General features: G+C 44.1%; 2 protein-coding genes and 2 long non-coding RNA genes across 5 annotated transcripts; 2 read left to right on the top strand and 2 right to left on the bottom strand.

Annotated features, from left to right (window-relative positions):
• The first annotated feature begins 15,789 nt into the window (after positions 1-15,789).
• On the top strand, positions 15,790-32,187 carry LOC114603122 (uncharacterized). 2 transcript variants are annotated; one of them, XM_077934118.1, is made up of 3 exons: positions 15,790-16,596; positions 29,692-29,852; positions 30,642-32,187. In XM_077934118.1, exons 1-3 carry the CDS (start codon positions 15,825-15,827, stop codon positions 30,933-30,935), a joined length of 1,227 nt encoding a protein of 408 aa, XP_077790244.1. In that variant the 5' UTR covers positions 15,790-15,824; the 3' UTR covers positions 30,936-32,187. The 2 variants fall into 2 exon arrangements, with proteins under 2 accessions (XP_077790244.1, XP_077790241.1); XM_077934115.1 differs by having other exon boundaries at positions 15,796-16,596; positions 30,624-32,187.
• Positions 32,188-40,415: 8,228 nt separating this feature from the next.
• CFAP65 (cilia and flagella associated protein 65) lies at positions 40,416-86,667 on the top strand. Its single transcript, XM_028741871.2, has 31 exons — positions 40,416-40,593; positions 41,882-41,984; positions 43,318-43,484; positions 44,103-44,299; positions 45,048-45,193; positions 48,508-48,730; positions 55,402-55,667; positions 57,267-57,467; positions 57,708-58,070; positions 58,747-58,884; positions 60,288-60,533; positions 62,574-62,798; positions 63,100-63,258; positions 64,253-64,418; positions 64,517-64,645; positions 65,641-65,857; positions 66,088-66,216; positions 67,017-67,193; positions 67,661-67,727; positions 69,078-69,188; positions 71,346-71,537; positions 72,922-73,080; positions 74,791-74,934; positions 75,126-75,242; positions 76,170-76,307; positions 78,031-78,093; positions 79,726-79,940; positions 80,907-81,065; positions 82,284-82,574; positions 83,607-83,744; positions 85,096-86,667. Exons 2-31 carry the CDS (start codon positions 41,943-41,945, stop codon positions 85,220-85,222), a joined length of 5,112 nt encoding a protein of 1,703 aa, XP_028597704.2. The 5' UTR covers positions 40,416-40,593; positions 41,882-41,942; the 3' UTR covers positions 85,223-86,667.
• On the bottom strand, positions 80,448-86,728 carry LOC114603120 (uncharacterized). The gene is made up of 3 exons (XR_003708056.2): positions 86,661-86,728; positions 82,852-82,914; positions 80,448-81,590 (listed from the first exon to the last, which is right to left on the bottom strand). It is a non-coding gene; the product is annotated as an uncharacterized LOC114603120 (long non-coding RNA).
• A 1,144-nt stretch (positions 86,729-87,872) lies between these two features.
• LOC144328874 (uncharacterized) lies at positions 87,873-91,732 on the bottom strand. The gene is made up of 3 exons (XR_013394201.1): positions 91,128-91,732; positions 90,396-90,539; positions 87,873-87,928 (listed from the first exon to the last, which is right to left on the bottom strand). It is a non-coding gene; the product is annotated as an uncharacterized LOC144328874 (long non-coding RNA).
• Between the last annotated feature and the right edge of the window lie 23,036 nt (positions 91,733-114,768).

Below are 114,768 nucleotides of genomic sequence, written 5' to 3'. Positions count from 1 at the left end.
GCTGCTAATACAGTTCTATTTTGAATTAGGAATTGAGAACTACAGGTAGTTACCACTTTCAGCTTTATCTATTGCTTATCCAAGTCTGGTCACAGCAGAGACCTTTCTTTTTCTTAAATATTCAGTACCCTTGGACAGTCCCTTATAAACAGGATACTGTCCACATTAAACCTCTCTCAAATAAATAAGCCCCCTATTTCCTCCTTGGAACAACACAAAGTTTTTATCTTCTAAGGGCCTACAGTATGGGCCTTGCAGACCTTCAGAGACCAGCTCTTTTGAGTTTGGCTCAAGAGGCAGAAAGTCATGATTTCTTGGGGAAACTACTTCTAACCCCAAATCTCCTTTACTCTAGCCCAGGTGGGACACAGCTAGTATGATAGTCCCTTGTGGGAAAAGTTCTGTCTCTATAATCACATCTTACTGCTACTGCTTAGTTGTAAGCTTGTTACTACAGGGGTTGTCAACCTGGTCCCTACCACCCACTAGTGGGTGTCTCAGGATTCTATGTGGGCGGTAGAGGGTTCTATGGCACAAGTTGAATCCTCCTTCCATCGAGCAGTAAGGAAATTTTACCATCAAAAAGGAGCATTAGTGGGTGGTAGTTATAAAAAGATTGACTACCCCTGATCTAGAGCAAGGTGGGGACTGGGTAGGCAACCTCAATAACATGAGAAGATCCTTGCTGGATCAGGCCAATGGTCCACCTAGTCCAGTGGCCAGCTAGATCCCTATGAGAGGACTATAGGCAGGATCTCAGTGCAACAGTAATATATTTTTTGTTCTCAGGGCTGCGTACTAGCAGTGGGCAGGGCTGGATCCCAAAGTAGGTGGGGCTAGAGACAAAGCCCTCCTTTACTCTCTCTTTCTGCCACTAGCTTGCTGCTCCTATCTCTCTGCCACCTTCCCCCCTCTCTTTTTTGGTTAACCCCTTGCCAGTCCATGAAATTAGTCTAAAAGTTACATGCAGCCCTAGGGTTGCAAGTTGCTCACCTGTGAGCTGGAGATAAGCATAGCATTTTTCTCTGGTTGCAACAAAATCAAGGGAATCAGTAGCCTGGTGTTTGTTTGGCCCTGTGTGGGCCAAAATCACCATCCCTACTGAAGTAGAAAATCTGTGTTTAATAAATACATTCAGAGGCCCACAGTTCCTGATTTGAAGCCTACCTGGCTGAATCAACAAGTAGTTCTTTCTTCCCATATATGATATGCAATGAATGTACTTGCGGTGCCGACAACAGCCATCTCCTGGTGACCTTCGAGTGGATGACTCCTTGGGGAGTGTGTGTGTGTGTGTGTGTGTGTGTGTGTGTGACAGAGAGAGAGAGAGAGAGAAACACAATTGGAATTGGCTGACAGCCTACACAGTGGAGCGGGGGGGGGGGCAGTCAAATCTAATCAGTGCCCTTTCCCTTAATAAATCATTTGTCTTAATCAAATGCCCACCCTCCCCAGCTAATAACTCACGGCATCAGGGACCCAACTGCAGCAACAATGCGGCTAATGGAACAATTTATTTTCATAATGGTGCCGGGTTTGCTGTGAGCAAGGAGAAGGGGCAGGCGGCAGGCAGGGCTGTATGGGCTTGGGGAGGTGAGGGGGAGCAAGACTTTCTAATTAGTGAATGAAATTTGATGTAAGTCCACAGCAAGATGGATTTGCTTCCTGACAAGAGACTTTTCTGCTCAAAGCACCTGTCAAGAGACGGAAATTAAATTATTTCTAATTCCTCACTAACCTCGCGGGAGTCACTATTCCACTGGGAAAAGGTGGGACCATTCCTTTAAATAAACAGGCAATTGAAGGACTGAACAGGAATGCGTTGACATTTGCAGACGGGAGGTAATGGCAATGCATGAGTGTATTAAAATCTCCTGTGTTTTCCTTTGGCAAATGCTAAGAATGAGGACTTAGCATAGAGTGGGGGCATTGGCAGGGAAAGTGAATGAACTAAATACATCTGTTCTGTGCTGTGAAATAAAAGAAATATGTGGGTGCAGAAAGACAGACATTTGGGTGTATTGAATTAACACCCCCCCAAAGAATAAAACCCTAACAAACACACTGAACAGCTATGAATATGTTGTTAAAGACTGGGGAAGAAGAACACAATAAACAGGGGAAGGCATGGATTAGGAAATCATACTGGTGGTGAAAGGGTTAGGAAAAAGGACAGGAATAACAGAGGTGGCCAGAAAACTATGAAGACCACAAAAGATTCTTCCCTTGAGCCAGTTTTAAGCATTTTGCTGCTCCAGATGACCTATCTACCTACCTATCTATTTCTTATCCACTTTCTACCATAAGGTGTCGGTGCTGGTTACAACAATATAAAAATACAATATTCAAAACAATTTGCATTGAAACACCAACCTCTTCCACCCTGTATCTGGGATTCATAGTCCCTCATCTTTAACCTCACAACTTTCTGTTGGGTTTCCAAGGACTAGCCGGATCTTCCTTCGCATTCCACACACAGAATTGCTTTGTACAGAGGCCTCCTGCTCTCACTTCCTTGTTGCACCCATTGTTATGAATCAACAATACTTCTGATCTGTTCTCCTTCCAAGGAACACAGAGTGGCATTTGCAGGACCCTCCCACTTGACTCCTCACATCAACTTGACAGAGAGGTTGCAGCTTGGCCAAAGGCCACCCAGGAAACCCTCGTTGCAGAGTGGGATTGCAGCTCACATCTCTGTGCCTTAAAACCCTTCCCTTTCATTTTTGCAACAGCCTAGCAAATTAGATTAGTGTTATTCCAATGGCATTTATAGAGTTCTTTAAAAACAACAACTGAGGTTGGTAGTGACCAACCCCAAGTCTTTTCTTCAACTTGTGTGGAGTACATGCTGCGTTTATTGTCCGCTCTGGCTTCTCTATACTGTACAGATAGACAAACTATCCAGAGCGCAGACGGTGAACTCCACCTCTTTCCAGGCTTCTGGGCTAGATTAACCGGTTCCATTGCCTTTTAAGAAGCAAAGAACTGTCCGGCACGGAAAAGTACTGAAGGATCATTAGAGGAAATTCCGCGTCTCGATTTTAATCCAGAGTTATGTTTACCCAGACCACGTCCATCCTCAAGCACAGCTCTGTCTTCTGCCCATTGACGCTTCTTCGGGAAATGGAACTAGAGCCCGATGGTCCATGAACAGAACAAGGCAGAAGCAATCATGCAGCTTCCTAATAGCATACAGAGGCCTTCACTCCGAGTCCGAGGGCTTGGGATGCCCTTCCAGTCATATCGACTCCCAAGTTTTATGTCGGATATCTGAACTTCAGCTTCCCCTCCACATCTAAGCACCCATCAATATGTAACGCTATCCTGAGTTTCCCCGTTTTCAGATTAGCCTATTCCTGTCTCATTTAGGTGACCTGACATAACCAAGGCGCACACACGATCATTCCAGTGCTGAAGGCCAATAGTTAACACCCACCCCTCCGTGCCAAGATGGGGCTTCACCTGTTGAATTTCTGCTTGTCACGCAGCCGGGAGAAGTGCTAGAGAACGAAACGTGGCGAGAATGGTGCGCCCCAGCGGTGCGCCTCGCTCCTTTCCCCCGCAGGCAGGCAGCCCCCTCCGGCGGCGATCCGAAACGCCCCAGAAATTTAATTTGTTTAATCTATTCCCTAGGCAAGGAGTCAATAAGCGAGCAGCGCCCGGCGTGGCCCTCGCCTCCGAGGTGTCAGCGTGACGAGGTGAAGTCCTCAGCCTGATTGATCCGCCACCGCTCCGGCTAATAGAGCCACGCTAAGCGGAGTGATTGATATAATGGGGCTCATTAGCCTTAAAGGCTGCCGGGGGAGAAGCGAGCCGGCGCTTTATTTATGGCGTTCACACCCACACGATGGCACCTGGATTGGAAGGGAAGGTCGTTTGAGGGTCTCGCTTCATCAGGGTAAGGAACAGAAGGGTCTCCTTGCTCTTGCCGGGACCACAAGTGAGGGTTGCCAACTGGCCAGAAACACAAATAAGCTCCCTTCCAGACTTGGTATGCAGAAATCAAAAGCCGCAGCTTTTCATTTAATGGAGATTAGCATGATAAGAACATCGGAAGAGCCTTGCTGGATGGGGTCAAAGGCCCATCTAGTCCCACATTCTGTTCTCACAGCCGTCCACCAGATGCATGTGGGAAGCCTGGCACTTGCCAGCAACTGGTATTCAGAAGCACACTGTCTTCCAGCAGTGGATGAAGAACGCAGCCATCATGTCTAGCAGCCACATCCAGCTGTTGTTAAAGCTACAGAAAATAAATTCGTAAAAAAAGAGAGATGGTGTCAGTCTCAGGGCTTTTGGCTCCTGATTTGCCTCTGTCTGGGAAGGTAAAGGCGTTTCCGTGCGCTGCTCTGGTTTGCCAGAAGTGGTTTAGTCATGCTGGCCTCATGACCTGGAAGCTCCCTCGGCCAATAAAGCGAGATGAGCGCCGCAACCCCAGAGTCGTCCGCGACTGGACCTAACGGTCAGGGGTCCCTTTACCTTTACCTTTTATAGAGCTCAAGCCATTTTGCTACCTGAGGCAGAGCAGCAAATGGCAAAGTGCAGAGTACGCCAGGAGCATCAAATTATTTGGTGGCTGAAGTGAAAAATTCTCACAAACTGTACACACGCCACAAACATATTGCAACCACACAAGCATATATACACTGCACCAGGCACACACCACAAACAGGTAACTGTGACAGCGATTAGGCTTGAAAAAATGTTTTTGTTTTCCTCTCCAAGCATAATGAGGGCAAGAAGAGAATATATGTATGGGGAGGCAAGAGTTACATTTCCCTATCCAGCGGCAATCTCCAAGAAGATGCCCCCCTCCAACAATTAGACTTGAAAAATACAAAAAATAATAATAAATACTGTGGGCAAGGATGGGATTAAATCTTACCTTCACCAGTTGATTTCCAAAAACCGCCCCTCCTCCCTTGCAATTGGGCTGTGTAAAAAAAAGCCTTCTGTTGGCACCAGTATAAGGCTTCTCTCAGCCCTAATTGTAGTGAGGAGTGTTTTCTGTGGGGGCGCAGAGATGCAGAGGTAAGTTTAACACACACGCCACCACAATTAGCAGGCCTGTGTGGCAGGGGCGGCGGGAGCTGGGTATGCTTGCTCCTGGCCTCAGAGGGCTAAACTGGATGGTGGCACCCTCCAGAGACTGGCTACTTTTTTGTTTAAGTTTATAATTTTATTCTAATTGGACTCCTGCCCTGGGCTTCAGACAAGCTCTGCATGGGCCTCACAGTTAGGAATGAAATACTTTTTGTTGAGTGCAATAGGACTATCTAAAGACTAATTTCAGCAGAGGGTAGATTCTGGGTTGGCAGGGAAGGCCTCTGTAGGTGTGGATGTGCCCACAGACACCATGTTGTCAACGTATGGAATAAACAATCAAATATTCAGCAGGTGAAGTTTTGCTCACAATGGATTCCTTTGTCAAAAAGAGATAGTTATCTTTGGCGCAATTTATTCCTAGCATGCACAGGGTGGGGTGCAACTTCACTAGCCAGGCTCCCTCCACCCCCTGCTTTTTTGTTGCCAGACTCCCCACTGCTTCTAGATGGGTGCCAATCTCACCTGCTTCAGGGTTAACCTGGTTGAGAGGAAGCAGCTACCCACCTCCCTTTGGCAGTGTTGGAGGGAGAAGTGGGTTAATCAGAAGCCAGAGAAACAGTAATAAATGCCCATTATCTTTTTAATGAGCTGACATTAATTAGAGCTCAAGGTCGTGGGAAAGGGGGCTGATTTATCCAACTCCTCTTGCCCATGCTGGAGTGTCTGCTCAATGAAAAGAGCATTAAGATGGAATGAAGAAGGGGAGAGAGTGCTATCAGCTGGACTGGTGGTGGGAATAAGCTTTGTGTAGGAGAAGCCTTGACTATGTCTCTATGTACATCAATCCATCCTGCTGGGCTTCACCTCTGCTCTCTTTTCTTGGCTGTGCTGCAATGTGATGATGATAACCTCCATTTCCATAGGAGGCTGTAGTTAGTTACTATATTTAAAAGATTTCTAATCCTTTCAGGGCACACTACTCTCACAAGATAGTTTGCAATAATTTAAAACACACAACAACAGTAGCAATAACTTCAGGATTAACAGTTGCTTTAAAAAATGGAAAACTTCACACACAAATGTAATAGAAATTTGGTATCAGGATGTGGCCAGGTGAAAAGGAACAGAATCAGACACATTCCAGGGGTATGGTATTGCTTTATTGAATATGCTTCCATTTCAGAAAATAACCATAATCCACTGTGAACCCATGAAGATCTGATCTTGGTTAATACAACATTTGAAAGACCTTCCTCGATTGGACTTTTGTTAGTCAGAAGCCTTGATGCCCCATCATAATACCATCTCAATTCTCTCATTAATGTACTGTTACAGACGTTATTGTCATCTAATGTTTGTATCTTAAACTCAGTTTTCAAAAACTTTTTGAAGTTATTTTCTTGTTTTAAAAAAATTAACCAAATGCATCAAGGAATTGAAATGTCTTGATATCTATCTATTTTGATATGTATCTATGTGTCCTGGAGCAGATGACAAATGTTGGCGATAGAGTGAGGAGGATAAGAATGTACATTTATTAAGAAGTTTTGTTGGGGAATATTGGGGAAATGGCAGGTTATAATTTAACTCAGGACCTATTAGTCATTTTGTTTGGTAACATAAAAAAATGAAAGAAACGGGGAGAAAATAGAAATGCTTATTTATTTACTTACAGCTGCCAGAATGCCAATTTGCAAAAAGTGGAAGGAGAAAGATTCCTCATCATTAAGAGAATGGTTGAACAGGACATGAGATATGCTAAAGTTGACAGACATAATCAAAAACAGAGAAATCAAAAATGTCAGCAAGGAAGCAAAAACTCTATTGAAAAATGGTCATTGTTTGGAGTGGAATAATCAAGTGCAAAATAATGTGCAACCACAAAGAATCACAAATGCTTATTACTTGTCTTCTATTTCCTTTCATCTTCTGTAAATGGAATTTACTATATTTTTCTCCTCCATCTTTATTTCACATGGAATGTTATAGATTCATGCAAAGCTTGTACCGTGGTACCTTGGGTTACAGACGCTTCAGGTTACAGACTCCGCTAACCCAGAAATAGTACCTCAGGTTAAGAACTTTGCTTCAGGATGAGAACAGAAATCAGGCGGCAGCGGGAGGCCCCATTAGCTAAAGTGGTACCTCAGGTTAAAAACAGTTTCAGGTTAAGAATGGACCTCCAGAACGAATTAAGTTCTTAACCCAAGGTACCACTGTATTACAACTTACTGAAAGTTATCAGTTTTTGTTTTTAAAAGCAGGGAGAGAAGAAATGTTTTAAAGGGCTGCTTGAAGACCAACAGCAATGAAATCACATATATTTCAGAGGTTCAGAACCACCACTGAGAAAGCCTTGTCCCTGATGGGGATGAATTGAGGGTTAAATCTGAAAATTTAAATTTAAACCTCCTGTCCCATGTGTGGGAGAAATATGAGAGTAAACAGGCTGTGAAACCCTTTTAGCAGAATAAAAACACATGTGCTTTTGCAACTTACTGGAAGCTATGGATTAGACAATTACACTTCTTATTCCAGTTTACTTGTGGTCTGCTTGTGAGTTTCCCACAGACACCTGCTTGGGTGCCGTGAGAAAAGGCTGCTGGATATGATTGGTTTGATGGCCAAATCTTCCCTTTTCTTATTTTATTAAATTGTAGCTAAGAGATGCTGAACAGCACGTGATGCCAGAATAAGGTTACCAGATTTTTTTCAAACAATCCCGGGTCACTTTTCTTTTTTTGAAAAGAGAAAAAAAAGTTATTTAAAAAAATTATTTAAAAATATATATAAAGAAGTAATATCTTCTCTTCTGTGGTCTCCTCTGTCGCGCGGCCTTCCTCTGGGCCCCAGCCTGCTCTCCTGGAGCACTAGCCACCGTAGAGTAGCCGCCGTAGATTAGACAATTACACCTCTTATTCCAGTTTACTTGTGGTCTGCTAAGCTTTCCCCTCTCTGTCCCTGTTGCTAAGAATGTTCCAGACATTTTAGAATGTACCAGATATAAAAACAAAAAATGTTTACTTACATTTCAATGCAGGCAGCAAATATATTAAGTATACCTGCAGTATGCAGGTGAAAATGCTTCTTAGTTACAAAATACAAAATTAGTTTCCAAAATGGAGTGTTCACATTGCTGGCATGAAAGAAGAGAGAGACTGGGGCAAGGAGAAAAGATTAAGATCCTTTGTCCTATTTCCTGCCACAGGAAGTAGGAGATATGATGTCACACCGACCAGTCTAGGAATGCAGGAACTCTGTGAGCCTTGACCCTTTCATATGCTTATTTAGCAAACATGATTGTCACTTTGACTGCAGATTTTCCTACAGTCCCTGGTATGCGTCCATCGAATAGCTCTTAATAGCAAATCAATGAACAGGACCTCTGATGCAGATCCTAAAGCTCAGGCAGGCCCATATGGGTGCGGGCTGTTCTTCTTGTATCGCCTTTCTGATGTCCTTATTTGAAGCAGGGCTGCATGAACAGTTTAGGAAAAGGAAACTTTCTATGTAAGAGTAAGTCACACATGCTGAAATTCCCTATTTGCAGGGCTAACCTTACAATATAGCAGAGTGTGGCAGCTGTCTCAGGCAGCTGATTTTGGGTGCCATGAAAGGACAGCAAGTTGCTAGTTATTTAACGTATTATTGTATTTTTGCTACCAGGAAAGGGTAGAGGCATTTTGGGGATTTTCTGTCTTATATGCCAAAATAACTTGATGGATACTATGCACCTTATCTCAGGTAAGCAAAATGTTTTCAATGGACTCAGATTCCTGCCCACAGCTCATTGTGGAGGGCCATGAAGAAGAAGAAGAAGAAGAAGAAGAAGAAGAAGAAGAAGAAGAAGAAGAAGAAGAAGAGGAGGAGGAGGAGGAGGAGTTTGGATTTGATATCCCGCCTTTCACTCCCCTTCAGGAGTCTCAAAGCGGCTAACATTCTCCTTTCCCTTCCTCCCCCACAACAAACACTCTGTGAGGTGAGTGGGGCTGAGAGACTTCAAAGAAGTGTGACTGGCCCAAGGTCACCCAGCAGCTGCATGTGGAGGAGCGGAGACGCGAACCCGGTTCCCCAGATTACGAGACTACCGCTCTTAACCACTACACCACACACCATGAGAGATGCTGTGTTGAAAGAAAAGAAAAAGAGCTTACATACTTGGCTGTTCTGCCCCCCACCCAAAGTTCTGCTACTGTGATCTTCTATCTGGAACAAGCAGTGGAAGACTGGAAGGGAATCCATATGAAACACTTGGATGTGAAGATATGGGGGAGCTAAAGGACAGGATGGAGTAGGAGGAAGGAGGCCTGTGGTTGAGGAGCACAAACCATTTTGACAAAGCAGGGAGAAGAACTACCCTTCCCAGCACACAGACTTAATGGGGAAAGTAAACAAGGCAGGTTTCCTCCCAACCAGCCCACTCTTCAAAGATACTGTTTATTTAATGAAGCTACTCCTCAAACAAACCCCTCTGGCTTTAATGAACTGCTAGGCCAAGTGGAAAAGTGTGCTAATGAAAAGCTTCTCTGAAGAAGGGTGTGGGGTCATGTCCATAGCAAAGATAGAGAGTAGGGGTAAATGGCATCAGCCCCCCCCCATTTATTTATTTTAAATTTTGTAATATTTATACGCTGTTTGTTTTTTAAATAAAAAACCTCGAAGTGATTTACAAAAAGAATATTACAATAAAATCTTGAAATTTAAAACATTTCAAGAAAAATTAAAATCAGTGATAAACTAAAAACAGATGGAAACACACATCAACATTCTACATAGCTAGGTAGCCTTGTCTAAACAAAAATGTTTTCAGCAGACACCAAAAACAGTACAGTGAATGCGCCTGCCTGATGTCAATAACCAGGGAATTTCAAAGTATAGGTGCCACCACATTAAAAGATTGTTTTCTTGCGTATGCAGAATAGCTATTATGCGGTACCTGTATCAGTGCCACTTTTACAGATTAAAATGGTTGAGTGGGCATATATGGGTAAGGTGATCTCACAGGTAAACTGGTCCCAAGTTGTTAAGGGCTTTATATATTAATATACCTGGCCCAGTAGTAGCGAATTGGCAACCAGTGCAGACATCTGAGCACAGGTATTATATGCTGACAAGGTCTCACTTCTGTCAGCAGTTGTGCTGCAGGTATTCTGCACTAAATGCAGTTTTCCATTCAAGCACAAGGACCTGGCTCAAAACCACACTTTTCCTTTTGAGAAAACTTACTCAAGTACATAGCAAAAGGTAGTCCTTTTTAATGGCCCTGGGGGTCAAGGGCATTAAAAGGTACTTAGCTCCAAGAGAGAGATCATCACAAGATGCTAGGTGGCATATTAAAAGGTGCTAGGTGTGTAAGAGACAGGACAGTATTTCCTATCCAACATGCCTTTTCACCCATCATTTTTAATTTTTGTTGTTTCTTGCATTTCTTTCTCCCGTTCAGTGAGGTAGGTGAGGTTAGGAAAAAGTCTTTCTTTTTGTGTATAAAATTTGGTGCCCTTTGACCAAGCAGTAAACATTTTTATCTGATTACTCTCAAACTGTTTTCTCTTATAGTGGCTTTAAAGTTTTGTTTTCACAGATTTACTGGATATTTTGTTGTTAATGGCCTTGAGCAACGGGAGAACAAAAGAAGGAACCTCTTGTCTCCGTCTGATTTTGGTGTCCTATTTAACCTTTGATATCTAGCTGGAAACTCACTTTTACCTTGATCATTCCCCACCCACCCTTCTCTTTCTGAACCTTCCCAAATTGGCAATTATTCCATATTACCAGGGCCTTCACATTCAGGTGAAACCTCTTTCAATTCTCCTTGCCTTTCAGTTGGGTGTGCAGGTAGAAATGCTACCACACTTGCTCTTTTGCTGACTTTAATCACCCATGCATCCTTGCTGCTGGCCAAGTGAGCTGTCAGCCTAGTTGTGACGGATGGCAATGGACTCGCACCTTCCTTCAATGGGAAATGAAGCTAATCAGAGCCTGGACACCTTAATCTGATTTGGGTCTGATTGATGACCTGCAGACTCTGAACTCATCAGTGCTGCTGGCATCTATCACTGACTGGTGCCCGCCCCTTCCAGCCAGCGCTTCTATTCTGTCTTGAGCCTTGCCTAGACCCCTTGCCCTAGTCTTAGGCCCAGCTCTTCCACTGCAGGATCTAGACCTCAAGAGGAGATTGTGGGATTTCCAGGGCACCTGGTCCCAGCTGGGGTTTCCTGGCCGCAGATCTACTGATTACATTAAATAGGAAGACCCGTGCTATGGCTTATTCTAGCAGCTGGCCAATTAGACATTGGCGGTAGATTTAATCCTCAGGAAATGCAGATCAACCCATCTCCAGTGGATTTATAGTCATGTGTATGACTAAATAATGTCCAGAGATAGCTAATGTGGTGCCATCCAAATATTGCTGGACTACATCTCTCATCATTCCTGACCAGTGGCCATGATGGCTGTAGCTATTGGGAATCAGAGTCCAATAACAAGTGGAGGACGCCACGTTGGCTACCCTGTCAGAGTTCCCTGTTTGGCATTGCAGAGTAGGAATGATGGGAGGAGTAGACATACCCTTTTTGTCTTGGAGGTTTGCCTAATCGTTGCTTGGAGCCTTACAGCATAAACTTGTCCAGCTTTAGCTTCTGCCTTTTAGGACTGTGCCTGCCACTCACCCCTCCCCATTGCCCTGGACTCTTAAAGACAGCATGTTAAAGTTAATTGTCAAGCAGAGAAATGTTGGCTATGAAATTAGGTGGCCACTGGAATAAGTTGCTCTATGAATGATTCCCTTAGGGATCTTCCAGCTTCCAAACTGCCCTCCCAATTAATAGTGTTGTACGCAGTGCTATTTTTCTAGAAAAAGAGGTGCCGGAACTCACCATGTATGCCTCCCTTGTTCTCTTATAATGGTGACAGCACCCACCTGAGAGGGGCCAGAACTGAGTTCCAGCTGGAAAAAACTCTGGTTGTATGAAACTGCCATCTCCGAGTGCTCCAAGATTCCAGGGTTTCCAGGATCATTTACCCAGGGTTTGTGTTTCCTTTTGGAAATGAGACCCGGCAGAGACTGTCTTTATCGTTTATTTGTGCATATATACAACCTTAACCCAAGATGGAGGGGTTTCACAGCATAATCACCCCAAGAGGGTCTTGCTTCTCCCATAAATACAGCCCGGGATTTAAATAGACATCAACCATCACGCTCTGCCTGCTATTTTTCTTCTGGCTTCTTTTGCCTCCCACTTCTGGCTCACATAACTCCTAACTTCTTACTCAAAGCTCTGGCTTGATCTGTTGAGGAAGGGGCTGGCTGAATGCAGATGGAGGCTGGTGGGGTATTCCCCCATTCACTCTAATGGACCAGCCTCCGCTGCTGGTCGCTTTCCACATTATTTTCCATTCTCTCCAGTTTTCCCACTGAGACGTAATCAGCAAGGCCTTCCTTTGCTGTTTAAAGAGATCCTTCATGCAGAGCAAACTGTTGACTTTAGATTGACGCTGGGGATCATTAACCTTTGATCCAACCACTTCTCTCCCTTGAAGGAAAAAAATGTGTATATGAAATGCTAAATTACCCCCAGGAGAGATAAGCACAAAATTAATTGTTTGTCTGATTCCTGTTGTTATGAAGAGCTTGTTTCCCCAAATGTTTATGGCCTTGGCCAGTGGCAGGAGACAGGGAGGGAAATGTTGGTTTAAAGCCAGCTTGGATTTTTCCCACTGTGAGGGGCCATAGAAAATATTTTGCACCACCATGTAGGTTGAATTCTACCAAATGACTCCCTGCTTCCTTCCAACAAGCATCTTCCTGCTAGTTTCCATTCTGAGCTTCACAGAAAGTGACATACTGGGAAGTAACAGCATGGAACAAGTGAGACTTCCTTGCTCATTGGATGGACCACCACCATCTCTAAAGAAATTGTGAACTCATTCATAGGTGTATCCACCACCTTTATCTAAAGCCTAAATACAGTTGGTCTAAAGCAATTGACAATCCATTAAGTGTCACTTCACACATTATGGTTTTAGGGAGAATACACAAAGCATTTAGGTGCACCCATAAAACTTTAACATGCAGGTCGCAATTGGGTTTTTCAGCCATGTGTACAGTTTATGTTGGAAGTTTTTGGATGGAATTCAGCTTTGCACTGGAGGCTGATGTGTCTGCAAGGGGAAAGATTAGATAGTGAGAGGAACTTCCAAGTTTCCTAAATGTTTTTTTTAGGAACAAACCTGCATTGACTTTCCCTCAAGTTCTAGACATGCACTGAGGGTTGCTTATCTCATCTCAGTCCCTCCCTCATCTTGTCTCTAAAAGCTTCTAAAGATAAGTTGCACACAGATAGTGAAATTACTCTGCTGAAATAGGTATTTGCATTCTTACACAAGTAAGAAAAGGAAGGATAAATAAAATATCCTACGCATATAAAACCATCCAGTATATAGAACATTGATAATAAATTATGCTAAGTATTAAACTGTTCAGACATTACCGTCACCCGATATGAATATGCCAATAAGGTTAAAATAAGAAGCAATATGAGTGAAACATGAAACGCATTGATATAAAATTAAACTTCCACTTTTGAATAGCAGCACCATATTTAATCTTTAACTCCCAATAAATAGGAGCTTAAAAGGAACATTACATGAAATGGAGTGTGTTCAACTGTCCTTCATTGCTCTTCCAAAAGATTCCACGCATCCTTCACATAAGGACTAGAAACTTAGAAAGGGAAGGTAAAGGATATCAAAAGAAAGCTGAATTGGTCGGGGCTTCCTGCAAAGTCTGATATACAAAACAGGTGAGGACACCTATAGGTCATCCCGCAACTGGCTCCAGGATTTCAGACGGGGGATAGCTGGGGAAAAGGCAAGTATAGGCTTTGAAGAAGGCAAAAATGACTTTTCACGACCTAATATAACGATGATCTCAATGTATTTACTATATTATTACCCCAAACTGGGCGCAGAGTCCCGGGACTAATGATTGCTAACTGATTGCTAGTTGGTGTGTTTAGCTGGCAACCGCAATTAAAATCTTGATTTTATATACTCTTCGATGCTCTCTATAAATGTAAGACAAATGATAGAAGTCCTTTCGGCAAACAGGATAGAATGCGATTGTGCGAAACTGAAAAATTAGAAAGAAAGTAACCCTTGCCCTTGTTAAAACTGCAAACAGATTGAATCAATAGTAATAGTTATGAAATAAACAAAGCAATGCCCTGGGATTCACCACCGATTTATTGTATTAATATCTTGCTTATTCGGAAGTAAGTCCCATAGTGTCCAATGAGAACAGGACATTGCTGCTTCAGTGGCAACTATACGGGGGGCAATATGAATTTAGGGGTGATTATATAATTAATATTCCAGTGATAATGGAATCTCATTGGGCATCATGGGCAAATTTATTTCTTAATATTGATTCATTATTATGTGATTGGGGTTCTGTGGGCGTCATGTGTTGTAAATTTAACATTTCAATATAAAATGCATGTGCTGTGAAGAATGCTTCTTTCCGTTCTGAGCTCTAGGAAGGGTACAAGTCTAACGGAGTAATACAGCACATAAATAAATAGTTTTATTTAATATCAGGCACCCGAAGGACTCTGGGCGCGGAATAGCTATCTATCAATCATCTTGGCAAATAGAAGACACATTTTAGTTTTATAGCATTTGAGTTGACATCTCTTCTCCCAGAAGTGGGGAAAAGGATCCAATTTCTTTTTTTCTGCTGGGACTTCAGAACTGGGCTAGTGGGTTGTGCCCCCCCCCCCCCAAGCACCTGCCTCCTTCCTGCTTCCTCCGGTTTTCGCATCCGCAGAGAGTCAAGACCATTGGGGAGCCGGCTGCTTCATCTTGGGGGTGTCACTGAGCGTTTTCTAGAGGCAATAGAGAACACAAGTTTGTTATCTGCGTGTTCCTAATCTGCCACCAAATTAAGCAAAATACGTAAAAAGCTTTGCTCTGTGGTTGTGGAACCAGTTTAAATTGGTAGGGTTTTTTTTGGGGGGGGGCAAACAGAGCTCTTCATCAGAAGGAACAGGGCCGGTTTATGCGCAGAATTAGGGTGAGATTATTGTGTCTTTCTCTTATAAAGGAACATTTGCTTTAGTACAGACCTCCCCAGGGGTACAAGGGCGCCCCTCGGTTTAGTTCTAGCAACCAGGACAACAGTTCTTGAGTATAATACTGTGGCCACATGTCAAAGAATTAGGGGGGCTACTGTAGCTTTGCAATTATAAGCCCACAAGTTACTAGTCCTCAGCATGTATTGCCAACCAGTGGAGGAGGGTTGCCCCCTATTTCCCAGGTGAACAGCTGACAAAGCAGCGTGATCTCCATGTTACCCTATGAAAGGGGCCGCGATGGTTCTCAAGACCGTATCCTCTGGAAGCAGCCACCACGATTTCTGTAAGCCTTGCAGTGGGGTCCAAACTTTTTTCAAAGAGGGCCAGATTTGATGAAGTGAAGGGCCGTGAGGGCTGACCAAAGGGCCAACTAAAGTTGTTAACCTTTTTTTAAGGATTGAAGTTGTTGGGCTTTTTTTGAGGGTTGAAGTTGAGGGGATTTTTAAAGGATTTTACTCCAGGAAATAAACTGCCACAGAGGCCGGATTAAACAGACTGGCGGGCCGGATTAGGCCCCCGAAACGGACTTTGGACATGCCTGAAGGGTTCTGCAGTAAATGCACTGGGTGTGAGCGCTCCCTCTTCTGAAGAAGCCTACCCTTTTATTCAGGCTACTCCAGAACTGCCTTCCAAAGTGTGTTATTCATGACTTGGGCAGCAGCTCCTGATCCGCAGCGGTATGGACAAAAGGGCCGGGAGCCAATAGACAGGTGGGGAGGAGATTTCAAACAATTGCCTCGCGTGTCAGGCGAGATCGGAGGCGGGAGGGAAAGGAGGAGCGACCGAGGAGAAGAAGTGGCTCCAGAGGAGGGGGCGAGCAGGTGCGCGTGCAGGAGCGGAAGCCTTTCCAAGCCTCCGACCCCGCGCGAGAAGGAGCCTGGAGTCTGCCTGGCCGCTGAGAGGAGGAGATCTCGCCCTTGCGACGGCGTGCCGAAGGGGCTCGCCGCTTTCCCCAAAGGCTCCTGGGGAGCGGGGGCCATGATGCAGAAGGCCATGGAGAAATCTCAAAGCTTCCGCATAGACGCCCTCCTGGCTGAGGAGCCCCTGCGACCCGCGCAGAGCGCTTCCCCCGAAAGCTCGACGGGGAGCCCGGGCTCCTGCGCGAGGAACGAGACGCCCTCGCCGTGCGCGCCCTCCATGGTGGCCCCGTTGCCTACTGCCGCCTTCATCCCCAAGCCCGGCTTGTTGAACTTTCCCCCTCCGGGACTGGGCGGCCTGCCCGCCATGTACCCGCCCCCTCTCTACCCGATCTCGGCTCTGGCCGGCCAGCACCCTGCTTTCGCTTACAGCGCCGCCTTCCCCCACCTGCCTCAGCCGGGTCCGGAGCACTTCAAGGCGTCCGCCGTCGCCGGGGCCGTCCCGCTGGAGCACTGGATTCGCGCGGGGATCATGGCCCCCCGCTTTCCCGACTTCCACGGTGAGTAAGACCCCAGATCCGGAGCCTCCAGTAGCCGGGAGGACACCGTGCGCCCAGGGCGCATGGCGAAAGTCTCTCCAGGGCCACTGGTGGAGCCCAATAAGCTACGCCCGGGAAAAGAAACACATTCCGGTATATAGCGCGATCTTCCTTAACTGAGCGTTTCCTCTTGATCCATTTCTACTTCTGGAGGGGTCAGTTTCTGCTTCTCGGTTGGGCAGGTAGTAGGAGCGCGCGGAAAAGGTCATGGCATCTTGCGAAGACATTATTTAAAAGCGAAAGAGGCTAAAAACGACACACACATCCATCAAAACAAAAACTGTAGGTAAAGATTGCAGGGTGTGCAATGGCAATCTCTGTCATTGTGGCTGTGGACAATATTCACTGTCACAAGATGTGGTTCTCGCCGCTGGCTTACCAGGTGGTTAAAAGGATACGAGTCCGTCCTCGGCTCCTAGTCACGATGGCTGCGTGCTTCTGAATGACACTTTCTGGAAGGCGATTTCCTTCCCAGAAGCGTCTGGTGAAGTGCTGTGGACACTTAGGGTGCTGAACGGCGGGACTTTGATCTGATCCTACAGGACTCGACAAATGGATTAAGTCCATCACAGCATCCTCACCTGCCCTCACGCCCTCCTTATCAAAACCGAGCTTCAGCCTCTACCATTTGAGGCATGAATTGCCCACAGTCGTGGATTCTGTTTATAGTTTAGGCTAGCTTAGAAAAAAAATAATGTAAGCTGGTTTTTCATGTAGTTTAGCAAAATTATTCATCGCACCTCTGGCGTGCACGCCTAGAGTACTTGTACCCTGGATTTGTTATTTGAACCCATAGTGCTCTCCCAATAACGTCCTGATAAGAACGGAATATTTATATCAACTTTTGGGATGTATTTTCCCCCGACCAATTTTACCTAGTGAAAAGACTGGTATCTGTGTCCTCCCCCCAATAAAAAGTTCTAACAGATATTTTGAAACGTTTAACATCCTCCTTCATCGCAACCTAATCTAAATGACACATGTTAGCTCTTCCTAGCTTTAAAAAATGGTTATTGAAAAAAATACATTTGGAGACACCTTTTAAAGGTAAAAGCAATTCGACATTGGAGCCAATTGTCATGGAGAGGGGAAAACTGGGGCTTTTCCTTCGTGAAGTCTTCGAGCTGGGCGCTTCCGCCGTCTGTTGGAGGTGCTCTAACTCTAGGTTCCTGTTTTGAGCTGGCATTAGACTAGGTGACCCCCAAAGCCCCCATCAACATGACGTTCACCCTGATCTTATGTGTTCCTGTTGTTCAAAACCAAACCACACTGCATTCAGTGAGGCTGATTCCCAAGTAAGCCTTCGCAGATTTAATGCTTAGCTTTTTTCTACAATATCGTCCCACGACTTCTACATCCCAGTTAAGCAGAAGTGCCTAAAACATGAAAGTGATTTAAACTGTGGTTCCAGGAATCTTGCTTTGGAGAGAAGTGGGAAAAAAGGGAATCGCTGGCAAGAAAAAAGGGAATAACGGTGCACTCCTCCTGCACATCCCTACTCGAAAGTAAACCCCATTAAATTCAACGAGGCTTCTTCCCCGGGGAATGTGTATGGGATTGCAGCCTAAGGCCAGAATTCTGGTCTCTGAAAAAGGAGCATTGTGTCAGATTTTAGAATGGGCGGGTTAATGGCAGTCTTCAGGGGCTGTTAAAGATTAACCTGGAACCTCATGGTGAAGACAGAGTGAGTAATCTTACAAATAAAATTAAATAATAAATTGGGAGGGGAACTGAGGTGTACTGAGGTTGTTGACATTACTTTAAAATACTATTAAAAACCCTAAAAACAAAGCAAACCACCTCATTAGCAACAACGCCTTGAACTCTCTCTCGCGCGCTCACGGAGAGTCATTTGTTTCTGACACTTCTACAAATAGAAAAATAAGAATTTGAAGGAGAAGGCTAGGCTAAATTATTATTTTTCTGACATAAGTTTGATATGGGAAGGGAACGGCTTGTCCTGAGAAGCATTCAGTCGTACCTGGGTAGTTGGAAGTGGTACAGTCCAGAGGCAAGTTTGGGCATAACCATTCCATCTGATGCTTGAGAGAACTAGGCATATATTTCCGGCGACGCTACTGAGCCTGGCCCCCAAGTACGTGTGTGTGTGTGTGTGTGTGTGTGTGTGTGTGTGTGTGTGTGTGTGTGGTTCTGGGACAGTGTTTAATTATGTGAGCCCTCGCTCTGTCTAATGTGGTAGTGCCCAGAGGAAGATTTACCACCCGCCTCTATTGTTGTGATAACTAGGTCTGACTGCTCCTGAATGAAAATGGCCAGCTGTCTTAAAGTGGTTGGTTGGAGAGGGCGGAATGTTCTTTGCCTTCTGGTCCTCAGCGCATTTTGCGGTGGATTCCTAGACGTGTCTAGGCAGTGGCAAGCCCCACTGAACTCAATAGAGCTTACTCCCCCATTGTAATACTTTGATCCTAAAGACTACAGTTAGGCAACTGGAAGTCGAACACCCCGCTTTTGGTATTTATTCCTGGATGCAATGTGCTTTGCTTAAATCGCTTCAGACACCGCTTCGAATGCAGACAGTCTATGACTTTGGGAGTGCTTCATACTCGAGCGCCTTTTTGCCTAGGAGACAGAGAGGGAAGCTGTGAAGGAGCCTGGAATCGACTAGGGCAAGACTCCAGGCTTCCCCTCGGCAGGATTCACCTGTTCAGAGGCATTAGGCAACTGCGGTTGTGATATTTTATTGCACCCAAACTTGGCTCTAAGGCATAGTGACGGGGTGGGGTGGGGGCAGAGCTGAGCTGAGCCAAGCCTCCTCTGGAGCCCTGCTGTCCTGCCGGCAAGTTTTCCCACATCAATCACTCGACCCCGGGCAGGGGAAGTTGTAAAAGGTTTTGAACTTTAATCCGCCCAAGGTCTCCGGGTACTTAGGCTGGAGCTGGCGGAGGGCTGGCGCAGTTAATTTGTTACCAACGGCGGAGAAAAAAAGAATGTCTCTGTCTTGTCAGCTGGAAGCAGGCGATGCAGACAAGCGAACAAAAAAAGCGGCAGCTTTTGCACGTGTGTTATTTTGCGCTATTTCTTCATCTTCTAGGCTCTTTTTCTCGGAATGCAGCTTACAAGTGTGCGCGATGGGTGGTGATGGCTATCCCTGCCCCATCTAAATAGTTGGTGTGAAAGAGTGTGAAAGAGACATTCCGTATTCCTTATCGGAGATTTTTAAGATGCCGATTGCAAAGCTGTCCAGCTTCAATCTGACCACTGGCTTCTCTTTAAAAACCTAGGCGATTTTATAATGCTTCCTGACTGGCTGAGAGGCTAAGTGTTCCATCATTCACATTTCAGAAAGTCTGCTATACAAAAGAAATCGAATCCTCGCAGTTTCAAAAAAAAAAATAAGTTGCCCTTCAGTAAAGAACGGGGCGGGTGGAGGTGTTGCCAGCGTCTGGTCGCCAAGAGCCAAATGAGAAAGCAATGGGGATTTCCACTGAAGAAAAGCAGCAGCAGCGACTAAACACCTTGATAAACCTCGTTTAAACACTGAATCGGTTATCACCTGAAAAGGATTCCTTATTAATTGTACAGTGGATTAATAAAACATCTTGACAGGTCCATCAATTAATGCATTGGTCGATATTAACTTTACACTGTTTCACTTTCAACGGTAGTATTTTAACTGTATTTAATAGGGCGGTGCATTTAGTTATGATTGCGAATGGTTTAAAATTCTGTGCTCGATCTCAACATAGAAAAAAACCCCATGCCCCTAAAAATTGTCTTCAGATAGTAAGATAGATATGCCCCAAATATCAGTCTTCTCTTCCTTGAAATTGGAGATCAATTGATCCAGTAGCTCAATAAACTACTTTGAATTCCTGTTTCTCCCTCTTCCCCACCCCCCAATCTCATTCCTTTACATTTTCAATTATTATTTTCTGGAGTATTTTTATGGTGTCCTTTAAAACACACACATGAATACTCCAGATTCTTGTAGCAGGACAAGAAGGAAAGGTTGCAGTCAGTTGTCAGATGACAGGGTTTATGGCTGCAAGGGATAAGCGCATGCCACCTGAGCCCCCCAATGGAGCTGGGATGCCGAGAGGGGTAGCCTTATGCCGAGAAGGAGCCGGTGGTGCTGGTGGTTCTGCTCTCAGTTCTAACTCATTGTGTTTGTAGCTCGCTATGTCCCTTGCCACGGACAACAGACAGAAAGCAACGTTAACTGTGCAATCCTATGTGGGTTTACGTAAAATGTACTGTATGTCTCCTCGAGTTAAACGAGGATTACTTCCAGGCAGGGAGGTTGAGGGTTGTCCTGTCAGGCTGAAATCCTGTGCACGCTCCTATGAGATTAAGCTCCACTAACTCGGTATAAGAGAACCTGGCCACTAAACCTGCAGCTCAAATCTTTAATCTCTCAGAGGTCAATAGCCCTTGGTCGCCTGGACTGTGGGAGCTGATCGGGACGGGGATGTGTTGGTAGTGACTGTCCTGCCTTCATGGTCTCTGGATCCCCAGGTTAGCAGCGTGGCGCTTGCGATTGCCTTCCTTCGCTCTACCAGCTCTTATTCGCAACGATTTAAATCACAGAGATGGTCCTGAGTTTACAAAACCAGGTTCATCACTCGGTTGGCAACACGGGTGTCTACGTGGCAACCAGCAAAAGCATTGACTGACGTCGCCTCAAACTCAGTAGTTTCAGCTTGAGGCAGTTCAGCTGTGACAGCGAGCGAAGTACCTGCCGTGCACGTGTGAATAAATGGGCCCTTTGGCGGGATGAACGGGTGAACGGCTTCTTGCCCTTTTTCGGGGATTACTTTTATCTGCCTGGACATTTGGGTAGCGTCCCGGATCTCGCGCATGCCACTTTGGACTATCTGGTCATGCAAGATAACCAAAGCTAACCAAAGCTAATAGCCAGGGCTCTTCGGCCGATCTGCTCCCACTCTTTTCAAGCGAGAACGTGACGGGTGGTGGTTTTGGAGGGTCCCAGAGCTGGAGACCTGGAGGAAGAGGAAGAGGTGATAGCGCAGCTGCCCCTTCCGATCAGAGGAAATTGTTCCCGGAGCAATTGTCCTCCTTTCTGCTCCAGCGCGCAAGGACAAGCCTTGTTTCACGCCTTGTTCGCCGGTCAACGACGCGAGACGAGTGTCTGCGGCTTATTGCATTAAAGGAGGAAGACCCCGGCAGAAGACTGGTTAGGTAGCCAACCAGCCAACTACAAAGAGTCTTCAGGGGTAAACGAACCGCCGAGATCTGGCAATGACGCAGTTAGGCAATCTTCGACTCTTGCCAACCTGTAGCCTCCATCTCTGGTCATCCTTGCGCATATCTCCGCGCTTGCGAGTCTCGTTCGCAAGCGCAGAGATAACTCAACAAGGGAAAGCGAAGAAAGAGCTTTGACAGGGAGATCTAGCGATGCGATTGCCATGCACGTGTGACTGGACAACTCGGTCATGTAATGGGCAACCACAACTTTCCGAGATGGTTGCTCGATCAACTGAAAGTCGCGGGACTAAGCGGACCGCGGCATCCGCTCGGGTTATCTTCTGCCTCAGAGAGGATGGTCAAAGCCTCAGTCTTGGCCCGGTTCTTACTGCCCCCAATGATGTAGCTATGGAATTGGGAGATGCTCCTCATCACCTGAAAACAAACAGGAAGACATTCCGACTCTTTGCCCTTTTAATGCCTATGATAATATCCTACTAATTCATACTCGGAGTACACCTTGTGAAATCAACGGACGCTAGGTTAGTTACTTAGAACTACCGTTGGGTATTACCCACGGAAAGGAGACTCCATTTATTCTGCACTTTGGGGGGCATATTCATTCATACACGCAAGCCACTATTTTAAAGCTGCACTTAGGGAGCAAGGTGCGCGCGTGTGAAAACGCCATCAGTGTGAGCAGTAAAGGCATCGCTACACAGGCATCGCTAAGATTCTCGTGAACTCCATGATATTTGCCGCTCCTGGATAAAGGCGCTTAGGAAGGCCACCCTGTGCACGTTTGCTCAGAAGTAAGTTCCACACTTAATCTGTGATCTGTCTGTCTCAAGAGCTGTACGATATCGGGGAAAAGATTGGAGAAGAGGCATCACCCTGCCCCAATACTGTACACTGTACTTAAAATCTACCATCAATGAAGGAGAGTCCACAACCTTCTAAGGGAGACCGTTTCACTGTCAAACAACTCTTACTGTCAGAAAGTTCTTCCTGGTATTTAGTCAGACTCTGAACACTCCAAGGACATTTAAAGTCCCTCTGAACTCAATATGCCTCTTTCTTTCTTTCTAGACCTTTTGTTCATCCGTGTCGGGTCATCATACCGCAGCTCCAGCAGATGTGCGCCATTTTTTAAAAATTCGTCTCATTTTTATTTTACTTAAATTAACAACAAATACAAAAAAAGGAATATCCAGCAGCTTAACTGAGCTACGTGCCTTTCAGCCGCAGATCCACGTGTGCGCCGATTCCCCCTTTCTCCCCAGTTAGGATTAGCTCTGTCTCTGCCGCTGTGCTGGTTCTAACCCAAACGGTGTCTCTTCCTCAAACACGAAGGGAAAAAAGAGAAAAGAAAGAAAATGTGGGTGGTTTTGAAGAGGCTATGCACTAGGGGCTTCCGTACATTAAGGTTGAATGCACCCATCAATCGCTCCCTTGATTTAATATGTTCATTAATTGTGATTTTAAATAGGAAGTTTATTCCCATCCTAAACTGCGTCATCTGCGTAGCTACGGGCATCCTTGTCAACAATCAACCTTGGGAGGCTAGCAAATCAGTTAGCTGATGGATTCCTGCCGCCACCGCCCCGGCCAAAACCTGCGTATTAATTATTTCATTATAAACGCCGCAGCCGGTGCGGTTTTAAAGCTGCTCTGGGTCGCTTGTGTTGCTGAATGGTCTTCCGGGCGACCTTGTCATTCGGATTTGTTTGCCTGGACCTAGCCTCAAGGAATTGTTATCCAAGGCTTTCCAGTGCAATTCCCGACCCCCTCCATATCCCCTGAAATCCGATTTGGGGGGCGGACGAAAGGAGGCGAAGCAGGTTTGTCTCAAGAGCGCCAAATCAACGTCAGCTGTGCAACCTGGACTTGCCAGCCTGTGGCTGCGTGCACGCGAGACCTTTAAAGCACATTCGAAGCGCATTTCTTTCTCTTGGAAGTGGGCCCTGGTTCGGTTGAATCAATGGGACTTACTCTCCAGTAAATGTGCATTGGATGGATCGCGTTGTTCGTCGGAGAGGAGGCTTTCTTGGCTAAGAAAATGACCTCGTCAATGTCCCCCTTGGGCAGATTCTTGAAGCGTAGCTCCCTCCCTCCTCACCCGCACAAACAGGAAAGGACCAAGCGCAGGAGGTTTGTCCTCAAGGCGCCCCGCTGTGCTTTCGTGGTTTCCCAGCGCGAAAGGATCGGGAGCGAATCAAACGCAGTTTTCAGAAGTGTTCGACTGGCAAGGAGATGGGGGTGGGGACGACGACGACACGACGTCCGTAAACTGTGAGCATATCATCACACTGTTGTTGTCTCTGAAGTGCCCAAAGGAGAAGATATGCAAGGACTATGAACCGTGTGCAAATCCATAGCGCAATCCCATGTTGCGTTTCTAACACCTCTATTTCTCTCTCTATCTCTCTACACACACAGTTTTCGTGTTGGATTGATATACCGGTAGTTATACGTATTTACTTACTTACTTATTTCTGTATTGTTTTGCTCAGCCTCTTAGGCAGCTAGCAGCAGGGGAAACTGTGAGCATGCATGTATCCATAGGCCTCTCCTGAAAATATGCACCCCAAATTTCCAGTTTCAAAGCAAACAAGACCTAGATCCGCATCTAAGGCACGCGCCATCCCCAACTCGGATACGTTCCGTGGAGAGAGCAGCAGTGAAGCCCGCTCCTATGAATTACAACTTGGTAAAGCGAAGCTCGTGCCTGACTGTCTCATTCGGTTTTGCTGCACTGTGCTGAATGTTGTGGGTTGTTCTGTCATCAAGTCCTCGCCCCTGTTCTGATCTTCCAAGATAATCCAATTAAGAAATATGAGTGTTTCATTGCCCAATACCATTTCTCCGCAACATATCTGCTGCTGGGCTCTTCGACTCTGATATGTTAACGCCACATGCCTCCCCGGATTATCCTCTCTAGGTCACCCATTTGATAACTGGGGGATGCTCTCTTCCAGTCCTCTGAAGGTGAGCCTTTCATCGATAAAACATACCGGGAAAATAAAAACGAAACAGCAAATGCGGAAAACCATGAAACAGCGATGGCATCGCAGGCAGCCCGAGCTCCTCTTTTCCACAGGGACAGGGCAGCCTCCAGAAGAGGCACGTCCAGGTGGCATATTTGGCATCCTGTTGGCACACCCAGTCAGGCCATTCAGTCATTATTATGCCAAGGTGTGTCCTGCCCTGCGCGGCTACTGTAAAACTTGTAGACAGCCGACAAGCCGAGGTACTTCGGGAAAACGTACACTTTAAACATGTTGTTGTTTGTTTAAATTTGCATACCTACCTACATGCCTAGGTCTCAGGGAGGTTCACAACATAAAATTACAACTTTCCAGGAGAAATTTTAGCACGTTACTAATATCAGTTGTCCCCCTTTAAAGCCTTTGTTTATGCTCGTTCTTGCTGTGTTTAAAATACTTTTGGTTTGTACACCTGAAAAATAAAAGAGAAACAAAGATGCCTAAATGATCGAGATGATTATTAAAAGTGAAGATGTGTGGTGGGGTGGAGTTTAATATTTTAATAACGAAGAACTCCAATAAAAATAGCATATTGCAAGCAGGTGTGTTGTTGTTTTTAATATGGAGGGGTTTCTCTTTCCTTCCACAGACAAAGGGCCAATAGTAAGTCTATGTATTAACGGTTTGCGTTAAGCATAAGGTGCTGATTTGCTACATTTCCAGCCTCTGAGTTAATGGGCAGTGGCAAATAAAAAAGGGGAAAAGCAGGAGAATATTTTGATCTTAGTAGTAATTCACATTTGTTTGAACAGAACACTGGGGCATCTTTTACATCCTGGCTCCATGTGAAAAGATGTGAGTCTTGCTGTGGCGTTTTTGTTAACCTCTCCCCCCCCCCCCATCTGAGGCTGAAAATCTAAATAGCACCCCAACCCCATGGTATCAAAAAATAAAATTTAAAAATAATCTGAAAGTTCATTTTGAAGTGCCTCTTACTGAGTTCAGTAATACTTATTCTCTAGTAAGTGTATTCAGGATCACAGCCTAAGTCACAGATATGAGAAAACTGACGAGTGAAACGGGACATTCCAGTGAATTTTGAATATTAATTTCCACTTTATCATTATCTGAGGCACATTTGTTTTTGTTTTTTCCTTATGCTTGATAGTGCTGCTTTCGAACTGCCTTGCAAGGGTCTGGTCACATTGCCTTAATGTTTCTGTGCTGCTCTCCAACATGAAAAATGAATAAAGAGAAAGAAAGCTGGACAGTTCTCCAGTCTGCAAAACACCCAGGAAGTGTATTTAATTTCATACGAATGCTCAAAATATGAACAAGAGGAAATAAAACATGACATCCTGGTGAAACATGACTTCCCACTGATGCCACCCACTTACACACACACACACACACACACACACACACACACTCCTACTACTCTTCCTGGAAATCATCTGCATTTATCTGCATCCATGGAAGACGCCCCCTGACCTCATTTGCATCTGTACATCTAGATTGTTGGCATTTTTTTTTTTTCAGACAACAGTTGCCCTTGTAGGTTCTCACTCTGACTTGTGATCCCACCTTCCCTTTGCACGGTGACATTCAAATAGGCATCTTCAAATGTGAACATGTTTTTCCGCATTTTGTTTCAGCTTAAATTTGTACATAGGGACGCGGGTGGCGCTGTGGGTTAAAGCCTCAGCGCCTAGGACTTGCCGATCGAAAGGTCGGCGGTTCGAATCCCCGCGGCGGGGTGCGCTCCCGTTGCTCGGTCCCAGCGCCTGCCAACCTAGCAGTTCGAAAGCACCCCCGGGTGCAAGTAGATAAATAGGGACCGCTTACTAGCGGGAAGGTAAACAGTGTTTCCGTGTGCTGCGCTGGCTCGCCAGATGCAGCTTGTCACGCTGGCCACGTGACCCGGAAGTGTCTTCGGACAGCGCTGGCCCCCGGCCTCTTAAGTGAGATGGGCGCACAACCCCAGAGTCTGTCAAGACTGGCCCGTACGGGCAGGGGTACCTTTACCTTTACCTTTAAATTTGTACATAATGTACAAATGCTTCAGTCCAAGTTAGTTAAGATGCGAGTTATACTGCAAGCAATGGGTTTCAATGGACCTACAACTCGACTCCTAGGGTGAGGTGCGTCTAAGCCCACTGAAATAAATGGTTTATGCAAGATGATAAATAGGGCTGGCTGTCAATCATGACTAACTTTAGCCAGATTAGGGTTGTCATCCTTAAATTATCTACAATATCTAAAGTTTGTTGATTGTTCGATCTGAAAACTGAAATGTTGTACTCTGTTGAAATACTTTATTTTAATATTGAAATGCCTTGGAATTTCCAGACAGCTCCTGCTAACCACCTAGGAGTTTGCTGCAGGAATTCAATCAGGAGGCAATCTTACCCATGTTCCCATAACTTAATTTCAGCATCTTCTTGGCATATACAGGAGCAGCAAGGAGCCCCATGACACAGATCCTTAGGGACAAAGATTCAAAAGTACAAAGCAATCCAAAGGCGGATGTCAAATAAAACGCCTTGCTGGATACTGCCATGCATACATGCCTTCATGGTTATGATCAGGCAGGTTAGCTTATTTTACATGGAGACATTCATTTAACTCAGCTTCTGCAAATTAAGCACCACCTCATTTACAACTGGGGCTTGGAGATATGTTACAGGGTATGGGGAAGGGCTATAGCTCAGCAGTAGAGAAACTGCTTTGCATGCAGAAGATTCCAGGTTCAATTCCCAGTATCTCCAGGTAGGACTTGAGAATATACCCTGTTTGAAACTCTGGCAAGCCATTGCCTGTTAGTGTGGACTTATCTTGATGGACCACTGGTCCCATGCAGTATCAGGCAGCTTCCTATGTTGCTGTGACAGGGATAGCCAATGTGGTGGCCCTCCAAATGTTTTGGACTACAAATTCCATCATCCCCAGCCAGCATCACCAATGGTCAAGGATGATGGGATTTGTAGTCCATGGGAGGGCAGCGCATTGTCTTTTCTTGCACGATGGGGAGCCTTTTTAGGGGGTGTGAGAGTTTCCCTCTAGGAACCCACCTCTTTCGTTTCCAGTGTGTGCTGCGATCAAAGCAACTTGCATGTTTGTATAGAATTCCCACAATGTTTTCCTGGCATTCTGTACCTGTCTGTCCTCGCCCACTTCCACCACTGAAAGTCTGTTCTCTATTTAGTGAAGGGCAGTAAAAGCTAATCCTGGTGGAAGCCCATAAAGTTGATGATAATTAGGGGCATCAGCAGCACCCTTCCTGTTCTGCCTGTGTGGGGCAAACGTTCTCCCTCAAAGCTTCTTTTGTTCAGTCCCCCCCTCCTTTCTCTATTCAGCAGGCTGCTCTGATAAAGGTTCATTAGTGAGATAGGCGCTCTAAGGCCTCCGTGGAGTCAGGCTGCCTTTATCACCACCTTAGGACAGCTGGAGGTAATTAAATACACCTTAGGCTAATAAAGGAGGTTTAATTTCACCAACGGAATTGATTGTGATTGTTAAAATGAGCACTGATAACATATCAAGCAGGTTAATATCAGTGAGGCAATAAAATCATTACTTGAAGGGAAGGCAGTGGGCTCCATGCGTCTAGCTTATGTCTCCTCACAGCGTCTGCTGGGCCTCATATACAGCACCAAATGCCACTGCTGGTTAGGGAATACTACCACAGGTGTTATTTCCTTATTGGATCTATGTATGTTTCCAGTGGAATTAATTAGAGGTGTGGTATCTAGGAACGAGTCAAAATAAGATCTATTTATTTTATTTTCAGAGACTTCTATTCCCTGCAAAAAAATCACCAGTCTTTCGGTGATTTTTGGAGGACTGTCTTTGAGCAGGGATGAAAGTTTTTGCCTAGAGTGAGGGCAATGGTTTCTGTTCTCACTCTGAACTGGGTTTGCTATGACATAAAGTAGCCAAATTGGATTAGTAACATGAAGGTTATCAAGATGATTGACACTCTGACCAGAACACCACACACCGGATCTCACTTCTTTGGGCAGAAAGAAGTGTCTTGTTCTGCAGAAGAAAGCTGCTCCCATAAGCACCTTTAAGCAAAGCTCCCCACCCCCACCCCAGTGAGGAGAGCATTGTCTGCCACTGGGCAAGGGAAGGAGTGTGATGCTCTGATGCTTGGTGTGCAGTTGCACCCTGAGGCTGGTGTGAAGAATGGAGCTGAGGGACTTTTTAAAATTTATTTTTTATTCAAAGTTATAACAAGACATATCTAAAAACATATCCTTATCCCCCCCCCCATTTTTCCTCCCTCTCCCACAGAACCCACCCCCCACCCCACCCCCAACTTCCCTCAGGTCCAGTCTTTGGTTTCTCCAATAATGTTTTTTGCATGTTACAAAGTTGTATAGATCCTCAAACTGTTTAGCTGATTATTATCAGTAAAAAAATTGTGAATGTTTATTCAAAACCTGCCAAGGAGTCCAGTTCGCTTTGTTGGAGCTGAGGGACTATTTAAGACTTTCTGCCCTCACTCTTCATTTTTGGTCCCCACCCAGTCCACTGGCTGTTTTGGGGCTGAGTAGGAATTTCTTTCTTGTCCATACAATGGTCCATAAGTAGGGTTTTTTTTAACCTGCTCCATAAACATGCTGCTTAGTTTGTTTCTGTTGGCAATGAATTTTTTTTAAAAAGTGTATTGTGTTCCCTTCTTTCTCTAGCTAAGGATACAGCCCAGCCTCCACCTCCTTTTCTTCCTCTTCCCTCTTCCTCCTTCTTCCATAATAACAATCTGATTTATTACCCATCCAGCAATTTAAAAATATAATATTAAACCAGTTTAAAACAAATTGCACTTCCTATGCAGCTGCCTCCTGTAACATCCATCTGGGTCAAAGTTATTCTTCCTGACTCTTTCTTTCCCTTCCAGTTGCCCCACAGTCTGGCCTGATGGGCAAGTGCCGCCGACCCCGAACAGCATTTACCAGCCAGCAACTCCTTGAACTTGAGAACCAGTTCAAGATCAACAAGTACTTATCAAGGCCCAAGCGCTTTGAGGTGGCCACGTCTCTGATGCTGACTGAAACGCAGGTACATCACAGAGGGGGAGAGGGTGCATGGCCTTCGCAACAGTCAAGGGAACTCTCCTCTTCCCCCAGTACTTTCCCATACAGATCTTTGCACCAATTACCACACAGAAATGAAAGCTACAAAAGGACTTCTTTGGTATATCATGCAATAGATAGACCAAACCTCTGGGCTCTATAAACAATGTCAACTGTGAGCACACTAGGTTTATTGATATATTTAGGTGTATATCACACACATTTTGTACTACTTAGTGCATAAACACTGGAATGGCAAGGCCTGTAGCTTTACAAATTTCCGGATGAAAACTGCAGGAAATCTTGTGGCGAACGTTGATGGGCTGCACAAATCCACAGAAAGGAAGTAGCTCCTGTGCAGTGCAGCAAAAATAGGTGGCTTGTTATCAGAAAAAGAGGAGGTGATCAGTCATAGGTTATGGTATGGGAGTAAATCTGGTTCAGGAGAAACTAAGGTATGGTTCCACGTATGGAGAACAGTAGAAGGCACAGTGACACAGACAATGGGACTATCTAGAGCAGCCATCATCCCCTTGATGCTCTCCAGGTGTTTTTGGGCTGCAATCCCACCCTCCCTGACCATGCTGGCTGGAGCTGATGGAAGTTTCAGTCCAAAACATCTGGAGGGCAAGCAGGTTGAGAAAAAGGCTGTTCTGGGGTCTTAAGGTTAGGACAGAAGGATGGAAATGCCAGAGTGTTGGAAGAAATCTCCTCCCAACAGAGTACCTGTCACTGTCTGTCTGTCCATCTCACGCAGGTGAAAATCTGGTTTCAGAACCGCAGGATGAAGTGGAAACGGAGCCGGAAGGCCAAAGAGCAGGTGTCACAAGCTGAGGCTGAGAAACAGAGGGGCGTGAGCAAGGCCTCTGAGAAACTGCTGTCTGGAGAAGGGCGAGGGCAGGAGGAGGAAGAGGAGAGCGGTGGCGATGAATGCAGCAGCCACAGTGCTGGCACACAGTTCCTGCGCCACAGTGCCGACACCTTCAGCTACAGCCCAGATTCCTCATGCTCAGAGGAGGAAGAGGAGGTTCGAAGCCCTACTCACAGGGAGATGAACTTGTTGCTATGAGTGGACCATAAGCCCAACAAGCAGGGGGGGGGGCATCCAGCAACCAACTCTAGATCACTGAAAAAGGATTGGTGCCCTCCTTTTGCTCATAGACTAAAAAGACTCTGCCTGGGCTGGTGCCCTGGTGAAACTGTGCCACTTAACTTATGTGTGTTTGGAATATATTTATCTTGTAATTGTTCTATTAGTGTATTTGGAGCAGGGAGGGGAAGCACGCGCCTTGGGATTCTCCTCACGATGGTATAAAGGCATTTACTTCAGCATACTAGCAAGCTGCGATTTGCTTTGCTGTGGTTTCAAGGCATTTTTCTCCCCATCCATGTATTCTGACAAAACCCTTCATGACAGAACCTTTCCACCCTGCAATTTAATTGCTTCAGCCCTCGCTAATGAGGAAGAGAGAGGGCTCTAGATATTGTCTCCACAATGCTGGCTGGTGAGGAAAAGAGGAAATTTCAGCCTCCTGGGTAGAATCCCTCTCATTGGATAAATAAGGAAAAAAGAACACATGTAGTTGGAGGTAATGAAAAACTGGTCCAGAACCTGACACATTCACAAATAGTTGAAATGGATGGTTTGGGGGAGGTACTTAGGAGCCATTTGCAACATGCTGAGGTTAGAGATACTGCATGGAAGATGGATTGCAATAGTAACCCAGGTAGTAGGAATTAAAAGCCCCTTTTATGGCCTTTAGGGGGTTACAAACTGTACATTCTGGTGCTCATATGATGATGCCAGGAAGATAAGGCTGCAAGTAGGAAGCAGATTAGGTTACTTAATACGCTGACTTACCATGTGTGTGGTCTTCCAGGGAATTAGTTATCAATAGCAACTCTACAGGTATTGCTGTGCTTTCACTCAGCTATTGTATTGCTTATGCCAGGAGTAGCCAACACGATGCTCTCCAGATGCTCTTGGTCTACAGCTCCAAGCGGTCCTAAGCAGCAGGGCTAGTCATCAAGAATGATGGAAGTTCTGGGAATGTTCAGGGTGGCAGGAGAAGATATATTGATTATTAATATCCTTCCTAACTTGCGCTAGCAAGTTCCTTTACTTAGCAGAGTGCCTTCCCCTTTACACAGCAGAAAACTAGTTGCAAATTCGTACGAGTTTCTTAAGACAATATGCAATTCAATCTGGATTGCCCACATTGCAATGTGTTCTACTATTTTCCTGGTAAGACCCCTTGAATCCCTCCTAAAAGAATAAAGACACCACAGTCTTATTCATAATAAAAAGAAATTTTACTCACGATCAGGCAGAGCACAGTGTGATCCCTGAAGGCAGGCTTAAGGCTTAAAGTTACAAGCATATACAAAGAGGTTTACCCCACATGTGGGTTGACCCAATGACTGCAGTGAGCAGTCTGGGAAGTTTGCAGGACAAAAGGAAGATGGAAAAGAGCGGGGGGGGGGGGGCAGCGAAGCAGCATGCCTTGTCCTTTTACCAGGTCTGGAAAGCTCACGCTCACCCCCAGTCACATGCAAGGAATGTCCTCCAGGCCAGGAGGAACAGGAAGTTTCGACTGGCTGGACCAAATATTCCCTTGCGTGTCCACTCTAGGAAAACAAGGAATGTTGTACTGGGATATAATGCACAAAGTTGTGGTCCTATAATATCTCAAAGGCACTATGTTGGGTACTCCTGCTCTACAAAGTAAGAGGACACATGTAATACTATATGGACAGGGCAAAGTATGTTTGCACTCCAAGGCCCCATGCCCTTACACAAAAGGTGAGGAACTCAGTGGTTGCATGTAGAAATCTGACATAGAGGAAGGAACAGCTGTGGGCAAACAATGTTTCATTCTTTCCCCTCTATAACAATATTCATAATTCAGTCATATTTTCTCCACATTTAATGTTTATTAGTTCCTCACAATGATACTTAAAATATAAGTGCAAAAATAAAAGACACCGCCCCTCAAGAAAGAGCCAGTGGGGAGACTTGAAACTGTTTTACCTTGGGCAAATCAAAATTAAGTGTGTGTGTGTTTGTACACACATCCATCCTGATATCACATGCAAGTCAAATATTATTTTTGCTCTGTACCTCCTTTTCTGATGAGGGACTGTGTGTGGTCTAGAAGCCTTCAGAATAACAAAAGATGGTTCAGTAAGAGATGTAATTGTTACCTGTTTCATGCTGTTGAGCCACAAACCTCAGAAACCTCAATGTTCATTAGTCATCCAACCACAAACATTCATCAGCTGGTACTTCACCTGTTCCACAAATAAAGACTTCCTTCTTCACAAGCATCCTGCTACACACTTGGCAACATGTATCACCAGGAGTCAACTGTTCAATTACCCATCTAGCCTAGGCTTCATGCAATCTCTATTCCCAGATTTCCAGAGTTCTGTATTCACAGAGTTTCTGAGCTCCAAGTTGGAGTATTCAAGTGGACCTGATCCCAGCTGAAAGCAGGGTTTAAAGCCGGCATCAATCAGCTGATCAGTGGTGACTTCAGGCTCTGCTGGGTTTGACTGTGCTTCAGAACATCAGGCGCTCCAATGTGTAGCTAGTCCACGTGGGCCTTAAAGTCATCATCAATACTTGAAGCCTCACTTGCATTGGCTGGTATCCTGCTGGAAACTCAGTGCAGCTTGAGTTCAAACCTGAGGTTGGTGGGGCAGAGGTTGGTGTCTCCGCTGCTAATGGGGCTGGGATTCTTGAAAAGATTGGTGGACAGGGCAGGCCTCCAGCCACTGCAGCAAGGCACATCTTAAGGGCCAAAGTACACATAACCCGCAGGAATGCAATCAACATTTTTTGCACACCCCCCCCCAATATAGATATCAGGCAAAGGAGATCAGACCAGCATCAGAACTGCAAGAAACCGGAAGCAGTGGCGTAGCGTGGGGGGTGCAGGGGGGGCTGGCCACACTGGGCGCAACATCTGGGGTTAAGGCAAATCCATGGGTTAGGGGGCGCAAATCCACGGGTTAGGGAGCGCAAATTACTTGCCTTGCCCCGGGTGCTGACAACCCATGCTACACCGCTGACCGGAAGGGAGAATTAAACCATTTTCTCCTGTGCCAATGGGAGCCTTCCCTCCCAAAGGAAATAGCTGCTGAATGCCACACAATTAATATCACAGTTTGGCCCTGAGGTCTTGAGCATAGACCACTATGGCTGGAGGAATCTTGAGGTGTACATTTCATACGGAAGGAGGCTATTGCTGCCTCCTTTCAGAAACGCTGCAAAATTGCAGCTTATGGAGCTTGAGTGAGGAGATTTCCAAAGAGTTAAAGTGATCTCAATAAGCTGGAGACCTAGCACTGAAGCATTCAAAATAAGAACACAAGAGGAGCCCGCTGGATCAGGCCAATGGCTCATCTAGTCCAGCATCCTGTTCTCATAGTGGCCACCCAGGTGCCTGTGGGAAAACAACAAGCAGGATTAGAGCACAAGAGGACTCTACCTTCCTGTGGTATAGAGTACACCACAGTATGGGATACAAATTGCTACTGCTTCTAAGATGAGGGGTTTTATTTCAGTTAAAAGCCACGTCTCTCCTTCAGTAATATGCAGCACAACTTGCATTGTGTCCTCACACTATTTTGTTGAACATTACATTTGCCAACAGCAGCAGCTAATGACATTGGTTTGGTGAGTAGTGTAATGACATCAGAACCTGGGATATACTGTACTACATCTTAGGAGAGGGGAAGAACTTCCCTAACTATTGCCTTCAGCTTCCTAGGAAGGCCTGCCTCAAAGGTAGTGCCATAAAATGAACTAGTTAGTACAGCTCCTTACAAACAGATAAGAGGTACAGAGCAACAGTGACACACAGCGGCTGAAGAGAAGAAATGCAGCCCTGGTCGTTTTACACCAGGCTTCCACAACCTCGGCCCTCCAGATGTTTTGAGACTACAATTCCCATCATCCCTGACCACTGGTTCTGCTAGCTAGGGATCATGGGAGTTGCAGGCCAAAAATATCTGGAGGGCCGAGGTTGAGGAAGCCTGTTTTACACCAAAGGGCTATTCTGGATGATCCGTTTATTGAGCTTTCATCTGGATTTGCTTTCTTCCGAAAAAGCTTGCGTGGAAGGTAGACCATGTCTGGTCTTTATCAAGCCTTCATACTGATCTGTTTGCAGGATGGTTATATGCAGGTATGCCAACAGAATTTTCTTGCTGCATCCCCCTGCAATTTATTGAGAAGAACTGCTGCTAATGTAAATCTATTAATGAGGGGCAGTTTTATGTTAGGTTCAAATTACTGACTTCCCTGAAGCGATCTTCTTACTTTCAGGATGCCACCGCCACCACTTTTCATGCAGATGAGATTCTTCCAATTACGCCCAATGCCTTGCCCCTGTCATCCAGGCATGGATATTCAAGATAGAAATAATAAGGAACATGTTCCTTCAGCATCCTGCATTCAGGTAAGCTTTGTGTTCCCCCAACTGGCATAACTGAGATTCCACTTGTCCTCTTCTGCAAACCCTGTGTCTCTAGAACTGTGCTTAAAACAGCCAGGTAGCAAATAATGGCTCTCTCAGGCACATGAGCGCCCATGAATTCTGATAGAAGAGCCAAGCCCTATCACATCCTCAGAACTGACCTCATAATCTGACACCAGAGCTTCAAAGTAGCAAAGGTCACAGGTTAAGTGGAAGCACATGGAGAAGGTGGCAAGAGGCAGAGAAAAAGATGGAAGAAGTGTGTGTTATCAGGATGTCACATGCTGAAACATTCCCCCTGATGGGCCATGACAGGTTTAATTTCCAGAGTACACCCATTAAAGTGATGGATGGTGGCATTCAGCTCATGCAGAGTTTGTTTGTGGCTCCCTGCCGCTGCACAAAGCATGTTATTTAGTGGCTCTTATTTATGAGATTGTTTCTGCTGCATCTGGGCACCTGTCCAGTTTGGGGGGAGAGGTGGTATTGAAGAGAGAGGGGAAAGGGTTGATTTATGGTCATTTAGCTGCATGACTCAGAATGTAAACAGACATACCCCATTAAAGACACATTTTTACCCTTCTCCCCATATCTCAGAACCAATGCAGTTTTACAACACCAAGGGCACTGGCAAGGATGTTTCTAGATCCCATGGATCTCTCTCCAGGATGGGGAACTTGGGAATCTGGACACTGTTACCTGTGCATTTGCCATCAGAACAAAACCTCTTTTAAGGAACAGATCTGGGATATGTTCTACCATAATACTGTTCCCAAGAGTACCTTTGGGAGAGAAGATGCTGGATACTATAATAAAAATAAATTTTTATTTATACTCCGCCCTTCCCGGTTCAGAAAACCGGGCTCAGGGTAGCTAACAACAAATTTCAAACACTTAATTGTAAAAGCAGCATAAACTACAGTATAAAAACACGAATAACAATAAAATTCAAAAATCAATTTGGGGGAAATCCATCTAATAAGCATTAGATAGTCACCAGGGCTAGCTGGCTGAATTAGTCCCACTGGGCCAGCAAGGAGGCCAGGGGAGAATTAGCTGTGTGGTCTCAGAGCAGGTAATCTTCATAAAAGGGGAGGGGGAGGGAAGAGAAGGGAAATAAAAAATCAGGCTGAATTCAAATTAAAGGCCAGGTGGAATAGCTCTGTCTTACAGGCCTGATGGAAGGAGGTTAAATCCTGAAGGGCCCTAGTCTCATGCGACAGAGCATTCCACCAGGTCAGAGCCATCACTGAAAAGGCCCTGGTGGAGGATAGTCTGACTTCCTTAGGGCCCGTAACCTCTAAATTATGGTTATTCATGGACCTTAAGGTCCTCTGTGGGGCATGCTAGGAGAGGCGGTCCCATAAATACGAGGGCCCTAAGCCACAAAGGGCTTTAAAGGTCAATACCAGCACCTTGAACCTGACCCTATGCTCCACCAGGAGCCAGTGCAATTGGTAAAGCACTGGGTGAATATGCTCCCATGGCAGGGACCCCATGAGGAGCCTCGCTGCAGCATTCTGCACCCGCTGGAGTTTGTGGGACAGTTTCAAGGGCAGCCCCGCATAGAGCGAATTACAGTAGTCAAGCCTGGAGGTGACCATCGCATGGATCACTGTGGCCAGATCGGGGCAGGAAAGGTAAGGGACCAGCTGCTTAATGCGGCAAAGATGGAAAAATGTCGCCTTAGCTGTTGCTGTAACCTGCACCTCCATGGAAAGGGAGGCATCAAGGATTACACCAAGGATATTGAACAGTCCATCTATTGCCTTCAAATGGCATAAGGACATCTTGAATGGGGTGGGCAGCTATTTGCTTTTAAGCCTATTGAACTTTTGTCCCACTGAGAGATACTGAAAGACGAGAAAAAAATTGCATACATAAACAATTTTATGTACTGTGCAGGGATGGAAAGAAGATACTGTCCCAACTAAGGAAGAATGGCAGGCAAAGTTAGTGGACTATGCAGAAATGGCAAAAAAGAACTTTTAATATAGACTGAGGAACAATTAAACACATTAGCAGGATTAATTTAAAAACAAAGCAGATAAAAGGTTAATTTAAAAGAAATCCAGAGAGTAACAAAGTTAAAGGTGTTAAGGGGGAGATGCAGTTTTAAAAATTCTTTTATAAGAAACCAGGGAAGGGGGGAAGGGGAGTCAAAATAAATATGTATGTATCTATCTTTTTAATGTATGATTATTGTTTTATTAAAAAAGGACTTTTGTCCCAATGTGAACAAAAGCTGATAATATTTTTATCACCCAGCTTTGCAGCAAACATCTAGAATTGATCAATGAATGACTAAGATCACAGCTGCCACATTTTTTAGGAGGGGGAATCTAATTAGCCAGAAGGTTGTATCTAATGTTAGTCCTACTCAGAGTAGACTTATTAAAATTAATGGACATGACCAGCTCAGATTGATTAATTTCAGTGGGTTTATTCTGAGCAGGACCCGGCTGACTACAACCCAGAGATCAAACTGGTATATAAACCCTCTTCCCCATCCCATCTTTGCATTCCCTGTGTCCCACAAAACTGTCTCTTGCACACAGTGTGCACTTCCAGTATACAGTGGCACCTTGGGTTTCATACGCTTCAGGTTACATACGCTTCAGGTTACAGACTCCGCTAACCCAGAAATAGTGCTTCAGGTTAAGAACTTTGCTTCAGGATGAAAACAGAAATCGTGCTCCAGCGGCGCAGCAGCAGCTGGAGGCCCCATTAGCTAAAGTGGTGCTTCAGGTTAAGAACAGTTTCAGGTTAAGTACGAACCTCTGGAACGAATTACCGTAAGTACTTAATCCGAGGTACCACTGTATCTTCCAATATTTACATATAATAAATACAGTCAATAGTTTTGTAACAAAATATGGCCATGTATGAGACAAAACGGAATTTGTAAACCTCATGACTATGCATCAGACACACAAGGTATTGAGTAAGTTGTATGGTTTGTTTATGCACTTTATCACCTAAAATCTACCAAACACTGGGAGTGAGATCTAGGGGTTAGATATCATATGAAAAAAGGGCTGGTTATGGAAATATGTTCCACATCAAACTATTGCTCTCAGTTTGAAGGATTTTTTTTAAAAAATGTACTGTCACACTGCTATTTAAACCCATTATGATTTATTTGTATCTATTCCTTCATCCATGCAAAACCTCTATGCAAAATCTTACACCAAACGAAGAAGAAACCATTAATCTATCCCAGCTTTGCCCCCTCACGTGTTGCTGGACTACAACTCCCATGGTCTCTCTCTGTCCATTAGTCATACGAGCTGGGGCTGGTGGGCGTTGGGAGTGAAAACATCTGGAGGACCACAGCATTTTAGAAGATCATTAGATCTCCCCGCTCCGCCCGCGACACACCCACCCGCTTCTTCAAGCACCTGAGCGGGATCAGGCTAAGGAACAGCTGCATCTAGTTCAATGAGCCGCAGCTGGGGTTACACGGAACAGAACCCTCTTGAAGTTGGCGGCGGTTTGGACAAGAAGCCACTTTTGGGGGGAGGAGAAATGCCACTTCTTGCTCGAGGGCTCTCTCTACAGGCTAGCTTCGTTATGAGGTACGGGGAGCGGAGCGGGTGGAGTCTGATCTCCTTCCTTCCTTCTTATTTTTTAGCTAAACCTCCTGGACCTGCTGCTACCCAGCTTGCCTCATTCACGACGCGCACACCTTGGTCTCGTTTTCCCGGGACGGCCCTCAAACGCCCTTTTGTAATAGGAATGTCCCTCCACGGCGGCCGTACTTACTTACTCGGCGAGGCCATTTCCGCGTCTCGTTGCTGTAGCAACGCCGGTTTCGCGTTCTTCGCCTGCTTTGATCTTCCTCTCGCGCCTTCTTCGCCTGTTCTAGGATTTCCCTCTCCTGAGCTGTGGGAAGGTGAAGATTAGGTAGGACCCGGGACCCGCTCCAGGACGCTCGACCTCCACACTCCCGCCGCCCTCTTAGCAGGGCTCACCGAAAGCAGGATATTCTTTCCACTTAGTGGCACCGACGGTGCGCTCCAGATCTCCTGTCCTTCACTCCCTTTTTTTAAAAAAATGTGAAAAATCACATGCTCTTGGGCACCTATTTTTCTAGAAAGAGAGCCCTGCCGTTACTTACCATGAAGCTGTTACAGTAAGTGCCACACTTTTTAACAACAAAAAAGAGGTGCCGGTACTGCATACCACTGAGTACCCATGGAAAAAACAAAAAGCGTTATGCTGGGCATGTTTCAAAGCACAGTGCCAGGGAGACCCCAGCTCAACCAGCATCTTTATTTGCTCCGTGACATAATTTGCACACACACAAAAAATACTTAGGGCACCAATTTGCATATGAATGAGTTTTTAAAGTACCTGGCAACACCCATGCAAACAGAAACATGAGATTACTTATTTTAAATGTTTTGTTTTCAATTTATGTGGAACGGAGTAATCGGTCCCATAATTCCATTATTGCCAGATTCTCACCCTAGAGAACAGCCTTCTCCTGTCACCAGCAGCTTTGCTGTTCTACGATTTTCTGAACAACTGAGATGTTCTTTGGCTCTCTCAGGTGCAAAGATGCTGACTCATATGAACAGATACACAGCCAACTCAGACCCCCTTCAGAGACTCGGTGGTGGTGGTGGTACCAAGCAGGTGAGTAATCTTTGTGGTATATAGTTTTAAATTGTGAGTAATTTCCACTGACATTTTATTCATTTATTTAATAAAATTTATACTCTGATTGTGAAACACATCAAAGCAGTTTACAAAAAAGATAAAACAAACCAAGAAACATTCACAACCTTACTCTTGAGCATGCAAAAGTTAAAATACTAAAACAGATTAAAATTACCTCAACTTTCTATGCAGCTGGGTAGGATTTTCAAAACAATGTTTTCTTATCTGTTCCAGTGTAAGGTAAAGGGACCCCTGACCGTTGAGTCCAGTTGCGGACGACTCTGGGTTTGCGGCGCTCATCTGGCATAGTTTCTCCTGTTAAATTTTTGGGCTCAAGTGGATACTTTCTGATGAAGTAATGAGCAGCATGGCAACTTGTTTTTCTTTGTTTCTTTAGAAGCTGGTGGTGTCTGTGCGGAAGAAGCCTTCATTCTTCACTGCAAGAAAAACCAAGAATATTTTCTGGGGTATTGAAGTACCTGATAGCCTCACCTGGCAAGGATGGTGTCTAGGAAAAGAATTCACAAAACATCTCATTTTGAGAAATGTGTGTTTGAAACCCCAGAAGTTGAAGTTCAGGTGTGTAAGCCATGTAGAAGGCGAAAGGAGCTGCCATTTCTCTGCCTTGCATTTCCTTTCTACTGCAGTAGTAGTCATTTACTACTCGCCACTCAACCCTATTCTGTTGAGTAAAACTTTGCTGATATTTCACATTGCACAAATGTGTACATGTTGGATGGTCACTGCAAACCCTACTCAACTGCATCCTGATTCTAGACATGATTATTTAAAAGTAGGTCCCAGTGATTTCAGCGGGACTTCACCCAAGTAAATATGCATAGGGTTGCCACCATAATATATTTTATCTACTGGCAACTTCTAACAGATTGCATGGTTTGTTAGGTTTTTCACATTATTTGATGGGTGTATTGTGTACTTTTTCAACAATTCTGGTTTTTACCATACCATAATTTTAGTATTTATGTATGTATGTATTTAAAATGCTTATAACCCACCCTTCATTTCAGTGGCTCCCAGGGCAGGAAATAATAATAATAATAATAATAATAATAATAATAATAATAATAAACTTTTATTTGTATCCTGCCCTCCCCAGCTGAGACTGGGATATAAGATAGATTCCATTAAATTCCATAAACACAACCATAAATAATAAAACTACCTGAATAATAAAAACTGCTGAAACCACAGCACTGGCTGCCTACTACAGTTACAGTGGTACCTCGCAAGACGAATGCCTTGCAAGACAAAAAACTCATTAGACGAAAGGGTTTTTTGTTTTTTGAGCTGCTTCGCAAGACGATTTTCCCTATGGGCTTGCTTCACAAGACGGAAACGTCTTGCAAGTTTGTTTCCTTTTTCTTAACACCGTTAATACCATTGCGACTTGACTTTGAGGAGCAACTCATAGAACGCAGTGTGGTAGCCTTTTTTGAGGTTTTTAAAGACTTTGGTGATTTTTGAAGCTTTTCCAAAACTTTCCCGACACCGTGCTTCGCAAGACGAAAAAAATCGCAAGACGACAAAACTCGCGGAACAAATTAATTTCGTCTTGCGAGGCACCACTGTATTACAATGCAACACTAAAAATTCCAGGGCAAATAGGTAAGTCTTTATTCGGTGATGAATTTTAACATTTTTATTACTATTCTCTTTGAAGTATTTCCCCCTGCATATTAAGTATCTTTAAATCTGACAGTGCAAAATTTGTTTTGACTTTTTCACAATGTTTCATACAAAAGAGCATACAAAATGTTCTTAAATATTCATAGTCATGCTTTTTGTTCTGTTTTGTATCACCTCCATCTCCACTTTCCATGGTCACTTTGTTCTGATTTGTTTCCAGGCCTCCTACAACTCGTTTCTTCAATACTGTTTTCCCACAGCCAATTATTCTGAGTCCTGGGATGTCCATAACTTTGCCCATCATCTTCTGCCCTTTGGAAAAGGTAAAGCAATTCAGGGATATCCTACCTCTCTTCCAAAAGCACACATCTATCAGGGCAGCGTTCTCTCTGTGTCCTCTTCTAACATGGCCGGCAAGGAAAGTTGATGACAATTGGAACTTACGAGCCTATGTGAAGATTGAGACAATGTACCGCCCTGTGCAGCTCCTGTTGCAGCCCAAACTTGTTAATTGTTTGGTGTCACAAATGTATGAATTCTGATTTGATTTGCCGTTCCCGCTCCAGTAACAGAAAGGCATTCAAATCTGGGGGAAGCAGGGCAGAATTTGAACACAGTAAAAATACTGATCTGTTGGTAATAGTGCAATACCATATGCCCTTGACATTTACAAAACTGTTATGTTCACCTTTCATTTGCACCAACTTCACAATATTCTTTTCAGCAAAGTGGCAAAATATTGCAGTTAATGAGCTATGGGCACAAAGTGTGTGTGTGGGGGGGGAGCCATCCTGGGTGCCATATGGGGTGTGTGTGACAAGATGGCCCGCTGCCTCCCTCCAGCTGTAAAGTGGCCGAGGGCTCGTGTGCAGTCAGTATGGGCGCAGCTCGTGCACGGTGTCCATACGGGCTGCAGCTTGCGCGGGCCGTCCATACGGGTCTCTGCATGGGCTGCTGTGCATGCGCAGTCTGTACGGACGTTGCACATGTGCCACTGAGCATCCTGCCCCGCCCCTCGGGGTCCCACCCTGGGCGCCGGAGAGGGTTCCTCTGCCACTGCCTATGGGGGAATTTTTTTGTTTTCGGGCTCAATTTGGCCCAGGAGCAGATTATCGTAAGGATAGTCTGCATCTTATGTAATCCTGCCTGAGTCTTAATATTGGCTCTAGGGCCCATCATTAGCTAAGATCTGATTGGAGGGTACAAGGAACAGGACTTCTTTTTGTGGAGGTTACACCACAGCTGTAGATTCCCTTCTCTGGGAAGTCTGATAGGCCCTCTGTCTACCATTTGTAGATGGTATTTGAATATATTTTAAATCTGCATGGTATTTTATGACAGAGTCTGCTGTTTGTATTGGTTTTATTTTTTCTGCTGGTTTTTAATGCTGCTGTATGCATATGCTTTTTGCATCACATATTGTCACGTAAGCTGTTCAGAAAAAAATAAGTGAAATGTGGGACAGAAATAATTGAACTAAATGGACCTAATCACAGCATAGCACAGCTGCTCATGCTCAGTCAGTCCTTTTATGATCTCTTGGAATGCATGAATGTGTAATTCCTGCTCTGTGTATGTAGAAGTTGCCTGCCTGTTCTTTGCACTTGGCGTGGAGTTTAGCCAGATGAGCATCTTCTCTCTCCACTTCTTATGCAGAAAGAGTATGAAGACAGCGTTCTTTTTGAAAAGGCAGAAGGAGAGTTTTCTGTTGCTCTGGTAGCCAAGCTACCACACCTTGATTTGCTTTTCCAAGAGAGTATCCAGCTTCCTTCATGTGCTGTCTATGACTCTACAGAGGCCTCCTTTACTATGTACAATGATGGGTAAGTGCGGTTGTCCGTAGCCTTGAAAGCTGTTTACTCACTGGATTAGGATGGGATCCATACAGCTGACCCATTCCTGCTATGATTGCCATTGGAGATTGCTATCATGTCTTTCCATATAATACTGCTAAGACACAGAGTTACCCTAAGTTTTCCAAAGGGCATCTGTTTGGGATATTGTGGAAAGACACTGTCAAATGAGATGTCAAGAAAAGCTATTTTGCTCTAAAGCCTTTGGTTTACAGCAGGGGTGGGGAAGCTTGTTCAGCCTGAGGGCCACATTACCTCCTGAGGGCCACATGCTGGTGGTGGGCAGAGCCTATGGCGAAAGTAGGCAGAGCAATAAATAGAAATTTTATCTTTGTAGAGCAGGCTAGTTTCTTCACCCCCAAATGTCCTTCTCTATCCTCCACCTAGGCAGGCAAGAATCACTATTGTAGTTCATGAATGTACTCGAGTCAGGCAAAAACATTCAAGGAGGGTGCAATGTGGGGCCCGTGAGAGGTGCACCTCTGGAGGTCGTACTGCCTGGGGAGAGTCCTGAGGGCTAGGCAGAGAGGCCTTGAGGGCCACATTTGGGGTTCCCCATCCCCGGTTTACAGTGTGTGTTTCTTCTAGAGAACTACTGACATGCTTTAGTTGGGAGGTGCCACCTTCTTTCTGCATTCTTCCTTCTCGTGGCATGTTGGATCCAGGCGAAGAGTGCACAATGAAAGTGATATTTCAACCTGAGATGGCTCAAGTGCACAACATATCAGCAATATGCAGTTTTGGAGATACTCCGGAGCAAAAGGCCATCCAGCTGAAAGCTGTTGGTGAGGACTTTTCAGCTCTAAAGCAAAAGGGCACACAATGTAGGCCATAACATTAGGTTTTATGGGTATCTATGTTCTTGCCTATGGGTTCACCTGCAACACTGAAACCCCATGAGCTAAAGGAGTCCTGTAATAGAGGGTCCTATCTGCTGTTTTGCAAAGGGTCTTAGCGCTCAGATGTTCCTCTTTGCTGAGAACATCTCTAATCTGAACCTCATTTTTCACCTGTTCTCTCACTCACTTTCCCCACTTGCAATTTATCTGATTTTGCCACATATTCTTATTTTATGTGCAGCTGCCTAAAATTATACCTAATGCCTGCTAGAAATCATCATAGTATCTGCTACATTTTTAGATACCTAAGCTATCCATTCAAGGAAGAGTACAATTGTTATGAAATATAGTATAGATATTCCAGGCTCCAAAAGGCCCCATGGAGCAGCCATTTTAATCTCCATGCTCTTCCAAAGGCACAAGGATAAATGCTGCTTCATTTCATGTTTATAGGAAGTTTGATGTGTCTCATTTCCATGTGTTTTGTTCTTGAAGATCCATAATTTAGAGGGTTTCTGTCCTGCATATAAAGTTCATGGCCTGAGAACTGTTCAAAAGGCAGATTACTGGTCACTGAATGATTTTGCTTCAGTTTAGATATTTGACACAGTGATGCAAATGCCCAAACCAATATGTTTTCAGTGTAGGAAGGCCTCCACCTTTGGCTTTTAAAAGTAATCTTTATTTTCTGCAGCTAAATATCCCCACCTGCTGGTGAATGTGCCAGGAGACTCATGTGAAGATGCCAGGCTTAGAAACTTCCGGGATGTGCTCTGCTTTGGTGCTGTTGCTGCTGGCAGCACTGTAGAAAAATATGTGGATGTCTTCAATGTGTCTGTGGTACGATAAGTTGATCCTTGAGTTTTCAAACAGATATATTCTCATGACCTAGATGTGTGCCCAAGAGGAAATGTCCATATTCTGCTTTGTCAGTGCCTACAACATGACTATATTTTTATCCCCCCCCCCAATTTTTTTAAAATTGATTTTCCAGATTTTCCACACAGAAAAAATAAAAAACATGACAAAACTCACAACAAAGACAATAAACTAAACACAAAAGAAATTTATTACTTCAAATACCTAAATCTCTTAACATTGGTAACTGACTTCCTCGAATCCCCTCTATCTAAATTTCATTATATCACCTGTATAACAGTTCTCCAGTTTCATATTTCTAATATTAACTCCTTTCATTAACTAAGCTCTTCTCCTTTATTATTATTCAAATCATTAATATTTACTACCACATATTCTTATTCTACCCTAAACCTATTTGTTACTTCCAAGTATTTTCTAATTATCTTATATTGCAATATTTAGCTAAATATTCTTTAAATTTCTTCCAATCCTCTTGTGTCTCCTCTTCTTTCTGGTTGTGGAGTCTTCCAGTCAGGTCAGCCAGCTCTAAAAAATCCAACATCTTCATCTGCCAATCTTCTATTGTTGGTATTTCCTGCGATTTCCAGTTTTTGGCTAATAAAAGTCTTGCTGCTGTAGCGGCATATGAAAACAATCTAACATCTTTTGGGGGCATTTCCAGTCCTATTATTCCAAGAAGAAAGGCTTCTGGTTTCTTAATAAATGTATTTTTTTTAAAAAAAAATCAACTCATTATAAATCTTTTCCCAGAAGTCTTTCACCAGAAGCACGTCCACCACATATGATAAAAAGTACCTTCTTTTTCTTTGCATTTCCAACATAGATTATCATTTGTATGATAGATCTTTGCTAATTTCACCGGGGTTAAGTACCATCTATACATCATTTTCGTAATATTTTCTTTTAATACAGTACATGCAGTAAACTTAACCCCTTTCTTCCACAGCCTTTTCCAATCTTCCAACATTATATTGTGTCCAACATCTCTTGCCCAGTCAATCATCACACATCCTTTGTATGCCATTCCTGTTAGGATATTTCCGTTCCACCTTAAAAGGAAGCAGGCTTTGTGAGTCACAGAGTCTGCGCATTTCCTGTTCACAGGATGTTTAGGTTTTCTGTTGCTTTCGTTTCTCTCTCGGTGCCTCAACACTGAAGAAGGCAGTCATGTTTTTCTCAGTTCTGACTAACGCAGAATAAACTTATGAAAAATGCTCTCCTGCGTGCATCTTTCGCTGTGCATTATCTGCTGATAAGAGCGTGCACCAGTTCTGGAATGTGGCAAGCTATTTCTAGAGCTCGTGTCGGTAATTGCTGATACTGCGTGTCTACGGGAGATCGATGGACGTCCGGAGGCGACATGGGGCCATGATGGACTTTGTCTCCCTGGCAGTATCCCAACAATTCCAACAATAAATTATACATTTTAGAGAGATTTTTAACATTGGTGTTTAACAATTCCGTTTCCAATTTGGATTTTTCTATCGCAAAACCAATTTTCTTATCAAGCTTGTACAATTCATTAATCTGATAATATTGTAACCATCCATCCAGTCTATCTTTAATTTGATCAAATGGTCTCAATTTAAATCCTTCATTATCTTCCAACAATAAATCATCATATTTCAACCATTTACTCTCCATATTCAGCTTTTTCTGTGCCTTTGCTTCCATTGGTGAAAGCCACCTGGGTGTTTTCCTTTCTAAGAGATCTTTATATCTTATCCAAACATTATATAAAGATTTTCTAATTACATGATTTTTAAAACCTTTATGAGCCGATATTTTATCATACCATAAATATGCATGCCAACCAAATACATTGTCAAATCCTTCCAAATCTAACACATCAACATTGTCTAGTTGAATCCATTCCTTGATCCAGCAGAAAGCCGCAGCTTCAAAATATATCTTCAAATCTGGCAGGGAGAATCCCCTTCTCTCTTTTGTATCTGTTAATATTTTATATTTAATTCTGGGTTTTTCCCCCTGCCAGATGAATTTAGACAGTGTTTTCTGCCAGTCTTTAAAACATCTTAGATTATCAATGATTGGTAAAGCTTGGAATAAAAACAACATCTTTGGTAATACATTCATCTTAACCACCGATATTCGGCCCATTAATGACAATTTTAGATTTGACCAAACCTCAAGATCTCTCTTAATTTCATTCCATAATTTTTCATAATTATCTTTGTATAAATTCAAAATTTTTACCGATAAATTCACACCCAAATATTTCACTTTCTTCACAAAAACAAGGCCTGTCTTTTCCTGAAGGATTTTTTTCTCCTCATTATTTAAATTTTTCCCCAACACTTTGGTTTTGCTCTTATTTAACTTAAATCCTGCTACTTGCCCAAACATATAAAGCACCCCTAATTATATGATTTACAAATCCTCTATGTATTTTCACCTTATTATACCATAAATAGGAGTGGCATCCATATCTATTATTATACCCTTCTAGATCCAGCAGGTCCATGTTTTCCAATAATATCCAATCTTTTATCCAACACAAGCAAGATGCTTCATAATAAAGCTTTAAATTTGGCACCAAGAATCCTCCTCTCTCTTATCAGTCAATAGTTGAAATTTTATCCTGGGTCTTTTCCCCTGCCATATGAATCGTGACAAGACTTTTTGCCATTCTCGAAATTGTGTCGACTTAATTGTAAACAGCAACTGTAAACATTGACTGCATACTTTACATTTGCCATAATAAATTATTTTAAGTTATTCTTCTTTGAATACCACACTTCCAGCAACACTCTGAAAGCATCTGCACAATGTGGAAGTTTTCTCTAGATGTACACAGTAGGTGGCAACCTTTGCTTGGGAATTTTGAGGGGAATTTATAGTCTGTGCAGAGAGTTCAGCTGCCAAGAATGGCAGGAGCCTGGACATAGGATTTAATGGAGAATGGATCTCTCCTGAAAGAGAGGGCAGGCAGATGCTAGTGAGTTTCCATTCTGCTGAAGTCTTTGGTCTCTGTCTGCAGTTTCCCTGGCATCATAGGCACAGGGCCACAAAGGCGGCGGCTTCTTCTTCTTTTTAACTCCTATATTCATGCAATACAGTGTCTCAGAAGCTAAGACTGCTGGTCTCCAGATGCATCACCAATTACTCAAAGGGGATTAATAGTGTTTTGTGTGGGAATGTACCAAAGTTTCCATCAGAATAAAAAAACTGCCAGTTTAGAGGATTGGCCTAAGCTGTAGGCTTTTCTCTCCTCAGTGAGTGGAAGGATAACACTTTCTGTCTCTCGGCAGGTCAGTGCCCCATTCAGGATTGAGAGAGCAAAGGAAGTAGTGCTTCGTGATCGTGTTTTTTCTTGTGACACCACCCAAAACATTGCTCCAGCTCGTGGGAAGTCAGTCATCCCTGTGAGGTTCAGCCCACACACCGTGGGTGTAAAGAGTGTGGACTACTTCACTGTTCTGCCTGCTGGGAGCGTCACCCATTCTGTGCTGAAGGTGACAGGTTCATGCAAAGGTACAAGGCAGTGAGAGCCCTTTTGCATCTCCGTGCTTCATCAAAGCACATATACCAGTGTCTTGCTCCTGATTCCAGCAGATTTGGGTTATGGTACCTTGCTGGATATTGAGCATGTACAAAACATTTTGTCCAAAGATTTCAAAGCTGTGCTGGTGCTACTTTGCAATAGCATTTGCATTTGAAGAGTTGTGAGTTGTTGTATATTACAGTTAAGTTGCAACCAGAGGTTGTTTGGGTTGGACCCCTATTCCTGTTTGTTCTTGAGATTTTAGCAAAAGGAACCCTGCCCTCCTAGCAGAAAGAGGCTGACCCCATCTGGGTGGAGTGGGGCTCTGTGCATGTCTTCTTGCCGCTGTGTGAGTGAGACTGTCTCTATATTTGGGAGCACTGGACTTCCGGAGGCGGCGCGACCGGTAATGGCTGCCTTCTCCGAGTAAGGGGAAGGGAGCTCCGCTGCAAACGGGTCGTCCGCTACGGCGAAGCGGAGACCCAATCAGGAAAACCACAGGTGGCAGAAGCCTGTGGTCTTGGGACCCGGCGGGCGCCAGAAGCAGCCCCCAAAACGTTGAAGGGACCCCGTAAGGGGCTCCGGATCGCGGAGGGGGTAGCGGCGCTGTGGGTCGATGCGCAAACAGCGAAGTGAAGCCGCATTGCTGTTGCCGGTCAGCGCTGTCCTTTCTTCCTGCAATTTTCTGAACTTTGGAAACTACAACCCGTGAGTAATTTGGACTTTGAGAACTTTCTGAAACTTTTGACAACTTTCTGAAACTTTTTGAGAACTTTCTGAAACTTTCAAAACTTTTTTTAAAAAAGTTAAAATTCGGCTGAAAACGGAGTGAGGATAAGCAGGAAGCCCGCCTCCCGCTATACTGAACTTTAAGCAAAGAGCAGGAGGAGTGGAGACAAAAAGTTATGTGTTAACCAACTGCTGGCACCCTATTAAAGCAGACTTTGGAGGGAAAGACTTTGAGTTACTATCTTTTTTGGTCATATTGGGTGCAATGAGATTCTTCTTCTGATGTACTAGTGGATTACAAAATAAATAAGAACCTCTGGTGCTGGAGCTGCCTGGCTGAGCACCAGTCTGCAACTTTGGATACATTGAATTTAGACTTTGAAACATTCTGAGCAGGAACTGGATACTTTTGAAACTGTAGCAGTCTAGGCACTGCTAGAAACACTGTTCTGCTTTAAGTTTACTCTGCTAAAAATAATACATTGTGGAGGCTGATGGATATGGAATTAAATTTATAAGTTTGACATGGATTTGATCTTTTCCCTGAAGACGTATTAAGCTCCCTCTAGAGGATTTTGGACTTACAGCAGTGACTTTGCTTTACTTTCCCTTTCCCGGCTTCTCTTTGACTATTGTTTCTGGGTCTTCACTTTCTCATGGGAACAATCTGGACTGACCTTGGATTACAGATAACTTTGGAATGAGTGGCGCAAGGAGAAGAGGAAGAACTAAACAAACAACTTTGACTTTATCTACAGCCTCACAGCGTAGATCATCTGTGCCGGCTTTGCCTTCCACTTTGCCTCCAGACATAGAGGCGGCCTCCCTAATACAGGCAGGGGAGGGTGAGACGGAGGAGCTGCACCTGGAAGATATGGCTTCAGGGACAAGTAGCTCTGTCTTGGAGAAAATTTTGGAGAAACTAGAGGCTTTGGACAAGAAGGCTGATTTGCATACAGCTAAAATTGAACAGAACACAGAAAGTTTGAATAAGCTGACTGGACAAGTTGCACAGAATGCCCAGTCTATTGGAGAATTAAAGGAGGCTGTAGGTGAAAATCAGAAACTGGCTGAAGATACTAGTCAAAGAGTAGAGGAACTTGAGAAAGAAGTAAGACCACTCAGTAAACAAGTTGGAGAACATCAGATTTACTTTTGGATGACAGAATTGCGAAACAGGGAGACCAACTTGAGGATACGGTCAATACCAGAGGTGGAAGAAGATAATTTTATTGAATTTTTGACTAAGGAATTTGCCAAGTTTTGGAAATTAGAGGAAAAAGACTTTAAAATAGTATCTGCTTTTAGGCTTGGCAGAGTCAGAAGGATAGAGAAGCCCAGAGACTGTTTGATAACATTGAGATCAAAGGAGGAAAGGGATAAGATTTTGGGCCTGCACTACGAAAAGTCACTGGACATTTTGGGCAAGAGAATTGAAATCTACAAGGATATTCCTAAACAGTTGCTGGACCTCAGATCTAATTACACGGAATTGGCAAGATTGTTAAGAAGCAACGCAATTATCTTCAGGTGGGAGTTTCCACAAGGATTATCTTTTACCTACAGAGGGAGAAAGATCAAAATTAAAACAGTGGAAGATAGAGACAAGTTTCTGGGAGTACACGGAGAAGACCTCCACAAAGGACTTGGATTGCCAGCGCCAGAACCTCCAGGGGAGCCTGCCCCCTCGGACCCTCAAGGACCGGAGAACAAGGTACCACCCCAGAAAGAATAACCAGATTTATCCAGGATGTCTCTGCAGCTTTTGAGTTGGAACATAAATGGCTGTAACAGCCCGGAAAAAAGGTCTAAAATCTTTCATATCCTAAAAAAGGAACAATTGGACATTATATGTTTACAAGAAACACATGTGATTAGGCTCCACAGAAAGGTGTTAATAAACAAAAGGCTTGGTCAAGAATTTATATCATCGGATACAGTTAAAAAGAGAGGTGTTGTGATCTATGCAAAAGAGAGCCTTTCACCAAAATTTCTTTTTAAAGACGAAAGTGGAAGAATCCTTGCAATAGAAGTACAACATCAAGGAGAAAAAATTTTGATATTAGGAATTTATGCCCCAAATGAAGGAAAATCGGATTTTTACAAGAAGCTGCATGAGACCATGCTGGATTATCTGGACTACAACAACGTCATTATGATGGGAGATATGAATGGGGTCGTATCAACAAATATGGATAAGTCACAGAACCAAAACATCACTAAAGAAGGAAGACTACCTAAGACTTTTTTTGAAATGACTGACAATATGGACTGGATTGACATTTGGAGAGTTAGAAACCCTTTGGGAAGAGAGGGAACATTCTTTTCTGAAGCCCAGTTGACCTGGACACGAATCGACCAAATATGGATAACTAGAAGTCTGGCACCTAAGGTGAGGAAGGTGGAAATCTGCCCCAAAACATGCTCCGACCATAACGCCTTGAGAATGGACATGACACTGATCCCAACCGGCTCCTTTAGATGGAAGATGAATGATGGCCTGTTTAGAGACCAAAGAATTGTAAAGAAGGCCCAAAAAACTTTAAAGGACTACTTTGAGATTAATTTGAGCACCACGGTGGAAAAAAGAACTATCTGGGATGCAAGCAAAGCTGTGATGAGAGGGTTCTTGATTCAACAGAATTCTTTAAAGAAAAGATTGCAAAATGAAAAGAAAGACAAAATTCTGGAAAGAATCAAAGAGTTGGAGAAGAAATTAAGATCCGACCCGAAATCCCAACCGATTCTGAGAGAAATCAAACTTCATCAGGCACAATATTCTAAACTGATAAATCAGGAAATAGAATGGAAGATTAAAACAATGAAACAAAAAACTTTTGAGTCGGCTAATAAATGTGGAAAACTGCTAGCTTGGCAGTTGAAAAGGAGACAAAGATTGAATACAGTAACAAACTTAGAGGTTGAAGGAAGGAACATTCAGAACCCGGGAGAGATCAGAAAGTGCTTCCAGAGGTATTTTAAAAAGTTATACACTCAAGGGCCACAAGATGAAACAGAGATTACACAATTTTTGGAGAAAAATGGATTAGCAAAGCTGTCAGAAGAAAATAGAACAATTTTGAATAGCAAAATAACGCGACAAGAGATTGAGCAGGCCATCCAGAGTTTGAAACAGGGCAAATCACCAGGACCAGATGGACTGACCTCTAATTACTACAAGATATTGAAGGATTACTTGATACAACCATTATTGGAGGTCAGCAATGAAATAATGGAGGGGAAGAAGGCGCCTGAATCGTGGAAAGAAGCATTTATCACATTGATACCAAAGTCGGAAACTGAAAAGACACAACTTAAGAACTACCGTCCCATCTCCCTTTTAAATGTGGATTACAAAATATTTGCAGATGTTTTGGCACGAAGATTTAAGAAAGTTTTAAGTGAGATAATCCATAAAGACCAGGCAGGCTTTCTCCCGGGTAGACACATGTTTGCAAACACAAGGAACATTATAGACATATTGGAATTTTTGCAAACAAACATAAACACTAAAGCAGTTCTAATTTTCATAGACGCGGAGAAGGCCTTTGACAACATATCCTGGAAATTTATGAAGGGGAATTTAAAAGAAATGGGAGTGGGACGGGGGTTTGAGAATGGGATTGAGGCAATATACTCAGAACAAAAGGCTAAACTGATAGTTAACAATGTGGTTACAGAAGGGTTCAAAATTGAAAAAGGTACACGACAAGGCTGCCCGATTTCCCCATTACTGTTTATCTCGGTTCTGGAAGTGCTCCTGAATATGATTAGGGGGGACCGGTTGGTGGAAGGGATCCAGGTCGGAGCGAAACAATATAAACTTAAAGCTTTTGCAGATGACCTAGTCTTGACATTACAGGAGCCGGAATCTAGTACGAAAAGAGTATTACAACTGATTCAAAACTTTGGTCGAGTGGCAGGATTTAGGTTGAATAAGCAAAAAACTAAGGTTTTGGGGAAGAACTTGACAGATACTGAGTTGGAACAGCTTCAGAAAGAGACAGAACTGAACATGGTTAAGAAAGTCAAATACTTGGGGGTAAACATAACAGCAAAAAATCTGAGTCTTTTTAAAGATAACTATGAAAAATGTTGGTCAGAAATTAAGAGAGACTTGGATAGTTGGTCAAGACTAAAACTTTCTTTGTTAGGCCGAATAGCTGCCATCAAGATGAATGTACTGCCAAAAATGTTATTTTTGTTTCAGACACTACAGATTGTAGACAAGACAGAGTGTTTTCGGAAGTGGCAGAAAGATATTTCTAAATTTGTCTGGCAGGGCAAAAAGCCCAGAATTAAATTCAAAATACTAACAGATGCGAAAGAAAGAGGGGGCTTTGCCCTGCCAGACCTAAAGTTGTATTATGAAGCTGCAGCGTTCTGCTGGCTAAAAGATTGGCTACTTCTTGAAGATACGGATGTCTTGGACTTGGAAGGCTTTAATAATGCGTTTGGATGGCATGCTTATCTATGGTATGACAAAGCTAAGATAAATAAGGCCTTTAAGAACCATATTGTCAGAAAATCAGTTTTTAATGTCTGGACAAAATACAAAGACTTATTGGAGAATAAAACTCCGAGGTGGCTGTCACCCCTGGAGGCCAAGGCTCGAAAAAGAGCCAATATGGAGGCCAATTGGCCAAAATACTGGGAGATAATAGAAAAGGATGGGGACAACTGGAAATTGCAGAGTTTAGAAAAGATGAGAGATAAAGTGAGAGACTGGTTACACTATGCTCAGATTAAAGAAGTGTTTAAAAATGACAAAAAGTTAGGATTCCAAGTGGAAAAGTCAAAGTTAGAAACTGAACTGCTAGAACCTAAGACTAAAGTACTTTCAAAAATGTATAACTTGCTGCTGAAATGGAACACACAAGACGAAATGGTAAAATCAACAATGATAAAATGGGCTCAGGACATTGGGCACAATATTATGTTTGAAGATTGGGAAAGGTTGTGGACCTCTGGGCTGAACTTCACTGCATGTAATGCGTTGAAGGAAAATGTGATGAAAATGATGTATAGATGGTACATGACCCCTGTTAAATTAGCTAAAATATACCATTCGTCTGATAGTAAATGTTGGAAATGTAAGGAAAATGAAGGAACATTTTTTCACCTCTGGTGGACCTGCCCTAGAGTGAAGGCCTTTTGGGAGACAATATATAATGAATTAAAAAGGGTGTTTAAATACACCTTTACTAAGAAACCAGAGGCCTTTCTCTTGGGTATCGTCGACCAGAGTGTGTTAAAAAAGGACAGAACATTCTTTATGTATGCAACAACAGCAGCAAGAATATTGATTGCCAAGAACTGGAAAACTCAGAAGCTACCCACTGTGGAAGAATGGCAGATGCAGCTGATGGACTATATGCAGCTAGCTGAGATGACCGGCAGAATCCGAGACCAGGGAGAAGAAAGGATGGAAGAAGACTGGAAGAAATTCAAGATCTATTTACAAAATATTGTAATTTGGCTGAGTGTTGAACCGGATGCCAGAGTAGAAAACAATTGTCTATCACCAAATTAGACTTAAGGATGAATTATATGCTAATCAAAACTAAGATTATGAGTAAAATGATAATTTGTTTGAAATTAATTTAATAATGATGTAAGTGTATGCGGGAGGTGTGGGGGAGTCCTATGTAACAACTGAGAGATGTTAAATGGACAATGATGAATTGTGTTTTTTCTGATGTATGTTTTATGTGAAAATTTTAATAAATATATTATAAAATATATATATATATATTTGGGAGCACTGCTGAATGAAGATAGGTGATGAGGATCAACCGCTTTTATAGCAACAATAATAACAACCAACCCTGGAGGGCAGGGAATTAGGAACTATTGGTATACAAAAACTAAAAGCAGCCTCCTTTCTCAATAGCAGCAATGGTGTGAAAATTGGCCTTGTTTGTCATTCCAGGTCCTGAGGTTTCCTTTCAGCACCCCGTTGTCTACTTTAGCTGCATTAACCTTGGAGAGTACTTAGTTCAGCCCTTAGAGATGACCAATAACTCTGATGTTCCAGCCTACTATCAGTTTAACATTGACTGCAAGCAAAGTGTCTTTTCCTTTGACCGTCCTGTTGGGGTCTTGGATGGGATGTCCACTATCACACTGAAGGTCACCTTCCAACCCACCTACCCAATAATTTTCTACCGACGAGTGGTTTGCCTTGTTCATCATCAGGTAAGAGGGCTAGGATACATCTTCCATTGAAACAGGCCTGTTGGTTATGTGCCCCAGTCAAGCAGGGGTGGTTGAATGCCATTTCATGGAGAGAACAGGACCCTCTTTTTTGTCTGGTTATTGTGCTTTATCAGGCAAATATCCTTAAATGGAAATGCTCAGGCTTTCTCAGGCCAATGCCTTGTTTTCCACATCTTTGATAGCTTTTCTTAAACATACCTAGAATCACAGCATTTTATTCAAGCCCTAACCTCCATACCCATGTAATGTGGCTTTCAGGCTGATTTTGGAATGCAGGGAAGGATAGAGCATCTTCCCAAGGCAATTTCCTGCATTTCCAGTTCAAAGTGGTAGCATAAAAGCAAGAATGCATGAAGCAAGCTTAGAAGCATTCTGTAGCTTTCCCTTGGGATGCCCTGCTCTCAGAACAGAAGGCAACTGCCCAGAATGCACAACACTGCTGATTTTGCAGTGGTCTATCAGCTATGAAAGGGACGCGGGTGGCGCTGTGGGTTAAACCACAGAGCCTAGGACTTGCCGATCAGAAGGTCGGCGGTTCGAATCCCCGCGACGGGGTGAGCTCTTGTTGCTCGGTCCCTGCTCCTGCCAACCTAGCAGTTCGAAAGCACGTCAAAGTGCAAGTAGATAAATAGGTATCGCTCCGGCGGGAAGGTAAACGGTGTTTCTGTGCGCTGCTCTGGTTCACCAGAAGCGGCTTAGTCATGCTGGCCACATGACCCGGAAGCTGTACGCCGGCTCCCTCGGCCAATAAAGCGAGATGAGCGCTGCAACCCCAGAGTCGGTCACGACTGGACCTAATGGTCAGGGGTCCCTTTACCTTTTATCAGCTGTGATAGGGGAAGCAACTTGGTTGTGTTTGCTATGGAGGTTGGATGCACAGGAACAGAGCATCCTACCCCCTAAATGAAAGCTTTGTGGATACGTACAACCAGCACAGAATAGCTGCTGGAGTGCTGAGTGTGGACATGGGAAACACAGATTCACACCCCAGCTTAGCTTCTGAGCCAGTTGGATGGACACAGACAAGTCATTATCTCCCAGCCTCATTTACTGGTTTGTTCACTGCAATTCCTTGTAGAAAGGTTGGGAAACTAATACTAAAGCAAATGCATATAGTACACTGCCTCTGCCAATGTATAATCTTTCTCATTTTAACAAAGTCCAGCTCTCAAAAGCAGGAGACGATAACTGGAAAATTTGACTGAGGATCCCTTTAAATGTCACCCTAACCACACCGGAGCTATTTTTCTGTGAGCAGTTCCTGTACAGTTGGAGTAAATGTTTAAATGACCACCCACATGGTCTATCTTTCTCATGGAATCAATGCCCAGAAACCGAAGGAGAAGCTTATTCTGTGATCAGATCCCACATGATTGGCCCTTTCACATCTGGCATTTAAAGGCTCCCATAGTTGGTGGGGGAGCTGCTTATGGAAAAGTGCCCCTGGAGGGACAGGGAGGGATGGTGTTTAAAGGGTCCCTGGGACAACATATTAATAGGTGAAAGATGCAAAATTATATTCCTGAAAAGAATGCAGATGAAGTGGACTGTTCAGTCATTGTGTCTCTGCTGTTTCAGGATCCATTATTCATAGATTTGATTGGGACCTGCCACTCGGAAACAATGAGCCCAAACATTCTGAGATTGAGCGACATTACCAGGTACAAGACACACATGGCCAGAGGACTGACCTTTTTCCCACCGGACATCCTGGGCACTATGTTGAAGGAGGGCAAACTGTTGGTGGATGAAACCGGAGCTCTCACACTCCCACCGGAGGTACAGTACTCAGTTTTGCACCCCTGGAGGTAGATTCCGCAGAATCAGTGATGTCTTGCTGCCCATGCTGAGTATGCATGTGATCACAGTTGCTAGACTTTGAGTGCTTATTCAAGTACCAGAGTGCACTCTGTTGAGTATAGCAGAGATGGGAAGCTCAGGCCTGGGGGCTGAATGTTGTCTTCAGTAAGATGTTAGTCTTTGGTTTAGGCATACACCTCTCCTTTCCCCCCTTTTTAGATGCTGGAGGATAAACCTCCTGAAGAGTACCCTGCCCTTGAGCCCATGGTTGAATATTTCCATGACGGTGTAAGCAGTGACCTCACGGTGTTTCCTCCCCACGTTAGCCTTAGCATCAAGGAGTATGATTTTGGCTGTTGTGCAAAGCTTCAAGAGGTACAACCACTCCCTTTCTGCGTGACCAATCACACAAAGGGAAAAATCACGGTTATATGGACAAACAAGCCACATAGTCCTTTTCAAGTGCTCCCAGAAATTTGCGACATCCCACCTCTGAAGACTATGGCTTTCCATGTCACCTTCAAGCCTTCTTTGCTCAATTCCATGTATGCAGCTGAACTGGAGGGTTTTGCCTTCTATAAGGTGAGTAGAAATTTGTTGTCCAAAGCATTGACATTTATGGCACAGAAATTCGAGCCTCGGCAGATCCACACCATATATTTAAAGCACATTCAATGCACTTTTAAAGCCTATGACTTCCTCCTAAGAAACTGTCGTTCCGTCCTCACAGAGCTAGAATACCCAGCACCCCCAACAAATTACTGTTTCCAGGATTCTTGGGGCGAAGCCATGTGCTTAAAGTGCATTTGCTTAAATGTATGGTCCCATTGTCCTGGGTTCAGAATTTCCCCTGGTCATGAGGACAGCAAGGGAAAAAAAAGATGGTTCAATCATCACAATGTGGGCTGGTTGGCTGGCTAGTACAGAACCTTTTGGCAAAAGCGCTCTCTAGCAAAACGTTAAATTGCCACATCCGCTGAGAAGACAAGAGGGAACAGATTTAAAAACAGAAATGATGATTAGTGATGGGATTCCTGCTGAAGGGCAGTTTTGTTCTCTTTCTGATACAAAATTCTGGCTTGGAACCCCATGGCAGGGCATTAAGGTAGAGCACAGATGAAGCCCTGCTGTATCGTGCTGCTCATCAGAGAGATCCCAGCATACCCTAGTTTGGTTGTAAGTCACTTTGGCTTGTCTTTGGCAGGTTAAAGCGACTAACAAATCTTAAAATTAATAATATTTTGTTTGTTGCTGGCAGGTGCTGCGGAACTTCAACAACATTGAGGAGCCCATCACCATGTGCCCATCCTGGGACTTAGCCATCTCCTTGCGCGGACACACTTTTCAACCTGGGCGGCAGCACTTTATCCCAAAGTACGACTTGGACTGTCACAAGGTGAGAGGGATAGTCTTCGCCTTCTGGGGTGGGGTGTTTCTCATCTACTGCCTGCAAAGTAGAAAGGATTCATTGTTAGTTTTGTGTGTCTGCAATGTGTTTTACAATCTTTCTTTTGTTTCCCTGCAATAATGAGATGTTGGTTTCTATTCTTTCCGTTTTCCAGAAAGGAACAAATTTTGGAAAGTCATGACGAGAACACCCAGTGGCCACAGAGATGAGCACTTGCTGATCTAGGCATACCGGATTGAGGGCTCATTCAGTCACTCCAGCATTCTTTCTGCTTTGGTGTACTTACAGACCTAGCCAGAGCCTTGCATTGCGTACTTTCCTGATAAAGTAGAAATTGGAGTGGCTTTCTTGATCTCTTCCCTTTCTTCTTCTATTTTGGGGGAAATTATTATTTTCTCCTTAGCAGAGTTTCTGGGTTAGCATGTCTCAGCTGCTGCCTCAACCCAGTCAGTGACAGCAGAGGTCAACAAGGGGTCCACCTCCAAGGGGAAAGTATGGTAAAAGCATATTTGCAGGCCCTCTCTTTATTTCTGGAGTCAAAGTTTGCCCATCTGTAAAATGGGAACAATAACAAAGGAGGCCATTTTTCCTATTCTTTACAACAGGAGGCACTTGTTCAAGCCTGGGTTTTTGAACTAAACCATACCTCCTTTAATTCTATTTGGGTGTGTACAGACTTACAACATTTGAGTGGTGAGCTTGCTGTGGACGCACACTTGTTCTTTGGTCCATTTAAGCTCAGGGGAAACCCATACTTCCAATTTGCACTTGAAAAGGCTGGGCACAGTGCTGATCGGCCAGCCTTTATGTCAATCATTAAATCTTCTCCCCCGCCCACACACACCCAGAGCAGGCTTTAAAGCATAAAACTATTTTAACCCCCCCCCCCTTAAAAACAGTGCTGAACAAATGTTTGATCAGATAATTAGGCAAGGTGCTTGGAAAGCAAGACAGAAACCCCAAGTTTGTGTCCTGTGAGAGTATGGCAGGAAGCTGAGGTAACTCCACAATAGAATCATGTGTGCACACTTCCCTTTGCATGTACATCTGTACATCGCCTCTGAATCACCCCCTCCCTTCCAAAATGAGGTTAATTTTTACACAGGTGTAGCTTGCAAAAGACTCCAGGATTGTAATCATTGGGTAGCTGTGCATGCATAGGATTTTAATTTTGTTCTTCTACACCAGTCAATAAAAGGGGTAGGAACGTTAAACTCATGGACATGATCTTGGAAAGTGCATCGGATTTTATGCATTTTTTGTGGCCCTCGTTGTTTTCTTTGTCTTTTGAAGAAGTGCAGCCTTTCCCAACTGGCTATTCAAGGCAGAGATGCTAAGAAGAGAATGCAGATGAGTTATTCCTCCAACCAAAACCTCTTCCTGTCTTCTAGGTCTTCCCTCCGGTGAGCCCAAACATCACCACGTATCGCAGCATGCTGCTCTCCAACGTGGGTAGCACTGCCATAAGCTTCAGCCTCAGCCGGGAGAAGTGTCCTTCCATCCTAGTGAAGCCCAACTGTGGGTATATTGCACCTGGAGCTCACCAGATCATTCTCCTCTCAACTTGCCCAGTGGAAACATCTATACAGCAGCACATCTTGTCCATGCAGTTTAATTTCTGGCCCTCCTTCACCCAGGTAGGGGCAGGAAGAGGTAGACTCTTCCTTTCATTCTCTGCCCCATTTTATCACTATATGGTGAAGAGGGACATGCCCCTTCATCCTGTCTGTAACTCCCTGGAATAGCTCAGTTGGTAAAGCATGAGACTCTTAAACTCAGGGTTGTGGGTTCAAGCCTCACACTTGGCAAAAGATTCCTGCATTGGACTGCAATAGGATTCTGGTAGTCCCTTTCAATTCTACAATTCTGTGACCCCTAATTTCTTTATCTTAATATTCTAATGATTTGGAGGCTAAGCACACCCCTGGTGTAATAGTTCAATGTGAGAACATTTGTTTAGCTTTTTTTAAAAAAACGGCTACCCTCTCAGCCCACAGCAGTACCATTTTTTAATCTCTTTTCTTTAGTTTGACGCGTCAATACTTGAGGTAATTCTTTTGAGGAGCCACACTATTCGTGTGACTATAATTTGTTTTAAATGGTTTTTAGTGTTGTATTTTAAATTATTGTGATCCTCCTTGGGACCTTAGGGTGAAGGGCGGGTAATAAATACAAAGAATTCTTTGATGCACTGGAAACCACATCTACCCTATTTTTTAAAAGTAGTATGGTTTTTGGTCGTCTTCCACATGGGCTGACTGAGGTTGAAGTACGCATTATTTTTGTTTTTCATTCTGTTTATCAGCTGCAAAATAGGTCCCAAGACAACTTGTAATACTTAAAATCATAATTATCAGTTTAGGTCAGGCAAGATTTAAAACTCCCCAATAATGTATAGAATCCATCAAATAAAACTGTTTTCTGATGCAGTGCAGCATAAACTAGATAAACCATGAGGAAAGGAAAGCTGTTTCTTGTTATTTAGCTCCTTGCTATTGTAGGTCCATGTGCTCAGCTGATTTTGGTACAAAAGTCCTCGGGTGGGTAGGTGGGAGTTGTTTACTTCCTTCTCCTTCTGCCCAAACACCTTGCAAATGTCTTCAGTGTATTCTCTTAACTATCATGGACATAAATAGGTGATGCAGTGGTATTCTAGTGACTAGATTAAGTATTTTGTTTGACTACTTAGATCTCAGCTATTTGGGGAAGCTGAGCCTCTCCTAGCAAAGAACACTTCAAAAGGCAAAATAACCTACTGATGGGTTAGAGGTAGGTGGCCAGCCATCACTTCACTGGTAGCTCTGGTGACATTTAAGGGACTGCATACTATATGGTGATCACAGCCAATGTACAAGATAACTGGTTTAACTATTATGAAAACATAAAAGAAGTGCTCCGTTAGAGGAGGCTCCTAGATCCTCTGTAATATATGAATAACAACTGTGATGAATTGAGGAGGGACTGTTGCTCAGAGGTAGAGCACATGTTTTGCATGCAAGTTCAATCCCTGATATCTTCCTGGGAAGGATTCTTTGTCTAAAGTCCTGGAGAGCTGCTACCAGTCTGTGCGAATGGTCCTGAACTAGATGAACCGATGGTTGGACTCGGTATAAGGCAGCTTCCTATGTTCCTGTGCTTCTTACGTCGCCTTTAATGATTGGGAAAATTGGTTCACAAGGAAAGGCCTTCCAGCACATGCACACATTTTGGTTTATATCAGCCTTCTTTAAATAAGCTTCCAAAAGTTTCTAGCCTGCCAAAAAATTGTCCAGCTGGAGACCTACATGAAGATAGAGAATTAAACCACAGTGGCAGCTTGCTTTGTTTCTCTCCTGGGTGATTTGGAGGGCTGCATCTCACATCTGCCGGGCTATTCTTGCTCAATCTAGATGCTATAGACGATGTTTATACACCATCCCATGCACACACCTTCATGCAGTTCCTGGTTCAGTATAATGGTTTACCTTGCACGTGAAAACCGTTGTTTAATGGCACTTCTAGAACTTCACAAATGGAAAAAATTCTTTTGGCAGCGTTGCCCTTGTGCCTCCTTCTGTGTATTGTCTCAGTTTTCCTTGGCCTGTCCATGCCAGCCTAGAACCTAGCTCAACTTTCCTGTGAAAGTGCTGTGGCTTTCAACATTGGCTGAAGATTCTTGCTGATGTTTGCTTCCTCAGGAGCTCCACCTTCAGAGCAGCGCTGAGCCCCTGGTCTTGCTATTAGAAGGTGATGGCTGCCTGTACTTCAAACCCACATATGTGGGCAGCTCCTCCTCACGCACCTTCACTATCAAGAACTGCACCCGGTTACCCATGCTCTTCAGGTGGAAAATCCAGCAGTCAGACAAAAACATTTTATCTGTACAGCCTGCTGAAGGAACTATATTGCCCAATGAAGCTTTGGTGAGTAGACCTTGGTCACTAAGCAATCTGAAGCAATTACATTGAAATATAGCACAGTCCTCCTTGAGCCCAAGCCAAAGATACCAATGAATGCAAAACCAGTGCCAAAGACAAATGTTTTGTTAGATATATGGACTCACCCCTGCATGCTTCTGGGTGTAGAAGTGGGGAGGAGAGGAAGTTGAGTTCTCCCTGTGGGTTCTCCTGTATCCCTAGCAACTGGCTCACCCAGATGCTGCATCCCAGGAAGGCAGAGTGCTGTGAATCCCCGCTCAGCCTTCTCTCTTGTATGCAATTTCAGGCTCAGACATGGACCTTCACTCCCAGTGAGCAGATCAAATACCTTCTGCGGAGTTGGGTGGTAGTGTGGAGAGAGGAAGAAATTCTGGAAGACAATACCCCAAAGACTGCCCGCTATATCCTGCGGGTTATTGGCGAAGGATCACAGGGCACTTTAACAGTAAGTGACAGCATACGGGGCAGGAGAAGTAATCAAGACCATGTTGGAAGAGGGTGGAAGTCCAATCACAGAGCTGATAGTTTAAGCATACCCAGATGACACTTGGCATTTATGGAAGCCTGGACATATCCCTTCCAGTTGGTAGTGCTATGAAGCCTCTACAGCTGGCCAGTGCATTTTTTTCTAGAAAAAAAGTACTGCTCAGTTGCAAGGGGGGGGGGGTGTCAGAGGGTGAACACTCTGCACTTGCTCAGAGGCACACTGCTCTTTTCCAATGCTGGCATCGTCACTTGGCACCAACGAACAGGCCAACAGGTTTTGGGAATGGCTTTGCAAAGCAGGATGGAGGTTCTTATTCCTAAGAGTGCCCACTGTTTTTGCCGTCACCCAGCCCATGGTTGACCTTTGCTGGCAGAGCAGCATTTCCTGCCACACGCTCACCCCTTCCATGAGTGACATTGCCCCACTGCTCTTCATGGCTGCTCTTCTGCAGCTTGCTGCCGCGCTCTCTGGTGGGAAAATGGAAGACTGCTTGTGTTTCCTCCCCTCGCCAAGCAACACTGTGAGGTATATCCAGAACAGCAGAGCACCAAGCGGCTCCTCTAGAATGCACTCGCTCCACCCTTTGGCCATGTTCAGCAGCAGTGCCCTAGCCCTTGCTTTGTGCTTGCTCTGGCGTGTGGATTTGCCCCCAGGCCATGCAAGAGGCTGGGAGAAGATGGTTTTGCTTGGGGAGATAGCTGCACCCACCAGAGAAGGTGAGCAGGTTTGACAAAAAAAGTTCCCGGAACTGTGTTCTGGTGGGTTCCACCAGGGAAAACTCGCCCACTGCTGCTGGCAGTGATGGATTGAATAGCGATCCTAATGAGACCCTTGGCCTACCCCTCTGATGCTATTCTTCTCCCTCAGTGCATTAAATTTCAGAATTTATTTGCATGGAATACCCATTGTCAGTGTCTCTTAATAAACTTCCTGTGTTGTGCTTGCTCTGCAGGGACAAAAAGAGCAGGTAGCTGTCGGCAACATCCTGGTTGGCAGCACACAGTCATGTGAATTTGCCTTCTTTAACAACGGAGCCTGCTGCTTAAAATACGTCCTTAGTGTGGAGCAGTTGATCACTGGACCATGTGACCCTGAAGAAGTTGCCAGTGACTCCTTAGGTATTTAATGGAAAGACAGATTTCTTGTGCTTTGCAGCTGCCTAAAGTCTCTCTCCATCCATACTCACAATTTTGTTTTTTGTCTTTCCTCCTCACAGCAATAGAACTTGACCACTACAAAGGGACAATTCCTGCTCGGGGAAAGATCTTTGTACGCGGGATTATTAGGCCGACCCGCCAATTGCACTACATCTGGACAATCTATTATGCCATTTCCACTCCCAAAGGTGAGAAATGGAAAGTATGAAAGCAGCCTCACACCAAAGATATTATTAATGGGGTGGGCTCAGCAGGGAGAGGTTCCACACCAGATGAAAAGGCTCCATCTGTTTGACTACACACCAAACCTATAGAAAACCTGTGCGGCTGAGGAATGAGTGACGTGGTAATAGAAGGTTTAGCCTAAATTGTGGGATTGTGAGGCAGAAAAAGAGCTCCCCTTTTTATCTTATTTGCTTCTATCTTCCCCTATTCTGCCCTCAAATGAATATCTGGCATTGGAGTTCAGGGTCTCCTTTGTTAAACCTGAGGGCTTTCTCTCACAATCGAAGAAAGTGTGGACCCCAACCATCTTTAGTCATTTGTGGAAAGCTCATATGAATCCACTTCACTGACAGAAATGCCCAAGACTTCTTTGTGCAGTAATAGACTGAACAGAGAAGGGAATAGTCCTTCTGTTGTTCACCCAAAATGCAAACTGGTTTGTAGGCTCCCAAACTGTAACAGGGAGTGGAGAAATTACGGTGCAGGAGCCTCAGGGGTTTGTCACCCCTTCCCCAGAAAGTAGATCCCACAAGCTTGACATCTGCCCTCCCTTGACTTCATTGTCAGTAATGATAGCCAGGAGGTGCTGGTGACACTTGCAAAACAAAGTTCAATTCAGCATTATCTGGGGAAAGAAATCATACCACTAGTCCATCTGATGCTGTAGCTTCTAGGTTTCAGATAGGGGTCTTTCCTATTTGGAGATACTGGGGATTGACTCTAAGAGCATCTGCTCTCATAACATATCCTCTAGCACTGAGCTGTGGCCCCCTTTCTAGGAACAGCATTTTGTTATTATCCATGCGGTAGAAAAACGCAGAGAGTCTGCAAGAAGTAGCACAGCCTTGAGGGAGATTTGCCGTCCGCAAATGTGGGGAAAGGGAGAGACATTTAAAATAATAAAAGTTTTACTTTTATGATGCCTAGTCTGCAAGTCTGTTTTGTCTCCCCATGCAAGCCGCGAATCCTCTTGGGGAAAAGCAGCCGCTTTGCCAGGTGACAGCAACAGGTGTCTATCCATCCATCTGCATCACGGATGCCTGTGGAACAGGAAGTGCCAGTGGCATCAGTAAGCTGTTTCTCTGGCGGCTTTTCTCTTTGGAGGCTCTGAACCAGTACCTGGAGCTAGATCCAACACCACAGGAGCTCACCTTCAGAGTGCCTACCAGGCATAGGTAAGAATAGTTCCTCTTCTGCCAGATCCTGAACCCCTAGCTCTTCTCTTTTATACACAGGGATACAGTATTTCCTCACAGTCTGAAACAACAGCTTCCTTCCCTTTTCTATTCTGGCAAACAAGTGCTAGGAAATATGGTGTGAGTGTGAGCCAGATTTGGGATTTCCAGCCCCACCATGGAACACCTCCTCATGGATTTTTCTCACATCCGATTTCTTTCATTTGAAGCACACGGCTAATCCCTCCGGTTTACACTCCTGTCATGCTGGATTTCAACTTTGGTGCAGCTCCTGTCAGAAGTGTGCCCTCAGTAGTTGTGCTGATGCTACAAAACAACGGGGGGATACCCGTGAGCTGGTGAGTAATCCACACTTCCTGGCCCTAACGAAGGAGGGAATAGTTAGGACAGCCATGTAGAATTCTGATGGCAGGCATCTAGAACAGCCACCCACCCTAGCAGGAACTTACATAGGACTCACAGTGCAGACTTGGCTTCTTTAACATGCAGATACACAAAACCTCTGTTGGAAGGACTGCTAGTGGCCAGGTTGCAGGTCTTTATGTCCCAAAGGGCTCCTTGGCCCGCCCCCTGTATGGCACAACTAAATGTTTATGGCTTTAGAGATTCCTGCATTGCAGGGGGTTGGAGTAGATGACCCTTGGGGTCCCTTCAAACTCTGATTCCATGAACTAAATACATGCACAGTAAAGACAGGGACTGATTGTGTCTGTTAGGAGAAGCATCTTCACAATAAGAGCACTTCAGCAATGGAACCAATGGCCTAGGGTGCAGATGGGCTCCCTATTGCTAGAGATATTCATAGCATCATAGAACTGCAGAGTTGGAAGGGACCCCCAAGGGACATCTAGTCCAACCCCCTGTAATACCTAGGAGGCTTGACAGACAAGTGCTGAGGATACTCTAGCTCTCAATTACTTTCCCAAGCAAGAAGTTAGACTAGGGGGCCCATCACCAGCTTTTCCTGGTGCAGCAGTTTATTTATTTATTTAAATTTTATGCATATTGCCCGGCTCAGGGTTGGGGAGCTTTGTCAATGTGACCATAAGGCAGGCTGCTCTCTTGGTTTTCATATCTTGATTCTTTTTGGTTTCCATTATTAAGTGATGCCTTTTGCTTTGTTCTGCCTGCTTCCCAGGGCCTTTCTGTTTCCTTCTGACCAGAGGATTGAAATGGAATACTGGGCAGAAAGCACAGAGTTTGACCCCAGCGAGCTGCATCAGATGCGGATCCAGGATAACCAGCTTTTTGCCATTTCCCCCAAGGCAGGAAAGCTTCTTCCAGGGCAAGAGCAAGCTATACACTTATCCTACAGGTACCTACATGCTGTGGTTCCTTCCTTCCCCATGTGGAAATTGATCCCAAACCCAAACGCCAAGGTCAACTCCTAATTAGCATCCACCAGCACAAGGGCCCCTTGAGTATGCCATCTTCTGTCCTTGGGCATTATCAAGGTTGTCTGAAGTGTGACACCCAGGCAGAAAAAGTCACCCTCATTAACATAGCCTTGCACCATGAAAAAGCCAACAGCTGCATGGATTCTATTTCCTCCAAAGCCCAATTTTTCAGTGCCCTGAGTTTGTAGAAAACAAGGCATTTCTAGGTGAACGTATCTGTCCAGACATATCTGTCCTTCTGGCTCTTTATGCAACAGTTCAGCTCTTAGCAGGTAAATGTATTGTCGCTAATCAGCTGTTTGAGGCAGGATTCTCCTGCTTAAAAGTCTGGAACGATTTCATCTACGTGTGTTTCTGATACTGGTTTTTTGTTTCCGCCCGCCAGACACGATTTCATTGGCACTGATCGGCTTCCAGTCCTGCTGAAGATCTCCCATGGCCGAGAAATTCTGGTACGATACTGGGCTGAGAGGTTCAGAAACTGTCCTCACTGGTGAGGATTTCCAAAACCCTTTCCTAGAGCCAGTCAGGCTCCTTTAATGGTATAGCAGTAGGAGACATTGTTTTCCTGAAGCTGCCTTCTCTTGAATGGAGGGACAAAGTATGCCTTTTGGTATTACTATTATTATTAGTGCTTTTTTCTAGAAAAATACTCACCATGAAGTTGTTTTAACAACAAATAAAGAGTGATGCCAGTAGTGCATACTCTTGAGTACCCCCCCAAAAAAGCACTGTTTATTGTTATTAAATTTGTATCCTGTCCTGTCCCCGCAGGCCTCAGGTATTCACACCTTAATCTGTCCTAGAACTATAGCTCTTCATGCATAGCCATATTTTATTTCTACTATTATACTCCCTGCACAGTAAGGCCACACGGATGGCAGAGTTTTCCCTTCAGCAAGCACTTTTCTAGGAAGCATCCTCTCATTTCCAGCTCTCTGAATCCTCCTCCTTCACGCAGAGACCTCACTTTTGGCTCACATCCTGACTAGATAACTTTGTGGAGGGCTGTGGGACACATCATTCCTCCCAAGCAGAAACATGAGCCACAGTCCTTTTATTACTTCATGCCATCTTCCCTTATGCCACTCGTGTTTCCTGCATTTGGTTGTCCTCAAATTCTGAACTTTGCCTGCCTTCCCTGTTTTTTTCCTCTCTCCCCTTTGACTTGTCAGTTAGAGTCAAAGTCACCTTGTGCTCCAGTGGGCACCTTTCTCATGGCCCACTGAACCTCCACTAGGTGCCCAAGATTTCCTGTGAGAGTATTGTGTTCCCATCACCCTTTATTTTTCTTTTCCCCGCTGCCCCACTTCAGGGACCATTGTCAGCTGAAAATCCAGCCTGTTGAGCAGGCTGTGAAAACACAAGGCTTAACTGTGCCTTTGTGCAAAGCCCTTGGATGGGCTCTCTTGGCTCTGCCCATTTGGCACAGGTCTTGATGGCTGCCCAGAGGGGCAGCTGAGTGCAGGGGTCCCAGCTGGGGGGCACACATCCTAGTCAGCCAGGTGGCCAGAAACTCTTTAACCGCATGTTCCCTAAACCTCTTCAGTGGGAGAGTTAAAGAGGAGAATTCCTGACAATGCTGCCAAGCTATTCCCTGTAGTCATACTGCTTCAACTATCTTCGAAGGGTAAGAGTGAAAGACCCTTCATTTCATACTGTTACACTTTCCTCTGCATGGCCCCTCTGAGTGAAGCAAGCGCAAGGTGTCTTCTGCTTTTGTAATCCGTGTGTTTGTGATCTGCATGGTACAAACTAAGTCTATTCCTCCCCCCATCCCTACAATTATTTTGCATCTGCAGCTGAACTTTATTGGTGTGACCCTGCAAATGGAGCACCGATACATTCACTTCACTTCAACCAAGCATATGTTCACGCCTATTGCTATTGGTACCTATGACCCTCCTAAACAGGTGAGGCATCAAAAGTCTTCCCCCCCACCCCCCCACCCTCCCAAAAGAATGTTGTAAAGCAATGAGGAGAAAAGAAAATTCAAAGGTCCAGATCTGTATGGGCAGGTACCTCCCAAGAGAAGGAACAGTATAGAATTAAAGATAAACGGTGTTTCTGTGCGCTCTGGCTTCCGTCACTGTGTTCCGTTGTGCCAGAAGTGGTTCAGTCATGTTGGCCACATGACCTGGAAAGCTGTCTGCAGACAAATGCTGGCTCCCTCAGCCTGAAAGCAAGATGAGCGCTGCACCCCATAGTCGCCTTTGACTGGACTTAACCGTCCAGAGGTCCTTTACCTAGTATAGAATTATCAGCATGGAAAACATTATGGAAAAACACAATAAAATTCTCAGCCTGTTACACAATTAGGGAAAACACCCAAAAAATGATCTTCAGATGGCATTTAACGCCCAGCAAACTGGTTAAAATGTATAAAAGAGGCTCCAACTTATGTTGGAAATGTTTAGACAAGGAGGGATCGTTAATCCACACGTGGCGGTAATGCGAATTTGCAAAACAAAATTCTGGGGAATGATTTACTAAGAACTGAAGAAGATGCTTAAACGTTCCTTTCCCAAGAAGCCAGAAGCATTCCTGTTAGCTAAAATAGGACAGGAAATTCCAGATCAAGTAAAAAACCTCTTCCTTTACACAACAGCAGCAGCAAGGTAAATATGCTAAAATGTGGAAGAAGAGGAAAATCCCGAACAAAGACCAGTGGTTGCTTAAACTAATAGAATATGTAGAATTCGCCATGATGATGGCCAAAATAAGAAATACAAAGAGAAAAACAGTACTAAGCGAGTGGAACAACTAGGAGTATTTAAAAAGAAGCAGTATAAATATAAATTTACAAGTAGGGTTAAACATATGAACACCAGAAAACACAACAAAGAGTGAAAGGAGGGGAAGGATTGGAAAGCTTTAGCAGTTGCAGCAAACCAAAGTGAGGATGTCAAGGAAAGATAGGTTGGGAAGTCCAGATGAGAAGAGTTAGGAGATGATGTATGTAACTGGAATAATTATAACTGACTGTAAATGAAAAATGTGCAAACAAATTAAAAAAAAAAAAGAAGTAACAGGGTGATAGGTGGCAGAAGAAACGTCATGCTTTGGGCGAGAGTGATGTTACAAACTATAGAGTGAGCATGGGTTTTCTAGTGCTTTTTTAATTCCAATGCAGGCATAAGGACATTTGCAGGGGAGGACTGGTCAACAGTTGTCCTTTTCAGCAGCTACTCCATGCCATTTTAATTCATTTCCTGCAGAGGGTTCATCCAGAGTTCCGCTTGTCCCACTGCTTTCTCCTGTTAAACCTGCTATTTAGCACTGAATCAGAGCAAACGTCAATCAGGTTTTCTGTGTATTGATGTTTGCTCCGATTCAGCGCTAAGGAAGGGGGTTTCCCACAGACAGTGGCGGGGCAAACAGAAAACCGCTCAGACCCTCCGGGTCTGACAGGCACAAGACAAGCTGAAAACCACTATGGCCCATGCTTTCTGGAAGTGGAAGTGGAAGTGTGGATGAGCCCAGTGACTGGAATGTCTGACAGGGGGTGTAGAACTGCTGGAGGAGCATTTGCATGGGAGAATCACTTAACACAAGGGTTCAGGACCCCACTTTTCCCCTGTTGATACTTCTCTATAAATCCCCCTCTGTTCCTGCATTTAATTTTCCTTTGTGCCCAGCAGTTAGACTGCACTCAACAGTTCACATTAGGAAAAAGTGGCACTACATGTTCATTTATCACACATTGATTGATCCAGTCTCTTGCATACATATTGTGGGAGAACCTTCTTCATCCTGATTTCATCCAGTCCATTTCATTTGCCACATAGCAGAGAATGATGTAGATAAAATACCTCAAAGAGAATCCTTCTGTCGTATCGTTTCCTGAACTGTTCCAAGCGTTCTGAGAAAATACTGCTGGCTGGTTAGCTGTCACAGATTGATATAGAACTTTGGAATTCTGCTAAGGAATAACACTTAAGATTGTAGCTGCCAGGCTTAGGTTTCCTCTAATAGGGACTACAGAGTAGAAGACCCAGAAGAAGCCACACCAGACCATGTGAGCATCTTGCAAGCCAGCGCTGACCAGTCTTTCCCCTCTCTTCTTGCAGATCTATGAACTGTACAATGGAGGTGCCACAACTGCAATGTATGAAATCCAAGTGGATGCTCTGATGAAAGTACAGGAAGAGAATTACCAGCATGGGGTGTTTGTCTGCCTGAATCCAAGAGGAGAGATTGGTCCAGGCTTGACAGCACACACGGAATGGATCTTTTCACCATTGGAAGCCAAAATGTACTCGGTGAGGCTGGCACCTTTAAGAACAAGCACTTTCCTTTGGGAATTTGTGTCTCATAGCATTCCTACCTAGCTGATTAGAACTTTATTCTTTGACTGCCCTTATTCACAAGAGTTCTAATACATTCCCATATTGTTCATTGCTGCATAACTCCTGCTGGGGCAGCTGCCTCTTGGTCCTTCCAACTTTCAGCCCCCATTGCTGCCCCAAAGCTGCATTACAGTGTGAATTCCTAAGAATGCAAACTTGATATGTGACCAACACCTTTTTATCTGAGAGCTTTTTATGCACAGTCAGCCAAAACAAGCTCCAGGTGCATTTTAGCCTTTGCAGGATATGCTTCCCAGCACACTTTTAATCAGGGCTGCCAGAAGGGCCATGGCCCTGGGTGTGGGTAGAGGAGGCATGAAGCAGGTGCCCACACACCAGCGCCCCCTCCTGGTGTCGGAGGAACCAACACTCGCCGGGCCATTTGTATTCACCTCCTTGACTTTCATTCCTTACCTTGGGCGAACATGGGAATTGTGGCAATTTCTGCTCCTGTTTCTGTTTCTGATATCCTTAATTGCCACTGGAGAATTATGCAACAAACCCTTTTTAAAATGTACAAATTGGGGAGTACGGGAAGGAAGAGCTGGGCTATACACCACTGGTTATGCCTCAGGCAAAATCTAGTGAGTGGATGTAAAATCCACACAACCACGTTCTATACAATTACAGCAGTAACAAGCATACTATCTGTGACAATTATTGTCATAATTTCATTAGTTACAAAAGACTGCATCGTGACTGCTGGAAAAATATAGCTGCAAAGAAACACAGCCTTGCAGAAAGATACATGGAGATTAACAAATGAGAAACAACTGGGCAGTCATTGCCCAAGGCCACAATGGTGCAGGAAAGCCCTAAAAGTGGGGAAAAACTCTTGGTTCGTGTGCACAGTGGCTTATCAAAAACACTAAAATTGATTAAAATGGCTCTGAACCATGCACAACCAGGGCTTAATTTGCAGAATTCAATCCAGAATCTGTTTCAGCGGTCATCTTTGGCATGTGTAAAATAATAGAAAAGAGTACCATTGAGCATGTAAAAAGCACACTTGCCTTCCTAGGACAGAGATTGTGAGCCTTATGAGCTCTGTTTTTAGATTTGAACTACCAACTGAAATCTGATTGGAACATTTCCCGGCAAAAGGTAACAGACCTATTTTGCTTCTGTCTCTCCTTGCTTTGCTAACCCCCTTGGGCTCTGACATGAACATCCTTTCCCTGATTTAACTCGCAAGATAGCTGCTGTACTCCAACAAAGCTGTTTTTGACTCTTATTGAACACCAGAGTAAAACCAGAGCCCTTCCAGTCACAGCTTGTGTTTCGTTTTTCTGCCTAGGTAGAGGTACCTATCCATATCCTTGAAGGGGACTCTGCTCTGATTACCTTCCAAGGCATAGGCTTCGATCCACACGTTATGGGTGAATCAGCACAATTCGACAAAGTGGTTTGTGCTGCGACAACACCAGGTTCTGCCAAATTAACAGTGCCTGGCCTGGTAAGTATCAAAGGATGGTGTGCTTCTAGCATGGAAGAACGTTAGAGGGCGTAGAACAGATATTTCAAATTGTATGAGCCCTTGGCACCACAAGAGCTATACTTCTCTGTGTAGTCCTGTTTCCTCTTGAATAATGTGTTGTGTGATCCTCCTCTCACCCAAACAGCAATGGCTATCTTTGTGCAATTGGTTGATTTAAACCAGGCCTATGCAACTTGTGGTCCACGAACCACAAAATCAGTGTTGTTTTTTCTTCAAGAACCAGGCATGCAATAGTAGTCTCCTATCATACTGCAGATGTTTCTGGGTTTGCATGTTTTGAAGAACTTCTTTATGTTGTGATATGAACCAGCAGTTTTTTACTGGATAAACCATCTGTTCAATTTGCCCTGTGCTGTTGTCTTGCCAACATGCATTCAGATTACAAGAGCCTCAGTAATGCTATTTTATTTCCACTTATGTGGCCTATTTTATTTGCGATTTCTTATTAATTTTCTGGTTCTGTTTGATTTGCTTTGTTTTAAAATGTTAGCCTCCTTGATCAACTATGATATGCCCACAAGTAAGGATGCGTAGCGCTAGGCTTTGCAAAACCCTGATTGTTGACCACTGCTAGAAAGTAACTTGCAAATGAATCATTGCTTTTTGAGAATTGAATGCTGCTTGTTCAGTCATCTTTGGGATGACACATGATGCTCCTTTGGTAGAATTCTATGGCCAGCTTCAGATTTTGCAAGTGTGGTGTGATTACTGCAAAAACTAAACCAAACAATTCAGTATTATTGAAAGATTCATGCCACTGCTGCAACATTTGTAAATGGAAGCCACAGGGGTTGATTGGGATTGCATGATAGAGTTCAAATGCCAGAGCCAACAGCTGCAGCAGGGTGCAGCGCTGATGCAGCGATATAGCATGCTGCCCAACCAATCTCCACAATTGCTGCTTATAAATTTTATAACTCTGGTGCAGAGGCCTTACCATGTAGAGCCTTTTACCAAGGTTGAAACAGGCGAAGTCAGTCTAATGTGGCTATATAGTATGATCCATTATATATTCAACAGTTCTGCATGTGACAACTGAAACATTATTTGAAGGCTCACATGCTCTTTCTCCAGTGAGGCTTAAGCTTTCTCTGAAAATATATTCATCATGGATGCAGTGGTGGTGATGGATGAGTAGAGCCGTCTCTTTTTGGCCAAAGCAGGAAGTGGGGCAGAGGTGGCATGTGTTGCTACGACCATGCTTTTCTCCTTCCCCTTTGGGTAGAAAAGAACTGGGAGAGCGGGGAGAACTGGATGAGCACAGAAGGTTGTCCCCTTGAAGTACTGGGGTTTTGACCTATATTTGTGTGTTAACTAAGAATTCTAAATCTTACTGAGATGTTGGTGGGAGGTTTTTGAGATCCTGGTTAACCCTTTGCTTCAGCTACACTAGGAGTCTTTTCACAATCCTCCCATACGGAAGCCTCCTACTAGGAAAGCATTGTTGTAATTGGATCACATCTGTAGCTGAGAGTTTTGTGAAACAGGCTGCTACCATTAATCTGTATTTTTTTAGACATGTTTCATGCATATAGTGCTGCTTAAATGTCTGTCACTGGTAGCACTGCGCTAGCTTCCTTTCACGGGGAGGGGTGGGTGGGGAAGGGGGAGACAAGAGATCCCATCTTGTTAGAATAGGGGATCACCCTCTGTTTATTCTCTTTGCAGACGGTGTACTTATCTCATCCCCGGATTTGTTTTGGCAACATCCCAGTCTACAGTAAATGCAGCCGACTCTTTTTTCTCAACAATGCCTCCGAGAATGAGGCCATTGTTTTTTCTTGGCACACTGGGACTTCCAATTCCATGGTGGTGAGCTTCATCTGTCTGATTGCTCTTGGTCCCCTTTGGCAGTGTTGTGGCCTCTCCCACTGTGATGCTGGAGTACTGAAAGCCACATACCCTCTTTTCCTAATGGTTAGAAGCCATAGGCCTGAAAACATTCTGGTGGGGATCCATTATGCACTGCTAATGCTTCTGACAACCACTTTCTTTGTTTCAAGGTAATGGACATTATTCCAGAGACTGGAGTTGTGCAGGCTGGGGAGAGCGTCTCATTTGTTCTCACACTGTATGCTGGTGAAATTCCGTGCTTCTACAACATAGATTTGATATGTGAGGTGAGGATTAGTGTGTACTTTAGATCATCACTTCTTTGAACACCAAAACCCAAGGATGTTGCTAGATTACTGAAATATAAGGTAAAGGGACCCCTGACCATTAGGTCCAGTCGTGACTCACTCTGGGGTTGCGGCGCTCATCTCGCTTTATTGGCTGAGGGAGCTGGCGTACAGCTTCCGGGTCATGTGGCCAGCATGACTAAGCCGCTTCTGGCGAACCAGAGCAGCGCACAGAAACGCCGTTTACCTTCCCGCCGGAGCGGTACCTATTTATCTACTTGCACTTTGACGTACTTTCGAACTGCTGGGTTGGCAGGAGCAGGGAACGAGCAACGGGAGCTCATCCCGTCACCGAGATTCGAACCGCCGACCTTCTGATCAGCAAGTCCTAGGCTCTGTGGTTTAACCCACAGCGCCACCCGCGTATACTGAAATATACTCAACTCCAATTACATTACCTACTCCTATAGTACCACTGTTGCATATCACCAAGAAACTTATGGTATGAGGTGACAAATACATGCAACAAACGAGGATACCATTGAACAGGCATGGCTCAATTTCCCCCCTCATAATTTCTCAGAGTGCTGCAGTTGAGGTTCGTCTTTGGTCCAAACACTTGTAGTTGCTGCTCTGCAACCACCTTGTTCCCTCTTTGATTGTGTGTTAACTAAGAATTCTAAATCTTACTGAGATGTTGGTGGGAGGTTTTTGAGATCCCGGTTAACCCTTTGCTTTGATTGGTTGGACAAGTTATTGTTTCCACACATTTGGTGTATAAGGTCAGAAAGTCAGTTTTGTTGGAAATTCATACTTACAAGACATATGTCTATAGGCAGAGCAAGTTTTTCATCATCTCAGCGTACTGAAGTAGCAGGAGTGCAAACTTGCAGAATGCTGAGTTAATCATAGGTTTGTTCCCTGTAGATTTTTACCCAGCACCCACTCGATCAGTATGAGAAAGAGCTGGAAGAATGGGAAGCTGAGAAGGCACGCCAGGCTGTGGAGTTCACCATCACAGAGAAAGACCTGGATACACAGAAGAACCTAAAACAGTTTCCAGTGGTAAGCTGGCCTTCCAGAGAGGGAGATATTAGCACTGAAAAAAGAACAGTACAGCTGCTTTGGATGGGTTTTCTGTTCAAAGTGACACCTGCACCTCATGATTCTATTGGTGTTTTGCAAGCATATGTAGGGCAAAAAGTGACTTAAGTGAAGATATGCATCTTTGTAGTGGTCGACTGATCAGGCACAAATGAGACTTGAGTCCCACAATTGAGAAAGCTATTTGAGTATTCAGACTTTACAAATATGTACTTTCAGCCATTTTCTGGTTGATTTCCCACATATAGTTTCCAAATGTAAATCGGGGGGAGACAAAAGTGATATTAAGAACCTATTAGCAACTGAGCTGCTTTCTGTGGGGCAAGCCCAAGACATTGCAGCACTTGAGGTGGAAAATCCAAGTGGCATCCTCCTCAAATTAACTAACCCAGGACACAAGCCTCTAGGAAGTTCTCCTGCACAAACCTAATTAACGACTGTTCATTTCAGTGAAACTTGCACAGGAGAAATTCCAGGCGAATTGTCCCCCTGCATTAGATCTGCCTGCTTCACACTCATAAAAACTCATCTTCTTTGCATTCACGTCAGATACAATGCTCTGCAAATTTCCTCTTCTGATGATAACACTTGTCAGGATTCCTGCATTGGCACCTGTCCTCATCTATCTACATATGCTAATTTGCATGTTGAAAATAAAGCCAGGATGTTTAGGGCCCCTCCAGACCACCTGTTTGTTGAGCATTCATCCTTATTTGCTTGCAGGGTGTTTATATGTGCTCCTGTTAGGGGTTTGTTAAGTGGATGTGTTGCTTTCATCCTCTTTAATGGCACAAACCTAACATTCTGCTATGCTATCACTTAATTCCCTCCCACAAAATACTGACATTCTGGAGGTGCCTTTTAGATGGAGCACATTAAGGGAACAGAAAAAAAGGGGGGGGCAGTTTCATAACTGTTCTGCAGTTTTATGCAAACCGTGTCATGAGTTGGCAGATTTTCACAGAAGTTTACTAAATTCCTGCCATTCAGCACACAAATTCAAGGCCATTTCACAAGTTATGTGAAGGCAAACTTGGATTTTTGGTTAGGATACACTCAGCAGGCAGCTGCAGCCAATTACAGCTCCCTGACTAGTGTACTTGTACATGTTATATGAAAAGGCATGTTATGAAGCACATCTATATGCCTTTTCAAAAATGCAGAGGAATCTCAGGAGGCTGTTGTTGTGAGCAGAAGAGGAGCAAGGGAGAAAAGAGTTTTGAACCTTTTCTCTCTAGGCAATTTCCTCAAAATCTCTTACACACATTGTTGTGATTGCTATGTTTTTAACTCTGTATTTTCATTCTGTTTGCAAATTGCAGGCTATTATTGCATTAGGGAAGGAAGGAGGGAAGGAGGGAGGGAGGGAGGGAAGGAAGGAAGGAAGGAAGAATTTCCCCCTATGTTGTTCCAGATTATTAATCTAGAACTTCACATGGGGCAAAGCAGTTTGAGGGAAAAAATGGCTGGTACAGAAAGGGTTAAGCCCCTGCTCCATTGACTGTTGCTCCCCTCTGCTCAAAACTGCACCTTCCTTTGGCTCTTTTACAGTAACAAACAAAATTGCCAGGGCTTTGTTATAAACATTTGCATATACTTTACTTTGCACCATTGAGTACCTTACTTTATGTCATTGTGTAACAGCATCATGGTTGTTTACTATGATTTTCTTCCCTTTGTTTAGGGGACTTCAAACTTGGCGTCAGCAAAGCTTTCTGCCACACATCCAGTGATCCGGAAATACAAGGTAATAAGTTGACTGTTACCTTCTCTGAAGTGGAATATGTTGAGATTTCTGAGGGTGACTGATAGGGCAGTGAACCAACGGGGCTCTTATTTCAGAGCTAGGATGCTTGATTAAGAATTTGGCATTTTGGTGACAGAATGGAAGTGCCCACACACACAGAATAATTGTGTGTTGCTATCAAAGCATTTGTTGGGTCTGTTTTGACTGTACAGCTTTTCTGTATTATTTGAAAATGCTTTGCTGCAGGGTGGGTAGCAATCCAGTATGATGATCAGGAAAAATGCATTTTGGGGGCATATGGATTATCTAAAAACAAGAGCTAGTCCCCACCACTTTGATGTATGTGTCAGATTTCTGTCTGCCCTTCCACTACACTGCATAGTCCATTTTAAATTCTGATTTTGTAGTTGTGTCCCATTACTCCCTGCTTCCCAGTGGTTTAGGTGAGCTGCCTGCCTTTTAAAAATGTTTACTGAACTACTATTTAAATGTTGATGTGATCCAAAATCTCTTCACATTTTTTTTAAAAATGTATTGTTTGTGTGTGGGGCGGTGGTGGTTTAATTTGCAAAACTGCTCTGGGGAGGTAGGGGATCAAAAGTTACCACTACCAGCCAATCAGTGCTGTGCAAAAACAGCTTCAGCTTCCAGCCTACAGAATCAGTTTTCCTTAAGAAAGGAATAGTCATATAGTCTAACCACAATGTGGCAAGCAGGCTTCCTGGGCACAGCAACTACCGAGAAGGGTCACCTGGGGTTTTGGAGTGTGTTGTCATCAATATGCTGAGGACACATAGTTCTGTTTCTCTGCATGGTAAACCAGTGCCTGACTTTGGTAATGGGCTGGATAAGGGGGCTGGGGTGGTTCTTCTGTCCAGAGAAGTTGCCTGTCCCATGCTGTGGAACTGTGTTTCAGCAGTGATTTTGCAAGCATCCTTGCTTTTGACTTTCAGAGGCCTCTTGAAGACTACTTGGGCCAACAGACCTTTGGAGCCATTTAATTTTGATTAGCCTTACTGATTATCTGTATTCTTGAATTTTTATTTTCATCTTTAAATGATGTTTTATGTTTGAGCAGTATATACTACCTTGATATTTTGTGATATAGCAGCACAGAAAAAAAATTCAGAATATATATATGTGTGTGTGTGTGTGTGTGTGTGTGTGTGTGTGTGTGTGAAGTGGTGCTTGGACGGGAATCACAATTTTGCTGAAGGAGCAGGTTCTTAGCTTGAGGGTACTTCTAAGTCCAGTACTGAGCCCTTAAGAATGGTGTGGTGAAGGTTCTGAGTAATTACTGTATTTTTTATATATATAGTCCATTCTTTTCTCCACACATTTGGGTTTGAGAGAGAGGCCTATGCACAGCCTAATTCATGGGAGAACCAAGATGAAGGCTAAACATTGGAACTGTGTATATAAAACAGAGAGAAACCCCAACCTCTCTTTTAAGCAGATTTGTTCTGGTGGTGGTGGTTGTTATTTAATCTGTATACTGCCCTTCATCCAAAAAGACAGGGTGGTTTACAACATACAAATACAAAATGAGAACACAAAATACATAGAGGTGGTTGGCTTTGGAGGGCTCCAACCCACTCATTAAAGAGTGCCTTTTAAAATCTACCCCAACAGACTCTTCCACCCATTAGGAACATCCATGTGCCTAACCCTCCTGCCAGCCGCAGCCAGAGGAAGCTCACGAGGAACAAAGATGCCAGCAGGTTGTGGGTGAAGCCGGAGCCCCCCAAGCCCTTCCTCATGCACTTGGGGGTTACAGCTAGGTCACACACAACTGATGACTACCTGGTCAACTTCCCTAATGACCTGACCCAGCACTTCCTTTTCCGGTAAGGCCTTGCCCTGTCCTCAGGTCCCCAGGGGAGATGTTGGTTCTCTGTATATTCTCCTACAAGACAAATAAATGAGATGCTGTTTGTTACAGGCATCCAAAACGGTTTCTTCAAAAAGCAATGGGTGGTATTCAGTGCTGGTCTTACTCAGAGTAGACCTGGTGAAGTTAATGGACATTATTATTATTAATTTATATACAGTGGTACCTCGGGTTACATATGCTTCAGGTTACATACGCTTTAGGTTACAGACTCCGCTAACCCAGAAATAGTACCTTGGCTTAAGAACTTTGCTTCAGGATGAGAACAGAAATCGCGCGGCGGCAGCAGGAGGCCCCATTAGCTAAGGTGGTGCTTCAGGTTAAGAACAGTTTCAGGTTAAGAACGGACCTCCAGAACGAATTAAGTTCTTAACCCGAGGTACCACTGTACTGTAATACTGATATGTCATGATGGCTTCTAAGTGGTTTACAACTATAATATCAATCCATAGTTAAAAGAGAGAACACTAAAACTTCCTTTATTAAAATATACAATAACACAAATAATTAAACAACATAACAATTAAAAAGTTAAAATAATAAAATCACAAGTTCAGTTCAGGGGAAGCTTGCTTTACAACATGACCAGCATATTAATTTCAACTGGTCTACACCATCTACTCTAGGTAGGACTTAGTTGAATACAACCAAATGCATAAGGAAATTGTGAATCTTGCGTAAATCTCACTCTTACGAAAGCTGCTTTACATGTTGTTTTTCTTAACATTTGTATGTTGGAATTGAGAAAAGCAGTGTGTGAATCTGATTCCTTCCAATCCACTGCTGTGGATTGTGGGGAAATTTAACAAACTGAGCCACAGGACAAAAATCTTGTTGGCTTCTTTCTAGAGACCCTGTGGTTCATGGCATTCTCGTATCATTTGACAAGGCACTTTAATTCTCCTTGTTGTCCTCTTTCCAGCCAACTTAAGAAGACAACAATCAGAAGGAATACGCTGAGCAGGAGCAGAAGCAGGAGCAGGAGCAGGAGCAAGAGTGGAACTCCAAGTCTGACGGCGTTAGCAAGCTGCACGGAACAAGAGGCACAGCTAGTGACAGACATGCTGTCTACAGTGATCAAGTGGGTGGCCCCTCAAACTGAATCCTGCTGCTCAAAGGCAGAATATGCTTTCATAACAGTCTGCTCAGATGCATAGAATTGCAAGGCTAGGCATTTGCATTTGTCACATTTGCCTTCTCTTCCTCCAAGGTTGTCAGCAATAGTGTACAGGCATTATCACACTGTGTCCTCACAGTAATCCTATGAGGTGGGGAAAGGCCATGGGGAATGGGTGTGGCAGGGTACATGCTTGGCATGCAAAAGGTCCCAAGTTCAATTCATGGCTTCTCCCGGAAGGGCTGGGGAAAGACTCCTGTCTGCAACTCTGGAGAGCTGTTGCAAGTCAATGTAGTCAATAATGAGCCACATGGGTTCTGGATGAGGCAGATTCCTATGCTCTTGCATGAATTAGGCTGAGACCTGGCATTATCCAAGGCAATGGAGTGAACCTCATGACTGAATGGAGATTTGAAAGTCAGGTCGTCCTGGTCCATGTCCACTTCACTGTAGTGACTAAGTAACATGAAGGTAAATTAGTTCAAATTCCTGCAGGAAAGGGAAGATTTAATCAGTTGTGGACATAGGGTGATTATTATTATTATTTAATTTGTATACTGCCCTTCACCCGAAGATCTCAGGGTGGTTCACAACAGAAAAATACAAAATCCATAAAACAGACAAACCAATAACCTCCCTCCCACAAACACATTAAAAAAGCCATCAAGTGTTAATGAGCCAAGCGCCTGGTTGAAGAGGAATGTTTTTGCCTGGTGCCAAAAGGTGAAGGGACCAGGCAAGCCTCACTAAGGAGAGCATTCCACAAATGGGGAGCCACCACAAAAAAGGCCCATTCTTGTGTTGCCACCCTCCAGACCTCTTATGAAGGAGGCACATGAAAAAGGGCCTCAAATGATGATCACAGGGTCGGGGTCAGTTCATATGTGGAGTGGCAGTCTTTTGAGCTTTTGCATCTTTTGTTCTGCTTTCTTGCTGATAAATTCACCATGACATCTCACTGCAGCCAATTTTACTAATTTAGTGTGATGTGGGGGAACCTATATTCAGGGAAGACTTCCAATACCTTTTTCTTACACGTATCCCTTCGGATGTATACCTGGATAGTCTCAAGTGTATGCTGGCTTTTCATATTCCCAGGGTTTGGGGGCAGAGGGCAACAGTGTGACAAAGGCAGCCAGCTCTGTCTTTCACTCCAAAGTGAATTATCTCCTGACCTTCTAGGGGGCTGCTGGAGGAAAGCCAGTTCCAGGAAGCAGTGATCAGAAGCCTAGCAGAGCCCACACCCTACTTCTGCCAGTTCTGGAGTGAGGAGTCAGCCAAACAAAAGCACAGCCCAGGTGGTACCTCTACAACACCAACTTCCCCAGAGTTTAGCCCTAAGTGTAGAGCAGAAGATGAAGATGCTGGAGGAGTACAAGAGAGATCTCCTACAGAAACTTCAGAAGCTCAAGAGAGTCTAAGTGTCATTATTCGGAAGGAACAATTCCGGGAGCAGAAAGAAACCATTATCAGGTGAGCCAAATTGAGGGGCATATCTAAGTAGGGGTTCTCAGCAAAATAGCTATACTCACCAGACAATACTTAACGTAATGTGAAAGATGCACAGAACAATGGGCAGGATTCAATAACGTTTTTGAGCTAGTGTCCCAACTTAAAAAACATTTAAAAGAATGTCACTCATTCCATGTCCCTGCGGCTCACCTGTGTCCTTAAAATGCCAACTCTTGCCACAATATTCCAAATTTCAAAATATTGCAAAGCAACAAACTTTAGGTTATATTCCAAGTACCTGTTGCTATATCATGGGATGCATTTCTCTTCCTCCACAAAAGCCAAAAGCAGCCATTCATGTCTGTGGGAGAAAGTAAAGCAGCTATAATTGGAGACATTGAAGAGGTAGTGCAAAACTTGGCCTCATCCCTGATGTTGAGCCCATCAGTATCTGAGATGGAGGGATTTTTTTTTCCTCCACTCCAGTATATTCCCTTTAGAAAGAAATGAGACTGCAGTCTGGCACATACTTGAGCTAGGGACAAAATTTACTCCCTTCCCTGACAGGGCTGTTGCTTTTCTTTTGCCCATAGAAGTGAGCAACCCCTGACTTCTATGGACATCTAAGAGATAAAGTAAATACAATTCATCACAGTGATGATCCTACTACTCTGAAGTTGAGAAGGATTCCAGGGTATTAGAGAGAAGCAATGAATCTGTGCCTAAGCTTCAGCCTAGAACCTCTCTTACATTTACTAGCCTGGTGTGTGTGTGCTGGTACTTTGAGTCCCATCATAGACATTCAGTTCTATATATGGATTCATCTATTCATCTGTCCTGTCTGTAAACACACCCTTTCAGTAAAACTGGTTTAGCTTTTTTCCATTCAGGCCAGTGTGCCTTTGGTTTGTTAGAACTTTGCCAACTTGTCAGCTATGCTATTAAAAAGGTAGCGAGTAGGGTGGGCACTATTCTGTAGTACCATTCTGTAAGCATGCTTGGAAACACCAACTTCCCTGGACAGGGAGAACTGAAATGCTCTTTTCTCTAAAGGTTGCCAGCATTTTCAAATCTGACTGAGATGGTGCTGGAAAACACCATCAGAAACGTTCTGGTGGAGGCCAGTCGTGGGGAGGTAGTGCTGACAGCACGACCCAGAATCATTGCACTCCCTACTGTTTTCTCCCAAAAGTGAGTAACGGGGTATGGAATAATAATAATAATAATAATAATAATAAATTATTATTTCATTTTTGTATGAGCCTAGAACAAAAGGATAGAAGAACTTGGTTGATGCCTATTTAGTAACTATGAAAACTTAGTAGCAGAGGGTCATTTATGTCCTTGTGGTTGGAATGTTTGTCCCTCTTTTCTTTTGTATGCTATTGGTTTCCTTTTTTGATTGTCTCACCTTGTGGTGTGATTGGCCTGCTCAATGGCCACGGAATGGAAGCACAAAAGATGAGGAAAATGGGTACAGTGGTACCTCGCAAGACGAATGCCTCGCAAGACAAAAAACTTGCTAGACAAAAGGGTTTTTTGTTTTTTGAGCTGCTTCGCAAGACGGAAACATCTTGCAAGTTTGTTTCCTTTTTCTTAACACCGTTAATACAGTTGCGACTTGACTTCGAGGAGCAACTCATAGAACGCGGCGTGGTAGCCTTTTTTGAGGTTTTTAAAGACTTTGGTGATTTTTGAAGTTTTTCCAAAACTTTCCCGACACCGTGCTTCGCAAGACGAAAAAAATCGCAAGACGACAAAACTCGCGGAACGAATTAATTTCGTCTTGTGAGGCACCACTGTATATGGTTGAAGTTAAAGGAGATGGTGAATAAAGGGAAAGAAGGCTTGGGGGAGGAAGAGGTGTAGTGTGGTGAGTGCTGTGGCCTCAGGTGCAATTTTGAGAGAGGTCTACACAAACAGACGACTCCACAGTAGGCTCCTTCCTTGGCTGTGGTGCTTGTCCAGGGGAGGAGAGGAAGTGAGCGAGCAGTAGCACTGCCACCCACCCTCCTTGGCCGTGGCACTCCTTGTGCCCAGCGGCAGCAGCTCTGCTGGTGGGTTACTCCTGACCCGGCAGCAGAAAGCAGAAGTGTTGGTGGCAATGCTGCCACCCACCCTCCTTGGTTGTGAGGCGCTTTACGCCTGGCTGCAGTAGCAGACATGACCCGGTGGCAGAGGGCAGGAGGAGAATGGGCAGCAGCTTCCCTGGCACTGCCAGCATACACTCCGCCGCTGGCCGGAGGAGAATAGTAAGAGGTAAAAGCAGTAAGGAATCCACTAAGGTTAAGTTAAGCCTGGAGAGGGGTGCATCAGTCAGAATAGAAGGTTCTCATGGTAGCTGCTGCTACACAAAGAAATCAAGCAATAAAGTATGAGAGGTGTGCCATTGGGATCCTGTTAGGTGGTATCTTCCCAAGGTCTCTAGCAAAGAACATGCCCAGCCATGCTTTTTTAAAGTCAGAAACTAGACCTGGGGCTTTAGAATACTTTCTTTAGTATTATGAAGTTGTAAAAACTGAAATGGAGCTTTTAATTTCAGAACTATCAGTCCCATTGCTCCAATGCACAAACCGTCTCTGCTCCGCCCCACCACAGCACCACTGACCTGTGCCTCCAGAGAGAACAAGGACTCTGACGGGCAGCGGCACATCATCTTGCCCCCCTAGGGGCTTGAAGAACTCTGGTATCACACAAGTCCAGTATTTGCATCTGGCTAGTCCCTGTAGGAGCCATGGTGCCACTGGAAAGCTGCTTTCTTGGAGGTGGGTCAAAGGAGAAGCGACTTGCAAAGAAACCTATGTGACCTTACCCTATTCAATAACAGCACGGGATCTTTATCATGCAGCCTTCAAAATACAACTCTGGTTTGCACCAAAGCAGAAGTGGTTCCACTTGTGCCATGCATGTGAGGGATTATTTTTTCAAATTAAGATGACTTTGTTTTCATCTTGGCAAGCCTCTTGTATTGTAAGTGTTCAACTTTCCCTCCACCAAGGGGCAGTGCAGTCTAGTTTTGTCGGCGCTCCAGCCTCCGCAAAGGACAGTACAGGGTGCACTTTTCCTTTCTGCTACGATTCCTGCATAATGAAATCTGGCAACCAGATATGCAAGCCACAAAGCCTTTCTGAACAGTACAAACCAAGATTAAAATAATACAAACTTGATGGAAAGCCAACTGGGGTGGCCTGAGCCTCAGCATGCAGCCGTTTAAGAAACAGGCCGTTTATGGAGAGACTCTTCATTCTGTCATTCCTTTTTAGTTCCCAGGAGCTAGAGGTCTGCAAACCTTGAAGGTGTTTTTTTTAAAGGCTAGATCACCACACAAACATTTTCAGAATGCTATACATTGTCGGGCTTGAGCCACTGAGCTGTGAAGTTCTGTAATAGCAGTGTGTTGCAGTTTCTAAACATCACCAAATATACTCTCCTAGCAGCTTGATTTGCATCTTTCAAAGATCTCTTTTGAGTGTCCTGTTTTTGAATTTGCAGAGGTATCTATCCAAAATGTGTTCTAATTGTAAGACAAAATTGTTAGCATAACCTCAACACACATAAGCATCTATGAAAACTGGAACAAAGAATTTGAAGTGTGAGAGGTAGCATGATCCTGTGTTCTCTGTTATGCAGCAACCAGCCAGCAGACTGACAATAAACCAACGGGTACGCCATTCACTGCAATGTCTTGTGTGCAAAAGCTTTACCTCATTATAGAATTATAAACTTTTCTGTGGACAGTAGTCTTGCCTTGGGTTAATGTCATGACTATCATCCTTGATCAACATTTCCCCCCCCCCTTTTTTTTGACAATGCTGAATTGCCATTGTGCCTAACCCATCCATTTGCCAGAGCTGCTTTGTTCATTTTTAGCAAAGATTTTAACTTATTTCACCATCTCCTCTCAAGGACAGGCCCCAATCATTGGGGGTATGTGAGGTGGTCTAAATTCAGAATTTATTGAGAAAAGCAACCCCTCCCCCAATTTCCAAACTTGCAATTTTAGGTGGAAGATATGGGTATGAACAGGGCACATGCAAAGGTTTCTCCAAGGTTGGTGAGAGCAAAAAAATTAAATGAAACGTGACAGGGCCTGATGTACAGACATACCTTCAGGATGACAAATTCCATGCAACCAAATATTGTGCTTCTGTTTTTGGATCAGAGGCTCCTGTGACTAAAACAGCATGAGAAGAGTACTGAAAACAGTGGCTTTATTCAAACAGCAGTTTAGTTCAACAATAAACACTTTTGTTCCTTCCACACTGTCAGTACTCAAGTAGCTACTTCAGCAATATCTTCAACAACTCTCGCCATCACAGACTTCTCATGCCACCTTAGAAGGGGGACTTAACACCTGAGCCCATAAGCCTTTTAAAAAACAAAGTATTTGTACTGCAGCTAATTTATTTCAGAAAGACTGAATTGGCTTTAATTTGGCATATATAGCGCTGCTCTTTTTTTCTGGGTATCATTACCTATCTGCAAACCAGGGCAACAGCTCTATTAGCTACTTGGTAGTATTTAGGTGTCAAATGGAGACAGCCTAGGAAGAATCTCAAGAGAAAGAAAGCACAGGGGCAGCTGTCTATCGTGGCTGGATTGGAAACACTTAGAGAGGATGCAGCCAAAACAGCCGTGTCCATGCTGCTTAGCAGCCTGGGAACAGCAGTATCTTTCCCGTTGCGCAGGTGATGGCTGAAGCTTGGTGGAAAAAGTGGGCAGGGGTTGGTGCACTGCATGGAGAGCAGCCATGGGTTGCGTACACGTGAACTGGAATATGGTCTGATGTGATTAAATTATTGGCTGCTCGAGGCCTCGCTGTTATTAGTAAAGCACTTCTGCTCTGTTCTTTAGCCTGCACATTGCTTCTCTTTTCTGTGAGCTGTTTTAGCTAGCTGCCTTGAGAGGGAGACTAACTAAACCCAAGAGAGAGCCGCAGAGCCAAGCTATACCATAGCTTCATTATGTGATGGCAAGCAGCACCATGCTAGGCCCTCGAAAGGAAGCTGAGCATGGAGCTTCAGGGCCAAACGAACATGACAATAATTGTGTGAATGCAATTACTGTGCACTTCCCCCTCCTTATGTAAATAGCAGTCACAGTCTGAGGATCCTGTGAGATGTGGAGAGCAGTTTAACACTTTGCCTTCCTGCCACATTCCTGGTCCCAAAAATGCCTTTCTGAAGCTGCTATTTGCATTTAAAGTGTAGAAACATCTCTCTCTCTCTCTCTCTCTCTCTCTCTCTCTCTCTCTCTCTCTCTCTCTCTCTCGTTTTTAAGCCTGGGTCAGCAGCAAGGAAGCTGAAGAGTTAAACTCACCCCTCTCTTCCCCACATGGTCCCATGGTCAAGCTTCTTCCTGGCTGATGTACATAACTGAAAAGAAAAGTGTACATTAATTGTAGTCATGTAATTAACATCTAGTTGGCAGTCAAGTTTAGCCCTGTGACTGTCTTGCTTACTCCCTTGCAGGATCACAAAACTAAACCAACTCATGTTTGAACCACAAAGTGCTGTTCTATTGTAACAGCATAATGCTGAATAAGAAACAAATAAGTGCTTTATGCAGCCAGGATCTGGTGCCTTGCCAGCAATCTAGCTTCCTGGAATTGCTACTGGAATTGCTGTTTGCCATGAGATAGTTTCTCGAGGAGAAAAAAACCCTCACCCAATCTGGGGGAAAAGGGTATTAGCTAGACACCAACCTTTGCTCCTGTGCCTTTAACATAAGTTTGAACAGATGTTGGTTGTGAAAATGATTGCCTTTCTACCTTGACAAGCTGCTTCTACACATCACACATCAAGCAACAGTTAAAAAGCACAAGAGCAGGCCAGGTTGAATGTGTTTGTATTTGGTCAGCTGGCAACCCCACAAGCCATGATGCAATCACTGTAGGCAATCTGACTCCCAGCCTATGACTATCTATTCTATTCTACCTTATTCACTCCCCCCCCCCCCCCGGAAAACACACCTTTCTTAGTTTGTCTATTATCTCCCCACCCACTGCAACACTGCTTTTAGTTCTCATTTGCCCTTTAGTATCCCCTAGACACCCAAGCTTCATTCATTTTTTATTCTCTATTCCAAAGAGCATTATATATTGTCAGTGGCTCTTCATTGTTGAAATAATTGTGACTGGAGATACAAAAACACAGAATTATAAAAATATTTCTGTTCAAATGTACTGAGAGGGGAAACAACTTGCTCATTTGTATGAACCATGTTTCATACGTTTCCGAGAACAATTCAAAGTGTTGGTGCTGACCTTTAAAGCCCTAAACGGCCTTGGTCCTGTATACCTGAAGGAGCGTCTCCACCCCCATTGTTCAGCCCGGACACTGAGATCCAGTGCCGAGGGCCTTCTGGCGGTCCCCTCATTGCAAGAAGTGAGGTTACAGGGAACCAGACAGAGGGCCTTCTCAGTAGTGGCACGCACCCTCCCTTCAGATGTGAAGGAAATAAGCAGTTATCCTATCTTTAAAAGACATCTGAAGGCAGCCCTGTTTAGGGAAGTTTTTAATATTTAATGCTGTACTGTTTTTAACACTTGATTGGGAGCCATCCAGAGTGGCTGGTAAAACTCAGTCAGATGGGCGGGGTATAAATTATTATTATTATTACCACAGGCCTGTAAACAGAGCAATCCAATGCATTTCTACTCAGAAGTAAATCCCTCTGAGTTCAGTGGAACTTGCTCTCAGGAAAGTGTATAGGATCACAGCCTAAATGTGTAAAGGTTTATCAATACACAAATTATCTCCTGATAAATTGATTCTTGATATATGGTTAAAAAATCAAGATTATGAGGATGAGTTTTTAAGTATGTATTATATAGAAGAGATAAAACACCATGATAAAAATTTAATGTTTTAGGATTCACAGAGTCTAATTGTTAGTTCCATTCTGCTTTGTCTTGTACAAAATTTATGTAATGGGGAACAATGACAGGAACATGCACTGATACAAAGACAAACCCCTATTTGCTTTTGTTTTCTACTCTCTTCTACTATTAAAAGACTAAAAATGTAAAGAAATTTTGGAAGATTATGGTCTAATATCCTGTGAATTGCTATATAAAAGGGTGTGAAATCTCTTCATAGCTCCAAAAGAAAATGGATTTTGCATCTATCTCAGATGCAGGGCTGGATTGTGACATGCATAATTTCAGTCTCCAGTTTATATTGTGCAATCTGGATTCCAGCTTGCAAAAAAAAAGTTGCAGCTTTTGTAGGATCATAATTCACAAAATGTGGGAGCGTGTTGAGAAAGAAAAAGATTAACATATATGGAGCATCTTTCATAACTTCATGCAACAGCTTTGAATGTATCTAACATATGAGGTGAGGTGTTTAGCCAACAATCTTCCACTGTTTTCATACACTTCGTAAAATGTACAGTAACATTTAGTTCATTTTAACTGTCATTTTAACGGGTGGCACTGTGGGTAAAACCTCAGCGCCTAGGGCTTGCCGATCGCATGGTCGGCGGTTCGAATCCCCACGGCGGGGTGAGCTCCCGTCTTTCGGTCCTAGCTCCTGCCCACCTAGCAGTTCAAAAGCACCCCTAAGTGCAAGTAGATAAATAGGTACCGCTTTATAGCGGGAAGGTAAACGGCGTTTCCTTGTGCTGCACTGGTGCCGGCTCGCCAGAGCAGCTTTGTCACGCTGGCCCCCGGCCTCTTAAGTGAGATGGGTGCACAACCCTAGAGTCGGACACGACTGGCCCGTACGGGCAGGGGTACCTTTACCTTTTAACTGTTGCTTTCACATAGTGCACATTCCTGCTTGGTTTTCCATCAGTGGTTATGCCCAATTGAATATCCTTTCTTTCCCCCATACATACTGTTTCTCAAAGAGTAGCCTTTTGTCCATCGTTGGTCCTCTTGTTAAAGGGGTGTGTACAGACATCCAGGTTTTTTTGGCAGATCACCCCACCCTGGAGCGTTTTGATTGTGGAACACAGTTGTCCTTCCTTCACACTGAGGCTCTGCAACAGGGAAAACCGGTTTTACCAGTACACAGTATTCTTGTTGCTGGCAAATCTCCTACCCTCACTCTATAAGCAATTTTTTTATTAATTGAAGTGTGTTCTTGTGTAATCGTCATGGGCACATGTGCCTATGACATCACTTATGACAATCAACCCCCCCAAGCAATTGTAATGAATTTTAAAGGGATAGATCCTCATTCCTGATTTCAATGGAAAATGACTATCCCTATTCCCTGGTGCCTTGCTGGTTCCCCAGATTCAAAACCTATCTTTCCCCCTCTACACTGGAACATTGCCCTCTTGGGCATGTACAGTACAGTACAGCTACTGCACATTTCTATCTAAGATGACAACTTCGGGACAAAGACGTATTTGAGAGGCAAATTTCACCAGGAGCAGCTCTTTCCAGCACCACCAGGTACAAGCAGGGGGTACAACAGTTGTGCATTTCCCACCTGACAGCCTTTGGGGGGGGTGTTCTTTGGGCCAGGTGTGATCCTCAGACCTGTTAAACATTTAACACCTGCTGTATCTCTCCATTGTTGGTCTGAAAAAGAGAAAGAACAAAAGCAGTGGATGGATCACCTGTTGGCAGGCTGTTCTTTGCAGGCTTATGATGATGATGATGATGCTTTCCTTCAGGCAACTGGTGCATAAGGGTCCGGTTTTGTTGGCTAGGACAGGGTGTCATTCTATGGCATCCTTGCTGTAAGTGGGGAAAGGAAAATGCTTTTAAGGCCATTAGAATGTCCTGTATTGTTCATGACAGTTCCAACAAAAAACAATGCAGTGGCTGCTGGCTGGTCCTTTCAGGAAAATAAGGCCCTGTCCTCTGTTAGTCCCACCTGCCTATCTTTTTACTTAGAACCATTCCAGAGGGTGACACTGACTGCCCGTGTTGTCCTTGAAGAACCCAGCAGAAAGAAAAAAGGGGACAAAACAAGAGTTAGTTGGCTCTGCTTACCCTTGTCTCTTGTTCCACCTACTGTTTGGGCTCACTGCCTTCCGCCCCAGTAGTTCTACTGTAACAAAGTAAACCAGAGCTTTCCAAACTGTGTGGCGCAACACGTTAGTGTGTCAGCTGCAGTGTGTAGTAGTGTCATGCAAATGCTCTTATAAGGTAGTTTAACCTCCGGTTTACAAGTAAAACTGAGTTTCTGTGTCACAAAATGATGCATGTCTAAAAAGTGTGTCACCAACATGGAGTGTTTAGAAAGCTCTGAAGTAAATGATCACCTTTCTGTCTATCATTTGAAAATCAGGGATTTATAAGAGACTGTGACATATAGTTTTATGCAGAGATCTTATATTGAATTTATGGCTCAATTTATGTTTTGTATAATTATGTAGAAAAGAAACACCCACCTGGATTTCTACTGATACTGGTCCCACCAATGCTGCTGGTGTTACTGCACACATTATATTGCAAGCACAAATTGAGTCCCCTCAAAAGTGAAACTAACATGCCACTTAAGACAAGAAAATTGAGTGAGAATGTCTCTAAAATATGTAGGAAAAAACCCATTGTATGGTGTTAGGTATGTCACTAATCTCTTTGTCCTTAAGATTTCCTGCTGCAAAATGGGAGCAAGAGTAACAGCACACATTCGTCTTGAAATCAAGTAACATTGTAAAGCATTGTCCACTCTGTAAGTGTTACCTAAATAAGAAAAACCACACAGTGTCAAGTCATCCTGGAAAAAGGGCAAAATTCAATGAAAAATTAATCTCTTTGAATTCCTACCGATCTTTTTCACACACACCCCCAATTGCTTTCCTTCTTCTACTTTACTTCTTATACTTACAGCCTACAGGCACTTCTGACTGTCACACATACACTACAATAACAATCAAGATCTTGTGGCATCTGAAAGAATAACAAATTACGACACAAGCTTTTCATGGACATCAGATGCACCAACATTCTGCTATAGTGGTCATAAAGTCTACAACAAAGGCTGCACCCTTCTGTTTTATGGGACTGCTGGCACATGGAAATTTCAGTTTCATTTCTGACAGGCTACTCTAAATGATGTACAAGTCCGCTCAAACCTTACAATTTCATTGCTGGTATAGCACAAAAGGGGAGAACTAGGCATCATGCAAAACACAGGAATGCCTCTTAAGGCCAGAGGTCCCATGTCCATTGCCCCACGATGTGGATCAAGGGGTGTGTGTGTGTGTGTGATGGTATCATTACTAAATATTACTAAATACTAAATATTACTAAATATATCATTACTAAATATTACAGGGGAAAGGAACTCCAGATGTGGCAGCTGTTTTGGGCAGCCGTTCTGTGCTTTGGATAAATTCTAGTTTTGCCTGGAGAGACTCCATTCAATGTGGGTTCTTGGGATGCAGAGCCCCTAGCAACATTGACTGCAGGCTGCCTTAGAGCCCTAGGGCCTTAATTACCAACACTGTTTTAGGGCAGAGGTCAGCAACCTAAGGTCCATGGGCCAGAAGCGTCCTGTAGAGATCATTTGACCAGCCCATGAGCTGCCCCTGAACTGAGCTGGCTGCTCACGTGCTGCGCTAAACCGGCGCAGCACTTCGCTTCCACGGCACCGAAAATCGCATCGATGCAGACGCTGAAAAACGCATCTTGCAGGCGCATACGCCGAAAATCATGGGGGCGCACGCTCATTCACAGGCACGCAATCCAGCCCACAGAGGGATCTCCATGGGACCAATCCGGCTCAGGCAAGATAAACCTTGTTGACCCCTGTTTTAGGGGTTTGGTTTTTTTAAAAGCTAAAATACTGTTTCGTTAGATGACATCCATTAACTCAGTTTGGGAGTATAGTTTAATCCCTGCAACATGGAACCAGAAATGCATTCCCAGAACAGGCAATGCACACACTAGCTTTAATGTTTCCTTTCAGCCACATAAAGCTGCCTTAACTACTAGAACTCAACACTCTCTTCCAAGTCCCTGGCTCAGATACCTAACAGAAATCTCATTCTCATGGCCTTTTTGGTTTCCATAGAGAGAACTCTGTCCCACTGACTTCAGCGGTGGCTCTGGCAATGCTGATGTTGTTTACAGAAGACCAAGGGGAGAGGGATCCCAAGGAGAGAAGACTTTTGTCCAAGTGGAATGACTGTAGATGTGTAGTAAAGGTTCAAGTCCGCTCAGCATGAAATCACTGGGTAGACCTTCAGGAAGTACACCTCTCACCTTGGTGCCCAATATGTAAAATGGGAGGAATATACCATAGCAAAATGAAAACTGTAAAAAGCACTTTAATATAATTAAAGGGACTAGGCAAATGATTAATACAAAGACTGAATCTTGTTCTCCAGCAGAAGCCCAAGCATACAGTCACCTCCCAAGCTCCAGTACATTGTGTGCAGTTCTTTTGCTCGGCCGTCTCCAAACTGTGCGTAACGTATGCGTGTGTGTGCGTGTATAAACACCACGCTGAGTTACATTCAGTTTGTGACTTTCTCCAGCCTCTCACTCCTCAATAGTGCACACAAGGTACTCTTCCCACTTAGGTCTGATTTGAATTTGCTGGCCTCTGCCTGGCACAAATGGGCAACCTAGCTTCCCTCCCTCTGGTTTGCCTTCCAGTGCCAGCGGTGTGACAAAGGGAACTCTGCACAGCCTCCTCTCCTGTTCTCCCTCCCAAACCTGCACATTCAAGTCCGATTCTCCTTGGCACCTGCCAATCCCCTTGCACCTGAACCAGGATGTGGACGTTTTACACGTCCCTCCCTCGGCCATGCCCATCCCCTCCTTCCTCCCTTCTCCTCCTGTGTTCCCAGCAGTGCCATACACCTGCCCGGGACTGCGCTCCCTCCCTCCCCCCTCCCCACGCTGCCCGCCCTGGGGCAGCGAAGTGAGAGAGGCAGGTGGGCGGAAAGCGACAGCTGGTGTTGTTCCAGGGAAGGTTTAATGAGCGTTGCCTTCCTTCCCTCCCCCTCTCTGCTCTTTGTGCAGCGAGTTGCCCGGGCTGCTGGCTCTAATCAACCCCATTAGCAAGGGCTCTGGTGCTAATCTGGGGGGCTCCTGATGCCCCCTCTCCCCCCACCCCGCATGCCTGGCTTGCCTTCCTGCCCTGCTGTGTCAATATTTGCCCTGAGCAAATGCAGAGCCCATGACAGGTGTGCAGGGGAGACGGCACTCTCCTGGTGACAACCCAGCCCTCGGGCTCCTCCATGCAGCCCCCCACGCCCTGGCCCCCCTTGCTGCCTGCCAAGCCAGAGCTATTTTTATCAGGCCTATAAAAGCCACCGCAGGGCCAGCATCACCCTCATTTTCCACTTGCTCGGCTGGGAAGGTGAGTCCCTCACCTGGAGCTGCCAACGTGTCACTGGAGCCAGGTGAGATGTTCCCAGGCTATTGCTCAGCAATGCCGTGGGGGGGGGGATGGGCGCTGGGAAGAAGAGGCTGGCGGCTGGAAGCTGGAGGCTGCCCCAATGGGGGTTTGTTATGGGGGGCTCAACACCCCAAATGCACAGGGGCTTCTGCTGTGCCCCAGGACCATCCCTGGTACTTGGGGAAGTGGGTGGGAGAGAAAAGGGAACCTGCTGGGGCTTGCCTGATTCAGCACTGCACTTCTCTGCCTTCAATAGTTTTGCCAACAAGAGAGAATTTAAGCACATGCAGCTTCTCCCATCAGGTTGGGAAAAGAAGTTAAGCTTGGCAAAATTCTCCCTTCTGTCATTATTTTTAATTGCTTACAGCAACGTGGCTACCCAGTGTGATTCATGAGTCAGAGGAAACGGAATCTGGAATTTCCCTTCTCCAGACAGCATTCGGTCCTACATTGTACTGTTGTAAAACGGTTGGCTATTAAAGGCAAAGAAAACCTATCTAAATCCGAGGGTTTAGTTATGCTTGCCTGCCAGACACGACCCCTGCCTCTCCTTTTCTTTTATTTGTTTATTGTTAAGTATTTTTTTTACTCCTGCCCCCATTTTTCTTTTATTTTACCATTCCCTTCCACCATCCCTTTTCCTTTCCTTTCTTTTCCCTATAAGCTCTTTTTCTTCCACAGATACCTCGGAGTTCCCTTCCAGGTGATGCTCTGACTGGAATCCCATGTGGCGGCTGGGGCATATTTCGTGGCAGAATGACATGGCAGGAATGGGCTCCTTCACACATCTCCAGTAGCCTATCCCCGGGCGATTGCTGTGCTTGCCTCGCGTCGAGCCCCACGCACAAGACCTGACGTGAATGTTTTGTTCGTTCGGCTCGCGTTAGGCAGGTCCAGCCTATCTGCAAACACATGGCATGCCTGCGCAGTGGAAATGGGTGACATGCATGTAGCATACATACCTACATGCGCTGTGTGCTCATGGGGCATCATGCGCATCCTCAGAGCCTTGTACACCTGTGCCCTCCTATTGCTTCAACACCCAGCCTCTGCATCAAGTAAGCTACGCTTGGCAATACAGCCTGTCCAGGAAAACAGCCATAGACAGCCTAGGCAACTTCATAAAAGGCTTGGCCTGGCCACCACAAGCCTTTTTCTGAGCATGGCTATAATGGGATATTTTGAAGTGAGTTGTCAGCCATCTTTGTCTTGCATTACACAGCAGCTATGCTTGGGAAAAGGTTTTATTGAAGGCTGCCAGCACTTGGAGGAATCGTATGTTCAGAAAGACAATGCAATTTACAAAGGACACCTGTAACATTGCTGCCCATTTTGTCCTCTAACTACTTTATCGACCAACTGAATTTTGCCACTCTTGTTACCTTCTTTTAATGCCTTTGACCTCCCCACTAATTGCAAGTCCCATTAGTCTCATTTTGCAGAAAGAAACTGAAGCGGAAACTAAACAATTTGCCCTCCAATCCCAAAGGGATTCTGTGGCATAACTAGGATTTTAATCTGGCTTTTAAGGGTATTTCCACTGCGCCCATCATTCCCAATGCTAGTTCATCCATATACTCCTGTCCTCAATTATGTGCACTTTGGGTTGGATATTCTTGGCTGGCTATTTTAGCTGCTTTGTCATATACAAAGAAAAAATTATCATCACCCAGATACTTTGTTCTTTAGCCTTGTTGTGGTACAAAAAAGAATTGCTTTCCATATGGTAATCGGGGGAGGAAACAGAGTGGAATGAAGATGAACACATATGAGTTTTCCTCCTTTCACCAAAACAGATTCCCGGGGGGGGGGGGGACCTACTGAAAGAGGGTGCTTGTGTGAGGTTCAAAGAGCAGTCACCAGTCCTTATGTATGGATACAGAATCAAATTTACTTCTGCCTTCCAGTTGGGAAATCTCCAGCAACGGTTCCTCTGGAAACCCTAGATAGTTCAGAAGTTACAAGAGAGAAAGAGAGAGAAAGAATTGCAGGGTGGGCTAGGGAGTGTTCTTCTTAGTCCCCAGTAACTTTATCTTTCACATCAGTCCTTGCTACCTCAAGCAGAAACTGGAGAGGAGATTTGCATCCGGGAAGGGAGAGCCAACACAGCCTAGCTTTCAGTTTTGAATAAAAATTACCTGTGAGCCAGCTATTTTGGGAATAGCCAGGGTGCAGCAATAAATTTGCTTATCACCAGGGATGAGAAAAGATAACCAAAGAGGGCAACAAATCTTATGTGGTCTATGTAAGAAAAGTGCTGCTACTGCTATGGTAAAAAATGAGGGAGAGTGACTCCAGTAAGGACTCCAAATGAGTTTTAGGAATCACATTTTGAACTTGACTATCCAAATCTCCAATCCTATGCACACTAACCTAGGACAAGGACCAAGTCCCATTGAATTTAATGTGTCTTATATCTGAGTATACATGACATAGATTGTACCATAAATCTGTTGAATTAAGGGACCTTACTATGAACAATCATAGCTGCCCGTGAATTGTGCACTTTCCAGATGCTCTCCTTGAATCCCAGCTATTTAAATGAATAAGCAAGTACTGTACTGTATTTGTTTAGCTGCATTAACATTTTAACTTTTCACCAACCAAAAGTAGATAACAATGGTTCATTGACCCTAATTTCCAACTTGGATATTTTGTTTTAGTTTCAGACATAATTCAACTCTAAACAATAGGTACCCTGCAGCAAAAATCATACTTTAGAAATCAACCAATTTTTTGTATATATGAAGACATCTTCATGTGGACAAATTTGCATTTACAAAAGTTTTGCTTTCCCCCAAAGCCCTTTTTTTCAAACACGTAAACAAGATAACTATCGGTTTCAAATGCACCAATAAGCAATTTTTGACTATAGAACACACATGAATATTTTAGCAATCACAACCATGTGAATTACTCAGCTTTGACAGAACTTATTCAAAAGAAGATTGCCAATCTTTACCTGGCAGGGCTTTTCTGCTTTTGAACCGCTAGGTAACAAACAGAAATTCAGCAAAGTGATGCTTTTCCCAGCATCAAATAATGGGGAAAATTTCCTCTGCCTGGTCAGAAAAAAAGGAACAACCTGAACACCTGGACACAAATAACAGACAACTCTCCACGACATTTTGTTTCCTTTCAGGAAAGTACAGTTGGGCCATGAGGACTCCTATCCTGTCCCTAGGGTTTCTAATTTTTCCACCAGCCCCAGTAACTGTGCTTTTAAGATAACTTGACGTGCAGATGTTAGTCAGTTATACTATTTTCCCTCAATGCCGTGAAAAGCCTCATTTGCTGATTTCTCCCTATCAAGCTGCTGTTATAGGCACAGAAGCTGGCCAAGTAGTTTCTTTCTGGCGAGTGTGTTTGTGCTTCGGAGATTTAATATGTATGATCCAACTGGCAGAACTCCTTATAAAATCATATTTACTGGCTACCAGATTTGGTTCACTGGTCACAATGCAGGTCCACAGGATATTTGCCCTATGGTATCCACACTGTATAGTAGGGTTACCAGCATTCTCGACTGAGACAGTGCTTAAAACTTTGCCTCATTACACCAAGAGAAGATACAGCAACCACACAGCCTTCTCTGTTCTTTCACAAATCCCTTCACCTATCCACTTTCCTGTCTACTATTCTGTGGCCAGCAGGAACCATAAATTAAACTCAAAACCAGCAAGGAAGGGGTATAAGAGGAAGAACAGGTTGGAAAAGCACAGAAGTTGCAGACGACTCAGGACCTTGCTGCAGCCTTCCTCAATCTGTTGCCCTCCAGTTGTTTTGGAACACAACTCCTATCAGTCCCAGCCAGCATGGCCATAATCATAGTCCAAAACATCTGGAAGGCAACATGGTTGGGTGCCTTATACCAATTAATAGTACAGACATTATACCTCACAATGAGTTTGGAACCTTACTGGAGAGCATTCATAGACCTTTACTCTGTACTTCTATTTAATCTACATATTAAAATGACATATTGTCAAGAACATAAGAAGGCCAGGCCAAAGGTCCTGCTGGATCAGGCCAAAGGTCTATCTAGCCCAGCATCATGTTATCACAGTGGCCTATAGAAATCCACAAGCAAGACCTGAACACAACAGCACCTTCCCATATAATTCCCAGCAATAAGTATTCAGGAGTGTTAGAAAATCAGATATATAATCTAATTGCCAAACGGCACCTTAAATATAGGTTGTGGTCACCACAATGGAATGTCTAGGCATGTGTTTTGGGGATTTTTTGTAGTGGGGTTTATTATTATTATTCATTTCATTTCTACACTGCTTTATATTAAAAAATAAATAAATCTCAAAGCTGTTTACAACACATTAAAACATCAGACCAAACAATCCAGAATAAAAAAATTCAAGCTTCAAGGAAAATATTGCAAATCCTTCTCTAAGTGACATTTTGCTTCCCCCAACTGCCAATCTGGCATCCAGAGATCTCCACGTGGTCACAATTGGACCTGTACTAGTTGCAAAATGTACCTGGTGCCCGACTGATTTCTAACACTGATTCAGAGACATACTGCCACACCAAATGGATGTAGAAATGTAGCCATCCTCCATGAATTTGTCCAATACTCTCTTAAAGCCATTCAAGTTTGTGGCCATCACTACTACATCCTGAGGCAGCGGAATCTATTATTTTACAACATGCTGTGTGAAGAAGTACTTTCCTTTGTTCAGAATTTTCCAGCATTAGAGGGTGCACCTCCACAGGCACATACCTCCATGTGGTGGGAGTGCCCCAAAATCCAACTATTCTGGACAACAGCCATACGAGAAATATGTAAAATAACTAAGCAAGTATTAGACATCACCCCAGAATTGGCTCTACTAAACATCTTCCAAGACAACAATGCCCATTTACACCACAAAGAACTCATAACCCACGTAATTTCAGCAGCCAGAAACACCATAACCAGACACTGGAGAGACCTGTCAGGAGTAAGCATGGACCAATGGTACCAAATAGTATGGGAAAGAGCCCTACTAGAAAAATTAACCAATAAACTGAAATGGGGACAAACAGAAGATGACGCCTTCTTATCACATACACAGCCCAACAAGACAATGACAATAATTCACCAACAGCATACAAATCAATATGGCTAACCTGATCCAAAACACCCACCCACCCCACTCACACACGAAAACAAAGATCACCACAGCCAATCACAAACAAACAACCACACCCTAGGCCAACCCCAACCTCTCTCACCACCAGAAGAACACAAGTGAACAGCAGAGAACCTGCATGAGCAACGCTGACACCAAACCCTACATACATTAAGCAAAATAGAAACATCGCCACCCGACCCGACCCCCACCCATCTTCCACCCTCCACCCCTTTTCTTCCTAATGTCTCAACAAATGAAACTGATTTGTAAAAATGTTACATGGAAAAAATACGAGAGACATCACACATACTTCTGTAAATCAAGAAAATCTTTAAAAATAAATAAATAAATAAATAAACAAACAAATAAACAAATAAGCATTTTCCAGCATTCATCTTAGATAAAATGGCCCTGATTTTGATTTCTAGTATTACGAGGCAGAAAGACTTCTCCTTCATTAAGAGGAAAATTACCACAAAGTACAGCATGAACACCATGGTAACAGTTCTGCAGTTAAGACAGCAAAAACACCACTTACATATGTATCAACATTTACATGTTAATGGGTACCACTTAAATGAGACACCCCCCTTTCAAACTCATGGGTTAGATGAAAATCACCATCTGTATAATTAAACCTTCTCAGGAAGTTCATTCACCCCATTCAAACAAAACATTTTCTCCTTCCCCAGAAATGGCAGTGAGTCAGAGCTCAACAGGTGGGTATTAGAAAATAGCAGTTATAATAGTATTCAGAAAAAGAAGCAAAAAGAAATAAAAAGCTGTTGGTCATTTCAAATATGCTAATAGCAAAGCCCCCAATACAGTCTGAACAAAATGATAAACAGCCCCCGTGTGTGTGTGTGTGTGTGTGTGTGTGTGTGTGTGTTAAAAACACTCATCTGAAAAGGTTGCTCCATGAACCTAAGTGTTTTGAGCCAGTCTCCATTTGTTGAAACAAACTGATAATTGAGAGCCAGGTCCCCTAGGCATCATACAAAGAGTGTCTCCTTAGTAGGTAGTCCCACTGAGTTCAATGGGGCTTACTCCCTGGTAAGGACTGTAATCTCAAACAGCACTGCTACCTGTTTAACCCCACCGGTTTAAAACTGTCTTGACAAGTTTATTTATTTAGGGCAATATTTTTCCTAGCTATGCAAATCTGTGTCCTCTTTTTTGGTGATATATAAGCGGCCACCTTGTAGACAGACCAACACATTTAAGCTCTCGCTCTCTCACTTGAACCATGTATGGTTTTAACTGCTTAAGAGAACACAAGTCTGCTTCTTCACAAATGGGATGCCATCTGTTTTTTATGGAAGGAGACTGTGCTTTTAATTGTTATTTGGCAGGTAGGGGCCCAACAGGCAAGCCTTTTTCATTTATTTATTTTTTGCATGGAAATGAAATTATGATGACAGCTGTACTTGTTAAATTTCTATTACGCTGTAACTGCAAAGGGCATAGAATTTTGGTTCCTAACATAGTGGCAACCATATGCACAGATCAGGGCTGCTCCCTTCAGATCAGTTCCTCTTTTCTCCTCAATCTATCAGATGCATTCTAGGAGGCCTCCCTCCTAGCAAACTGGAAATGCTTCAAGCTTTAATTTATTTTAGGGTTGCCATGTTTCAAAAAGTAAAAACCAGGACACCCTGAAAACTACACCACACTTCATTTACATAGATTTTATTTAAACACAACTATATTCAGATGCAAGCTGCACTCACTGGCATTCTTATTATTCCCACATTGCCTTTTGTTTTCTTATGCACTGAAGTCATTTCACAAATCTCAACCAAAGTCCATCCTGTTAATTTTATTAATTTTTCTGCCTATAATTCCAAGAATCCAAATATCATTCTTGAGGATTTTTCCTTGCATTTCATCCCTGAAAGCATTCTGAAAGTATTTATTTTTTAACTGTTTCATGATATTCCCCTGCCCACCAGTGACTTTTTAATAATGAAAGTGTGATAGATAAGAGTGAGATCCTGTTATGCTGCTGTTTCTCCCTTAAATAAAACTGGTTAATTTCATGCTCCAAGAGAAATGCATAATATTTAGTTAAACAGCTTGAAATCAGGTGATGATTTCACACCACTGTCACCTACTGTTTCCATTAAAAGCACAAAACAGGAACTACTTCTTTCCAAGTTGGCAACCCTGTCTCTAAAGTGAAAGTTCCAAAAAATGATGCAGAAGTGACCCGAGGGAGGGAGTTCCTTAAGAAAGAAAGAATACACCTAGATTCATAAACTAGAGGAGTGCATAGCCTCCAAATAATCTTTTAAACTATCAAATAGTTTTTCAAAAGGTATTTGTGTGTGTGATGTCACCTGTCACAGATTATCAACAACATACCTAAAATAGCTGTGACACCCCTAAAATGTGGTTGTGACTAGCACAACCACATTTCACATTATGCATAAACCAATGGGAACCAGTGTGCATTTATTATATGCACAAACACAGAGGTTGATAAGAAAGGCCTTCATGAAAGGCTGCCTTTTATTCTAGAATGTCATAGAGTTTTATGGAAAAGCAGGGTATATACATTAATTAACATTACACAATCTGTGACTGTTATTTCAGAGCACTGCAGCTCCATTACATTTCATCGAACAGAATTCCAGCTTTGCAGTGTCTTTTAAGAGAGAGCGAGAGAGAGGCTATCTTTGCTCTCACTTTGTTCATTGGTTTCATTGCAGCATAAAAGACAGAGCAAAAAGACTTGACGTGAAGTGACATTTAGCCCAGAAGAAGGAAGGTCACAACCAAGTCATAAGGAATATTGGACATGGAGAGAGGTAGGTAGGGCTGCCAAAGTCCCAAAGAAATATGTTGCTCTTTTATTTCTGCACTTTATGCTGTCCCTTGTTTTAGTTGCCACAGCTCCTCATGAGGAAAGGTTTTGTTTTTTAACCTGGATATAATAGAATTGAAGTCAGGTGTGGTGCAAACATGTCATCCTTGCACAACAGCTGGGACTCTAGTGCCGGCCCTTCCCAGCCCTTAAAAATAAGCCCACCTAGTCAAATTCAGTACGTCTCTTCAAGGTACAGGAAGTGCTGGCATGGGCTGGACTCTGCAGCAGTGCACCCAAGTTTTCAGACTTTTGATCTGTATCTTGGGTCAGGGTAAAAAGCCTGCCCAGACAGGGAATGGGAGGGTAGTGGTAAGATCCCGCTTGTCAGGATAAGGCACCAGGATGTGGTAGCTAGGAGTTAACTGCAGCATGTTTTGTGGATGCATCCCTGAGCAAACAGAAAGCAGGGATGCAAATATAGCTGCAGGTAGTCCTTCATAGGGCAGCAAGATACAAATTAAGAAACACACACACACACACACAAATTGTTTAGCAGATGCAGCTTGCCATGCAGGGGTGATGAAATTCCCTCTAGCGGTCCCACCCACTCCAGTACCTCTCTGGGCAGTCATCTCTTCTGCCCCTGTAGAGCAAGGCTGATTTGGACATGGTAAGACTGATACTGTGGGGGTCTATGTGACACAGAAAAATCAAACATGTTTCATTTTATGTCTGCAAGTCAGAGGCACTCTCCATGGGCATAGCCAGGATTTCTTTTAGGGCAGGCTTTATGTTGGGAGGGGGCAGAACCAAGTTATCTGAGACTCAGTTGGTCAGTTAAGTGTTTTTATTTATTTATTTACTTGATTTGGGGGTGGGGGGCAGCTACCCCTCAGCCCCTCCCCGGCTATGCACATGGCATTCTCCCATATCAGTCTCTACAACAGCAGCAGGCGCCACAACCTTCCAACACCCCAAAAGCTCATTCCACCATTGTCTCCCAAGACAGACAGATGCCAGCAATCAAACAGTCAGTTATGAGTCCATGGTGTCTGGAAGCAGCTGGAGAGAGACAGTTGGAGTTTATAGTGCAGGGCTGGGCTGTGGAAACCCTAGAGAAGGTTTTGGCTGCTATAGAATTTCTTTCCTGTTAACTGCATGGTGTGATATGTGTGCTTATAAGACTCCAGGGCAAGAAGCTTTAGTGATTGATATCTTTTCAATTCCTAGCAGGTCACCTTAACCCCAGCTAGCCAAGGACTGCAGCCAGGACTCCTAGGCTCCAACCTACAAGAGATGAGACAATAGTTTGGGAGACAAGGAGAGGCTGCAGGAATGAACCATGTCGGGGGTCAGCCAAACTAAATATGTTGTTTGTTGAGTAGTCCACTTAATCCACCTTTGACAACTGGTCTCATATTAATGTATTTGTGAGGAGTTGGGTGGCAGGAGAGAGACTAAGGATCTAGATCAGTGGTTCCCAACCTTTTTTGGGCCATGTCCACCTAAGCATCTCTAAAATCCTGACACCGCCCCCCCTCCCCCGTGACACATAATTCTTATTATTCAAAAAGTGAACTCTTATTCACATGGAGGAAGCCTAAAGGGCCATTAACTGTTAATAACTCATTCTCGAATTGCCCCCCTTAAAAATCAAATTGTCCCCCTTTGGGGTGTGTGCCCCATGTTGGGAACCATGGATTTAGATAATAATATTTACCCTTCCGTCCTCAGCCTAAATAAGGGCTGCCTTTCTGGTGAAGGAAAATACCAGAAAATCACCTGGTGGTATTTTACATTAGCTGAATGGGTTAACACCCTGCTTCGTTAGTGCTGTGGTCTCTACTGGAAGTGGCCCAGGCCCAGCAGCTGCTTAAAAAAATATTAAATGATGAGTGATTCAGACACAGATCTCCAACATCTTATTTTAGTTTGGCCTCTGCAAGTTGTCAACCAATTGGCAGCCAATTTTAACAAAACGTTAAAGGGCACCAAACTATCTAGGTAAGCATGCATAGGATTGGGCTACAAGGCTTAAAAATCAGTTATAACCCTGGGCCAGTTGTTTAGGAATTTTATAAGCTTGAAACCAAAGGTACATTCACATAGCAACTGTAGGGGCTAAACTAGAGCATAACGTTAGAGCTGTGCCCTTTAGCTTAGGTTGTTGTTTTTATTTTTACACAAATAGGCAATGCAGAAGGCCAGGCCAGTTTTCAGTGCAAGTGAGGGGAACTTTAATCGTTTGCTCCATGCTAGGATCCTGATCTGAAGTGTGCAAGTCTGCAATTTGCATGGAGGGAGGGGGGAAAGCTCCCATTGAACCATGTGGCATAGGAGCTAAGAACATTACAAGCTGAAATGTTGCTGGTTTAAATCAGCATGAGCTCACAAGGTGGCTGAATGAGGATGAAATATTCAGCCCCTCTATCAGGCAGGGTTGTTGTTCCCACCCAGCTGTCTGTTTGGGCACCCTCAGGCAATAGGATGTTCTGTTCTCACTGTACCACAATCGTCACCAAGTACAGGAGGGACAGAGCCACCCGCTAGGGTTTCATTCATGAGCTATCAGAGGCAAGTTTTATTGCTGATGCTATCAATGGTGATTGTTCAGCACTGCAGAATATCCCTCAGATTCTCTCCCTGAAGCCATGTCTATTTTCCACACTTTAGGATTGCCATTTTATATATTTTAGTGGCAGAAGCACTGTGCACCCTTAAGAGCTGCTGGAGAAGCAGAAACTGCAAGCAAAACATTTTCTGCTTTCATGATTCCTTGCTGGGAAGTGTTTACCTGTTGATTTCTGCCAGACAAAGTTATTAAGAACACAAAGCCTTGGATAACGTTTCTGCCAAAGCCTTAGGGTTACCAGCTTTCTGAGCCTTTAACAACAGTATAATCTGCAGAATCAGCTATCTCCATGCTCTGGAAAGTTGAAGTCAATTCGAAGTCCAAGCAGTTGCTGATGGATCCCCCCCCCCTTTCTGGCCAGTTATTGGCAACCCTATGAGAACCTCATAGGCCACGTGACCCGGAAGTGTCTCCGGACAGCGCTGGCCCCCGGCCTCTTGAGTGAGATGGGCGCACAACCCTAGAGTCTGTCAAGACTGGCCCGTACGGGCAGGGGTACCTTTACCTTTTTATGAGAACCTCAATCCTATCCAATAGTTTCCTTGTTACTCCACTCCTAGGCTTAATTGAAAATGACAGATATATTGTTTAGAAGACCAAATGGCTATTAAGTGAGCTTATGTCTATAATGTAGATAAACTCAGAGTTTGTACTCAATATATATGGAAAAAGCCAAAATATTATAAACAGTCTAGAATTAGCATGGTTGCAAACCCTACAACTGCAGCTTCTCTTGAATGACCCTATAATTAAATTTCAAACTTGCAGATCGCATATATGGTACAAAGTAATGGTTAAAACAGTAAGTTGTAAGTGCCAAGGAGTGAAGTCACAAATTTATTCCGTATTGCTGGGGAATTGGATGGGACTTACTGGACTGAGACAGATCTGCGAGACTGACATAAATCACAGATACTAGTGCAGGATTGAAAAAGAAGTTAGAAAGAGGGTGCCTCTGGGAAGGAGTCAAAAGGCCAGTGGGCCAGCGAAAGACACTGTCTTGCGGGCAGAAGAGGGGATGGTCAAGGAAGAAAAGAGATGGTTTGAGGACAATAGAGGAAGCCAGGGTCCAGAAGGAAGACACTAAGAGGATAATCAAGGAGGCCAGCAAGCCAGGAAGAGGATCCTGCTGCAGACAGTTGAGGACAGTGGGCTAGGAAGAGAGTCCTGCCCCATGGCAGGCAAAGAGAACAAAGGACCAGAAACGGAGGCAGTGAATCAGGCTAGTGGGCCTAGAAAAGCGATGCTATACGTAGAAAGCCAAGAGGCTAGGAAAAGCTTCTCTTTGGGTAGCGTGTCAGAGGCCATAGGCCAGAATGAGGGTCAAGGAGTCCAGCAGGCTAGGAAAAGAGGTACAATGGGAACAGTCGAGGCCAGTGGTTCAGTGAAAGAACCACTATGGAGACAGAGGCTACTGGGCTTGAAAGAGGATCAAGAAGGGCAGAGAAGGAATTGCTGATCATTGATGATCATGTCAGACCAACATCCTTCCTTCTCTGCCACACCCAGTGACCCCGACTGCTGAGCCAAGGAAAGATGAATGCATCATAATAGAAAAATATCTGGGGAGATTATATTTGCCATAGTTTATAGGTTTGTATATTTGAGAGAGAGGTGATGGTATCACAGCCTGTCTATACCACCCTTCTTCCTCACAACAATCTCCAAGGCAGCTGCCAGGAAGAATGATAATATTTTTTTTAAGGCAATGGTGAGTGTGAAAGCTCTGGAGGGATGAGAGTGGGAAATGTCCACACCTCAGCCCTTATTAATTACTGCTGCTACTAATGGTTGTTGATTAGTGGTTGTTCCCTACTGCTAATCTTTGAAGGTTCTGTGGTAACCATAGAGGAAAATAACAAAAACTGCTGCTCTTTCAAGGTTCCATGTGTTACCATGATCACCATTGGGGAAACAGACCCTCCCCTGGAAGTGTGCTACCTAGCAACTGGGCTAGGTAGCACTAGAGGTTTAGGTCCCCGTGTGATGAGAAATTTCCCTATCTTCTCTGCTAAATAGTCTGTTGCCCCTGATTCTTCCCACCAGCAGGGCTGACCACTGAAAGTGGAAATCGTCCACTCCCTAAGCTGTAGATATTCTGCTACCAACACAAATTAGGGTGTTTATTATTATATCGTTTCCATCAATTTCACAGCACCAACACCACATTTTCCCAACCCAAGCCCCCTTTGAAAACCATCCTTTACTGAATACAACCATCTCGTCTTCTGCCGTCCCCTTCTCCTTGTGCCCTCAATCTTTCCCAACATCAGGGTCTTTTCCAGGGAGTCTTCTCTTCTCATGAGGTGGCCAAAGTATTGGAGCCTCAGCTTCAGGATCTGTCCTTCCAGTGAGCACTCGGGGCTGATTTCCTCCGGAATGGATAGGTTTGATCTTCTTGCAGTCCATGGGATCTGCAGATCATACTGTTGTTAAAGGTTCAGAAAGCTGGTAACCCTAAGGCTTTGGCAGAAACGTTATCCAAGGCCCCCAGCATTTTTAATAGTTGCGTGGAAGACATTTCAGTCTATGGTTGTTTTCTCAGTGCTGCATGAGTGAGGGGAACAACTGCACTAGCTAAATTTCCCTGTTTGACTCCCTCCTTGCCTTAAGGATAAAATACAAAACCACTTTGTTAAGACTTTCAGTTGAAAGTACTGTTGACATGATCTGCTGCTGCTGCTGCTGCTGACGATGACCTTAAATGATTCTGTTCCACAGCCTTTCTTTTTACATGAGATTGTTTTAATAGTAATGTTATATTGTGTTTATTGTGCTTATTGTGGCAAGCTACTTTAAGCACTAGAACAGGCAGGATAGAAATTATGATTATACAAAATTATGAAGAAATATAGAAGCCTGTTCCTTTATTACATCTGAGTATCCTAACACATGCACATATGCTCATGAAAATGCTTGCATCCTGTCCTATGTCTAGAGTTACCACATGTAAAGGAGAACCAGGACCCTGATTCTTTCAACAGTTGGGGCTGCTTTTTTTTGAAAGTGTTGTATTTTCATTCCTAAGTAACAATCTATACCTGTGAGCATCCCCTCTTATATACAGCAATTTCAAGGTACAGGAGTCTTACCCATATTTACATCTGGCTACCCTTTGTACATGCATTAACACACACATTTAGCAAATCTATAGCCAAATGCTACCTCCAATGTCCACATCCAAACAACACACAAATTCCAGCCTGCACCCTCCAGATCCACCAATATTTTAGGACAGGGTGCAGAACCTGGACCCCAAAGCCACACATAGCTGTTGCCTGCAGGGAGAGTAGAGATGGGGGGGAGGGGGATAAGCTGAAGGAGGAAGTGGGGAAAAGCTCTGCAAGTGATCAGACCTCTAGCAAGAGCAATCTGTCTCTCCCTGGACAGATCACTGAGAGGGCTGAAAAAGGGGGAAGAGAAAGAAAGGAAGAGAGACAAGGGGGTGTCAGAAAGGGAAATAGAAAAGGAATAAGCCTGCTCAATTTTGGCTCTGACCACACTAAGCATCTGCACATTCCCTGGGGGAATGTTGCCGACATCAACATAAAAAGTTTTACCAATCTGTATTCTTAATTTGGGGCATCTCTCAAGCTACCTGTACCGCTGCCAGTTAAAGTCCCTCTTTTTGGGCCCTGCTGAGCAGTTTCAATACTGAGGAAGGAAGCCGGACCTTCACAGTGGTTGCTCCAACATACTGGTCAAGTTTACAGGAAGAAATCCAGTTGTGTCCCTCCCTCTCTCTTGGCATGCGGGGGGGGGGGGGGATGCCATGCACATATTTTTGGGGTAATTTTTAGATATAGGCATTCTAATTCCCCCCAAGTCCTTGTTTTTGTTTTAGCTGTGAAATTCCATCTCACTTTTTATCACTGTTGTTAACTGCCTCAAGTTTGAGAGAGGTAGCACACTTTTTATTTATTTAAACAAAGCAATTCATAGAGTGTCACTTCTGTGGGTTCATATGTTTAGGGTCTATCTATGCTATACAGTTCTATGGAGCTAGGAGGCTTCCGCTATGGAAGCGGCATCAATTAGAGACCCTCGTTCAGTCCCAGGAGCCAGGCATTGAGACATCATCATCTGTGTGGTAACAGCTGGCTGGTCTTTTGTGGCCTTTCAGGTGGATTAGTCCCCATAGCAATCAGAGGCCAGACAGGTAATTTGATGTTCAGGGCGAGGGCGGGAGAAGCTGTGCTCAGGATATCAGCAGGTCTGTTCCCTTTCACACTGTGTACCAAGGGCAAGGGTGTGTGTGTGTGTGTGTGTGTGTGTGTGTGTATCCCCAGTGTCCAAATACAGAGAAACATTAAGCTGATGCTCTTCCTTTCAGAGGTCCCTTCAGAGCCTTCCTCTCAAAAGATCCTTCTCCTAAAGACATCTGGGGAGTGGGTAAGAGCATGAGCTTTGAACTGGATGCCCCTCAGAGCAAACAGCTCAGCTCAGTCAAGAACTCAGTGGGTGCCTTCGGTGAACTACTATCCTCCTCAAGCTATATAATATGTGGCTAATCATATTGGCCTACCTTACAGGGGCATCATTAATGGTGTACTGTATGTGTGCTTTGGGCTTTCTAGAAAAGCACTACATACATATTTTTATTCTTTATACTGTAACACACCTACAAAATTTGGAAGTAAAATTTCTTGCAGCAAATGACTGAACAGAGTGACAAAGGCAGTTTTCATGCACTATCAAGCAACTTGTCCAATAAGAAGTTATTGGGAACTGGACAATAGTTGTTCAGTACCTCTGTATCCAGGGAATCCCTCTTGGGAAGGGGATGGACCATTGCCTCCTTAAGGACCAGTGGCACCTTCTCCCTCATGCGACTCACCCATGTGGGCTCACCCAGCAACACCCTTTCATCTGCCTTTTGTAAGCCATGATGGGCAAGGGTCAAAAGGACACTTAGTCAATCTCCTTCAAGCAGCTTGTCTGCATTCTCAGACTGCAAGAATTGAACTTGATCCAAGGTAACCTGACCAGATGATGCTGGTCATGAACATTCCATCAACTCAAGGAACAAACCAATCAGCTAAACAGTATCTTCACTCCAGGGAGGGAAGAGGGTATCAGTTTGGCTGGGTACAAGGAGAACTGGGTGTGAAGCAGACTGAAGCCGACCAGAAAGCTGAGAAGCAAGGTCTTCCCAAGAAATCTGGCCCTGTGGGCTGGCACATCCAAATGTCCCTCCCTTAACATCATGTCCCTTCCAAATATTGGTGTTGCACACATGTTCATATGTTGCTGTGATAGTGCCCTTTTATTTATTTATTTTTCACATTGGATTTCCTCGCCACCTTTATACAGCCAAAGTTAGTGTTATGACTTGAAGGGTTATATGGTTCGCATCTTGGAAGAACATCTAACATTAAGGGGTTCAGGATGGGAAAGCCTGTGAGATGACAGCAGGAAAGGTGTGGATAGGCAGAGGTATTTTGGAAAGTAGAGGTAAGGCTGCCACCTTTGTATGGTGTGGCTTATGTCCCTTTAATAGCTGCAATATGATGAAAAAACTCCTAAAGATTGCAAAGACCTGCCTAGATCTGGAAATCTAAAGGGAGTAGTGAGGTCCAAAGGGGCACTATAGAGGTAACAGACTGAAGATGGGGACTCTCCACAAGAGGTCCTGGAGCTCGCTGCCCTCTTGGGATTTTCAGATCAGGCAACCCGTGAGGATGATGAGGCAATGAGCGATCAGAAACTTGCAAGTGAGTGCATGAGAAAGAGGCGACTGGTCATTCCTTAGCTTAAGGTTCAAGAACATTTGTGCTGGAGTGAAGGAGTGTCAGAAAAAACAGAGTGCCCTGTCGAGAATGCTGCCAGTAGTGCCCGTTGGTCCACAGTACCCAAAGTGATAAATAACAGGTGGTGTACTCTGCTTTTAATAAGCTTTCCTTGTATTTGGAATGGATTCAGTGGCCTGGACATCTCCTAGCTCTTACTGAAGGAGATGCTTTTCCTGCCACCTTAGCACCTGGCTGTATTGGGGTAAATGACAGACTGCCTGCCTATTTGCATTTCCTTCCTAAGGCGGCAGGATGATTTGTTAGTGAAATCAGATGGCAGAAGCAGGGAGAGAGTGTGAGTTGGGGGAAGAGGGAGAAGAGAGGCAGTGGGAGCTATTCCTGATCTAATCAGCCAGACCTGGTAAATAAACCCAGCTGTATCTGTGCCTGCAGCAGGAAATGGTCCTCGGAGCAAACAGTGCACCAGGCAACGGGTGGCAAGATAAACAGGGGTTGGTGCTGCTTCCATCTGCTCCAGGGAGGGAGGGGGGAAATGTGGCTGCAGCAAAACTGTCTCCCTAGTACTGGACAGTCACACACATGTGGGGACCAGGAATCTACACTGAGGGATCTGCTGCAGTTTGTTAAATCTATGCAATTTGCTCACCTGCCTTCCTATTATTCCACCTAGAGGGGCTGAAAATAAGGGAAGGTGATGTGATGCCCCACACTTTGGAAATCTGCAGAAGAACCAGCAGACTCGGCTTGACACTATTTACTCAATCATACACTTAACAAGTGGTAGGATTTGTTATTGCCTTGGTTCCTTATTCAACATTTACCTAATTTGTGGATGTAATTGTGTGGCTGGTTTTGAGGTTGGTCCCATGATGTGAAAGTAAGTGATTTCATTGGTTCAGTCACTTTTAATGAAGTCAAATAGAAGGTTTGGTTACTCAGCGATTTACCGTAGCTCAACAAACTAATTATACTCTGGTCTGTTATAACAAACGAATCAAAGATAATGATGCCAAGTTCTTTGTAGGTACTCTGTATTAACTGAAATGATTGCTCACATTTAATTCACCAACTAGATCAGCCAAGCCTTCTAGATACAAACCACAGACATTCATTCCACCAATACCAGTAGGGTAACTGGATGCAACATTGTTCTTTCAACAGAAGCATAGAATAACTTGTTTCGGGAGGTGTAATTTTTCTTATTCTTACATGGCAAGCTACTTGGCCTTGGCCTGGGTGCCAAGGACTCAGGAAATGACAACTGAACTCTACAGAATAGAGACACTTTTCCTTTGGAAGTTTCAAGGCTGGTCATTGGAGTGGGGTGGGGCCATTTGGAGTAATTAAACCATTGCTTCCTGTGGCATTTGGGCATCCCAAGCCAGTAAAGGACATGGAGAGAAGTAATAGGGAAACCACTTGCAAGGAGACCAGCCAGTCAATATTGAGGTCCAAATTATCCTGAAAACCTTGCAGGGAAGGGATATTTACTGACCATACCTGCTGGGTACAACGAAAGACATGATCTGTTTTAGTGCCGCATAGAATGGACCTGACAGATCAAATTAACTTATGCAGCAGCAGGAGAAGGCTAACAATAGGAGGCAGCAACTTCAACACAGAAAACAAAATACGCCCCCTTCTCCTTCTCTTGCTTGTAGTATGGCTAGCAGATTAGTTAGGAACCCCTAGAGACAGCACCAGTTGTTGAGGATAGAACAGCTGGCAGAAGGGCATGAGATGCAATTCTTCCAAGGCATATTGCTTCCAAGGAGCTGAATCACCTTTGGATGCTGGGGGGCATATTGCTGCCTTCTCTTTCCCCTTGATGCAAAGTTAAACAGCACAATTGTTGAGACTCATCCCCACTTTCCTTGTGGGGGCAGTTGTGGTCTTCTCATCTAATCCTTCATCTTCCTAGCGTGGGGGAGGTTCAACTCACCCAAGCCATTCCTAACACATTGATGAGCCATAAACAACTTAGGGTCAAAGTAAATTATAGAATGACTATGCAAGTATAAAAATGGTGGGGCCACAAAACACATCACATCAGAATGCATGAATTCAATCTGACACTTGTAACTATTTATTTATTAAATTTGTATATAGCCAGCGACCGTTTTAGGCTCATCTCATATGTGTGCGACTGCAAACGCATGCATTGTGCCAAACCTGGAGGCGACCTGAAAACATCACAAAAACGTCACAAAAGGAGGCAGAATGGGGCAGGGTTGGAATGAGGTGTTTACAGGCTTTCAATGAGTGTTCCGATTATAAACAAGTATGCAAACACGTGTATAATCAGAATACTGCCCTTCATCTGAAGATCTCAGGATGGTTCACAGCATGAAAATACAAGATAAAAACACAAAATACATAGAGCCATAGAATTGTAGATTTGGAAAAGGTCCCAAGGGTCATCTAGTCCAACCCATATTTTGGAGGAGACGAACGCATAATGGCACACAAACCCTGCCACAAAAAAGAGGGGAGTGAAGATCTACATCAGGAAAAAGGAGGAAATAAAGATTAACACTGATCATAATGGAGACCAGTCAAGAGAGATCTGCTGTGTGGGCAGCATGGGGGAGGGGCTGCCAAGGAGGTTGCATATCTGGCCTCCAAGGAGCATGTTGCAGCTACCGCTGGAACTGTTGCCATACTGGTGAGTGAAGCATTCCTTGGAGGCCAGATTTGCAGTCCATATGGATCCTTCCAGGTGAGGCGGTTGCCTCATCTGACTCATAGGCCTGGATCTCAGAAATGCTGAAGTCACATGGGTCACCTTACACATCTAAGAGGAACTAAGTTGCCTTCAGCATCCTCAGAGAAGCAACTTCACTGAGGTTTGCCATGTATTTATTTTACATATGCACCCCACTCATCTTTATAAATGCGAAGTGCCTAATTTAATATGTAAGAATATTTAAGAGGAATCAGTTAATTAGCCGGTTAAAAGCCAAAATGTAACCGAAGGGGGAAAATACTGGCTAGCGTGATAACTGTGAGCCCAAGATCACAGCTTCTCTATGACCCCATCAAACTACACACATCATAACTAGTCATTTATGAAAGCACCTAATATGCACAAAGCTCTGTACAAATATAGAACAATAGGTCTCTGCCCACAGAGTCACAATCTTCAGAAGACCTGGGAGAAGGAGAGGGGAGTTGGAAGGGTGAAAAACAGATCAATAATACATCTAAACCATGGGTAGGCAAACTAAGGCCTGGGGGCCAGATCCTGCCCTATCACCTTCTAAATCTGGCCTGCGGAATTTGTTCACCCCCCCCCCCCAAAATAAATATAGTCCGGCCCCCCACAAGGTCTGAGGGACAGTGGACTGGCCCCCTGCAGAAAAAGTTTGCTGACCCCTGATCTAAACCTACCAATACAGAACTGTAATACTGTATAGAACAGGCTTCCTCAACCTCGGCCCTCCAGATGTTTTTGGCCTACAATTCCCATGATCCCTTGCTAGCAGGAGCAGTGGTCAGGGATGATGGGAATTGTAGTCTCAAAACATCTGGAGGGCCAAGGTTGAGGAAGCCTGGTATAGAACATCAGGAGG

The sequence above is a fragment of the Podarcis muralis genome, chromosome 1 (genome assembly GCF_964188315.1).
Source record: "Podarcis muralis chromosome 1, rPodMur119.hap1.1, whole genome shotgun sequence".
Classification (NCBI taxonomy): Eukaryota; Metazoa; Chordata; class Lepidosauria; order Squamata; family Lacertidae; genus Podarcis; species Podarcis muralis.
The sequence above is the reverse complement of the archived record's forward strand: the minus strand, read 5'-3'. Positions and strand labels throughout refer to the sequence as shown.

Excerpts from the sequence above, each read along its gene's own strand:
- LOC114603122 (XM_077934115.1), top strand. The coding sequence starts at position 15,825 with ATGACTTGGGCAGCAGCTCCTGATCCGCAGCGGTATGGACAAAAGGGC. Across the intron at positions 16,597-29,691 it reads CCGCTTTCCCGACTTCCACG|TTGCCCCACAGTCTGGCCTG; the intron begins GTGAGTAAGACC and ends TTTCCCTTCCAG. Across the intron at positions 29,853-30,623 it reads TGATGCTGACTGAAACGCAG|GTGAAAATCTGGTTTCAGAA; the intron begins GTACATCACAGA and ends CATCTCACGCAG.
- CFAP65 (XM_028741871.2), top strand. The coding sequence starts at position 41,943 with ATGTCCATAACTTTGCCCATCATCTTCTGCCCTTTGGAAAAG. Across the intron at positions 48,731-55,401 it reads GGTGACAGGTTCATGCAAAG|GTCCTGAGGTTTCCTTTCAG; the intron begins GTACAAGGCAGT and ends TTGTCATTCCAG. Across the intron at positions 76,308-78,030 it reads ACCTAAAACAGTTTCCAGTG|GGGACTTCAAACTTGGCGTC; the intron begins GTAAGCTGGCCT and ends CCCTTTGTTTAG.